Genomic DNA, 125213 nt, shown 5'->3' with positions numbered 1-125213 from the left:
AGTTTCTGGTGATAAAAGCTCTCTGCTAAGGACCAGGTTCAACTATTTTCAATGCAAACATGTATGTACTCCACTCTGATGGATGCTTGTTGTAGTAATTCCTCCCATCTATACACCCATTGTCCTCTCCTTCATCCTTACCTCCCACCAAAACCCTATTAAAACTCCCTTAGCACCAAGTTTATAACTGAGTTCAAGGAAAAGTTTTGTGAAGGCAGAAACTGTATCTGTTCTATTCACCACTGTATCTTAGGACAATGCCTGACCCACTCTAGAAGCAAAATATTTGTTCAATTTATGAATTAAGTTGTTCAGTACCTTTTAAAATAGTTTCTTTCTTTCTTTCTTTTTTTTTTTTTTTTGCTCTATTTAAGAAAATAATTTCTTAAATACTGCTTTCTAATGAGTTGGAGTTGGAAGCAATGCAGTGATTGGTAGCTGACAAGATATGATACCAGAATCTGCTGATTCTATCTCAAGTGCATGTGCTCTTTCCCGTCACCATATCCACAACCTCATCTAGCTTGCCTGGGCTTCCGCAACAGTGACCACATCTGCCAGTGTGTCCCAACCATTTCTACGGCATGTACGCATGGTACACAGTGTTTGTATTGCACACTGATGTCAAGGGAGAAGGTTGCTTATGGCTGGAGATTCTGGCCACCTCAGGTTCTTCCTAGTTGCCCCAAAGACTAAAGGAATCGATATCTTGATGCGGGCTACTGATACAGACGGTGTATCTGTCCTGACACACCGCCTGCACTAATCCTTCCCAGTGTATTCACATTGTGAGCTACCTTCTGTATGCCTATTTTAGGAGTATGCCTAGCACATACTGAGTACTTAACAAGTGTTGTTGAATTAGTACAAACCAAATTCGAGAGCTGGTAACTTGAAATACAGATTAGTCATGTCATGAAAACCAAAAGCTTTGTCATGAAGAAGGAAAGTTTTGATCAATAACCAAGACCTACTTCCATAGATCATTTTTCAAGATGCTGTCTCTCCCTCACCTCAAAGCACCTTTTCAAAGCAACCTGGGATTCAACTGCTGAGACACCTGGGATATCATTTAAGGCTCCTAAACCTGCTCTGTGTTCTTACAACTCTTTCTCCTGCCTTATGTGATCTCCTTCATGTAATTTCTGGCCTGAGGAAATTTGCTGAGGCTTTAAAAACCAATGACATGTCATCTCCTCACTTAAGTCCTTTCAGAATCACTACCTCGGTTTTATGTTTTTACCAAAGCACTTAGTTATTCGTCTGTAGTGGAGATTTTAAAAATCTCATGAACAGGTAACAGAATTCTTAGGAAAGAAATGGACTTTGTTTAGGATAAGGTCTTGATAATCCCCCAGACAGGTAATAGAGGAGCAAAAGATTCGGCATGAAAGATGTGGCCTGCTCACTATGCATGAGCAATGAACAGGAGCGGAGGAGAGCCGTGAGAGAAGCGGGCACTGGGGGCAAGAGGTGAGCAGAATGGCAGGCAGGGACCAAGGAGTGGTTCTATGGAAAGCAACCTCACAGGGCGATTTGATCATAGCTCCCCACCTGGGCAGGTCACACTTTCAGACCCCACCTTCCAAAGAGGACCACCCTCAAGGGAGCAAATAATCTTGTTAACTATCATGTAATCCAATGCCTGCTTTGCTATCTCCCATTTACATTCAATCTTCCTTACTTTCCCTCCTTAATTCCAAATGTATAAAATAAGCTGTAAAACTGTTATTCTCTGGGGCATTTGAGATCTTGCTCCCTGGAATGTTGTCAGTTTGGCTCCAATAAACTCATAAATATTCTCTACAGGTTTGGATGTTTTTTGCCTCAACACGGAGTAGCGTGCAGAGTCAAGACACAGACATTGGTATTCCATTGTAGGGTGTTTACAGAGTAAGACTTTTATTTTTTATTTGTTTTGGGGAGGCACATTTAGACTGAAAATGATGTCAATAAAGTCATCTCACAATGCACATTAAAAAATAAGTCGGCAGAACAGAATGTGGAGGCTGAAGATATTTGAATTACAGGTCAAAACTGGGAATTTAAGTCAATCTTCTTTAGATCTCAAGGGACAGCAAAACCTGAGCTGCTCTCCGGGTTTATGGCAGCTATCGTAATCCATTTTAGATTAGCGATGCTTACAGGTGAGGTGAGCAGTCCCTGGGGACAGGATTACATTAAATCCAGGCTGCCTTTGCTACAATCGTAGATATGAATGGGGACTGGGACAATTCATAGAGGAAGGGGGCAGCTAGGCAGAAAAACAGTGAGAAACAATGATTATTTTTTTCACAGAACTCAGGAGTAATTGCTAATATCACCTAGTGGACTCTTACGCTTGTACATTGTATTGCTATTTGAGAGGTCTTCTATGGGTCTGGCCATCACCAAACACCATAAGCTCCTTTTAGGTGTATTACATTTCTAAGCGCTCCTTTCGCCTCAAACATAAGTTCATAAATGTGCTCAAAGGTGAGTTTCAAGAGGGCAGAAATTATACCTGTTCAGTGTATCACTAACCTTCAGAAGAAAGTGATACCCCAGGGCAGTGCCTGGCCCACTATACAAGCAAAATGCCTATTTGTTAAGTTTATTTAAAAATTAACACTTGCTCAGTGAACTTTAAAATATTTTCTTGAATAATACATTGTGTTGAGCTAGAGTTGGAAAAAATGTGACGGCTGGAGGCTGACGTGAAATAAAACACAGAAAAATACAGAATGTGCTGATCTATATGTCTGATTATCCTGGTCCCTTTTCCTTTTCTGGGTGCCAACTAACCTCATTTGATACACAATGGAAGTTATCGTAACTCTGTGTTTGGTGATTTTCCCAACTAATTCACAAAGGAATTTCAATATTTGCTAACAAATTGAATTGGGTCCACTAAAGCACAATCTTATTTTCCGTATTATTTGAATTCTATTCCCTTTGTACTTATAAGCAAACTAAAAATGCGTATGAAAGTATAGCATGAGTGGGCTAGAAAAAGTTATCTATGAGTGTGTCCTTGCCTGTGACTGTTCATTCCCTGGGTCTTCAAATTCATAACTTGCCTGCACTGAGCTGAAACTTATGGCTGATTTTCAATAGTCAAATATCTTCCAGTTCCTGGGCAGTATCAATTTCCTTTGTGAATTAAAAATACTTTTGTCAATTTCACATGTATGAACCTCAGAGAATACAGTTCTAGGAAGCATTAAAATTACTTACCAGACTAAAAGCTTCAGTTTTTGTGAGCAATTAATGTAATTAAAATACTTGGTTACATCTGATGGCCTCATTTTCTGAATATTACAGTGAACAGAGTAGAATGAATACATATTGAACAAATATTGCATTACTTTTGCCTTCTGAATTTTTATTTGATCTTTCTGAATAATTTGTGTTATGTAATGTGCAGCTGTTCTCTTATTGCCCTGTGTATTTTTAGGGTTTGCTGCCTGGTGGCTGTCTTAGTTTCCTGGGTCTATCCTAACAATGCACCAAAGCAGAGTGGTTTAAACAATAGAAATTTACTGTCTCACAGTTTAGGAGGCTAGAAGTCCAAAATCAGGGTCTCAGCAAAGTCAGCTTCTTCTGAGGTCTGTGCAGGAGACTCTGTTCCGTGCCTCTCTCTTTGCTTTTGGTGCTTTGCTGGCAAAAGCTGGTATTTCTTGGCTTGTAGGTACCTCACCCCGATCTCTACCTTCATCTTCATGAGGCATTCTCCCTGTGTGCATGCCTGTTAGTATCCAAATTTCCCCTTCTTACATAAATACCAGTCACTGGATTAGGGTCCACCCCAAAAAATTCATCTGAACTTGATCATCTGCAAAGATTCTATTTCCGAATAAGGTACTGTAGCTTAGGACTTCATCATCTATTGTGGGGACACAATTCAGCCCACAAAGAGTAGCATATCATTGTCAGTGTAAGGCAAGGTGAATAAGAAATAGAAATTTCTTTGAAGTGTTGAGCTGGGCCCTGAAGGGGAAAATTACAAGACCTGGCAGAGAGATACAGATGCACAGATGCACCACAAGCCAAGATGATAGAGCTTTGCTGTGATTCCTTTGATAATATGTAACACCTGAACCAAACACAAATGAAAAGATTTTTTTGAAAGAGATAAATAGTAAAAAAAAAAAAAAAAAAGCTGGATTTCAGTCCTGTAACTCTGTATAAACAAAGCTTCTGCAAGCCTCTTTTTCCTTGTCAGTCAATGAAAGACCTAACAGCTTGAGGCCTAAATAAGACATTGTGTGTAAAGTATCCAGAACTGTACCAGTAATTCAGCAGAGCTCAAAAAATAGAACTTCTTTTCTTTCCCGCTCCCTTTTCCGTTCTCTTTCTCTCTATCCTTTAAGTCTTAAAATTGCTCACACTAGTGACTTCAAATAAGTAAAGATTTTATATTTTAAGGTAAATGATTGAAAGATGAAGCTGCATGTGTATTGTGAAAACTGGTGGGTTCTGAACTGTTCTTCTGCCTCCCCTTCTGACTCCTGGGGTAAGCATTAGGGTTAAATTATTTAGTCTAGAGAATGCTTTCCTCTGACCTGGGAGACTGTCATGTGAACACATGAGCACATTAGACTCTGGTGGGAGCTATTTAATGGAAGAGGCAGCAGGGCCTTGAGGGACTGTAAGATCAGGTTTGTTATTCTTAAAATGCTTGTGAGCCATTCACCTGGTGTTTATTCAGCTCCTACTCTGTGCCAGGCATTATGATTGGTGCTGGGTGTCTGGCTATGTCAAACTTGTTTTTTTTATACCATGAAAGCCTGTGCTTCTGTGCACAGAAGCTGTCTTCATGGGCCCAGACCTGGATGTGAGCTGAAGCCAGAGGGAAGGTACCGAGGAAAGGATGCCGTTAGAATTACGGCCGAGAAGGGTAAGGCTCGAGGGAATCTCTTCACTTATGTCTTAAAACTGGTCCTGAAGGAAGAGAGAAAAGGTACGCTCTACCCCCGAAACAGTAATTATTGTGATAAGGTAGGGTAAATGTTTTTGCTGTGGCTGCGCTGTTAAGGATTCACTCCAAAACAAAGCACACTGAAAAATTTTTAGGCAACTGTGCGCAGTATCATGAAGGCAGCCGTACTGTCTCCTAGACCCAAAATAACAATGTCCTACTCAGGAAATTAGGAGAGAATCCCGAATCTAGGTACTAGGGGCCTCATTCAATGATGAGAAATAAAAAAAATCCCCTTCGGCTCTTATTCTCATTGTTCACAGTGACACACCGTCCCCCCGCCCCGTTTAGTCATGCTGAGACTTCGCAAGCGTGTCCGTGAAATACAATGTCGGAGCTGAAACAGCCTTTATAGATCATCTAGTCCAAGTCCCTCAATTTAGAAGAGAACCTGAAGCACAAACAAGTTAAATAATTTGCCCAGGGTCACAGCCTCCTTCCTGACAAGCTTCCTGACTTCCAGTCCTATTCTCTTTCCTTTCAGAGTTGTTAATAAGAAACAGCAATACGATCATTTTTAATTTTCTAATTGCCAATTTCTCTACATCTATTTATAAATAGAACACGAATTTTCTGCTATCTCTTTTTCACTTCTTTCAAAATCAAGTTATTGATTGCTCCTGAGATCCTCTGCTGTCTAAACGTGGATAATTTGAGACAGAATTCATTACTTTGGGAAACCTGAAATCTTTTCTTCTCCTTGCAGGGGGTCCTTCTTTTCCTGTAAATAGTCATCTTGACATGGTTTTTACTATATATTTCAACTATGTGACTTCAATTTTTATTAAATACCAGGTGTTTGGCAGCTGCTCTGTTCATTTTTGGTTCTTCCTAAATCTTGAGTTCCTTCTTTATTAGTCTGGGCTGTTTTGTATAAGCTGTCTTAATGGCTTGGCCTAGTTCCAAATTACAAAATAGGTCTGTAATTAGTTAAATGCTTGCCAAAGCCAGTCAATTTCAGTATGTATCAAGGTTTTAAAGTAGTTTTTCCTGATTTTTACCACTGGCCTTACACCACAACTTTATTTTTAATCTTGAAAGAAAAAAGTGGGTTTATTTCATAATAATCAGGCTGGGAAGGCCAAGTAATTCTAAGATTGTACTTGATGGTACATAGGCCACAGGCATTCAAATAAAGGGATTATTATGTTAGTTTTATATTTCTTAATTAAGCTGGTATCCTGAAGGCATTGATTGTGTAAATACCCAACTTTATTAGTGTCAAGAAGTCCCTCCTATCTTCCCTCTGTAGATCCAAGTGATAAATAAGCTTATTAGCCATCAGGTCAACCGGTGGTAACATTTTGTAAGTCTATGTTGCCATAAATGTTTTATTTTGACTGTTGCATGGCATGGTTGGAAGTCTATTAAGAATTTAGTGGGTTGACCACGTCTTCACCAGCTCAGATTATCTGCATGGATCCCCAGGTGGCTTATGAAGGAAGAGACGAAATCTTCAGAAGTGCGTGGTGTGAGTGGGTAAATCTGGCTGTGTGCCTGGCTCTGCCGAGTCTGGGTTTACAGGGTCAGAAGATCCCTGAGCAGAATGTCCTTTTGAAGAAGTGCTATTCTTTTCATGAACTTCTCAGTAGTGTCTCCAGCTGGATTGCCCTTCTGGGTAATAGGGCAGATACATACTTTAGCCAACAGTTCTCTCTGGGGAGCTCATGGAAGTTAGTGTGAAATGTAGATTGTGCATGCTGCCTAACTTTGTGTAGGAAGGTTCAACCCATTGAACTCTGTAGATTAATAACCAATTAGTTTAATAATCCATGTAAACTCTTAGGTGGCTGCTTCCCATTTTCTTGTACCTCAACTGCTGTAAATGTTTCCACATAAAATTAAATTCCCTTTCAGATCTCTAGACCCTTTTATATACACCAAGCGTGCCTCCACACTCATGTTATGAGAGCCCACGACAGCCATCAAGGCTGCTGGTCCACATTGCTGAAATAGCTCTGGTATCCTTATCATGTTAGGTTACCCTTTCTGCCAAATCCATATCCCAGTTCCATTGACTTCCCAAGTGAGTGTAGTGACTAGTGTGGTCACTATTTCTTAAGAATAGAGGGTTTCAGCTCTGGCTGGTATGGCTCAGTGGATTGAGTGCCAGCCTGCGAACCATTAGGGTCTCTAGTTCAATTCCCAGTCAGGACACAGGCCTGGGTTGCAGGCCAGGTCCCGAGATAGGGGTGAGAGAGGCAACTACACATTGATGTTTTTCTTTCTCTCTTCCCCTCTCTCTAGAAATAAATAAATAAAATCTTTAAAATAAAAAAGAATAGACGGTTTCAATATATGTTCCATTTTTAAGAGCTTTGCATGGTGGAACCCTCTGAGCCATAGTGCAATCCATTTTGTGAGAATCTAGAAAGTGATTCTTTGGAGGGTCGGTGTATCATTGGGCCCTGGAGGCATAGTGGCAAGGTCATAAAACATTTTAGACTTGAAAAAAGTTACTGGCTTCAAAATATATTTCAGTAGAATGTGAGTATATTTTAATATGTTTGGTAGGAAGGAAGGTGGAGCTTCTCAAAGAAGAATGTCCAAAGTCTAGGAAGCTCTTAAAGTGTCCGGGTTTCTCAGAATGTCAGCATCATCAAGGAGATACCATTGAAAATTAGAGAGCATGGAAGACCAGAGGTGGCCGACGCCTCGGAAATCATCTAGTGCAATTCCTTCCTCTCCAGCCTGTAGTGTTTTGCTTGCTTAATTTCTCTCAGATAAGAAGACTGAGCCCAGAAAGGGCGATTCTTCCAAATCCACACAGACAGTGAGGGATGCAGCCTGACTGAGAGCACAAGTCTTCTCCCTCTGGACACAGCTTTTTTTCTTTTTCTTTTTTCTTTTTTTTTTAAGGTGGTTCATCAGGGTACACAGAAGTGTATGGGCGTATCTGGAAAAGGCCAATTAAATTCCAGTCTGAAGCTAAGTTAGGATGCAATTTTAGCATTTCACCAAGAATTTCAAATGAAAAAATGCAAAAATAAATTCTAATCTCTCAACTCCCGTAAGATTAAGGCCAATGTAGAATGGAGGCTATATCTGAATCCTTCTTCTGGCATATGTTGCAGACTACACTTCAGAGTATATTTCACAGAACTGCTGGGGATCAGGAATTTATGGGGACAACAGATTATAATCGGTATGTTTGGAGTTGTTGCTTTCCTGGGCGGTTAAAATGGCTGCTGTGGAAGAGACTGTAAATACTTATGAACAATTTATGAGCTCCCTGTAATTCCCAGTCTTGCACGTGACTAGTTCTGGTCAATGAAATGTGAGTGAAAATATTGGCTATCACTACTAGGCCTGGGTGACAATGTGTTCTGTATGTCTCCCCCAAACCCTCTCTCTCTACCCCCTCATCCATGTGGCAAAAGCAAAGAATTCCAAGGTGCTGAATAAAAGTGTCAGAAGGAGCCAAGTTGCAGTCATGGGTTAGAGAAGTGCCTCCTGGGCAAACCGTCCGGCTGCATTGAATGTCAGGTGAAGGGGAACAAAATTTTGATTGTGCTTTCCAATTTGGGGAGTTTTCATTATAGTAGCTAGCACTATAGTAGGATGACATGGAAATCCGACTGTCTTTTAAATTTTATTTATTTATTCATTTTACTATGATAGCCTGGGAACTAATATGAGGGAAGTGACTTCAGAGGATATAAAAAAATTTCTTTATTTTAACATAATTCTCTTTTGTCATATGAAATCCTGAATAGGGTTGATTTCCAGACTGTCATGCAATTTGTACTGTATAACATTTAAAATTTAAGCCCACAGTTTTTCTTCTCAACTGGTGTTATTCCCATGTTGACCACACAATCCATGAAGTTGTATCATATAGTTTTTCTGGTCATTTATATACAAATTTTAAACATTTGTCTTTTTCATCCAGAGGCTAATGGCTTTATATTAATTCCTTGTATTTGTTAACACAGAGACTAAGCTGCTGTAACAAAGAGACCACTCTCCTCTCAATGAAACACTCAAACTCAAACAAGATAGGACTTTACTTCTTTTTCATTCAACAGTTTAGAATAGGCCCAGAGTGAGCTTGCTGAGGGACCCAGGTTTTATCTATCTGGTTACTTTTCCACCCTAATTGAAATGAGTTCATCAGCATATTTGTATGTTCCAGTCTTCGCCATGGAGTGCAAACACCCTCCTTCCAAAGTGTTATGACCCAGAAGTTGTTCGCGGTGCTTCTGTTCACATTCTGTTTGCTGAAACATGATCACGTGCCTACTCCTGGCTGGAAACTATAGTCTCTAGCTGAGTGGCCATGTGATCAGACAAAACTCAGAAATTTTGTTGTGAAAAGGAAGAGGAGAATGGACACAGCAGTTTTTATTTAACTGACCACACTGGGACCATGGGCCATGTTTCGGTGTCAGAAGGGATCAGTTTGTTACAATTCTATTCTATAGTAAATATCCTTGCAAATGAAATGCATTGACAACTCTCAAAATAATAATTAATACTTTTATGATCACATAGCAATCTTATATTTTTCCTATTGTTAAGGAACTAAGGCATGGAAAATGCACTTGCCTGAGATTTCTTTTTCAAGTGCCGTTCTGGAGACTCCACTGCAATTACCCCTGTATTTAGGGAGTTCTGGAGGTGGGACACTGGGCAAAATATTTCCTCCTGACCAATCAGAATGGGGCCAGCTGTGAACACCTCGCACACTCACATAGGCTCCTGCCAACGGAGCACAGCCCTGTCTGGGTTGGTGGTGGAGGAGGATGTGCAACAGGAGTTTGTTTAGAGTGAAGTGAGGAACCTCACAGGAAATGGTGTGTCTTAAGGGAAGTGAGAACTGAGATTCAGAAGTTTGGGAGAAGGGAGATTCTGAGCTCCCTGCATTGTCTGTCACTCAGAATGTTGCCATGAGTTCAGATTTGAGTCGTAGGTTAAGGGGTCTGCAATAATAGGACAAATAAATACTATATATGTCATTGATGTTGCAGTGTATATATATGTATGTATATATATGTATGTATATATACACACACACACCTACATGTATTTATATGGATAGTGTTTATTTGTTTTCTACTATATAGTATCATATATCCTATTATATATAACACATGTTATATGTAGCATATATTATATATTTATTTCTCCCTTCCCCCCAATAAAAATAAAAATCTCTGTGGGATGTGAGAACACAAGATGTCGATAATATGGTAGTTGACACAATGGAAAAATCCTATGCTAGAAAATCTTTGGCAGTAACAAGAGACGGAGTCCACAGGTCCGATGACAATGCCCTTGGTGGCTGGCATCAGCACTCTGAGAGCTCTGTCACTGGAGAGAGGTAGCCGTGGCTGGCTGTCCCTGTGATGGAGATTGGCAGCTCTAGTCCCCTTTCGGGACATTGGAGCATAGCTGCTGCATTAAGAACTGGCATTAATAGGAGAACTCTTTGCAGAAAACTGAAGCCAGAGAGCAGGGAGTTTTTGGGTGACCAAGAGTACTGGACTTGGTTTTATGTGGAACGTGCGTGGCCCCCGTGGGACTCTGAGAAATATTTGGGAGAAAGTTGAGAGGATAGGGAGTTTGTTCCTGCATGATGAAGGGAGGTAAGACAGAGTGGTGACCTTTACTGCGACACTTTCTCTACCATCTCTCCCAGCTTTATAAATAGGGACCTCACGGTTAATGTTATCATTTTTATCTATCTACTTTACTTAGAGGCCTTATCTGGTAGCCCTCCAACCTCCATGTCTTGCTGTTCTCCACACCTTGGCCTTATTTAAAAAATGTAGGAATAGTCGGTATACAATCTTATATTGGTTTTGTTAGTTTCAGGTATACAGTATAGTGATTCGACATTTTTATACCTTACAATGTCATCTCCCCACTAATTCTAGTGTTATGCTCCAGTCCTTCGCTCTTCTGGGAATCCCAGCAAATGACAAAGGCCAAAGATGTCACAAATGGCAAGATTTGGAAGGGCCGCAGCATAGCACAGTTTCTTTGTAGGGGATGGGGGATGCTGAGGCCGAAATTAATGGGCCTCTTCAGTAACGTATCACCCCATTGCATTCAACTCCACTGTTTCTTTTATGCTGCCTTGACCTCACGCCGAGTACCACTTGCTGGTTCTGATTCAAAACTCTATTGCAGGAGGAGAACAACTTTGTTAAGCAAGTTTCTCTATTTATAGTTTTTTGTCACAATTTCTATTCAAGTGATGTTGGCTTGTCATTAGCTTCTTAACTTTAATTTCTTAATTTTAGTCTGGGAAAATATCTTGCCAGAAAAGGACATAAAATTCACTTATGAAATGACTCAGAAAATGATTTGGGGTCAGCTTAGCTGGGATACGGTGAATATATTTTAACAGGTGTGTTTTGTGGTAGAAGAGTTAAGGACAATGGTTTAAATTCAGCTGATAGTCCCCAGACAGAATAAAACTTTAGTGCTACAATGTGCTATGTGCTTTACCAAGCCCTGAATGTACAGTAGTAAAGAAAACGGGTATGAATTCTTGTGTTGTTTACTAGGTTTCTAGTTTCATGTTAGCACAGTCTTCTTTTTGGCACAAAATCAGGCTTTAAAATTTCAAATGCACTTGAACAATTTAAACTTCTTAGTTTTGAACTGTAGATCCCCATCCACAGTTTGGACCCAATCTACGTTGAGAAGTGCATTTTCTTCTGGTTTCTTTTAGACAACCCAATTGCCTGTTTGAAAAACTGTCCCAGCAACCAACCTTGACTGAACTTGTTCTGGCCTCTTGGAATTCCCATTCCACTGTTTACTTTCAGAAAAACCTGTTTATGTTTAAAACCTAGCTCATTGATGCATCTTCCTAAAGCAATAGGAAATATTCACAAATGGCTGGAGTCTCCATATTTGAACTCCTTCACCATTTCCATCATGACTAAGTCCTTTATCACAGTTATTCTGACTTAACCACCTCAAAGTAGCATTAGCTCACGTGGTGCCACTGTGTGAATCGGAAAGCACCTTCCTCAAGATGCTCTATTTTAATTTATAAGAAAATGGCAACATGTTAGAGTAAGAAAACTACAGCCATGTGTGGGAAAAGTTACACACACACAAATCTACTACATCTAGAACACATAAGAATTCCCCTGGATTGCATGCTATGTTGCATGGCCACCCTGGTTTTGCTTACTAGAGTGTGAATTGCTTTTGGTCGGGGATTGTGCTCTTCTGGTAAATGCTGAGTAACTGTCTCTTTGGGAAAAATCAACCAATTAACCAAGAAACCAAATAACAAACAAACTACCCAGCCAATCCTGATAGGTAGTGTTGGATGATTTCAAGCTATGAAGATAATATGATGTCAACTAGCTCACAACCTTCTTGGAAGTTTGAAAATCAGCTCTCGTGAGCAGATAAGAGCTGGCTCTAGCACACAACAGGCTGGACTTTGTTCATTCATTTTGCTCTCTACAGAACTCATTCTGTACTAGATAAGTCCTGAATAATGTAAATATGGAACTTACAGGTGCTGCGCATTTTAAAAAAATCAGGAATATTCTTGATACTGCTATCAAGGACAGCATTCATTTGCCAGCATGGCTCTCTCTCTATTTTTAATGTTTGAGCATTGGGAAAATAGGTATTTTTTTTTTAACTGACAGACTCTTGAGGCTGAAGACAGAATTCCTGAGACTTAGCAGTTTATTAGCTTGTCTAAAATAAAAATAATGCCTTTAAATGAACTTTCAGGAAAATGCTTTGTACCAAGTGCAGCAAAATCTCAAGACTGCTTTATAATTAGCATTTCCATGGTCCTGAGTTTCCATTTTCTCGAAGCTTTGCCTGAACAATTTATATTTTATTTACTTTAATGGATAAAGTCATAAATACTTTCCTGACATATTGGTGCTTATACAAGGAAGGTCCTGTCAGTGGTTAATTAGTTTGCATGCTGAGATAAAAGGTAGGCAAGGCTTGTTAAGTGTCAAATATCTAATGTCTGTAAGATGAATTATGTTTATTTTATAAAGGCCAATGTTTTAGTCTTTGTGTGAGTGAATCAATTATGACTATTTATATTTGTTTAGAATAATGACAATTCATATCTAATTATCCCCAATTGATGCTATATCCTTATACTCCATTATTTAACAACAAACAGATAAGTGAAGAATAAGTATTTTGGATCAAATTTTATAGTTACAGATATGTTTTTCCATCACAAGATGATATCTAAGCTTAGCATAATTTTCAAAAAGTTTAAACAATTATGAAATATAATGAATATTTACTTGTATGTTTTTTATAACTTCTAATAAATTACCACAAACTTAGTGGCTTAAAACACTAATTTATTATTTGACAGTTCTGTAGGTCAGAAATCTGACCAGAGTCTCGGAGGGTCAAAGGCAGGGCTGTGGTCCTCCCGAAAGTTCAAGGGCAGAATCCGTTCCCTGCTCTTCTTCAGCTTCTAGAGGCTGCCTGTGCTCCTTGTGATGCCCTTCGCCTTCACAGTGAGCCACAGCTGGTTCTGCTTCCCATCACTCCAACCCCTCCTGCCTCGCTCTTCGTAGTTGGGGACCCTAATGATTACACTAGGCCTGCCTAGATAACCCAGGATAATCTCACCTTCTGAAGGTCAGCTGATTAGCGACCTTAATTCCATTGGCAATATTTAATCCCCCTTTGAAATGTACCCTAACATATGCACAGGTTCTGCAAATTAGGGTGCAGACACACTTGGGGCATTTTTTGAGCACAGTAAAAATACTTGCATAAACTATTTTCCCCCAAACTATCATCTCCCTCAAAATTTCAATTTTGTTTTGAGTGTCTTTTAGCTTTTGCTCTTTACTTTTGAAGAAATCCTCTGCTATTTAAAGGATTGCATGTTCTGCGCCTTTTCTGTTTCAAGAGTATCTAGTGAGAAAAATGATTTAAAAGGGATCAAGTATGTGACTCACCTAGAGCAACATAAAAGACAATATTGTAAAAAGAAAAAGAAGTCTAGTCTTTTAGCCAAAACCCCTTGTGTTTTTTAAAGACTGCAGGCTTAATTAGTGTCAAGGTAAAGTCAGAGGTAATGCTCAAGTACTAAATTTCAACACTGTTGAAAATGTAATTTTTTGGCAACTGATACAGCATCCTTCCCAGAGAGGTATATGTGATTAGGACAATTTCAAAGAGGAGGAAATTGAGGATTAGGGGAGCCAAATACTTGCCATGTAGCCGAGCTTTCACCTTGTCTATCTGGCTTTCTCTGGATTCACATTTTCCGTGACACTGTGCTCTAGTTCCTCTGCATGGAAGACATCTTTCACAATCTCCAAGGAGTCTGATTTCTAAAACATTCCATCTGCCTGCCTCCTGATTTGAGGAGGACTTGATCCTAACTCTGATTTTAATTATGCAACAATAGAAATGCAGAAAACTAGTTATTTGCTCTGTGTAGTGATTTAGCAGTAAGACTGGAATTAGAATAGAATTGTCAATTCCCAGAAAAAGATGAATGTTATCCTCATCACACATCTTCTAACAAATACAAGAAATGCATGGGGCTTCTTTCAAAACAGAATGCTAACGAATAAACTTGGAGAATAGCATAAACTACTTAAGTAGATAGGGAACATTTTTCTTGGTCTGAGACACATCAAAGAGCCAAGTGCTGATAATTGTCAGCAACCTTAGAGTGCATACTTCCTTTGCTGTTTTTCCAGGGCTAGCCTTGCTGCACAGAGTACTTGTGGAATTCTTATTCTGTTGCCTAATTTTGAATAGAAGGTACTTAGCCAAACTATTTCCTCGCCTCCTTCCCTGATTGTCAAAGTCCCATCCACACTGACAGATGCTACTTACGTGTTACTTCCTGTAGAATGTCTTTGACCTGCTAGGAAACAAAATTCCTCCGCATTCTCAATTTTTTTCTTTTATCTCTTGACACATCACACATTTAGCTATATTTATTTGTGTGTATTTTTAATGTCTCTACTATATTTAAGACCTGTGGTTTTGATTTGTTTTTCTATGCTCTAGTAGATCCAATAGAAGCTAACCTTCTAATAGGCCCTTAACATGTGATATTGTGCGTTACACACAAAAGGTACCTGATGTCTTCATGAGTGAATAAGTGAACAAACGGATACACTGGATAAATGTAGGGACACGGCAAAGGATGTTACTTTTTCTTGTTTTTCTTTTTTTTTTTTCTTTTTGACCTATTAATATTTTTGTTTCTAATAAAGTCCCTTGAACGTAAATGCGTACTAAAATAATCATTTAAAATATTTAATGTCCTTTTATAAATAACAAAGGTTTATGTAAATTAATACAAGTTGGAAAAATGTGGGTTTTTTTTCATTTGTTTTTGTTACAAGATATATGTTTTGGAAATGATTATCTGCAAATAAGTTGACCTAAAATGCATTTTGTATAGAGAGCTTTGATGGTAAATTTATGTAGATTTTGAACTTCAACATATTTTGGTTTGGTCCTTGGCCTTGTCATTTACCGTGTGAATTTGGACAAATCAGCTAACCTCTGTGAAATGCAAATTCACCATCTGTACAATCTGGGTTATTAACATTAACTCACAGTTTAGTTATATTAAGTGGAAACTTTATACAAACAACCTAAATTATGTGCCTCACTCACAATAAAAATAAGCATTATTTCCTTTTTCTTCCCATCCTTTTTTACTAATAATTTTTAATTTTCTTAACTATTAAACCTAACTAAAATACATAACGTCTTCATCCTAGTCACACAAAATTAAAACCGACACGTTAAAAATTTAATATGCACAATGTAATCCAAACTGAGAAGTTTTGCAAAGCATTTAAGAAGTATCTAGTATTACTGGTGTGAAGACCTTTTTTTTTTTTTTTTAACTTCTCTCTTCTAGGAATGGTGCTTTTCTTCTTTTGGAAAACTGCCCTTCTCTGACTCCATAGGGCATCAACGATCATAACTTCAGCAGCCTTCGCACTTCCCCCTGCCCTATACATGGGGTAGGCATGTTTCTTCTAAGGGTCGATTGGACTTTTCTAGGGTTTAACAGTCTGCGGTTCGAGCCTGTCCTTCCCCTGGGAAGGAAGCAGAGAGTCTTTGAGCTGAGGTGTGGTTGACCATCATGACATTCTTACGGAGAAAGTCAGTCTGCAGACGTCAAGTCGGCACCTGGAAAAAGGCCCTGACTCACACATGTCTGCATTTGATACTGTGGCTCAACAAAACCTCCAGTTCTGGCTAAACCAGAACAAGTTTGATTTTCACCTTTGCAACCAAAGTGAAAACTCAGCACAAATAAGCAGCGAGTCCCCTGGGATTAACTGTGTCCTGCTGTCTCCTCCATGCTCAACCTTTAAATTTTAGCATTGGAGTCCCCGTAAATCACAGCGCCTACCAGGTGGAGCATTTAGGTCTGATCACTGTAATTTACTGGCTTCTGTTTCACAGTTGTAGGCTGTATGCTTAACCTTACTCAGGGTTTGGCAAATACTAGGGTTTTGTATGGAGGGAGGCCAGGTGGGCTAGTGCGGCCAGATCAGTCAATTCTTTAGCATTTTCAGAAAAAAAGCCAAAAACCAAAAAACAAACAAAGCCCCCCTCCAGAGTACATGCTTTGTTCTCACAGAACCATTTAAATACAGTCAGCAGGAGGTGCTCCGAATTGCTCTGTTCTGTGGTAGGAAGTGTGTATCAAAGCAACCTCATAAAACTGAGATCTGGCCTGTTGGGGGCGGGGAGTGAGCTGCTGACCAAATGCCACTCACTGGATTCCTTAGGATACCAAGCTGAATAGCTTCTTAAATAAATGAACACATCCTAAATTCAAAGGAATTATGTTTCAATTTTTGGTCAAGTTCCCCCCTCACTCCCCTCCCTTCTCCCCTTTCTCCCTTATTTACTTTCTTCAAAATAACATTTTTAGATGACCTTTAAAATGTAATGTTTCAGCTTATGAAATTATTTAAAATGCAGGGGAAAGATGGGAATGAAAATCACCTATATACCACCACTCAGAGATATTCCTTATTAACTTGTGGCATATATTTTCCAACTCTTTTTCTATGTGACGATATTTTAACATAATTCAAGTTATAATGCATATCCAACATTGCATTCCTTTCATATTTTCTTTGAACAAGTGTGTCTTCTGCTATTTAGTTTTTTTCTCCCCATTTCTTTGATATTATGGGGATGACACTAAATACAATTTTTTTTCTACTTTCTTCTTTTATTAGGAAGATATTATAGATAAAACTGCAATAAACATTTTAGCATTACCTGTTTGATGCTGTATTTCAGGGGACAGGACATTGGTAGCATGTGCGTTGAGAGATTTACACCAAGGTAATGATAAACCAGGCACAGACCCCATTTTTGTCTTCCTGGATATAGAGTAAACTTTTAGGGTGCACTGTGACTTGAGATGATCAGATCAGAGATGACACTAAGTACATTTAAAGAAGTACAATCAGATGTTAAAATGGATGATACCTGAAAAAATTATTGTTGGTTTCTGGGTAGAAAGAGAATCTAGAAACATAAAAATTAGTCACAGTCACTAGACTGCCTACTGTTTCTACAATTGCCCAAGCCAAGAGCCCAACATTTCTTGTAAAACTGATGATCATTTTTCTGTTAGGCTTCCCTTGCATAGCCTGGAGGGTCTGCTTTGGCAAAGGACAAAATAGAAGCATAATAATTTGGCTATGAGGTTGAAAATGGCAGCAGTGTTTCTCATGGTTTCAGAGAAAATGCAAAATACAAAGGTGTTGAAATTAAGCCAACATTATTGAAGATTAGAATGCAATAAACACATGCCACTTTGACACCAGCCACATGTGGCTCCTCTCTTCACCTGATCAACCAAAGGTCAGGTACTTCTGTCCAGGGCCAGTACACAAAAACACTTTTGGTTTCTGTCCAAGTTATCTGATTATGCCTGTGACTTCTCACAGCATTTGGCAACCTTTTCACTGAACTTTTGAAAAGAAATCAGATCAGAAAACTATGGTATCTTTGGAAGAACGGGTTGGTAAAAATGAGAAACTATTGGTAAAATAATTACTATTATTCAATTTAAAAAGATTTGAAGCTAGCAAAACATGTAAGCTTACTTAGATAAAAGCCCCATTTCTTCACAGTTTTCAAGACATAAACACTGCGGAGGTTTACAAGGTAGGGGGGGCGCGGGCAGTGGTGAGGGGGAGGCCGGAACAGGACGGACCAGGCATAAAAGCAATAGTATGAAACGTTTGTTTCTAATTTTGTATTTTTAAGTTTGGAACCTCAAAATAAAACTCTCTAATTTTCCATCTTTGACAGGGCAGAGTCTTATTTCTAAATTATCCTCTGCTTTGAGAACTCCATCTGTGACAACAGGAATAATTAAGGCTTTTGAGAAAAGTATAAGAACAGCACAGACCCTAACTCAATAAAGCTTTGATTCTTTTCTCTGGACTATAATGTGGTCTAATTAGATTCAGGCATTTACAGAGTTTTCAAATTATCTTACCCCATGGTTCTCAACTCGGGGAAGAGAGTACAAGTAAGGCAGCATTGGAAACATTCTCTTTCTCTTGTGGAGAACTTTTGACAGAATCTCATTTTTTGTTTCAGGTAGGAAAAGCAAAGGTTCAAGAAAACAGACCTAATCCCCATGGTCACCTTGTCCATTAGTGACAAAGTAGGATTAGCATAAGAAATCTTCTCCCAGGAGAGCATTCTGTCCACCTTGCACCTAGAAACCACGCGGACATGGCAGCATAGAGGCAGCCTCCTTCGCAATGGTGCCCCTGAGAACTTCCTATCCTCATCCCTGAATTACACAGGCCCCCGACCCTTAGTGTCTCAGCCTTTGGACTCTTTCTCTGACCAGGAGTCAGCCATGATGCAATTGGATTTATGTGTGAGATTACAGATGGGTCTTATCTGATGGGACAACTCCAGATGATGGGGAGAGGCCGAGGGATACCATAAGTCCCCTACAACTCGACAAGTGCCATGTACAATTAGTGATAGGGGATGGGGAGGGATTGTTCTTCTGACTTTGGTCTGTCCCTTAGCCTCAGGAAATCTGGTATTTCTAGAGAAAGAAGATCCAGGAACTGGAGAGGTCCCCCCCGCACCCTGAAAATGTCACTCAAATCCCTCCATATACATAAAAGGCTTACATTTTAAAGAGCTGGCAGTGGGAAGTCTACTGTCTTTTTATTGTTTGTACTAGTCACTCTTCATTTCTGGCTCTTCAGTTGCTCTGACAAGACAGAAATGAAATGATTCAAAGATATTTATTCTCTTCAGTACTGGATCCTCCTGCTGGCTCCAGCTACTAACATTATTTAGAAGTGTTTTCAGTTTAAGAAAATATCTACATAAGTATATTTTAAATTATCCGTGATAATGGTGGTAGTGAAAAAGAAAAAAGGCATAAGCATATCCACGGTTAGTTTGAAACTATGTGTTCAATATTCATAACTTCAGAAAAGACTTGAGGAAATGAATCCATCAAAATTTCAAGTAATATGCCAGTATGTTCATAACAGGCCCAAACTGGAAACTTCTCAAGTGCCTACCAACAATGGCATGGATAAACGGCAGTATAGTCACACACCGTATTATCATTCGTCGATGAGAGTGTAGGATCCACAATCAAATGCAAAAGTACAGGTGAATCTCACAAACATCCTGCTGAGAGAAGCCAGACACAAAAGAATAAATGCTGATTGCTTGTATTTATGTAAAGGACAAAAGCAGGCAAAACTAGGGTGCGATATTCGAAGGGAGGGCAGTAGTTGTCCCGGGAGGAGTAGCTGGTAATGTTTTATTTCTTATAGGTGCTGGTTACAGGGCTGTGTTCAGGTGGAGGAAGTTCACTGAGCTGTACACTTAGGCTTTATGAAATGTTTGTATATAGGTTGTATTTCAATAACATTTTTTTAAGAAGGTGAATGGGCATTTTTCAAGAAACAGAAAAACCAACAAGCAGGAAAAACATGAAATCCTCCCTTTCATGTTTCGTTATGAAAAGTAAATATTTATAAAAGAGTGCACCTCTTTTATAAAATATTAATCAAGCAATGACACGAACTATAGTAAGGAACAGGACAGGAAAAGAGAAGAAGGTAAAAGCTCCAACAGTTGAGTTCCTATCAGAGGCTGAGCTGCCCTCGTCCAGACCTTTAGAAGCAGGCCTACTGGTGGCAGAGGCACGAAAGTCGATTACAAAAAACACTTTCCAAAGCTAGACGGCTGGCACAAAAACTTTAGTGAGTAATGGGCTCACGATTTCAATTTATTATCAAAATATTTCCATCAGATGACAAATCTGAAAAGATAAGGAGATGCAGAGCTACATAGATGCAGTTTTGCCCTTTTATTATAGCCACCTTAGGGACAGATTTAATTTTGGAAATCCTACTTGTAAACCACAAGACTCATGTATCTTTAGACAACTGTCCAATGTCAATTTTAACGCAAAGTTTGTACTTAAGCTTGTCATCAATATGATTTATAAGTTTAAAAAGTCTCAAATGTTCATCTGTACATCACTTTACAGACCTTGGTTCATAATTATTTATCTCAGTCTGAAACTTCAATACTCAATGATTAATTATAATAACAATTACTTAGTCATAAATGTAGTTAACAATTAAATATAAAAATTATTATTTATACTTTACTACAAATCTCTTAAAAAGACCGTTTTGAGAGAGAGAGAGAGAGAGATAGAGAGAGAGACAGAGAGAGAACAAGAAATTGCTTAAAAAATTGCAGGGAGCCTTAAGAATCTCAGTACCAGTCCAAAACGGGTACAACAAAAAGAGTGTTAGACATTCATTTTAGCCTTCAGGGCTCAAAATAAAATGACCTCAGAATGAATAACTGATGACTGAAAATGTTAGTTTGAAACTATGTAAGTCCCAAGGCCCCAATATGTATAAGAATTCTTTGGAAGAGATTTGAAGGAGCATAAATGTTGCAAATAAAAGTACAAGTAAGTACTTTGGCAATGTGTTTTCACGTCATTGATGAGCTTTTGCTGCCAACTGCCTTCTTCAACTTCTTCTTTCTCCCTCTGATTAGAAATCCTGCTCTGCCTAATGGTTAACACTTTTCAAGAGACAACATCAAACTGGCAGATCACGTGAGAAACAGAAGTGAATGGTAATACTATCTTGAGAGGTTAAGTATTATTTATACAGTGAGAAGTGACGGACTTGATAGATATTAGATGGCCTCTTCCTTCCACACCTTTCCCCAAAAGAACCTAGCTTCATTTTTATTATGAAATTATTTTATTAGATGCTCTCATCTCTGTTGACTATCCCCGTGTAATAACAGCGACCTCTGTGGTCCATTCTCTTGGGGAGAGAGCTCCCCACTGCTGTGGTGATGACAAGTCTAGCCAAGGGTCGCGCAACTTCTGACGATCACCAAACTCGGCATTTCTTCTCGGGGTTCATGTATGAATTCTTGGGGCAACGAAAGGCTTCTGAAAACTCAGGGGAGTTCTGCAAAGTCCCAATAATCCTGCAAAACAAACGAAAGTCACCATCAGTATTTGATGCTCACATCCACCCCATATGGGAGGGCTGTAGAGTTTCTCTATGTAGGTCAAGTGAGTGAATTTTGGAATTTACAGTTAAAAAAGAAAAACCAAACTGGTAGAATGAGTCCATTCTTCTCATTAACAGATTTTTTAAATGAAGAGGTAACAAAGTATAGGACTTAAGAGAACAGATTTTAAAGACAGACGGTATAGTTTAAATCCTGGCTATGAGTTGTATTTATTTAGCCTCTCTGTGCCTCAGTTTCCTCTTCTGTGAAATGCATATAATAATAGTACCTGCATCTTAAGGTTATTATGGATAGTTAACTTATAAACACAGTACACATGTTTGTAAAATAAATGCATAATTCATGTTTGGAATTACAGTTAGTAAAAGAGTTTGGTCAAAGAATAAAATTATGGCATTTCAAGATAACCTGAAAGAGCTCACATAGTAACTTGAGTATCATAGACTTTAAATACGTGTTTGTTGATTTGATTTAATATAGAAGACAACAATCACTTTATTTTTTCCCCCAAAAGAATTCTATAAACATCAGAAGCTGGAGCCAGCCTAAATAATTGGAAAGGGCTGGCAAAACACCAGCTTCTTCTTACTTCTGAGCCCAAGGGGCAAGAACTACAGTGTCTGACCCCCTGTTGGCACCAAGTAGCCTCTGAGCGGTGAAGCAGGTCAGTATCATGACTCAGAGGTGATGTTTTCCCATCAACTCTGAACCACCTCCTTCCTTCTCTTCCCACGTCACCACACGCACCTTGGGCTGGGAGGAGACAAGCGAACTGGAGTAGTGGGAAGGCGGGGAGCAAGTGACAGGGGAGTTCCTTCTAATCTACCGAAATGTCCATACACGGCAGATGCGTTAACTCCTATAAATCTGAGCACATCTCCCCCGCCCTCAAACCCAGTCTCGGGCAGCAGACAGAATGAAATTTTAAATTTAAATCACTAAAATTTAAATCTTTAAACTTTAAATCGAACTCCATCATTTCCTTACTTAAAACCTTCCAGGGGCCTGAAATGCAGCCTCCTCACTGCGGTCTCCAACGTCCTGAGGGCTCAGCCTTCCTTCCCTGCCTCCGCCTCATGGAGCGTTTCTCTTCCCGTTCCTCATTGGGCTTGAATTATACCGACCTCCTTTCCGTTCCTCAGAATGGCCTCGCGCCTTCCCTGCCCAGGGCCTGCCCTCCTGCACCTGCTGAGCCCTCCCCCTGGAGTGCGACTCCCCAGGGGCTGCATGGCTACCTCCCTCTCAGCCTTCGAGCCTCTGCTTCAACACCTCAGAGGCTTTCTCCAAATACTGTCCCAAGGAGTTCCTCCCACCTGTGCCGGCCCCGTCACTGCTCTCGTCACGATACACAGGGATTTGCGCCGCTTTACTTCCTGACCTCCCCTGCGCTGTACTGTAGCCTCTAGGAGGGCCGAGCTCTGCGTCTGCCTTGCTGCACCCCCAAAGCCTAGCGAACTGCTTTGCAAATTCCAGGACCCAGAATATACCTGGATGAATGAGCCTGTCACCCAATCGTGGCGATTACATGTATAGGAGTAATAGAGCATTTTGAAGAAAAACAGTGCTTAGGATTTTCACTGTTTGTTTACTCGCTACTGTGGACCAACTGAGATGGAAAGAAAGCAGTTCCATATCCCCTTTCCAGAAAAGAAAGATCCATATCACATTTCTCATAGGCTGACTTCCCAGGACCACATCAGCTCTCTCTCAATCTGCCCCCTGCAACTCCCCTATCCTTCAGGGAGGATGTAAAGTTTTTTGGTTTTGGGGTCTCCTCTAGGAGTCCTAGAGATGAAAGGGAAAAGGAATTTTTCTGGTATGGGGCTGGGGTTGGAGGGGGAGGAGGGATGGAAGCCAGAGCTGAAGAATTCACATCCGCTTAAGAGGGAGGAGCCTGGCCCACTCCCCAAGCCTGAGGAGGGGCCCAGAAATGGCAGGTCGCGGGATGACGGGACACAACCCCACTCCGAGCAGGGCCCTGCGAGAACTTCTGACAGGGTGGTGTGTGGCTGTCGGGGCCCATGGGGGCCTTGCCCATGACCACTGGAAGGAAATGGAGCCACCTGACTTCAGATGGGGCCCTGGGACTGCAAGAATGTCCGCAGCGATCACAGCGGGGCGGAGATGCAGAGCCCCTTCCCTAATTTCTCAGCTCGCAGCCCTAGAAAGGAGCACGCTGAAGACCACTACGGAAATTACATTCCTCACCTCCGGGCTTAGGGTGGGAGTTTACAGCTTGAATTAATTTGATGTAGAAATAATAATAAAAGTGCGTCATTTCTTACATCTGGAAGTTCAGACCAAATTCATTTGATATATGGTTTAAAATGCCCGTCTATATAGGAATAAAAAGATTTAGACATGAGGGATTTGTATAGGTCTTTAGTCTTTTGGGTTCTAGCTCCACGGACTCTGAGTTCCAGAGAGCTTTGATGCATTTAATCCAGTCCCTTCCCCACTTCAGGGAGACCTGTACACTGGCCGAGGGACAGTCAGTCATCACAGTGGCCTGAGTGTTCCTAAAACGGAGGAGGCAAGCTCCCGGGTGGGCTGACAGGGAAAGCAATTTAGAGTCACTATTTGAAAGGATTGTGCCTTGATATAATCCTATGGGGACAAGTACTTCAGTAAAAATGTCCAAACATGATTTATTACACATTTCTCTTAAAAACATTACGGAAATTAGTAAGAAAAAAGCCACACCTCAAAACGAGAAAGTCTTCACGAAACATCACGAGGAGTTAGCAATGCAACAGTGCTCGACCTGAGGCACGCGCTGCTCTCCATCTCCCCGCCACCGCCTCTTTCCAGCGAGAGCTTTGCTTAGGTAATTGATTCTGAACAATTAGGTCAACAACATACCTGGGCTCTGTTTACCTTCCTAGAAGTCTAGTTATTGTTTGGTTGTTTATAACATCAAATCTTCGGATGGATGACATAAATACTCTATTTCAAAAAGTGGATACATTATTAATAAAAAAATGAATCCTCTATGAGTGGGATGAGTGGGATCATATTTCATTAATACTAATCCTTGAAGCGACTTGCTTGAAATTTTTACTTCACTACATAAACTATTTTATTGAACTGCTGGTGTTTATTCCCATGGCAAATAATCATTTATACTAAAAACATCTATAGGTAGAGGGCGGGGGGAGGTGGAATTGGAAGGAGGTAGTCAGAAAGGTACAAACATTTATGGATGTGAGCTGAACCTACTGTGGCAATCATTTCATAATATATGTAAATCAAACAATCATGCTGTATGCCTTAAACGTATATAGTGAAGTATGTCAGTTATTTCTCAATAAAAATGGAAAACATAAAAACAAAAAAAATTTAAGAGATATGGGGTTGAACATCATGTGACCAAAGATGGACTTTGTATCCTATAACTTATCTGACTACTCCTGTCTGTAATTAACTGGATTTTAAATTGCTGAATGAGTTTTGTGCAATGAATGGGTCCTCTGACAACCTTTGGTTACTTCTTTTAAATGAATAACTTGGCTACAAGATTAATTAATGAATAAACTATCCAATCTTTACCATTAACTAATAATAATGTTCATGATTCTTTTAAAGTAAGGTCCTATTGACCAGCATATGTTTTACTGTAAATTGATAAACAAATAAATGCTTAAATAGAGCCCTAGGTAAGTGCTAAAGATTAATAAGTACTAATGGGAATTCTACGAAGCTCACCAAAATCCACACTGGTATTTACAAAATATAAGAAACCAATGTTAATACTTAAAATAAATGGATAAAACATCAGTATTTCAGAGAGGGTTTAACTTAAGCATGCTAAATCATGGAATTGTAAGGAATAAAACAGCTATATTACTTGAAAATGTCTGCATAAAACACTAGAAAGGGTATTCTTTCAAAAGTACTAGAAATTAAGCTATGGAAAATGCCCTTTTTTTCTGACTGGAAAAATACTATCAAACAATCTAAGCATCTAAATTAGTACTATTACTATTTAGGTAGTATACACACAGGTATCATTTTGTCTATTTGGATTTGCTTTAAAAAATTATGAGACCCTTCTATATTATGTAGAAATAATACATCTAAATAACTTTATAAACATATTTATAGATTATATAGAAAATATTATCATAACAACCAGTCCCCAAAGTGACTGAAAGAAGTCATTAAATTGCAAATTCAATTTCTAGATTATCAAGAGGAAATGTTTTTGTTTTAAATACTAATATTTTAGAATCTCATTTTAAAGTGTGTAAGATTTTAGAAAAAAATAAAAAAAATTATAGCTTAGACATAAGAAATGGTTTTATATATTGAGCTTCATAGCAAGTATAATTTGCCTTTTGTTTTCATACTGCGGCTGTGTAAGCATAGAAGTACAAAAACTGCTTCTGTTTCAGAAATTTCTACGTAAACCACTGTACCCAATTTTTCAATAGCAACTCAATGTCTCTCAGTTTTCAAGGTTCTTTAAAAAATATGTTTTACTTTGTACAGCCAGGAAGCTGCCTGTTTCCAAAACTAAACCCAGCCTCAACCTTTTCCAAGGAAATCCCTTTACCTCCAGAGAAAATAATTTCCTTAACAAAAGGTTGGCATTCCATTCACTCCTTAAAAAACGTCAACAGCACATCCTTCTCTTATTATGAATGAAAAATAGAGAGACATCTTTTTGGTCTGAACAGAGAAAATAAAAGTTGCAAATAATTTTACATATTTATAGTAAATAAATATTTTCACAAATACAAAATGCTACAATTAATTATAATAAAATTATTTTCAGTTTATAAATTGGTGGTAGTAAACAATTACATAGCTACCTACATGTCACTTAACCAGACACCAGCTATTAACATTCTGAACTATCCAGACATAAGAAATGAACAACAAAAAGCCCTTGACTGTCAGCTGATGTGGAATGTTGCAAACTCCATATACTTGATTCACAGAAATCCTTATTCTGTTCATACCTCCTTTATTTAAAATCGATCCTAGTACTAGTTTTCAAACACAAATATGGACGAGACACTTCAGAAACATTAACCTTAATCCTTCTAGCAACTCTCGTAATAATTTAATCCTCATATATTAAGAAATTGAGACACAGCGGTTAAGTAACACTTTGTAAACGGCAGGGCCATGGCTGGAATTCAAGTGTTTCTTTTTGGGGAAGGTAATTTTGGGTTTATTTATTTATTTTTCTTTTTTGTTCGCTTCTCCCTACCTTTTATTGAACTCAAGTGTATCTTACTTCAAAGCTTGCGTTCATTTCTTACCATAGGAGGGTAAGGGGTGTTTTCAGAGCTAACCAGAAAGGAGGAATGGGACAGCCAAAGGCAGGCAATGGAGAAACAAGAAAGGGAACTGGGGGAGAAATAAACAAACAGAAAAACTCTAACAAAAAGCCAGAATAAAAAGTCAAAAAAAAAATCACTATTAGTGACTTTAGTGTAGAAATAAATAGCTCCCCACACTCTAGCTTTTGAGGATTTCATTCAATTAACAAACAGTGACACCATAACTATTAGTCATAACAATTGTCCATGTCACCAAAATAAAAAAAAAAGCTTAGATTTTGTTCTGGATATTGTATTAACAAGGCAGGAAGGTAGAAAATGTTTTTTAAACAGAGAAATTTTAATCCAATGGTTTAGATAAAAGTGTTAACACTAAAGGGACATGTATATTTAAGCTATCAAAATATTAATTAATTTGCAACTCCCGTTTTCTGAGGACACCAGATGTACCAGGTATTACAATAATGTTACTTAAATTCATTTAGGTTTTGAATGCATATATTTTTTAGTTCATGGGGATATGCAGGGCAGAGCTTTGACAAATTGTTACGGTGGTTGGTAGTATGTATGAGCTTATAGTTGCTCTCTGTTATCCTTAGAATTGGATTCTTACATCATCCAACACTTGAGTAAGAAAAAAAGACAACTTTAAAAATTGAAACTAGGTGTGGTTCAGTGAGTTGGGCACCGTCCCACAAACCAAAAGGTTGCCGGTTCAATTTGCGGTCAGGGCACACGCCTGGGTTGTAGTCCAGGTCCAGGGCGTGCAAACTGATCAGTGTTTTTCTCACACATTGATGTTTCTCTCCCTCTCTTTCTCCCTCCCAACTGCTCTCTCTAAAAATAAATAAATAAAATCTTTATAAAAATTGTAACTAAGAGTTACTTGGATAAACCATAATTGATTCAGTGACTTTTGTTGCTTATCACTTAAAAAGCTATTAATTTGGATAATCTTAGCAAAACTAAATTTAGCTTGTATTATATACAAAGCAGACATCCACTAAACAGTTGTTGAGTGAATGACTTTTGAAAGAACTAAGGCAAATACTAAATGATAGTGATGATAATGATGATACTAGAACAAGATGAGTAAATCCTTTAATTTTTAAATGTGCTATTTTACTGTTTCATCATTGAATGTGGTTGTTCTCCAGGAGTGAATGATATGGGCACTATGGCCACGCTTATTTGGAAAGGGTTTTTACAATCCAGCCCGTTAATTCTCTTTTGTTTTCATACTCTATTTTCCAACTGCCTTACAAAATTTTAAATTTGTTTTTCAAAGTCTTGCCTGAGAAAAGTTGTTGTTGATAAGGTGTCATAGTACCTGGGGAAGAGGTAGCATTAGGAAATTAGTCCTAATATAGACACAGATATCTAGGATTTAACATTCAAATGCTGGTTAGAGTGATCTCTTCCCATGGAATGTGATCTTAGTTTCCTGACTGGGAAAGGGCTTTAGAAATCTTCTGACTCAATCTCCCACTATGCAGAGCATCATCCTCAATAGGTAGTTCATGGACCTCTGCTTCAAGGTACTTTCTCCTAGAGCTTTGGGGATAACTACTTCATGTCAGACAGCCTCTAAGTGCTAGAAAGTTTCCCTTTATGTTGAATGGAAATCTTTCTTTGGGGCAGCTACCCATTGGTCCTAGGCCTAAACCTTCCACGGCCTCTTCGAAATGTCCTTGTGCTACCTTTAAACAGAGCCACTGTTCGGAGGTGGCATATTTGTTGGAATCCATCAAGCACTGAGCCTAGCTCATACATAGTCTGAGGATGAGAGCAGGGAAGGCTATGCTGTTGTAAACATGACATTTATTCTGATGTGTTCTGTTGATCCTATCTGCAACCCTCCAAAGAAAAGAAAAATAAACACTGGATTTCCAAATTTTATAAGTCAATTAGAAAAGGCCCATTTCCAAAACTGGAAGTATTAGAGCTAATATCAGAGCACCTTGGCTACTGTTCAGACCCACGCACCTGAAATTGCCTGGGCTGTGGACATCTGTTTTGATGGAGTTGACTGCATACTCTGGCCTGTAGGTCCCACACCACACCTACAAATAGAAATAGAAAAGGAAACCTGTTGCTTAGGTTTAATCAAGGATTTTACTTATTTGGGCAGGCTGAGGGAAAAGCAAACTTCCTACTCTAAAAATTAAATTGTAATTCTACATTCTTCAACCATTTACTCTTTGAATAATGTTCAATGATAGGCAACCAGGAGCATAATTATCATTAATATCATCTGACAGTCTGTTATACACAACGAAATTTTGTCAAGTCAAACGATCTGCCACAATTAATTAAAACAAGAAACCTCAGCATGTAGTATCTAACTTACTATAAAATTATAACTCAAAAAGATTTTCAGATCTATCAGTTAAGAAAGATACCATACCTGAGCAAAATTCAAGAAGAATAGTTGTTTGTGATTTAGGTCAAGTCCAGGAAGTAATTTTTCTTCACCGTTCTTTCTAACATAATTTTGATAGGCCTAGGCATTTAATGAAACAGAAATATGATGTTTATAACTTCCAAATTTATGTACAAATCTACACAAAAGACCACATAACCAAGTAATTAACTTTTTGTGTCAGAATCACCACAATAATATATTTAGATATGGCAACCTAGAATTTACTTACAAATGCTTTGAAAAGAACAGCATACTGAATAACAAATGACAAGAGCCCAGCACATATCAAATGAGCAATAAATGTCAGTTAAATGAATGAATGACTTAAATAAATAATGGAAAACTTATGTAAATGACTTTCTATTCATAGATGGATAAGTTCAACTAGTTGGAAGAATGGATTGCCAAGGGAGTCTGTAGTTGTTATATTTAGCTTAGTTACTACTCTTAGCAAAGTACAGTTATGCCAGACTTTGTGTGATTTTTGCCAAAAGTCAAGGGATTCTCCTAAGATCCCGTAGAGGCCTAATATCCTAGGATCCTAAAAATAAGGATGAGCAATTATTTTGGCCCCCTGAAGACAAGGCAAAACAAAGTGAACATTAGTTACTTTAGGAAAAAGGAATTTAGGTTACTTCAATGTGGAAAAATATTTTCAAGTCTTAAGGATTCGTGGACACTATTGAAAAATACATTTTTCTCTACTTAAATATACTTAAGAAAGGGATTGACAGCAAACTTTTTGAGATATCACTTCCAATTTAATACAAAGGAAAATGATCAATTAGATAAGCAGAAGTTCCATTTCATTTCTTTCTACTTGCCATGACCATAGATTTACTGAGTCTCTACTGTGTAAAGAAGCTGAGGCAATGGGGGATACTTGAGCCTGTTCCCTCTTAGGGAGTTCACAGTCTAGTAGGAGAGAGGGCATTGGATGTTATGATTTCAAGTATGATGAAAGATTTGCACAAATACAATTTGCTTCATTATAATTCTGTACTTATTCTAGATGAGGGTCTCCAAGGAAGGACCATCAACCCAGATTTTGGCTGAATTTTTAAAGTAGCAATTCTTAACAGGGTAGTATATTAGAATAACCAAAGGAGTTTTAGGAGTGCCAATGTCCTCCCCTTCCAGGTGAGGTAAAGTGGCAGGGACTGGTTAATAACCATCCCGCTGAAACAACCAAATGATCGTCAAAATACATGAAACAATGGCTTGCATGACAATGGGCATTGGGAAAAAGGAGAGTGATCTCTGCGAAATGGTAAACAAAAAGGATGAGCCCTATGCTTGCCCCCAGCCTACTGCCTTGAGCCTGTCTAGGCCACACTGCCAAGAAGGGAAACTCAATCAGAGTCCAAGGGACTCCTGAAGTTGAGGACAGAAAGTTCAGGGACACCAAGGACAGGGCACTGAAAGAAAGCTGCAGAGACAGAGGAACTCAGGAGGCCAGATGGCCCCCTCAAGCATTCAGCTGAGTATGTGAGCACATGATCAAGTTATACAAGACTAGTGAAGGAGCCTTAACCAATGATTAGAGATAAAAATGTCTGGTATGCACACCCAAGAACATTGAAGGACCTCAAGGCTCACCCAGTAGGGCCTTGCCTCAGCAGTGGGGAATAACTGTCTTTACACAGAACACTCTCTAGTTCCACCTAACGAGGTGTAAAAGCAAGATCCAAAAGGACCAAACCATTTCTGAGGAATTTAACTGTGTCTTAGAATAAGGCTCAAAAATATTTATAGGAAAACAAAAATATCCAGCACCCAAAGAGGTAAAAGGCACATCTGGCATCCAGTAAAAGAAAAAAATTACAAAGCTTTCAAAGAGGCAGCAATTTACCCTCTCCCAGGACTTGGTGGGGATCCATTCTTTTGGAAACTTTGCAGTCAGCGTAATCTCGCAAGTCTCACACTCTATTTATCCGCCCATGTTCACCGCCAAATCTCAGGCCCCACTGGTCATCTCTCCTACTTCCTTTTTCCTGATCCAACTACCGATCCTCTCTCCTCCCACAACCCAAAGATTCCTATGACGAACAAATAACCCTGCGTCCTCATTCGCTCTGTAGAATATTCAGTTCATCTCACCGTGGGGGCTCCCTGTCCCCTGTATCCTCTCGAGTAGACTCTGATCATTCCCCCACACCTGGGCTACCTCAGGGTTGAAGGATGCCTCAGCATTACCCTCACTCCTCATTGTCACTTCCGAGACCAGTATTCTTCCACTCTTTGTGAAAACACATACCTTGTGCACATGGCATCTACAAGGACAGTGCCAAACACGTAGTAAAGTCCTCAAGTATGTGTTGAATGCACAAATTAATAGAAGGCTAACTGAGACTCGAGGGAACACTGCAAGATAAACTCCTCTGGCTATAACGGTCTGGATGACTAACAGGCCACATGCTGAAACCGGATCACTTAGTCCCTCACTGTATCATTGTAACTGGCCTGTGGTTTAATAGTTTACCTGTGGTTTATGCTAATTATGGTTCCCAAATACTACTGTACCTACTGTGAAACTGAAGGTCCTGTTCAGTACATTGACCAATGATTCTGAAATAATTCTTTCTATGAGGCCTCTTCTGTAATAAATTTATTTCAGAAATTATTTCTTAGAAAAAGGTTGCCTCCTCTGTGGACTTGCACATCCTGCTCATCTCTGCTGACATACTGTTTCATGTGTCTTCTCAGCTTTTTGCATTCAGTTCAGTCACAACTGGCTACTGAACCAGTCACAATTGGTGGGCGGGGGTGGGGGGGTGGGGTGGTATTGCCCCCTGCTGGTTAGCGTACTTACAATTCCTTTTCTCCTCATATTCCTCACTTTCATCTTTTGATGTTTACACGTTTATATGTGTCTTTTGCAAAAAGCTTTAAGTGAATGATTAAAGATAACAAATATACACACTCTAACCACTAAAATGGGAGAAAAATGCTATTACTCACTCTGTATGCTTGGCCAATACCTCCGTTATCAGCAATGTTTTCTCCCAGTGTATTAATTCCATTAAGCTGTTAAAAAAAAATAGACCCTTAACTATATTCTGATTGTTAAGAAAGCATCAATAGTTCACTTTTGACTGGACATATTGAAAGCTTATCAAGAGAATGCCAATGACATACATGCTGTCCACCTGCCAGGTCCCAGGAGAAGTTTCCGTACTGGTACACCATGCACTGGGATTGCTCTTTAAAATTATTTGCGGACTGTTGTGACCACCAGTCAATGAGGTCTCCATCTTTGTTAAAATTTCTGCCTGTAATATATTTATTCAAGCAAAATGAGAGCTTATTACACCAAGAATTGCAATAAGATATTTTTAATTCAAAGTGCAGGAACTGAAATACCACTATGTGAGAGAACAAGAAATTGAAGAGATAATGAGAGGAACTGTTATCCTTTCTCATGCAGAGTTGATGGAACCCGGAACGCCAGGGTTTTCTTTGCTGATGGACCTTAGCGTTCATTCAGACAGTTCACCTCCTTGGCTCGTAAGATCCCAAGTGAGGTCACCAGATAAACACTCCTGAAATAATGCCTCATTTCTGTTGGTTTTCACCTGAACCGAGCCTGTTTAACTTGATATTCTGATACTTTAAAAGGCCAATATTTTTTGTTCTGGCATTTGTTTCATATCTCAAACCCCAATGACACATTGTGGACTCAGTTTCCCTCTACATTAAGTACAGAGAAAAAGTCACCTTTCCTCCTGGAGCTTTCCTGCTGACCCTAAATATTGGGCTCACCAAAAAGTCCGTTACATTTTTTCCATAAAATAAAAGACACATTTTTCATTTGCACCAATAACTTTAGTGATTTAAATATTTTGAGTATGTTGGCTGTCTGGTTTCTAGTTGGTAGAGGCTAGGGGTGCTGCTGAATATCTTCCAATGTGTAAGGCAGCCCCACAACAAATAATTATTTGGCCAAAATGTCAATAGTACCAAGAAGTTTCACACAGCACTTATGACACTTTCAATTAGTCACAGCACCTCCTCCATACAGTGTACAAATCTCTTGTGTTTCAGTTGAGTTTTTTTACTTTTCTTGAAATAATGAAGCATAATATGCCAAAAATGTTGCATATTGTCTTCCATCTTCAATATTAAAATGGCTGCACAAAAATTCACCAATTTTTTAAATGCATGCTGGTATGACGACTTTCTCAATAAAATTTAACAAAATTGTTTCGAATGAAGTTAAAGACAACTAAGCACAACCAGAGCCATCATAGGGAAAAAATGTAATGGACTTTTTGGCCAACCCAGTACATTGATATTTTCCTATTTTGAGCTATAGTAGCATTTATATATGTCATATATTTTGACACTGTATTTTATCATCTTTTTAATAGTTATCTATCATGTAGTGAGTATGAAAAGGGCTATGAATACACACTACCTGAACTCACATTCTGGTTCCACCAATTCTGAGCTTTGTAACTTGAGTCTTTCATGTGTCTCTATTTTTTTTTTTCATTAAAAAAATGGAAATAGTATTAGGACCTACCTGTGAAGTCTGCTGTATAGCTAATTGGGTTCACAGACACTTAGTGTCTTTTCAGAGTTATACCCTTCCTGCCTGCTTTTCTTTCTCTGGATCTCTAAAGGTCTAGCTAAGGCTTAATAATTTCCTCTCCATTGTTCTCTTCCTATTTTCTTTCCCCTTGCAAACCGATCTTTGTTACAACTTCAACTTTTACCTCTTTATGCATCTCCTGCCTTTATTTCTTTTCCTCTCAATTTCACTGAAACTTCAACTCTATTTTGCCAATCAAAAATCTATTTTTCAGTATACAAACTTTAAGTGCTCACTCTTTGCAAGGCCTTAAACTAGGGGAAGAAAAGGAAGAGGTCACATGCTACAGGCAGTTTAAGACTCTTACGGCTTATGGGCATCTTGCTGTTTCATTTTTTATATCTGATTTTAAGACATGGACCCTGCCCTCTAAAAGGCCGGAGAGCTAAGATATAAAAAATCATGAAAGAAGACCAAATATTAGCATTGGTGTTTTCTCAATGTGAATATTTGCTTTATTTCATCAGAGAGTGAGGTACACACTGTTTACCTCACTACGAGAAACTTCCGATCTCTTTAAGCAACAATTTAAAAGGAACACTAAATAGGTGGTGATTATTAGGCCAATGATACATTGATGAATAAATGTATTTTTTGATTTATAAACAATAATAACTCTTCATCAGGTTTATTAGGTTATATCTTAGTCAAAGGAATGTCAAGTGCACTTTACCATTGTCATCGAAGCCATGGGTGATTTCGTGCCCTATGACCATGCCGATGCCCCCGTAGTTGAGCGATTTAGACTGCTTGGCGCTGAAGAAGGGGGGCTGAAGGATGCCGGCGGGGAAGACTACGAGGAAAGAAGACGCTTAGAGACTATTTGTGGTGTTATTTTGGGACAGCAGGCTTGGGGTTGGCTTCTTGCCTGCTAAACTGTTTTCTGATATATTCATTTCACTTAATTATATACAAAAATCTTTTGTGATAGTAACACATGCAGGCCTTTTATTATTGATAACAACAAAGGGTTTATCCTGGAGCAACACCATTAATCGGTAATTTATAACCACAATTCAGTTGACAATCTCTAGTATGATTGCTTTCTGCTCGAAGGAGTTTAAGAAAAGAGAAATTATTATTCACACTTAGAATGTCTTCATTGCATATATTTGGGAGAAATAGTTACTTAATAATGTAAGTATTGCTTTTTAATGGTATTGCTAACATTTTGTCCATCTATCATAGTTTATTAGATAGAGCCACTCAATCAAAGATGTTCCCAATTGCATAATCTTATTTTCATTGAGAAACCTATGACTGTTTATTTCCTTTTGTATAATTGTTCTTTTTCTTGACTGTCCCATCCTTTGCACCTCTATTTGTGCACAGAGGGCAGAGATTCATGTGTCTGTACCTATGTTTGTTTGTTTTTTTTTAAATTTGTTTATTTTTTTCAGTTTATCTCCAGCATCTAAAACTAGAATAGTCCCTGGAACATTGTAGGCACTTAGAAAGTGGGTTGAACAAATAAGTAACCGATGATAAATGAATGAATAAGTAAATTTACTATGGTGTTCTAAAGACTTTAGTAAATAACAATTTTTACATGTCTACCCTGACATCTACATTAACTTGCTAACTTTCAACACTTAGATGTCTTACAGACTCTTTAAATTTCAGGTGTTGAACATCAAACTTCTCATCTTTCCCTCTAAGCCATCACTCCCTTGACTTTATTATTTCTGTTAAAGGCATTTTAAAGGGTCTCAATTCACCCAAAGTGAACAGATTGTACTTACCTTAGATGCCTCCTTTCTTTAACAAAGTCTTACACAGTCTGCTTACAAAAAGTCTAGATCATGGACTTCCCTTCCAGGATCCTCTCTTCTCTCCTCCTATCGGTCTGACTGACATTATCCTCGTTCATACTCTTACTCCTTGCCTCAAAATTAATTTCCTAATTAGTCTTCCCACTTCCTGTCTCACCCACCTATCGTAGTCACTATATTGCATCCTAAATCTAATCGATCCTGCAGCCATGTATTCTGCAACTCATTACCACTTCCCTGCTAAGAACTTGTTCTCTGCTAAACACAGAATCTTCTGCCTGGGCTGGTTCCGCGGTTCTCGCCTACTTGTACACTTTCCTCATGCCCTCCCCTTTTGTCCATAATGCTCATAATTTAATAATTTCATCTTTCATGTTTTAAAACTCCAGTACCCACTGAAGACTGAATACTGACACATTATGTTCTGTGACAAAAAAATATCACTGGTATAACATCTATTACTTGCCACGCCCCGGGCCACTGCTATGTGGAATACCAGGAATACGAGAAGGATCCTGACCTTAAAAATTTTAATATCTAGTTAAGACAAAGTAGCAAATATTGTTTCTTTGTCTTTTAGGCAGGGCAAATATGACAAAGTCCTGCATGTGTTTCAGGAATAAATGTTAGTTATTTACAGAGGAAACTTTAAAAATACACTGGGCAATTTAAGTGCTTTCAGATCTTTAAAAAAACCCCTGCAACATTGCTATAATATTCAAAATGACAGAATAATAAAACAATAAATACATTTGTCCTTGGTGAATTTTGATGAAAGTTATACTTTACATGTGGCTGCCTGAGCTATCAACAGTGACAAGAAATAATTTTTAGCTTAAACTATAAAAATTACGTGCAGTACTTTATTAACTTAAAGTGAACATTATCTCCCACACTATGTACTCTGATTAAAATCCACCCATTATATAAATGTTCTTGTAAAACGTGCTAGCAAGACTAAACATTAACTGTAAAGATCCTGCTGCTTTAATTATACCCTGATATGCCATTCTTCAGGCAAGTGATAAGATTTTTATGGCTCATATTAAATACTAGTGTTCAAGTTCAACTTTGCAAATTATGATTTCTCCTTTTACTCTGTCAGCTAAATCTTTATGATTAGGATTTTTCCCATTAGCTTTATTGCTGTTACTAGTAGACTTCACAACTGTTCATAATAACCAACTGCTTAGTTGTGCATTTTTTATTTCATGGATGTCAACAAGTTAGTTAATTAAATAAGTCATTAGTCCATGAAACAAAAGACTGTGTTTCTCTCTGCTCCCTCCCCCTCATTCTCTCGTTTATAAGAAATATAATTTTAGAGGCTTTGATATAAAGCTCAAGATTGCAATTGCATAAAATCAATTTTTGGTAGAAAAAATTAAAATTCTTTTTATAGTAAATGTTTAGAAATATTTACTCTTAATTTTCAACTCTGAAAAGAAGACTCCTAGGAATGAATAAGACAATTTAGAATATTTTACTATCTCAGGATAGTCACAGACCACCCAAGCTGGATAAGCTAAATATAAATAACCCATCGTTTTCCTAAAATTGAAAAAGTTTTTGATTGTTAATGAAAAAGGGGAATACAGCCGTAGTAAGTCTTCCCTTTTAACTTGATTCCTTGGATAAGATTTTAAGGTTTAATAAGATTATTGAACTGTGCCTGGAACTTACAGAGAAACATTCCACGAAACATTTGCGTGCAGCTTTGCTAATGGCACAAAAGGTTTCTAGAGCTCCACAGCAAGGAATAGGAACCAGTGAGTGAATTGCACACTTTCAGGGTACTTTGCTGTTCTGGAAGTTGACTATATTTTATTTTATTTTAAAAAATATTTTATTTATTTTTAGAGAGAGGGGAAGGGAGAGAGAAAAGGAGAGAGAAAGGGAGAGAAACATCAATGTGTGGTTGCCTCTTGCACGCCCCCCACTGGGGACCTGGCTTGCAACCTGGGCATGTGCCCTGACTGGGAATCGAATCAATAAGCCTTTGGTTTGCAGGTTGGCACTCAATCCACTGAGCTACACCAGCCAGGGCATGGAAGTTGACTATATTTTAATCTACATGAAGTGGTGGAGGGCATAAAAATTGGAATGTAGCCTACATATATGAGTTATGACAAAGGGTGGCAACTGAAGTAAAAAGTAGAAATTATTAGTATAATCCTCTATATGATAATAAAACAAGTGTGCTTTTTTTTGTTTTTTTTAACATACCACAACAAAAACCAATCCTATCAGAAATTTTATGCAGTTTTATTTAGCGTGTTTGTCTGAGGGTGGGAGGGTCATTTATGCGACACATGATATTTTATACCAATTCTAATTCTGTAATGCACACGATACCCATTCCAGTAAGACAATATTAAGACAATGTTGCAAAAGTTATATGTCTATGTATGTACATCTACACACAGATACACACACATTTTTATCAAGAAGTAAGATGAGATCAGAATCGTCAATTTTTTAGTTAGGACAATCCCCACTTTGAAGATTTAAATGAATTGTCAAAGAAAAAACGTCACATGTCAAAGATTTTTCCTCTCCCATGACACTTTCCCTTTCTCTGAACTGCTATTATTAGCAGACAAGCATATGAAGAGAGGTTAACAACTTTTTAAATTTCATATTTCCTTCAGCTGAATTTATCTTAAGAACCTTTAACAGGTCTGTCATATATTATGAATGCTTGTTACAACCAATTCTTGATTATTTTGGGGATAATGGTCTACTGTTAGGCCACTTGAACATTCTTTTTCTTTTTGCTGTGTGCTTGTTTGGTTTGAGGTATTAAATACAAAATGGGAACATTCCCAGGCCTCCTCTGATAAGGAAATCTCTGATGTGGACCAATTTTGAGGTAGCTCCAGGAATAGAGGGTATTTCAGAGCCAAACAAGGTTCTGTCTTGACCTGAACTATGGGGACCTGCTCTGGAGAACAGCAGAAGGGTTAAACATGCCAGAGTGGTCTTAGAGAGCCTCTGTCTGGCTCTTCTTGTTGGGACAACTCAGCACCAGGTCGGACAGGATCCAGGGCCCTTCCTGAGAGGTATTAAAATGATGCTCTATCCCTTAGTCTGCCCTCATGAAGAACTCAAATCCAGGCTGCCTTGCTTTCTTTGCTTTGGGATTCCACTAAAAGTTAATTGTCTCACTTAAGTCCAAGTCTAGAATGAACGGGATGTTACACTGACAGAATTACCGAATATCAAAAAGAAGTCTTCAAAGTACAGACTCCTTCAAGTGATAAAGGCACTTCTAAGAAAAGGTTTGAACGGTTTCTAGGATTCCATTTCAAGGGATAGACTGCATAGGTGCTGAGCTGATCATGAAACAGACTCTGTTCTAAGTTTAGGTAACCATTTCACTAGCTGGGAAATGTTGTAGCCTAGAAGATACTTTGAGCTAATTGGTTTTAACCTGGGGAACCTGCCCTACTTATTATCTACATGTTATATGAAGACAAACTTTTCTGATTATAATTCACTTTCATGTCACATAGCAAAATAAGTTCCAGCTGGATTAAAGATTTACTCAAAAAATAAAAACCATAAAACCATGAAAGAAAATGTAGATAGCTTCTTTTTTAAAATAACTTTTTAATGAAGATTTTATTTTTTACTTTTAGAGAGAGGGGAAGAGAGGGACAAAGAGAGGAAGAGAAACATCAACGCACGAGAGAAACATCAATTAATTGCCTTTCATATGACCTGGCTCTCAACCCAGGCATGTGCCCTGGCAGCTAATCAAACCAGTGACATTTGGTTTGCAGGCTGGTGCTCAGTTTACTGAGCCACACCAGCTAGTGCATAGATAACTTCTTAATTTAACTCTTCCTATATTTAAAAGCAGTGAGGAAGGTATAATCTAATTTTAAAATAAATAAGATTTTTAATTTCTTTTAAAGTTCTTTTTTTAACCAATAGTAAAAATCTTGCAGGATTTTTCATCATTTTTAATCTAATTAGTAAGAAAATTTAAGAGAAATGATGTTTAGGGCAGACTGAGATACAAAAAGAATAGTGTAGAATAATGCTGAAATTATCCCCCCTCTTGATTCTTGACCAAACTTAGAAATAAAGGGCTGTACTGTTTAGAATACCTCTGCTAGTATTGAATCAATTAGGTGCCTTTCTACATGCTAAAAACCCTTACGGAATGGAGCTGCTACCATTGGTATTTAACTAGTTATTAATTATTAAGAGAGGGGAAGAGAGGGATTTAGACACTGAGCTTAATAAAGTGGGGAGAATAAGCCTGCTTGGTGAGCCAGGAAGCTAGGCCCCAGGGATCCCAGCATTGCTTGCTGAGGGGATTAACACTCCTCCCTTCCCCGCCAACACTGGACTGCTGGGGGCGAGGGCGAGGTGCTGGATCAAAGAGGCCTGTCAGTCTAACTAGAGGGTGTAAATCCATCCAAAACCTGTGTAAGCTTGGAAAATTGATGGGTTGTTTTGAAAAGACACCTGGTCTGTCTCAAGCCCAAAGTAACATAATCCCAGGGGAATAAAAAGCGCCCCCCCACCCCACCATGACCCACACTTGCAGGGTGCACTTTTCTGTTCTCTCCATAATCATGTGGCCTTAGTGGTCACATGGCCCATCGGTGTGTGGGCTCCACACACGGGCTCCAGGAAGGAGCCTGAATGCTTCGGCGCAGCCATGGACTCAGCTGGAAACATGCACTGAGCTAGCTGGGTGCTGGACTGAACTGAGCTTCAATATGGAGCAGAAACTCTAGGCAGTGGCCTTTATACTGGCCTTACTGAAGCCCAGACTGGGCTTCTTCCATGGGAGATGGACGGGGATGGAATCCTGGGAAGGCAGGTGGGGAATCCCCTTAACTTCACATCATCAATAAGCCACACCACAGAGCCCTGTCCTCCTGTGTGGGCCTCAGGAAATTCTTTTCCTCATGACACCACAAGAACTCATATTTAAGTGATACTTAAGACAAAGTTAAAGATGTCTAGGTCTTCCCAAGGAAGAGAAAAAATATGTATGTTATATTAAGACATTTAATTATTATGTATATCGTTTACACATTACTATTAGTGAACATATGAGCTTTTCCCTCTTTTGGGCAAAAGTGGTTAAGTAAATGTAATTTCATATGGTTCAACCTAATATAATTGACTTTTTAACTTTCTGAGCCCCACACGGTCTTCTAGAAAAAAAAGATAATACAGAACAGGACCATTTTCACTAAAGCCAGAATTTGTCAGGAAAATTAAATCTCTGAAAAGTGGGTTCTTGGAATCTTTAACCACTTTAAGATGTTGATACTTAAGAAGTCTTAAAGTCAATATAACTTTATAGCAATATAAGGGACTCTAAAAAATATTTATAAATTTAAAAAGTACTTAGAAACAAATCATTTAGCTAAAAATGAGAACATTGTTTAAAAAAACCACTTAATGTGATCTGTACTGATTTGAAATTTGCAATTATAGTGAAAAGTGATACATAAATAAATTTACTTTCAAAGAGTACATTCAATAAATCAGTTACTCAGCCTTAGCTATGCTTTTATGGGGAGTATTACAAGTTGGTCATGCAATTCACTACACACTGAAAGCAAGAAAGGAATAATACAGACTTATTTACGAACAGGCCTTACCTATCTGATTTCTGCCAGAAGAATAAAATGCGTTGACCACAGCTGCTCCGCTTATCCACCTATAGAAAACACAAAATCTCATTATTAATGATGCAGCATTATCTGATTCAATTTGCTCAACAATAAAAGTACTGTTACTATTCCTAGATGAATATTAACTTTCTGTTTGAAATATGCTTAACAAGTTAAAATTAGCTCACTAGGTGAGGAGTCGCGTTTAAAAGTATTTCTACTTATTGAAAAATCAGAACATATCCAGATCTGCAATCTGTTATTTGATTTGCATGAATTTTTATGGAGGCATCTGATAGTACAAAACCATTGAAATTTATCTCTTTGGAAATCACAATGGATTAACATTATATTGAAATGTGTTTAACTCTGTGTTCCTGATACTAGGTAACTATGTACAGCCAACAATTCTGGAGCAGTTGACAGTGTATAAAAGAGGTAATATGCCTCTGCTTATTGCTGTTTAAAATTATTTTTTAAAAAGAGACACTCCAGCTAATTGAGCAAAGGTTTACTTTTGTTTGATGATAGTAAAATGAAAACCAGGTGGTTCTTATATAGATTTGTCTGTATGTGCATAGCATGACTTAGGCTACGGATAGAATTTACAGTTTTACAAAATACAACTTCTGAATTCAGAAGACTCTAGTTTTGTTCAGGAGATGAGAATAACTATAAGACTGAATGAGAAAACGGAAAAAATAAGCTCCAAGACAGTAACTCAAGAGTAGTGCTAAGCAAAAGGATAGATGCCAATGTTCCCTTGTTTTTCATCTCAGATGTTATAAAGACTGCATATCAATAATCATAAACAAGCACTCTTGTGTACCAGAAGTGTTATTCCCATCTTAACATACTAATATATATTAGTTTAATGTATTAGTCTAATAGATTAATATGCATCCTTATATACTAATTGAAAAATGGACACTTTACCTTCAGATTAATCTCTTAAATGCCAGCATATGCATACACTTAAAAAGACAACTTCATTGTAGTTAGTCCATTTTCAGAGCAACAATTAGTGTGGCAATTACTACCCTGCTCCAAGGGGAGCTTACAGTAATTAGTACAGAGAGATTAAATCAGAACAGTTTCCAGGTCCTGCTTGTGAGGTCAGCAGCGCAAAGTCAGCTGCCCAAATCACCACTGAGCTACAGTTTCAGTAACTGTTCCAAGAGGTCAGACGTGAGTCCCATTTTTCTCTCTTAAAAATAACTGAGAAAGAGCCATATATAACGTGTCTGATAAATGCTAATTAAGTATGAGTTTTAGATCTCCAATAACATGACTAAGACATTCATATAAAGGATTTGGGATTTTAAGAGAAATCCAGATAACATTTCTGTGAATATTTCTTTAGGAAAAAAAAGAAGTTTGGAGATAGAAAGTGTGGGAGAGGGGATGGTTGATCAATGTGTTTCTTAGTTAGTCTGATGTTGTTTTAAACAGAGAAAAACATTTTCAAACAGGATGATGTGGTGATACATCGGTCCTCCCTAGTTTAATTACAGCGGAGTCATCAATATTTTAATTTCTTGAAGGTTGATGATTACAAGCACATAATTTTATTTATTTTAATTAAACTCCACTTGCTTCCCACATGACTTGTGGTGACTTATAACAACAACATGTATTTGTAAACCCAGGAGTGTTAGGCTAAAATTGAGAGATCAGAAACTGTACAACCCAAGTAAATTTTGTTTGTGTGACCAAAAAATATTATGAAACAAAAGATTTATATAAGTGAAAGTCATGATCTGGAGAAATGATGTATTAGGTCTAGCTTTACATGCATTCACACAGTTATTATTACTGAGGTTCAAGTATGGTTCTAAGTTGTCCAGCAGGAAGGGCAAAATGGAAAGTGTGCTCATCATGTTGCTGAGGGGACTGTTTCTTGTGGTGACTGTAGAAAGATATCTCTGATGTATCCTCAGCATTTTGATAGCAATATGGCAGTAGATTTTATGCATAAATAGCTTAATTATTTTAATTGTTATAAAAATTCATTTAACATATTTCCAGGTCTCAGCTGTTGTAAGTTTCAGTTTCTCAATTATGGACTTCTGACATAGTGATACTATACTGTGCATGGGTTTTGATGGGTAATCACAAATAATATCCAAATAGTTGGTTGGGAATTCAGGCACAGTGCTAATAACGCATTGTTACTGTTATGAAAGGTGCCAGCCCACACATTTTTAAAAAAATATGCACAGAGGAAAGGAACTAGACATATGAAACTAACATTTTAGACAGCAACAGATCTCAAAAGTAGGACATAGATGAATGAATATTACCCATCTCATGTTTATTGCTTTTGTAAAAATAAATGTCATACCTTTTGTTTTGGTGCCTTGGTGTTCTTCTGTTACATTACTTTGAAGGGCTTAAGGCTGCATTTTGATTAATGTTTATAACTTTGCAGCAGGGAGATTTTCACATAGTAAAATCTCCACTGTGAATTGTACCTTCAATAGGTAGCTATATATGACCACAGAATATTTAAATAAAATTAGAACTATGGTGGTTAGGTTCACAGAGTACTAGTGTTTAGTGTTTGCCTTTCCTTCCTTGAGATATCTCACTATGTGTCCTCAGATCATCTCTGGGTGATTTACACAGATTCATTTGCCCAAGACATACTGTCCCTGGGAATGATCAGAACTTGAAGAACTGTGATTCGATCATTACATTGTAAATAAAGTGAAGATAACACCTAGAAGTTCAATGTCAAAAATTTATGATCAAGAAGCTAAATGAACAGTTGAGGGGTTACGAAGTACAAATTAGTAGTTACAAAATAATCATGGGGATGGATGTATAACATAGGGAATATAGTCAATAGTATTGTAATAACTATGCATGCATATGGTGCCACATGGGTACTGGAAGTATCAGGGTGACACTCTATAAAGTGTATGATTGTCTAACCACTAGGTTATACACCTGAAAGTAATACAAAATAACATTGAATGTAAACTGTAATTAAAAAAATAAAAATTAAAAAAGTGGAAAAAAACTGTGCAAAGAAAATATTTTTCAAATTAAATGGTGATGAAACAAAATGATAAGTTCTTTTGATTTGGACGTAGCCTCAGCTTCAGAAGAAGCTTCCAATTTATAAAACAGACAAATTCAACCATGAAGAGCAGTACAGAAAAGAGAAAAGGGCACAGCAGAAGAGAAAGCCAAATGGTGGTGGTTCTTCCCCTAAAATAATGGGTGGTGCCAGCTACCTAAAGATGTCGTTAGGGTGTGAAGGTCAGACACTGGCAGCCTCCTGAGCACGTACCAAACCTGACACAGGAGAAGTAAGAAAACTTTGTTTTTAATTTCTGAGACACAATTTTGCAGGTAAACTTGTTCTTTGGGGCTATCGATAGTGGAACAAAGAAGGGCAGCTATATGCAGCATGGCCCTCCAAGCCGGGCCAACAGCGTGGATGGGAAATATAACTGCAACACGCTCGAGAGGGGGACCAGGTGTTTCTCTTCTAGCTCTCATTACCCTGAAGAACCTAAGTGGTGATAAACCGAAGGCACACAAACATCATTTTTATAGCAGGGAAGGAAAGCAGAAGCCGACAGCCTGACTCTATAGCTTTTTGGACATAATAAACCCCACTGGGTTGTAAAAACACCTGGAATAAAACTTCTCTTTCATCCACTCATGTGTAACTTTAAAACTTAAAACGACAGCACTGTAAATTGAACAGAGTGTTCAATTTCTCAGCATCTCGTGGTCTTAAAGTAACTCCTTTGAAATCATGAGAGCAATACAGTGATTTTCTCTGTCCTCCTCAAGGGCTCCTGAAAAAGAGACTTCTCATTTTGTAATCACAGTAACCACTGTAATTCTTTACATTTATTACTATTAACTCATCGAGACTTCCAAGCTTTCTATATACCTTCATTTGTCTCCCAAACCATCCATGTAATATAAATGAAACACCCAATTTTCAGGCATAGAAACTAAGGCACAGAATGGTTATCAAACTCTTTTCTGATATATATAAACTAAGTGATACAATTGGAAAAAAAAAACATGTAAACTAAGGAGAAATAGGATCCTATCACCCTCCAGTCAAATCCCCTTCTCTAAATCAGACACAAAATTTCATTACAATGATGAATGCCATTTTCTTGCCAACCTCTTTGAAAATGGAAATGCTCATTTTTAAATTGCTTCTGTGGAGGGGAAATTTTTCCCCCTCAACCTTTCTAGGTACTTTTGGCTGATCTAATAATTAACATAAAGCAGATTAACAGGAAAACAAAACCGAATTTAACTACAAATTTATGTAGTGGAGCCTTATAGGCTTGAGAAGCCCAAAGACAGCCAGGCAGTTGAGACTTACATGGCATTTCAAGCTAAGCAGGAGGGCTGCAAAGGGAAGGAAGTCAATTCACAGGAAGGTGGGGAGAGCAAATGCGTGGTAAACAAAGTCTGCCTTGCCCCGCCCCGCCTTGCAAGACAACAGGACACAGAAATTGAAACAGCCCTGCTGAGTTCCCTGCAGCTAGCTCACACTCTAATTATCTCTAGTATTAGTCTTCTTCAAAGTTGTTTTTTATTACTATTTTATTGTATTTTATTTTTTAGCGCATGTATGAGAGAGGTAAAAAGCTGTCTCTGAGTCTTTTGGGCCTTGTCTTCAGTTCAAAATAATCTGCATCTAAGTGGCACATCCTGACAGGAGTGCTGTGATATTTCATTCTGGGGAGGCTTGTTCTGAGCCCCTTCACTCCACAGGGGCTCCCTCTTATCCTAATAAGGTTGAGAATGTTGGCCTCTACACCACCCTGAAGTCCAGCCCTGAGCAGACAATAACAAAAGCAGCTATGACTTAATGAGCACCTATGTTATGCGGCGGCCACATCGCACAACATACAACACAACAACCCCACAAGGCAAAGGTAGATGTTATTATCTTAGTGTATAAAGGAATCATTGAGGCGCAGGGGTATCTTTTAGGTTGTCTAAGTTCACACAGCTAATAAGTTTCAGAGCAGAAACCTTAACTCAGGGCTGCCTGCTCCCTCCACCTGAACCTCACCATCCCCACTGCCATAGCGCCTGGACTCCACACAGGAACTCCTTCCACTGTTCTAGAAGGTGCAATTTTTTCTCCATCGGCAAAAGCACGGTAGGTCCAAAGAGCCTCATTAAACTGGTCATTGTTGTCATGTAGGAGTTGTTGACATAACTGAAATACTCTGCGCGAATCCTCACACCATCTGAGAGGTGAGGGCAAGAGCTCCTATTTTGACGTTAAATTGAGAGAATCCGATTCTCTTTCAACAAAAGGCAGTGGAAGTCACTACTCGATTTTCTTCCTAAAAGTCATCAGTTGGTTGTATGTGGTTTTAGGCTCGGCAACAAGCACTCTTTTTAGTTTTCAGTAACTTTGTATGTGTGTACATGCACAAATGGGTGCACCCCCAAGTGCCAAATACAGAGAAATTCCCAATCTGGCAGTTCTTGGTGGGTGGATCATTTCTGTCAGAATTTCCTTTTGTTGACTTTTCCTCCTGATTTAGAATAATTTGGGATCTTTCAGAAAAGAACTGAAACCTCTTCCATCTCCTATAACACTTAGCAACGACATAACATTTTAAGTCTATTGTCTGTCTAGCTCATTAGATTTTAACTCCACGAAGGCAGGAATGTCCCAGGTTTTGTTCTCTTTAAAAACTGTTAAGAACACCTACATAAGATGTATCTTCTTAACACATTTAAGTGTAAATACATTACCGTTGAGTATAGGTACAATGCTGTACAAGTAGATCTCTAGATCTTACTCATCTTGCTTAACTGAAATGTTATGCCTGTTTATTAATAACTTCCCAACCCCAACCTGTGGTAATTTTGCCAGTGAAAATCATTTCCACATGAATAAACCCTGCCACATCACCATGCCCTGGGCGTGGGTCCTTGGAACACTTTCCTCGTGATCTCCTGGAAGAGCCTGATTCTCACTGGTAACATGAACTATGATTCCTTTCTCTGATTTTATGAATTTGATATCTTAGATACCTCATATAAGTAGAATTATGCAGTATGCTTTCTCTGTCTGGCTTATTCCATTTAGCATGATGTCCCCAGGTTTATCCGTGTTGTTACATATTGCACAATTTCCTTCTTTTAAAAGACCAACTAGTTTGCATATACTTTATTTTCTTTATCCATTAACTGTCAATGGTTTGAAACAGGTTGTTTCCACATCTAGCTGTTGTGAACGGTGCTGCAATGAAAGCTGGAGTACCAATATCCCTTTGTGATCCTGATTTCAACTCTTTTGAATATATTCCTAGAAGTGGGATTTTTGGGTTATATGGTATTTCTATTTCTAATTTTTTTGAGGAGCCTTCATACTGTTTTCCATAGCAACTGCTCCAATTTGCATTCCCATGAACAGAATAAGGGTTTCTCCATGTCTTCGCCAACACTATCTCTTTTTTTTCTTTTCTTTTTTAAATAATAGCCATCCTGACAGGAGTGATGTGATATTTCCTTGTGGTTCTGATTGCGTTTCCCTGATGATTAGTGATGTTGAGCACTTTTTCATATACCTGGTATCCAGTTGTATATCTTCTTTGGAGAAATGTCTGTTCAAGCCCTTGACCCATTATTAAATTGAATTACTAGTTTTTGTTTTTGTTTTTTTGATATTTATTTTGTTTTTTTGTATTTATTGAGTTGTAGAAACTCCTTGTATATTTTGGAGATGAACTGCTTATCATACATATGATCTGGAAGTAGTTTCTCCCATTCCAAGAGTTGCCTCTTTGTTGATTATTTGCTTTAGTGTGCAGAAACTTTTTAGTTTGGAGTAGTCCTATTTGTTTATTTTATGTTTTGTTCTTCATTGTATTTCTAGGGTTTAGAACAGTTTGGAAACATGATAGGCATCCCATACAGATGTGGGCCTGCGCACATGGATGGGCCCTCCAGGCTCCGAGTGCTGACCCTTCTCACGCTGGGACCCGCGGAGGGCGGAGGGCGGAGGGCGGAGGGCGGAGGGCGGAGGGCGGAGGGCACAGGCCTCAGCGGCCAGGCAGTGCTTTCTGCGGGCCGCGGGGAGCTGTGGCAGCTGGAGGGAAGCAGTGTGTCCTCTGGATATCCCCTTCTCAGGAGGGCACGCTGCCATAAAAGTCCCAGAATTCTTTTGCAAAGTTCTCTCCGTTTAAAACTTCAACCAATAAATTATTTATCTTCTCTCCCTATTTCTCCCTCCCTAACTGAAAATTAAAAAAAAAAAACCAAAACCCTCTTTAGGTGCTAATTAAAAAACATAAGTATTTTTGCTGATGAAATGTGTTTTCTTTATAACTCTAAAACACATTAGAAAATTGCTAAGTTGGTTGGTTTAAAGAGAGTATAAAAGATTACAATTTTTATCTATTACGCATATGCTGAACATGAGCAGCACTCGGCAGATGCTTCCATGGGAGTCAGTGATTTGTCCAACTTCAGTCTATTTGTTATTCTGCCTTTCTTGCTGAGTAGTACTTGATAAGCCTTCCCCATAAATCTTCCCCATAAATCTACACTCACAGAGATTCACTTGTACCCCAGGCCTCCAGCACTCGGCACATCCACCTGGGACAGGTCCTATTAATGCCCCACCTCTGTGCCATCTCATTTACCATACAAGTCCCACACAACGAACTCTCTCTCTCTCTCTTTCTCTCTCTCTCTCTCTCTCTCTCTCTCTCAGTGAAATCAAATTCACTGGCACAGGACTTACTTAGAAAGAAAAGTGATTCTAGACACATCTGTGAAGCAAAAAATCCGAAGGGATATTTTAGAAAGAGGCGAGGTACTTCCCTACCTCTAAAGAATATGTTCTTTTCTTCTTGGCTCATTTAATGTGGAGAAGCCAAGGAGGAAAACATCCCAGCTCCTATCAAAGCTTCACAGTCAGGGCCATTAATGCTAGAAAGGACCTTAGAGATGCCATACAATCTAAATCAACCTGTTCATTTTGTAAAATAAGGACACTGCATGGCTTTTAAAAGGCCACAAGTAGTTACAGGCAGACACAAAAGGGTGCTACTGACTCAAAGCTGTGGCAAAACTATATTACTTCCCATGGTACCAACCTCTCTGCCATTTTGGTGGTGTTGGCCTTTCAGGAAGAACCACCCAGAGCCACTGATGGCGGGCTGTCTGCCTCAGGGGTCCCACCTGTTTCAGGGGCTTCCCACCATCCAATCAGAAAAAACAGCAGGCTTGATGCTATGAAGGGGAAGACAGAAAGGAACCAAGCATTTTGTTGTGTTTTGTTTTCAGTGAATCCTCTGTTCACTCCAACAGTTATTGAAATGCTGACATGCTTCCAGGGAATGTTTTATTAATAAGTAAAGATTTAATTGTGGTTTTAAAAAGAGTGCTGCCCTAGCACTTTATTTCCTTGTAACAGCACCACCCAAGCTGCCTTTCATCTGATTTAGTTGCTACTCACCTGCCTTTTTTCACTGGATTGTGAGCTGCCCAGTGAAGGGCCACATCTTATGGATGTCTTTCCCCTCTACAGGGCTTATTAGCGCAGTGCTTTGCACACACTGTAGCTACTCAATGTTTTTATTTTGATGGACAAAATGTGGGAAAGATTCAGCAATGAAATAAGTCTCTTTAGTTTATAAAAAGTAACTCCACGGCTCAACAGTCATGACTTATAAACACTGGTACTCCCTGTCCCAATTATATTATAGAAAAGTTTTGTTCCCAGAAACTAACAAAACAGCATCAACTTTAAAAACAAGAGAAAAATTCATTTTGTTTTGTTCTCGTACATCTTTTTCTTTTTAGAGGTTTATGTTTTCTTTATGGACTGTAAGAAAATAATGGTGTTACAGGAAGTAAATCATTTTATATATAGTCACACTCTGCATAACATTTCGGTCAATGCCACCATATATATGATGGTCCCATAAGATTATCATAGAACTGAAAAATTCCTATTGCCTAGTGGCATCTTAGCCTGGCAGTGTCACACCAGAATGTATTACTCATGTGTCTGTGGCGATGCTGGTAAAAAAGAAAACAAAACCAAAAACCTACTATGCTGCCAGTACTATAAAAATGTAGCATGTACAGTTATGTACAGTACATAATACTTCATAATGATGAGGGATTATGTTACTGATTTATGTCTCTACTATGCTATACTTTTTATTGTTATTTTAGAGAATATTCTATTTTGTAAAACAAAGTTTGCTATAATAGTATGCTCTACCACACCAGCAACAACCTCCTACATTTCATGTTTATTATGTCTCTTGATTGCATCATTTCCTTTTGTGGTTGATTTCATCTTGTGTTGTTTTATACAGTAACATGCTGTACTTAACAAGAATACTCCTGCAGTAAGTCCTCATTTACTGACATCCATTAGTTGTTGGAACTGTGGTGAAATGTGTAATGAAACAAATGTCACCATAGGCTAACTGATAGAAACAAGAGTTAAAAGTTCCTATTTAAGCATCTCATCAAAGTTATAATGAAATAATGTTGAATACGATCACATCATTTTGGAACGTGCTGTACCAGAGTCTCCACCCACAGGCAAGTACATCAGAATCTAGGGTGGTGGGGTTGGGTAATCAGTACCATTTCTAATGCTCCCCAGATAACTCTAATGTGCAGCCAGAGTCTTGAAACCTTGCAATCAGTCTACAGGCATTAGATAGGAAGGAGAAGGAAGAACTAGCCTGGCATGAGAGAGAAGACCTTAGAAGCCATATTTCACTTGTGATTATCAGAAGCTCATGGAAAATATCCAAAAGTACTACTGAGCTATGCATGCTACTGAGCAAACATTCATTAAAATATTACATACAAGTTGGGTTTTTGATTATCTATTGTAAAGAGAAAAGGACTCTGAGAAAATCAATGCATATGATGAAAGGGCATAAAAAGAGCAAACTATATTACAAAGTGATTTTGGAACTGGGGCTATATGAACTTCAGAAGAAAACATCAAGCAATATTTCAACAACTGTTTTTAAAATTATAGAAAGACAAGTACCACATGATTTCACTCATATGTGGAATCTAATGAACAAAATGAACTATCAAGCAATATAGAGACGGAATCATAGACAGCAGGCTGACAGCTGTCTGGGGAACAGGGCGGCTGGCGGGACTGAGCAAAAAGAAAATAGAAAAAAGAGGGAAAACTCATGGACATGGGTACCAGTGCGGTGACCCCCAGGGGGAGAGGAGTAGTGGGTGGTGAAGGAGGGTACAGGAGGGATCAGTGGTGATGGAAGGAGACTTGACCTGGGGTGGTGAACACACAATACAGTGCACAGGTGATGTGCTGTGGAATTGTGCATCTGAAACCTGTATAATTTTGTGAACCAGTGTCACCCTAATAAATTCAATAAAAAGGAAAAAAAAATAAAGCAATCTTTCCCTCTAAAACATACATACATACATACATACATACATACATCTTGTGTCATATGGATGCAGGTGATATTAGCTCTTTGCATAAAGAATATTTGACAATATTTGTCTGTAGATAATTTATACAGTGTTAACAATTATTAAATGTAAGTATATGCATTTTAAAGAAATAAAATATTCAGACTTGTAAGAGACTTCTCAGATTACAAATTTAACCCACAGAGTATTCTTTTTGATGACTTTGTGTGGGTTTCTAGAAAAAATGTTTGTTAATCTATTGCAACACCAACCACACGTAACCGTTTTCCTTCCTTCTCTTTCAGCTGCGACATGAAGCTTCTCTGATCTCTGCAGCCCTGTTTTTAGCCCCCCTGGCAACACAACATTTGCTCTCGTGGAAACCCAGAGGTCAGCAAAAGCAATCAGCCTCCCTCTCAGGATAACTGAACGGTCCAAAACGTCATGTGAGGACCGAAATGTGTTGGTTTGCTATGGCGAGAAGACCCCTGTCATCAAACAGCCCTGCCGCACTCTGTACCTTTCTTCACACAACATTTCCTTCCAGGTGGAACAGTTTACTATATCATGTCTTTCCTACTGTTGGGGCCCAGAGCAGGCCACCCTAAAAATATCCAAAAAAGGCATATCTATTACTTTGAATTAAAGTTATCTGATAAGCAGCCAATGCAAGAAGGGCACATTGACCCTCCTGAATGCAGGAAATAAATCTCTCCAGTGACAGGCACCCTCATCACTCCAGGAAGGCAAGGGAGACACCCATGTCCCGAGAATTAAGGAATTCGGGGCCAAAAAGCTGTATAAACAGAACTTGTTATTTCTTTACTAATTTACTGTCTGAGCCCAAACTTTGTCAAGATTTTCAACTAATGAGTACACAAACTAAAGTGTCTTTGTCTTGTCAATTCTTTACCAATGTATGGTTTCTTTGTCTAAAAGGTATAAAAAGCTGGCTGGTTCAACATTTCTCAGAGTATCATTTCTGATTTCCTGTGTGCAGGTATTACATTGCTTTTTCTTCTAGTAATCTGGCCTTAGGTCACTTTTATTATTAGTCCAGCAGCCATAAGAACTCAAGAGGGGTAAAGGGGGGAAAACTTTCCCTCCTCAGCACCACTTTGTGCTTTTATACTGTAATGCAATATAATCAAAGTTCACCTTTGATTCTCCCGGAACCCAGTAACATCTAGACTTAGTGTTCCAAAATATTAGTTTAATAAATAAATACATGAAAGAATAAATGAATGCATAAATGAACCATGCGCCTCACTGGTTTGTTATTGTGTCAGTTGCCACCCAAATCACGTTAATATATTTATTTTTCACTTGCTCATCATTCAATAATTAATTGTTCTAACTGAAAATCTTCTATGTATTCAGCGCTGTGCTGAATGGTCAAAAGGAACAGCCCCTATTCCTAGCAGCTAAGAATATAGCGAAATGTTAACAAAAGCAATTCTAGGGATTTAAGTGCACAAACACATAGGTTGATAAATACGTCAGAAACATCCATTTAGTTGATAAACACTAAACCAATAGTTAATATGAACTACTAATGCCACTAATAAACAGAGATAAAGAGCATTTGAAGGTTATGAATGAGAGTGATTCTTGTATCTCATATTTGGCTACCGCTAGGGTGAGAGAAGTGTTTACATGGAACAATCCAGGAAGAAGTGGATTTGTATATTGACAATGACTCACTGATCAAAAAGGTTAGCAGCAAGACCCCCAGCTAAGCCTGAAATTAGTACTGCAGTGACTTTAATCAACTCTCTTTTCTTACCATTATTATATAACCAACAGAGAATAAAATAGTCTCTGGTTCTCAAATATTAGATTTTTTTGTTTTTTTTTTGGGCGGGGCGTTTAAATAGAGAATGCATGACCTAGCTTATCCAGTGGTAGAAAAATTAGAAAGTGGACAGAAACCTGAAGATTTGGCTTTTCAGGCCAGCAAAAGATGAGACAAAGAGTTTGAGTTCTTGCCTGGGGTTCAGCACTTCGATGTCTGCCCTTGATACTCTTTAAAGGACACCAGATTTTTCTTACTTCTTAAAATGGAATATATGGAAACCGAAATAACAGATATAGACTAGGCCAATGAATCAAAAGGTGGGGCTGTGGCTAGAAGAAAATTCTGAGTATAGAAGTAAGTCCTCAAAGAAGGCTTGAAGAAGTTATGGGTTACTTAGATTAGGTGTTCTTGAGAACCAGGTCCACAAAAAACACAGAAAGAGAGGCAATAAAATGAAAAGAAACCAAAGAAATTGGGTTGCCTGGGGACACACCTTAATAAAAAATTTAAATTTGGTTAAATCTCTCACTCATCTTTAGTATAATATTCTTAGGTTATCTTAAAAGTATTCATACTGCACAGAAGGAAGACAATTATACTTTTTAACAGTATTCTAAGTCAGATTCTTTCCCTTAATCCAACCAAAAGGAGGGGAAAGGACCCTCTTCTGAATAAACATATTAAAACTGGAATATACATACTCATCCTTGTCCACCTTTTCTCGGAGCTTCTTTAGTTGTTTATTTTGGATTAACTTCAAATTTTGAATTATGTTCTCAAAGTATGCATCTTCTTTGTAGTTCAACTATATTATATAAAAAATTTGGGGAAAAATATTAATACCAGTATCTTCAAAGCTTTTGCTAAAAAAAAAATAGAGGATTTTTTTTTCCAAATTCTGTTAATAAAGTTAACAGAGAGCATTAAAACTAACAAAGAAGGATTTAGTTCTAATCAGACTAGTTCATTATTATAGGTCATTGCTGCTCTCGCTGAATAACCACTTCAATCTATTCTTTTGTAATTAATCAAATAAAACCAAGTGTTAGGCAAGACTTACTATATTGATCTTTACATACCAGATGTGATAATAGCATATTCTTATTAGTACCTACTATGTGCCAGGCAATATTCTAAGAACTTTAAATATAGGTAACACTCTTTTAATCCTCTTAATAATCTCATAAAAATGGGCTGTTATCCACCACTTAAAAATTGAGGAGACAGAGGCACAGACAAGTACACTTGCCCAAGTTACTGAATGTAGGAGCTGGTATTTGAACCATTGAGTTCAACTTTGATTCTATGCTCTTTGTAAGTTACTGAGTGGTGGAGCAAGGACTTGAACTTGCACAGTTCAGCTTTGAGTCTATGGTCTTAACCACTAGGCTCCTGCTATGAGGGCCCGCCAGGACTCACAAGTTGCAGCCAGCTCATTTCAAAGAAACAGTCAAGGCTTTCTGCAAACAGAAAAGGAGAAGTGGGCACTGTGTCTTGCAAACCCTCACATTAGGCAAGTAATCAATAGATTAGGAATCGTTGTTCTCTCTGATTTGCTCAAGAATTACCCTGTCGTCACCAGGGTTTCAAGGAGTTGTGGTGACCACAAGGTTCGTAATGAAATCCCCAACTAAGTCTGAAATCAGTACTGCAGTGACTATATTCAACTCTTTTTCTCTTGCTATTATTATATTACTGAAGCAGAATGCAATAGTCCCTGGTTCTCAAGTATTATTATTTTTTGTTTTCTTTTTAAATAGAGAATGCATGACCTAGCTTATCCAGTGGTGGAAAAATTAGGAAGTGGACAGAAACCTGAAGATTTGACTTTTCAGGCCTGTGGAAGATGACATAGGGAGTCTGAGTTCTGCCTGGGGTTCAGCACTTTGATGTCTGCCCTTGATACTCTTTAAAGGACACCAGATTTATCTTCTTAAAATGGAATATATGGAAACCGAAATAACAGATACAGGCCAGGCCAATGAAAAAAAAGCCAGAACTAAAACAAACGTACATCTGTCTTCAGTGTCAAAGGCTTTATATAATATTTAAAACCTATGGTTTTTGGCTACTTCATACAGTTTCTGCCACTCCAAAGCTAGAAATGACATTGCCGCCAGGCCCAGGTGTCAGTAGCCCAGAGTCTTTATAGAGACTTACCTCCTGGTATTCTTTATTCAGTTTGTTATCATCGGAGATAATGTCGTCAGGGTAGCCGATTCTTTCTTTAATGGCTAAGGCCTAGAAAATTATAATATTGAATGTGAGGAGGCTTATTTAACTTTCAAACGCAAACATTGTAATTTGCCCATGAGTATCAACTGAATAACTTGATCCCACACTGTTCACAAAAGGAGTTATCTGATAACACTTACTAAGGGACCTTTGAAGTGGCTTCTTCCTGGGGCTCAAAATAAACAAAAGATTGGTCTGAAATTTAGCTTCTAATGCTAATCCTCATAGGTTGCAGCTTTCCCAAGAAAACCAAAAGGAAATTTGACAATTCAATGTGCCATGTGTATTGTATTTTCATGAACTTTTTCTCTGAAAAGTTTTTCTTCAATTTATAGGAGGGTTAATATTTAGAGGGTTCACATTCTAGCAGCTTATAATTAATTATCTTTCCACTTTACTGATTTGGCTCAGAAAATGGCTATGGGCTTATATGTTTAGTGTTATTCTTTCTGAATATTGATTCTTGGAGTTTTTATGTTCTCCTCCAGTCTCCAAAGTTGTGTACCTGTCTTCTCAAAGTTAAGTGAATGACATTAATTAAACAAGTGAAAAGCCAGGAGATTTCTTTTTTATACCAGTTCATATTTACCATTCGCTTAATGCCATTTCTGATTTTTATGTTTATTATTTTAAAATTGTTTACTTATTTTTATTTGATGATTACTACTTATTTACTACCTGCTATTTCTATTTTTTTATTTTCTCAAAGATACGTGACTTTTGATTCTATCATTTCACATTGCTCTTTCTTAAATAATTTAATTAATTTAAAATTTTTCATGGGTAATTAGGCTTGTGTCTCCGAGTTATTTGGTTTGCTATCAAATGGATGTCATTTTGTTGCGCATCCATTTCATTAGCCCAGGACTCCCTCAGTGGCTGGGACAGGGTATGTGTCGCTAAGTCAGTTAGGCTGCACCCATCTTCTTGAAGGTTTCCACACCATCAGCTCATTATAAATCAGCCCCTTTTCATTAGCGCTTCATTTTCTAGAAGGCATTTCCCCAAAGAGTGTTCTGAGAGACATAAACTCGACTGAAATAAAAGTTGCTACATAAAAAGGATCTACTGTCAGATACTTTGGCTATTTGCACAGTAATACTGTGATATTAACATTATGCCAGGCTTCTTAGAGTCAAAATGAGGTAATTCTAAGTGTCCAAGAGGAGGAATTAATTTGTCCATATATTCATTCAATACATGTTCCAGGGTCTATGATGAGCCAGTTACTTTGTAAGGAGCTGAGACCTCAATGCCAGGCAAAAGTCTCTGTCCCCAAAGAGCTCACTGCAGAGATCAATGATAGGCAATAAAATGAGAACTCTCAAGTGTGATGTATGGTGTCATAAAATCACACCCTAGAAGCACGTAAGTTAGACTAGGATGGGATCAAGGAAGTCTTCCTGCACAGACCGTTCACACCCTAGAAGCACGTAAGTTAGACTAGGATGGGATCAAGGAAGTCTTCCTGCACAGACCGTTCTCACTGGACATGTTGTTCCTTCTAGTTTTATATTGTTATCAAGACAAATGATAACAATAAATTCTTTGACGACGGGACTCTCTTTTGTGGAACAACTTGTCAGGTCCCGTGTTTTATGACACCGCCTTGGGACATGATGATGTAGAACAATGCAGCTGGCTACATCAGACAGAACCATGCCAAGGATAGCTAGACCATGAATAAAGCGAATATAGACCCAATTCCTGAGGGCTTTGTTAGAGTGGTGAAAACAGAGGGGGGATTAAATTCTAGACCTAATGCACCCAGGGCTCTCTGAAGCCAAAAACGATAGTCCTTCCACATGATTTATATCTGAAAGAGAACTAGACTACAGCTTTGATTCTCTTATTATAATAGGTTTTTGAACTCCTGTTATCGATTCAAAACTTGGTCTGTTCTTCCTGTCACCTTAACTACAAGAAATAATCAGGTTGCATGTGAATGCCGCTCATAAAGCACAGACCGTTCTCACTGGACATGTTGTTCCTTCTAGTTTTATATTGTTATCAAGACAAATGATTATAGTAAATTTAATCCTAAAATTTTCTTAGACTCTTACCTGTCTTCTTATACAAGATATTACAAGTCCCAACAAAAGGGACTACAGATCACCTTATAAAACTCAAATATTGCACTGCCTTACTTTTGCTTGAACAAAAATAAAGTATTTTTTTATCCCTATGATATATAAAAAACTAGATGGGTCATGTTTTTAAAAATTTAGCTACAAATCTGCATTAAAAATCAGGCACATATTTTTGACATTGTTAGAGGCTTTCTAGTTATTTTTCATAAAAGGAGGACAATTATGAACTGCTCATAGTATCATTTCATTCTTTACTTGTTCACATTAGATTTTCCTCTTGTTTTCTGAAGACTTTCTTAAAAAAGGAAAAAAAGGAAAGTTAGATCTTTCGAAGTTTTGAAATGAACATGGAGAGTTGGAGCTGGTTGCAAAGAAATAATAAAAAATAAAAATCATGGAAAAAACCTTTATCCATGAAAACTGTTCTTGGAAACATTATATCTTGAAGGAACTTGTTTTTATTTTATGCACTTCTTTTGTTTATCACTGCCTATGATCAGGTTTTTACTAAAAATTTTATGCAATCCTTGATTATATTTTTCCTGAATTTTCTTAAAAGTTGACATTTCTTGATAAAGACAATTTTTTTTCTTTGATAGTTAGCCCTGTCTTGCTTTTCACCTTTTCTTCAGCTTTTTTTTTGGTTTCAGCATCCATCCAAGTGAGGTCATCTAAGGTCTGAATAAAAACTTCCCGGATCTGCGTGATCAAATCCTCAACCTTAAACCAAAAGAATAGAAGGCAAATTTAGGCCACTCGTTAATTTTTTTAACACAAATTTTAAAAAGTAGAGCTCTAATCTGCCTTTATGTCACTCAATAATATATTAACAAATGTAAATGTATAGGCAAACTATGACCTAAGCAAATGGATATATGTGGATAATTTTATTTTTAAAACATTGCTATTATCAATACTTATGATTAAACAGGTCTTAATATGTACATTAATTAAAAATCATGTTTAGAATGTATTGGTTTACATTATCATAAAAGAAGAACATAAAATATTAGCTGACATTACCATTTGTAGTTTAGTAAAACATGACGTAGCATTTCAATAGATTCTTTCACCATACCTTCAAGTTCCATTGCTTTCATTTCAATAACAATGAAAAATGGAGTACATTTCACACTTCCAGGAAATGTAGGTTTACTTTTAGGTTTTTAAGAAAACACTAATTCAACAGGGGCAAAAATGGGGACAACTGTAACTGAACAACAACAACAACAAAAAGAAAACACTAATTCTTGGTCAATTTTGTTAACAGAGGAGTTTATAAATGACTATATTACTAGAACATGTGGCTGTTTCCACAGTCTATTACTTCTGGGGAAAGGAGAGTTGGTTTTCGACTAAACAACATTAGGGTCAGACACATAACCAGACCCTTGGGAGACAAAGAATGAGATTTACTGTGAAATAATGGTAAATTATGATTCAGAAGTTCCCTGACAATTAATAAAATTTTAGCCAAAATCTGGACTAATGTAACTGCCCATCAATGCAAACAAATAACTGATAATGTACTGTGCTGAAAATATTACCACATGTTTACTCTCTCCAGCAAATGCTGCATTTACATAAAGCCTTCCCACAGCATTTTCCATGTTCCCATTGACATAGTTTGCACAACGTCTCCAAGTCGCTGTTTCTGATGTTGTGCCATAAAGGGCCTGTGGGAGAGAAAAAGGAAATGGTGTTTGATCAGGAGTAAGACGGCTGGAGCACGGTAAGAGCACAGATTTCTCAGACCTCTATTCTTTTATGTCTCCTAAGTTCTTGTAATATTCATTGCTTCTCCTCACAAGGCAGGTTCTTGCTTATGATAAAGTGCAATCCAACTACATTGTTTACTTATATGTGATCTGAAGGTAAGGTGTATTTGCAGTACCTGTCCCCATAGAACTTTTTGCTACTACACAGTAATATCCTTCCAGACAGAGTTAGAAAAAAGCAACAACAAAAAAACAACCCCCTCCGAAAAAAACAAAAACCAACGCTCTTACCACTGTATAAACATAAATGTGAAATGATATTCAATAAACACATCAGGGGAGAAATCTGCCATACCAAAAAAAAAACCCCCATTCTTGTTTTTTTAATGTTTTAGCTGAACTTCCAGTACTTAGAAGAACTTAATATGTATAAATTTAAGTACCAATAAGGGGACTAACTTAGGTAAGGGAGATTTAGCAAAACACCATTTTTATATTCTTGAATTTTAAAAATGTGTCTATATATTTTTAAAGGGTAAAAACAAGAGAATTTCAATCAATCAGAGTTATTTCCTTTCCATGACACCATCCAGTACTAGACACCAACTGTTTGCTAGAATTGCTCCTTTCTCAATCCCTCCTGAGCTCGCCCCGCACAGCAGGACTGAGGTGATGGCTGTTCAAATGTGGGTGCAGCCTAATAAAAGGCGCTAAGATCGTCTCCGGGCAGGTGCATTCTCAGGGGACTGTCCACGTCAATGCAGTCCATCTGTGTGTCTGTCTAGTGTGCTAGGAACACCTACAAAATTGAGTTACCTGAGATATCCTGGTAATTATTTTTTAACACATGAAATAAACCAAGCCCGTATGTTTCATGAAATGCTCACATAACCAAATGCATAGCCTTCCAGGGCATTTCAATCATGGTGCCACAGGAGACAAACATAGGATGGCAAAGCCCATAAAAACTGGCTTTTCTATGATGGCTTTTTCTAGACATCATAGCCTAAATATGAGCAAAACAACCAACATTTGGCGTTTTGTCTTTTGGCACAGTCTCCACATTCTAGCAGTATACATGGCACCTTCAAAACCATGTGCCTCTTTATGTTTTAAGTCTTAAGAAAAGAGAGATTGTTTCTTCACCTTGCGGAAAGCATTTCTGGACTCCTTGTAGGTTCTGCTGAGGCTGCTTACAAGATCCATTATGAACCGCCAGGACATTAAATTTTGAAGATCTCTGTATAAAAAAACCCACCACCCAGCAACAGAAAAGATGAGGCTGCAAAGCTTCTAAAGAGTGATATTAAATGTAAACTCTGAGGACACAGGCACTCTGATATACCTACCTCGCAGAATATTTGGTAAGAATGAGCTTAAGTTTGGTTAAATATTCTGGAGCATAAACAACCACTTCTTCCTCATTTGCAATATTAATATTCACAGTTGACATAATTTCATTTGTGAAATTTGACCAGCTGAATGGCTGGAAAAAAACAGGCACAAAACATTCAGTAATTACGAATTTCTCTCCTTGATTCCAACACTCAATTATGGTTTGGGGTCAGACGTATGGTTAGGGTGTCAGCTGCATCACAATATAATTATCATAATCATCAGTCGGATACTTGTTTGGGATTTTCCCTCAATTGTTTCAGTTGGTTTTGAATAAAAATTAGTTCTGCAACATGATTATTTTCATAGCAGAATTAAACCAACCATTTAAGAACAAAAGCAAAGCCTCTAAGCTAGGAATTAGGTTCAATGTCATCTTCTTGGTCTAATCAATATAAAATAAAGAAAAATTTAGCTTACAAGATAAAACTTCCTTGGTTTATGCAAAAATTTAAATGGGTATAAAGTGTTTACCTTTTAGAAATGGATAATAATAAACAACCACTCAAACACAGTAATATATCTCAGTGGCTATCTTGCTGTAACTGAAAGCATATTATAGCCATAGCAGAGGCATGGTGAAATTATATTCAATAGATCCATCAGAGAGGGTCCAATGAAGCCAAACAAAACACTGTCAACATAGGTCTATAATAGGCCTGCGATTTTTACACTTCAGAAACTAGGTCTGGAGTTGCCAAAAGTTGGATCTTGTCTTTTTAAAATGGAGTTTGTAGATTTTTCTCATGGTTGTTGCTTTATTTCCCAATTGTGTGCCTCAACTAATACACAAGTACATATGAATAGTCCCCAAAAGAGATAATTACATACTAGCTAATGAACTACAACTAAGCAAAAAGATGTCCGCTGCTGTTAACAAATGGAATCTACAAGACGGTTTTCTTATTTCTTGTTTTTATTTCTCCATTATTGCTTGCAACACCTCCATAGATGTCTCGATGAGAACATAGAAAGTTCTATGAATAAGTTACTACTTTTAGGAGTTAAAAGGAAATCAAGCACTTCTGTTGTCTGACTGTCCAACTCTGATGGCTATGTAATGGTCTTTCAAAAGGATTTTCAGTTTCAATATTTTCCAAACCCTTTTCTATCATCCTTCCCACCATTCTTGCCAACCTGGCTTTATAGGACCTTTACCTTTAGAATTCCCTCTAACTAAATATAATAGTTTCAAATCATTTTTTTAGGTCCTGTTGTGAAGTCAAATGGTTGGTGTCATCTAAATTCATTTGATACTCAATTTTTGCAATAAATAAGAAATCACTGAATTTTAATATTTCAATGCTATGTTTTAGAAATGGCACAATGAGAGAGTACATAAAACTTGCTACTTACCTTCCCACTGATCTCTAGTGAAAAGTTATTTTGGATCTGGGCTAAGGTCATTTTGTTATAAAGAAGCATTGGATCATTTCGATTTTCAGGTTGATCTGTAGCCTACGGATTTAATTTTTGATCATTAGTTTAGAACTAAGGATTATTTAGAAAAAATATAACTATATTTGAGGAAAAAAGAAATATAGAAGGTAAAAATACTTTAAGTTCTACTCTGTGCTTGTTTTGTAATTTATTTTGTCTTATCAAAAAGAAAAGCAAAATTTAAGAGATTTTAAGAATATTCGGTAACAATTACCAAGTTTTGGCTGCAGTGTTGAGTATAATATTTCTCAAAATATTTTTATATTTTTGAGAACAGCCAAACCACAAAAGCAATATTTTTAGGCCTGCTGCCTTCTATGGATAATAGCCAGGTCAGTTGTGTTTGTTTCAATTATAATAATTTTGAATATAGTCACCTCCAAAATATTGTTCAAATTCTGTCTCCCACCACCAATCCCTGTCAGTGTCCCAGTTAAAATTCAGACAGAATCCCCCCCCCCCCCCCCCACACACAATGGTTTCTGCAAGAATTTAAAGCAAATAAAACAGAGGAAACTCCTAGGTTGCAAGTTATCTGAGAGTGCTAGCACCATGTCCTTTTGTGACTGTCCTTCCATCCTGCCTCGCCAGTTGGGTGCCCTATGCTCAAGCACATCCAGTTTTACTTTTTTCATTGAATCAAAAGAAAAAAAATTCCAGTAACAACTTCCCAACTAGTGGACCAAATGAGTAAAAGCAATTTTAAATGAGAAGGGACAAAAGGTAAAAGTTTAAAATGGCAATTGTTTTTCAGAGACAATTGCTCCAATTTCCCCTTTAGGTCACTTATTTATGCCTTTATTTCAAACATTATTTATTGAACATCTCCTGCATGCAACAATAAGCTGGACACTGTTAGAGATACATAGGTGATTCAAAGATGACTAAGGTAGCAGCCCAACCTCTGAGTCTAGGATAGAGAGAACAAAGGGACACAAATAATTCTGAGATACAACTACTGGAAACCTCAGGATGATCAAAGGGGAACACGGTCTGGGAAGGTGCAAGTGCTAAAACCCCAGGACAAGAAACCGTTCTCCTCTAATAATTCTGTTTTCAACACAGAGCAACATGCAACCCGTCAAACTTCCATTCAACCCCACTGCAACTGCAAGCAAAGCCTGGTCCTCAATGGAGATTTTTGGTTGCATGTAGTGCTAGGAAAGCTAAATATTGTCTTTAAAATTGTTCAGTCTTCAAGATTCTGATGGCAGTGGCAAGCAGATGGAATTTGGGAGTACAGGTGGTTGTCTGCATTGTCCCAGAGAGCTGGTGGGGCCGAGACTGAAAGTGACCATGCGTTCATCGATAACCTGGATGCTGCTGCAACAGAGTTTCCCACCTGAGGCTGCAGACTCATTCAGACAAGTGAATGCCGACTCAGACTCCAAGAGTTCCCATGGAGCCAGAGGAAATTCATGAACATCCCCTTTGGGCTCTGCTGATGAACTCTTCTTCTATGACCTCCCCTGAGCTGGGCAGCGGACTGAACTCTGTGGCATCATACAGTCACATGGCCATGTTCAGCAGCTAATATTACTTGGCAAAGGGATGGAGATAAGCTCTGTAATCACTACAAACTTCTTTTTAAAAGAGTAAATTTGTACCTATCAAGGCTAAAAGAGCTGTGCTGAACAGTTTAGAAATCAAGTATGTCCTGAGTTTCACGGACATCTCAATGACAGTAGTCAGAATTACGATATAATTTGCTTATAATAGGTAATTACTACCTATGAATCAAGTGTATCTAGCTTAATATTTGTTAAGCTTCACATGTCTCTCAGATGTCAACAGCCCAATTTATTATAAAATTCTACAGTTCCAAAGGTCCTCTCAAAGTTAACGATCCTTTACTAAGCTAGGCATTTTTGTCATTTGGTTAAGGAGTTGCACCTTTTACCCTTGACATATGATAGAGAGAAAAAAGAAAAAAGAAGTGGTTGACATTATTCAGTGTATCAAAGATAATGTGTTTTACATTGGCAATTTCTTTTTCCAATTCCATAACTTTATTCATTTCCAAGGAAAGCTGGCTTTCATTTATGGGCAATCCTCTTTCTTGACGAATCAGTTTGGCCACAGAAATCATGAAATCCACATATGCTGTACAAGCCTGCAAGAAATAAGCAACAGTAAATTTACTGGCAAGCCTTCTAAATATTCATCACAGTGTTTTAACTTAAAATTTTATTTTCAATTCAATATTAATTTCTGCTAAAAGGTAAAACACAATAAAATAGATATCCTTTCCTAAATCCTAAAAGAAATGACCTTCACGGATTCTTAAAAGTTAATGTGTCTGAAGGAGAGCAAAACAATAATAAGGTATCACTTTGAAAGTATTAAGTAATTCATAACCGTTTGGTTATGAATATTTTATAATTTTCAATTTTCAGTCAAGTTATTTTAAATTGCCTTAATACGATTTCAGTTATAAAACACTTAATACCCTAGTATTTTTTAAAAAAATACTAATATATTCCTAATCAAATTTCCTTTTCTCAGGTTTTCTCTGCATATATGTGTGTATTCGTGAAGAGATGGCCACAAACTCACATTAGTATTTTCAGGACCTCTTAATATTTGTCTCCACTGGCCAACCAGCATTCTTTTTGTAAATGAGACTGTTCTTACGAGCTTCTCCAACACAAACCTGCGGCCTCTAGTTAATTCCATAGTTGGCTCCCATGACTATAAACCTTCTAAGGTACCATAGATTTGGATATCAGCTTTCTTCTAAGACCCTGAATTCTTTCCACTTTACCTTCACATACATTTTAACTTCGTGAAGGTGAGCCATAAACAAGTTACACTACCAGTCTTTTACAGAGTATATACATGCCTTAAGTTCAGAGTGGCCTCAACTCCAGGAAATCGAATGCCATTTCATAAATCCCGACTCACTGCCATTTAGCCATTATTATCTATCAACAAGTAGGATAAATTATGATTCCACCTCATTAAAATTTACTCAAAACTCAAGTTCCCAGTACCAGCTTGATGACAAGCAACATGATTGGAAAAGCTAGGCCACACAAGTGTGGGATCGATGGGCACATCGGTGCTCCTAGGACCTGGTTACAGGGTAAACGCAAAGGAAGGCCATCCAGTGCTCAACACTTTCTGTTTCAAGAGAGTTTTATAGCCCTTCCACTGGATTGTCAGTGATAAGGGTATGTTACATTCACTGTGAGTACAAAAGCTCATCTGAATTCATAGTGACTCATTAAGGGGATTAAACAAACATAAAATGCATAAGGGAATGAAAATGTTTTATCAAGCAAGAACCTAAGCAAAATGTACAGGGTTATTCTCAACTTGAAAGTCCAGAGGCCACCTTTACAGACACTGGCATTCCACAACCTTTACTAAATACTAAGTAAACAGTTCCCTGGGGAGAGGGCCCCCTCCATGGCTACTCTGAGACGCAGGGGCCGTCTAGCTAGCGTCTCTATCTATGGATTTGATGCTCAATAAAACAGAATATTTTTCAGCCATGAGTCTATATTAAAAACCTAATCACTAAGGTACAAGATAATAGACTGTTTTTACATGTATTCTTGTAAATTCTATTCTTTCACTACTCAAAGGCAATCAGAATCCTTGTTCAGTTTGAAGTAAACAATTATGTCTGAGTTTATACCTCATAGGACCAACTATTCCAAAATATAAGCATGCAGTGTTTTTGAATTAACCTTTTCCTACTCAGAGGTAATCAGAATTCTTGTTTCACTTTGAGGTAAACAAATATGTCTGAGTTCATACCTCATGGGGCCAACTATTCCAAAATATAAGCTTGCAGTGTTTTTGAATTAACTGTATTTTGAATCATATAAATTCATCTACATTCATCAGGGGGTTGTGACTATGAAGAAAATGGTAATTTGAATTCTTCATTATCAACCTACTGAGATTATTATTTTTTTTAGTCTGTAAGGGATGCTTTTTGTGAATCATATTGTTTTCTTAAACAAGAATGCTCTTTTGCACTTTGCTGATTCTGCAAACTGATTCAACTCCAGTATCTTCATCCTTATAGATGTATCTAAAGACTATAAAACTTAGAATAAGGTAAACATGGATGATGGATGATGCTTCTGCTGCACTGGTCAAGTTTCCCAGAAAGCTGGAAGCACTAGCTTCTGGGATGCTTAGATATTTAATAAAGCTACTTGGAATACATTACTTCCTTTAATGAGCTTCATTACCTGGCAACTATTCCAATGTGACTGATTAAAACATGTCTTAATATCTTGATTATCTTCTCCAGCTTCCAAATTTATAGAGCAGCTGTCAGAGCACAGGCTTACTGCTGCTTTTAAATCCTTTCTACAAGATATGATTCGTCTTTAAGGTTTTAATTTCCATCCTTGAGATACTTTTAAATATACAAAATGCCAAATGACTGTAATTGTCATGATTTGGGGACATACTAATCAACACATATTTTAACATTTAAATACTACATTGGCCAGAATATTTTTCAAATTGAAATTCAGTTTTGTGTGTGTATGTGTGAGTAAGACAGCAATTAGTTATTAGGACAAGAACCAGTCAGCCATCTTCTTGGAGTCATAAGACAACTTAGTTCAAGTCTTAATATAGAGAATCCTGTAAAAAAGAAACCTCCCTAAATGTCTATATGGCCTTTTCTTTAAAAATAAAACATTGTAAACCCCAGTGCTTATAATAGCAGGTTCAGAGATGGCAACAGTTGGGTAAGATCCGTAACAGCAGTTTTGTGAGTTTTTAAATTACACACTATCAATGAAATGGTATTTAGCAACACCTAACACCATGAATTATTACTCTAATTAGAACTATCTTCATTTTGTAGGACCAAGCCATGATATTTATACATTAGTTCTGTTGAGAAGTTGGGCTCCTTCTGCTTGTATCCAATAGCTGACATTTGTTGGAATTGCCAAAGAGAAAGAAAGCAATGCCATTTGACTACTGTCCTTTAGGCTTCAGAATCTTTGTTAACAAGTAACAGCAAGACCCAGGGAAGAACAGGTAGCCCTCCTGTCAGATTGGCTGATACTTGTGTACCCTAGTGTGCCAATGACCTGTGGAACATGTGATTTACTTGCAAAGATTCTACTCCAGGGCACCCAACTTTTACCAATTTTCTGCCTTCTACCTTTCAGGAAGAAAACCAACATAACACGAAGCACGACGTGACTGAAATGTCCCGAACTCTGCTATTCCTAGAGGCTGATGCTGGGGGATATTTAAGAGTGTTACACAGGAAGTTTACTGGAGGAACTCACAGAGGACACAGAGATGGAGAAACACAGGAGTGCAAAGGATTCACTGTGGACCGTCATGGGGACTGTTTGGAGAACCTGCAGATTCATATGAGAAATTACTGTGCAATTTCTAAGCCTTGTTGCCTGTGTTTTTGAAGTTGTATGTAGTTCTTTTTTACAAACGTGGTTCAGTCAATCTCAAAATAGTCTCTTGTCATAGTCACTAAGTCCCAAACTAAAAAGCTCCTTTATGTTTTGTTAACACACATACTTGGACTGCGTGAAACTTCCTGACTATTAGTCACCTGGTGCTCAGAAAGGGCAAAGTGAGGTCAGCAGTTTCCCCTGGGGGATCTGTTTTCTCAAGTCAACCAAGCAGTCAGAGTGATTTTTTTAAATCAAATAAGATTATATCTAAATTATCCACATACTCCTACCTTAGTCATTCATCTTGTAGTATATACCTTGTTTCATTTCCTTCATAAAACTATCTCCATTTATCTTATTTCCTTAAATAACTTACCTGTTTTTTTAGTCTATCATTTCCCATTAGAACATGAGTCCTATATGCACAAGGACCTTTTCTGCCTTATTTCTCTGACATTCCTAATGCATGGAAAAGTAACTGCCACGTAATAGAAGCTCAGTGGATACGTGTTAAATTTTTAAAAATGAAGTTAATTTTTAGGTATATTAAGTCTTACTCATTTCTTATGGCATTAGACTATTATTTTCAACCCAAGCCCAGAGCAGTGTCTTTCAGCCTGCATTTTGGGTAAGTGAGCAAACAAAATCCCCCCTGGGTTTAACTCAGTTCTGGCGTGTACCTGCTCACCTACAGGACCGCAGACCTCAGCTTGTGCTCCTTCCTGAGTAGGTCCAGCTTGAAGAATACGCCTGGTCATCCCGTTCTGGCCTCTGATCATCCGGGCCAGGGTGCACATCTATTAGCTTCACTCGAAAATATTTTCACTTTTTGTGAGCCCCCAGTTTTCCAAAGAGCTCTAAATATCTTCCCGGCTCTGCACGCCTTTCCCCTGCCAGGCTCCACGGCATTATATCCCACAGCTTTTACTCTCTTACCCCGGCCTCACCTCCTTGGGCTCTCATCTGCTGGACCCAGTGTTTCTTTTAGCCCAGAAATGATCTGCTCACATAGATATTTTGCTATGTGTACACAAGTGAAATAAATCTCGATGGGCTTTCTTGGAGTGTGGATGCATAAATTAGGTATGGCCACACAGAGCCCATCGTTGGCCCACGCAAGGTGGTCTTTAGGCGGGGAAACCACTATCTTGTCTTATTCTACCTTCTCCAACAAACATGGAGCATACGTACAATAGTACAATATATCTATAACTCACTTACACTCAACATTTTGGATTCCTAGCCTACAGATTTCCCTGTGAAGGAAGACAAGATAACAGGCTTAATGAGCCAAAGAGGTTAAAAAAAGGGAAGCTTTGAGTCCAATTCCAATTCACCCCCAACACGGAGTTCAGAGATTATTCAGAAGGTGGGTGATTTTTCAAGAAAATTATTGTCATCATTCCTTTCAGTGAATCAATATACAAGTACTGTTTCACGTGAGGTAGTCGACTGGTTTCACTTTAAAATTTCATGAATGTCTGCTTATTTTTTATGGGCAATGCGTATGTTTCATGTTATTTCTCTAGCATAGAAATTTATACCTTTGTAAGGGATAGAACTGTTTCATATCTCACTACTTACATCCTTTAAGGTATATCCTTTAAGGTAGCAGTGTGTCATCAAGTCATCTTTAGATAATCAGGGTACCTCAGAAATCAGGTTTTATCTCTTTAACAAGAGTGATCCAGCATGAGGGGCTTGCTGATGAACCTATTTTGAGACTAGGTCCTCTGCCATGACATTTAGGAAGTTTTAGTTATTTCCTGGGAAAGGAAGCTTCGGACTACAAGAGCCACACAGATAAATCCAAACCGGTAAGACATGCCAATTTTTTAGTGTATGCATTCGTACAGTATTCACACAGATGTCCACATCGTCTTCTGCCTAATACATGTACTTGGCCTACACAACACCGAGTTAATAATATTAGATTATAAATCCCTGGAATAAGACAGTGTTCTTATAGTCTTGTTTGGGAACTTGTGTCATGCACATGAGCTGGCTTAATAAAGACTTTTAAATGAGATTTGTTCTCAGGTGTTTTATAGAAATAGCACCATCTGTAAGGAAAGCTAGATTGAAAACCAAGAGACAAGAAAATAGCAAATTGGGCTGTAGTAGTTATTTCTCCTCTATCTTATAACATCTCTCTATTTTGTTTCCTGTTAGTAGAACTGCCAATCAAAAGGTCTTCCTTCCTGGGTCATAAAGAGGCATTGGCACTACCAACTAGTTAACCAGAGAACCCAGTTTCTTGGACACAGTGGTTGTTTGAAGGAAGAGCAGATGTCTCAAACAGGCCAATGAGGGTCCTTTTCTTAGAAACTGACAAACATTAGGAGAGATGGAGTTTCTTTTTTCTGGATTGTGAAACTACCAATGTTTATCTTTGATGCCACATGAAGATAGAGAAGGAAGCCAACACAAAAGAAAACAGAACCTTGAGAATGAAAAAAGGTGAGATGACTCAGCTGAATCCCTCGAACCACCCATGCCTGATCCATCCCTAGAACTTACAGTTAAGTGAGACAAACAAGGGCATTTTTTACAAAATTTAAGCTAATTAGAGTAGGCTTCTACTACTTACAATTAATGTTTCTAGCTTGCACAGGGTCTTCTAATTTATGACTTTTGAGCAAGTCCTTTTACTTCTTTGGGCCTTTGTTCCTTCATTTGTAAAATGAGAGGCTAGACTAAATCCTCTAATGTCACATTTAGCTCTTAAAGTCTGTGCCCAAGTAAACTTAATTATTAAAGAAAACATTCAATTCTGTCATATAAAAAATATAAGACTATAAATCTTTAGGTTTCTATTGCCTTAGGGCATGTTCCCTCTCTTTAAGTGAGAGGTAAGTACTGACAACAAAAAGGAACTGAGGTATTTAAGTTTAGAACAATAACCAGAGGAATACAACATGCATTTCTCAAAATATAACATTTAGAATTACCAGAATAAAAGCACATAATAAGTTTGAAAGGCCTTTTAACAAGAATAAAGTAGGTTTTGTCTTAAAGGAAGAAGGTGCAATACAGTTCTTGAAAAAAAATGCATTATCTATTTTCATTTTTTAGTGGTGTCACAAAACAAGGTATTTTAATGCTACATCACAACACAAAAATTTCATTCCTAAGATACCAGAAGTGAAAAAATGCTCCTGTAAAGTGGAATGGGCTTTCTTGTTCACATGAAGTTTCAGAATTATGGAAGATTGTTGGGAACTGTCCAGCCTGGTTTCTGGGTCTGTAGCCTTGCCGACAGGCGAGAGGGTCCCAAGGCTGGAGCTGAGCAAGGAGGCCTTGGGAAAATAGGCCACTGAGGAGTTAAAACCTGTCTCTCTGGCAGGGGCTGTGTCCCTGCCTCCCTCGCATCACCCTGCTTGGCCCCAGAGGATGGCTGGTTAGTCAATGACAGGTAAGACCCTTTGATGACAGAGGCAACCTACAACGGGCACAGTCACATGGGGGCCATCAGGGAAGGACTTGGGGGACACGGAGACAGGGCAAAAGACCCTCACTTTTCGGCTTTGTCATGGCTGGAGTCCTTATTCTATCTGAAAGAAGTCTCCTTATTTCTTGTCTGCTCTGCTCCACCTGTCTGAGCGGGGTCAGTGAAACAATATTAAAGGCAGGTTCAGCCCTAAACTGGATCAGCAATTAGGCCTGGAAAAGGAATGCATTAAATCCTAAGAAACTTACTTTGCTAAAAATGCTCTCAAGTTAACGAGTGCTGATGTTTGGGGTCTGAGCATAAAATATGATCAGTGTCCCAGGATTCAGGGCCGAATGGGTACCGCCCTGTCTACCAGACCCTGACGCGAGGCAAATCTCTGTGTTCCTTCAATTGTTTCCTATGATCTCTATCTGTTTTCTGTAAACATAGCCTTTTGACATTTGATTGATGAGCTTTGCATGCACGCTGTATACCCCTTGCATATCGTTCTCAATAAAAGCCACTTCAAGAGAAGGGATAGGGGCATTCTCCACTAGAGGGAATCGCCACCGCCTTTTCTTGGCAGACCGAGAGTGTCTGGAACAACTGTTTATTTTTTCATCTGCAGCAACCCAGGGGGACTCTGTAGGACGGGGTCCCCCCCTCACCTGGAGCCCTACAGTGACGCTGCAGAAGGTGATCCCCTGGAGGAGTTGTATACCCCAGAAGGAGGGGTCAGAAAGAATCTGGGGAAACGAGCCTAGGGAATGATTTTATCAGAGACCTGTGGTTTGGGTGCTTTAAAAAAAAGATTTTATTTATTCATTTTTAGAGAGGGAGGAGGAAAGGAGAAAGAGACGGAGAGAAACATCGATGTGAGAGAGAAACTTCAATCAGTTGCCTCTCGCACATGCCCTGAGTAGGCAACCCTGGCCTGTGCCCTGACCAGGAATTGAACTGGCAACCTTTTGCTTTGTGGGATGACACCCAACCAAATGAGCCACACCAGTCGGGACAGATTAAGGTGCTTTTGATCAAAGAGAGGGTGTGTCCCTCTCTCACCTCCAGTTCCTGAGGCACATGTGCAGAACCACACTTGACACTACAGTATTAAAATCATTGCCCAGAAGGCAAAGGACCAGGCTTCTCTAGTCAAAGAGAGCACCTTTCTTGGTAAAAAAAAGAAAAAAAAAAAAGAAAAAGAAAAAGAAAAGAAAAATGATGGTGACTTCATGTCAGTTTTCAAATCGCCTCCTGGTTATTTTCAATAAGATAATGTGGACTGCAAAAGTATGAGACTCACTGAATGTAAATATTTCAGGCAAACTGATTGTTGCAGAGATTGAAAAGAAGAAAAAGGATACATTGTTTATCAGATGCTCAGGAAGTGTATTCTCTTAGCTATGGATTCACTAGAGCTCACGCTGCTCAAGAATCAAGGTGAGAACAAGTAGGGACCCCTAACATTGTTAAAACTGGGTTCTTCTCTTTTCCCTGCCATCTTCCCCCTCAACCATTCATCCACCGATTCCACAATATTTATTTGATAATTACTAAGAGCCAGAAACTGAGCTGGGCACAGGGAATAAAGCAAAGGATGAGTGAGATGTGACACTGTTCCCGCTAAGTTTATAGTTTTCTAGGAAGAAAAATGACATTAACTAAAAAAGTATACAGAAATGCATGTACTATAGGAACATACAGGTATCTAGTCAAACGTTCCAAGAAAGGCTGCAAAAAAGGTTCCAGGAGGCTGCAAAAAAGGTTCCAGGAGGAAGCAAAATTTAAACTTAGATTTAAAGCGTAAGGAGAAGAGGAAGAGAGCAGGACAGGTGGCATGTGTGTGCGTGTGAAATGTTCCAGGCAAAGGTGACAATACACATAAAAACTAGTGAGAAAATCAATGGAGACCAAAAATACACTGATACAATGATATTAAGATTTCTTCCAGCTTTTTAACTTCTCTATCACATAACTTCTCCACTAGATATTATTTTGTCACTCTAAACTTTTCACCATTTTTTTTCCTGTGAAGCAATAAAACAGAAGAATATACTTAAGGTAGTAAGAAGGTAGCTGACAAACTAGGATTAGCTTTAATTTGAAAGCTGGTTGGGGATGCAGAGAAAACTACGTGAGGAATCTCAGGTGGTAATGACTGTGCGAGAGTAGCAAATATCATGAGGGAAATAAGGACAAAATTGGATTTTTTCCCCATGCCTAAACAAATTCACTCCTCCTTCCGCCAATGCTCCACAAAAGAAGGGGTTTTAAAAGAGGGAAAGGGTACAGAAATATTCTAGCAAGTACTAATTTGCAGGATGACAATTAGATTTTTTCTCATATGCCAACTGTCTTCAGCTGGAAGGAGGTTGCTTGGAACTTGGAGCACTGGGTTGAGAAGTATTGTATTGTGTGGTCTGAGGTCAGCAGGAAACAGTGTGGTGACCAAATAGCCATAGTTATGGAAGGGAGTCATGGCAGCAAGTACTGTGTGTTTGCTAGTCTATCATCGGATGCCACATAATTTGACTGATAATAACTTCCAAAGTTGTAAGTGGTTCTGAGTTCTCAAAATTACTTTCTCATCTAAAAAATTCTACTAGTATGAAGGACTACTCTTAATGAAGTTGGAAAGGTGTAGTGGAAGGAACAAGGACAAAAGTTCCACCTCAGGTTCTCTTACTGTTTTGCTGAGTGTTCAGGGACAATAAACTCTATAAACACAATATATTGCTGATCCCTACTCTGTTATTTGACTGCAAATACAGTATTTCCCTGACCAGTGGATGCAAACTGTGGCAGAGATTGCTAAGTGTTGTTGGCATTCAAGCTCCCCTTCTTCTTTTGCTAATGGAACCTTCCTCCCCGAAGCTGAATTTTAACAAAGCCTATACATGACCATCCAGCTTAAGACTATATTTCCCAGTCTCCTTGAAATTTAGTTGTGGCCACATGGCAATGTTCTAACCAATGAAATGTATACAACTTCTTCATCACTTACATAAAAAGAAATGGTTTGTCTACCAATTTCCCTCTTTCTTTTTCCTGTGGCCTGAGATGTGAATACGGGACTGGTGAACTAACTTTGACCAATTAGACTCAGATAAAACACTTTTAAGGTCAAACATCAAAGAAAGCTGTGGTATTGGTCATTCTCATGGAATAGAGCTTCCTACCTCGTCTGGACTTCCTGCCTACCTTTGGACTATAGCAGGAAATAGAAATAAACTTGTCTCTTGTTTGAGCTCTAGTATTTGCAGGTCTCTTTGTTACTGAAGCTTAGCCAGGACCCAACTAATTTACAAACTCAAATGCCTCAGGGACCAGGAAGTGAACATAAATCAATGAATCACATTGATGAGAACTGCTCAAACCTAGGGAACAACCTAAAGGGGGCAATACAACGCAGCTTGGCCTGCGGCTGCCACATGGCAATGCAGGCCTAGGAGTCCCCATTCGACTAATTTAGCAAGAAATCTGGGTTCTTAAGTGAAATCTTCCAACATTTTATAATATTGGAAACTATCCCAAATTTAAAAACAAACAAAAAACTGCAGGTTAAACAAAACTGCCTTTACATCAGACTCAAGCCTATGATTGCCAATTTGTAACCTGTTCTCAATTATGAGCTAGCATTGAATGTAAAATGTACAAATATACCATCATCTTAACAACAGCTTTTTTGAAAAACTTTTCAAAAAATTTGAAAAATTTGTTTTTCACATCAACAAATGTATACACCAACTGTCAGATAGCAGAAATGTTAAAATAAAAAAAAAAAATGTATATTTCTAGGATTGAAAAAAACCTGATTTGTTTTTAGGGCATAATTCTAAATATGAAAAACATTCCAATAGATGATGTTAAAAGTCTAGTATTAGGAGCCAAAATCCCTCAATCACCCTCAACTCTGCAATAGGAAGCAGCTGGACAGCTTATAAAGCCAATAGTCACAACCCACACAGTAACTAGATTGCAAAGAACTCAAATCCCACATCCACTTGATTGTGCTATTGTGACCTTTCATAACATATCCTTATCTTCACTTCACTATTGTGGAGCCAGTCAAAAAAATTATTTTGCAGTGAATTTATTCCATGTTATTTAAACTTAATTATACAGAATACGTGCTCAGCATAAACATATTTAGCTAATAATTTTAACTAGGGGCTGATTTCAGCCATACCACTATACTGTGATCCATTATGATCATCAAAGGTAAACTTACCTTACGTATGAAGGCAACATTTTTAGAACCAACACCTTCCCAAAATATCTAATAATATATCACGTTGCCAAGTTGTTTTCTGTTGTTCCTTCACGTCAATAAGTAAGAGCATGCAAACATCGGCCTGAGGAAGGTAGGGAGGCCTGGGGGATAGCAGGAAGCGCTCCAGACCATCCAGCAGTTCTGCGGGGCAGGACGCCCCGGGCCAGCTGGCCAATGGGAAAGTCAGAAGGTGGCTAGGAAGGTCTGTCTGAACCTCATGCTCTAGGTAGTCCTCTGAAAGCCAAATCCAAAGGGCCTGGCTGGGCGCTGCAGAGTGCGAGGCGTCTCACACTGGATCACTTGTCAGTCCTCACCGCTATTGCCCTGGACCATGGCTAATCTGTTCATTTTTCAAATGATCCAATTTATAGGGGAATAAAGCATTTAAAATGGACTTTTCAAAATGGGTCATAGACATGAAAACTCAAGATGCAAATAAAGAATTTCAAGTTTTCTTGTTTCTTAGAAATATCTTTGTTCATTTTGCTGAGAATATTCATTTTATCAAAGGGAGCTCATTATTGCATGTGATTTTAAGTATCTGTCCAGAGTAATGAACATAAAGAACATATATTTGGTCATAACTCTTTTTAATTAATTTAACTTTACACCAGATGATTCTGTAGTTTTATTTTGTTAGGGTTTTTTTTTGTTGTTTTTTTTACCTCTTTATATATTCCAGTGCATACATAATAGTCTCTGGAGGGGAGGCCAAGTCGAGGCTGGTCAATCTATGAAAAATATACAAAAGAAAATAAATCAGTTGATATAGAACAGTTTACAAAATACCAGCATGCCTGTCTACATGTGAGCCAAAGTCCCAGTATTCTCGCTGTTTATAAGGGTAACAATCACACACTGAGTGGATACATAATTAGGAAATGGTTTTCACAATACTTCAAAGTATTAAACCAATGGGTAGTTACATGATCTGGGAGACTGTGCCGCAGATATTTGAGAAAAACCAAAGAAAACTTGAGCAGGACATATACTGGGAAGGATTTTAATGCAGAACAGAAGGTGCAGGTGAACAAAAACGTGTGAGAATCTAGGACTGAGGAGGTTCTAAATTACACATTTATAAGACAGTCCGCTCCTGAGATTCTATAATATGCACCCATGGGGGACATTCTCTTCTACTCACACCCATAACTGGGATGGAATGAAAATAAAAGGTGGAAAACCTCTATGGTAACTATAGAATTTTTAGATAGTGCAATCTTGCTAGAGATTTTTTGAGGTCCTCTAACCTAGAGGGATGGAGGAGTCACCTCCATGGTTCTCTCCAAAGCTGCCCTGCTCTGGACTTCAGCAGACCTTGCTGCTAGCTGAGGGTGTGCCAGGCGAACCTCAGGTCTGCTCTGCAGTGTCTAGTTCACCTCCATACCCAGTGAGGGCTACCTGGACACGCTCACAGCTCTGTGAGATTGCTTCCTAGTCACTGCCTAGTAAGAAGGTGGGTACAGGGGAAACTTCTTTTTTTTAAAGGTTTTATTTATTTATTTTTAGAAAGAGGGGAAGGGAGGGAGAGAAACATCAGTGTGAAAGAGAAACATCAATCATTTGCTGCTTGTTCATGCCCTGACCAGGGGATGAACCCACAACCCTGGCATGTGCCCTGACTGGGAGTCGAACAGGCGACCTTTTGCTTTGCTGGGTGACACCCAACCTCCTGGGCCACACCGGTCAGGACTACTGGGGAAACTTAAGTAAAATGTCTTTGATGTTTAACCAAGCAGTTTGATATAGTCAATCATGGATAAATATTTCTTGGTTTATTATTTAATAATGAAATATTTTGAGCCATTGAAGAAAAAAAAGATGAGTACAGGGCCCAACGAGAGCATTTATTCTCATTTATGAAAGTGAGAATCCTAGCAGGAAGTACCAGGTCAGCACAAAGGAAACATCACGCAGAGGACTGGCATGGAAAAGAGAGAAGGCATCACCACAAGAAGTGCTCTGCTCCTTTTCCAACCTCCTGACCTTCCTTAAAAAACCATCCCCTCATGATGACCATGCAGGATGCTAGCACTTGAGAGCCTGGGGAGAGAAATTAGCAAGGGAGGAAGGGGGTCCACTGTAGAAGAGAGCTGGGTTAAATGTCTTTCTTAATTTAAATAAATGACCATGAAGATTTATGCAATAGTGACGTAAATGTGATTCTGTGACCTGCAACTTTTGGTTTAGTTTCTTTTACAGGGGAGTGAATAAGAGCTTTCTAAATTTTTCAGTCTGTGCCAAACATACTCCCTAAGTATAAATCTCGTTTTAGGCGACAGCTTAGATAAACCTAAATGAATGGCTTACATTAAAGAAAAAAATCTAACAAAGCCATTTGATAAGAATGGCATCTTATTTACCTTAATTGAGAAACAAGTACTGACATTCTTTAGCAAGAACCAAAACTGTGTTGTAATATCCCTTTTCTATGTTCTCTTTGGAAACAATTATGAATTTCTGGTTTCCAGGCTGCCTTACTATGTAAACCAGACAGTTCTCCTTTCAGGAACATACAAAGAAATGAAGTGCTTTTTCTAAATAGGAAGGGTCTGATGTCTTTCATTTTTTATTTATTTTATGAGAGGAGAGGTATCTAAAATAAAGGAAGCATAAAAGAGAGATGAATGTCTAAAATACAGCATTAAGTAAATATTTTCAAAATTGAGAATCTAGATACCAGGGACATAGCATTAATTTATTGCCACCTTGCCCATTCAATTCAAATGAGACTGTGCATTATTTCTAAATATCAGTAAAAACAATGTGTGTGGAAGTTGTATTACAATTTAAAGGTAACTTTGGCTGATGGCCACACAAACTTACGTGAATTATATGGCTCACAGAGTTCTTATCATCAGTGCCAACAAAAAAATTAATAATGACTTTTTTCCCATATTTAGAATTCAGTTGTGCAATAGCTTTCTCAGCTGTCCAAGAAGTACCTAAAGCAATGAAACGTGAAGTACATCTTTAGAAGCTTTAGTGCATAATATGATACCATATAATGACATAGATTTTATTGGAAATTTTTTTTTTTAAAGATGGAAAACTGCCTTACCATGTGTTTGCTCCCAGTTTTCTGAGGCTACTGGCCAGTCGTATATATCTGGTAACACTTGGAGTAGAGGCGCTCCACCTCTGCTATCAATAGCAGCTTTTGAAAGCAATGAATATAAATGTATTAAGAAGTCTACGCATGTTTTAGCGCACTCTGAGTGAAATATAATGAGGGACACTTACATTCATTTATACAAGACCTGTACAATGTTTTTGCTTTCTGCACTGCTACTATATCTTCAGGTTTGGGTTCCTGGAGGACATCTGAAATGGTGCATTTAAGAAAATGCGTTAATATAATAGCTCATTTGCAGCTGTAATTAATATTTTCAACACAGGTTCAGTAACAAACTTGCTTCTTTGTATGTACGTTCCCTCCCTTCCCATGCCAAAACCTTACAGGAAAAATCAAACCCCTTACCTAATCATCTTTCTTAGTGCAGAACTGGGAGTTAGTTTCATCAGCCAAGTTACATGAAAGTGTTTTTGACTAGATCATCTTTTTTTTTTTTTGAACAGTGATGTGTACTGCTCTGCCACAGATAAGTTACTGTGGTTTCGAATTGAGATTAAAAAGGAAACAAATAACAATACAGAGGAATTTGGAATTTAATATGATACTCCTCTTGATGGCTGAAAAATAATTCTTTGTGTGATGGTACTGTTCATGCTCCAAACTGAATGAACTGTTCTACTTGTTTGGATGTTAGAAAATAGCAAAACTTGTTTTCTACAAAGTAACTTCTAGATGAGGAGAACAAAAGATGGAGGATAGTAGGGGACTAGACACGGCTTTCTCAAATTCCCAGGGAGAGTGTTTTAGCTGGGTTAGAAAAAATACACCACTCTGGGAAGACAAGTCTTAGTAATATCTTAGAGCGACTTTAACATAGGCCCGGGGTGGGAAGATCAGGGAGGTAGTGTTTAGTGGAAATCATTCAATATTTTTTTTATATAACAGCATAAAACTGCTATCTTCAGGGATAATAGGACTTACTGTTTCTATACCTACAAATGAAAGCAGGAATGCAAAGAGATGCCAATATCTCTAATTCAGTGTCTACCAGCCTCAATACAACTAGACGGTGGTCCACAAAATTTGGCGGGGTTACTGACTCTCATCCTGTGCAATGTTACCCACAATAGCCAAGAGTTGTATCTCAAAAAACAGATACATTAAGAGACCTTTGATGCATAGACACAAACTTCACTAACCTTTCAAAACGACTTCTAGTTCATCTCTTAAAATGTCAAAGTTACTGTAACGGGAGCTGGTCTCAGGGATGATGTTGCGCTTCAACCAGCCTCCACAGGCGTATTTGAAAAAGTCTGAACACGGCTCAGCAGTGGTGTCCATGTTTTGGATGAGTCGAGCAGCTGAAAAACCAGACCAAGGACGAGAGAAAACAACGGGCGTATTTCTTAAGTAGTTTGGAAGGTGGGGGGTGGGGGAGGGAAGCATGCTGCTTCTGCTTTAAGAGCAAGTCAACTGGCCTGACGCTTCTTTTTCTTACCTGTAACTGTCAATTCAGGGTGGAATGATGGATATTAACTATGCATAGTCCTCCTTTACTAGAGTAGGTTGGTTTTATTCCTGAAAGGTCTGGGGCCTTCCATTCTCCACCTCACCCTCTCCCCAAGTAACTTGTCACTTATGTTCTTGGTAGTTCCTACCTCAGATATATATAAAATCTGTTTGGACGTCCTGGGTTGGGGTTAACACAAGGTCACTCTTCATTCTGACAAGTTGAGCTGCCAACTCTGCTCTTCAAGGTGTTGTGACTTTTGAATGTCTCTCAAGCTCCAAGGGATGAGGGATTGTTAATGGGTTTTTGTCATTTTAGTACAGATCTGAAGCTCCATTTATTACTTCTTGAACCTTGCTTACAAAATTTTTGCAATTCAAATTTGACATCATATTTGCATGTTTATATAGACTCTGTCATTATAAAATTGGCTGTACTCTTGTTAGTTTTTCTTATGTCCACTCTTTTATCTTTGAGAACTGCAATGAAAATGCAAATCAACCAACACTGAGTGCTTGCAATGTACAAAACGCTGGCTGTGCTAGGTGCTGCAGTTGATAGAAAGATGCATAAAATATGAATTATTACCACCAAAGGGAAGAATATTATGTACAGGATGCCCAATGCCCACAATTCCTACACCTGGAATAGTGAGAAAACCCTGTCCCCTGCTCTCCCCACGTTCATTCTCAGACAAGGTGAACTGTTTCACAAGAAAAACAAAAGTGCGATTGAGAATTCATCTGTATCAAGAGGGTGTAGGTTCTCAAGTGAGATTTTGAAAATCCTTCACTGACTAAATAAATTATTTAATTAAAACCTCACACAATGGCTGTGTGGAATTTTTCACCTTGGAGTTGCTAATCTGTTTTCCAGCTGAGCCTCAAGCCCCCGCTTCTAACTACCTCCTGGGCCCCTTTGCTTGGCTGCCTCAGGCTCCATCTCCGTGGGCTGTCTCCAGACCAGTTCTCCCTGGACTTTCATATGTTAATATACAGGACAATTGTTTTCATGGCCTCCCAGGTTTGAAACCTTGGGTAAAACTCTATTACTCCCTTGCCCTTGGGTCTATTGGTAACACCTTTGTCTCTCTTCTATAATCTTTCCATGATCAATGTTAACCTAGTTTACATCTTCATTCTCTTTTGTCTAGAGTCACCCAACCGGTCGCCATGCTCGTCCAGTCTCCCTATATTTATACATTCCACACATCTTTTGCAGGCTGAACTTCCCAAAATACCCTTTTGCACCAGCCACTCCCTTGCCAAAATGTGTCAGTGGCTTGCCATTGTCTAAGTTAAACTGCAACTCCTTACCTTGGTCTCTTAACTCTTCACTAGACCAATCAAAAGTCTCCACCTTCCCCTTTTCCCTCTCTGAGTTTTATACAAACTCCTGCTCCAACCAGGTGGCCTGGCTCCATGTGTCACGGACACCTGTGTTTCCCTCCCCTGTGCCTTTGCTTCGCCCCCACCTGCCTTCCCCTCTTAACTCCTCCACCCATTCTCCCCAAATTCTACCCACTATCCAAGGTTCAGCTGTCTCACGTCTTCCTTGAAGCTTCCATTACCTCAAACTTCAGGGAATTTTTCTTTCTCTTAGAGCTCATGGCCTCACTCAGTCCTTAATCCTCAGATGAAGCTACTTTGGGTTTCTCATTGTGAATACCTTGTCTGTCTGTCTTCATAACCGTTCTGACTATGAACGCATCCTAACCTCATATTCCCACCATCCAGCACCTCAGTGGAAGGCGTGCATGTGTGTTTATGTGATAGCATTCCTGAGTCACCCTCTGAGTCCTGTAACTCCTTCCTTGTCCACCTTTCCCTCCCTGGCTCCTGCACATCAGACCCCTTCTCATTTCAGGCTCTTCAGAGCCCTTCCCCTCCTTCCAATTCAGAGAGGCCCCCGGCCTCTCTCCACTCCACCCATCCTGTGTCCCCATGAGATGAACTCAGAACAAGTCAGCAAGCCATTTTCCACTCCCAGGATTTCAACATAATCCTTTTCCATTCGTAATCAAATCCAGACTCCACAGTGTCCACTAGCCCTAACGGATCCAGTGAGGCTCCTTTGTCGCTCCTTTCTCACATGGGCCCGCTGCCCCAATTAAATGAATGTACTGCGTCTCTGCTGGGAAACACCTTACTGGTTTCTGCCTCTGCACCTTTGACCATGTTATCTCAACTTCTACTGCAATAGCCTTTCTTTATTTTTTTCACATTTAGAAATCTCAGGCATTTTCAAGGCCCAGGTCAAGTCCTCCTTCTTCCTGACGGACAGTCCTTACAAAGCTCGTGTCAGGTTGACTATTTGCTGCTGGAGAGCCAAGGTCTCCCACCCTGGGCCGTGGTGCCGGTAAAGGAGGAAGTGCACATCCTGGTTCGCTCACTGAGAAAAACAGCCTGCTCCATCCAGCCCTGTCAGTAGAAATTTTAACTTGAAACCTCAGGAAAAGATTAGGAAATTGGTCTACAAAAGGTGGAGAGAAAAAGTAACTCCCTTGAACTTGGAAGAAAATGAAGATATGATGATGGGGAAGTGAAAAATAAAGATCCTAAATATATAGAAGATGATCATGTAAAGTGAAAAAACCAGGAAATTGGAGACTCAAAGAAGTGCTAACTAAAGATGTATTCTAAACATACATTTTAACCAATTTTATGTAACTCTTGTCTTTCAAAACATTTTTACAAATTTAACCTGAATGTCATAAAGGCTCCTGCCACTTTGGAAGCACTTCTAATTTTCTTTCCTTCTCTGGGGGAATGAATAGTTTGTGTCCCAACACCTCAAACAGCAATAAACTCCCAGTTGGGAGAGCAGGGAACAAGCAATGAATGAGTAGGATGAACAAGTCCGTCTTGGAAATATCCCATGCCCTTTTAAACACCCTCAACAAAAAGGAGGAGCAGCCACTGCGGATCTGTTGTTGTTGCATCTTCCGCAAGGAAAAAAAGATCCTTCTCTTCCGTGGCTGAATTCCTCACTCTACACCCAGCACAGTTAAACTACTTGCATCTGGACAACAAATCAAAGCAGCAGCACTCAAACAATTTGTGAGGGATATGCAGACAACAGATAGGAAGAGGCAACTTTGCAAACTCCTTCCTGTGCCCCCTTTTTAAATTTCCCTTCGACCAGAGAGCTCATCTGGCCAGGGGTGCTTCCAATCACTTCAAAGGGAGCTCTCTGTTCTGATGAATATTTTGAGGCCATGGGCCAAGGCGAGTCCTGGGCTAGCACTTTTATGCTGGGTCTTTGATCAACCTTCCTTTAATCTCTTATCGTGGGTCTGATTCTGGTTTTGCACCTTATCCTCCGGACCTCCTCTGTGCTGACTTTTCTTTGAAGTCAGCGGTAGACTTGAGAGTAGAAGGGCCATAGGAAACAGACGCACAACTGTCAAACTGGTTGTAATTGTTTTTATATTTTGCACTTTGTTTTGAATTGCTCAACCTCTCTACGTAGCCACACCTGGGCTCTTCAGATGTTTCCTTATCTGTGAGTCTGTGGCTTCTGAGTAAATAAATGTGGTTTAAAAACAAAATTATTCCCCTTAATAAGTAGATATAAAAATGGGTGTAGTAAACGTATTGATGTAGAGTGCTGTTGACCAGATGTTTGTAGGGTGAAAGAGAGAGTATATCATGATTTTTTAAAATATGTATAAAAGCCCAGAAAGCCTACAGGGCATTTATAACAGTTATATCTGAGTGGAAGGATGATGAGTGTGTTTAATTTTGTATTATTTGCTTATCTTTATTTTCTAATTTGTATTAGATGAACATGTACTGCTTTCACAATAAGAAAAGTTTATTTTTAACTTAAGAAAATAGTCACAGAAAGACAAGAAAAGTAATCCTCTATTAATAATGAGCTTATTTCTTATGATTGACAATTCTGAATGTTCTAGGCTGATAACAAGTGACACACCATTATTTTCCAAACTAATCTTCTTGTAACATTCTCCCAACTTACTTGACTATGGGGATTTAAAAACAAGCTCAGCCTGTATCTGGGAAGTTATTAATTACTGTATTCATTACCAAGGGTCTACCATGTGGGCTGCATGAGGGGTGCCGCGGGGGCTGGGGAATGCTTGGGTTGCTGGAATCGGGCAGACCTGTTCTGAACCCCTGAGGATCACCACGTTTTAGCTGCACAGGAGTCTCCCTCGCCTACGGTTTTGCTTTCCATGGTTTCAGTTATCTGCAGTCAACCAACCATCGTCCTTAAATATGAGATGGAAAATTCCAGGAATAAACAGGTCATAAGTTTTAACTTGCACACTGTTCTGAGGAGCAGGATGAAATCTGGCACCACCCTGCTCCATTGCTCCCAGGTCATCCCTTAGTCCAACACGTCTGTGCTGCACACGCTCCGCGCCCGTCAGCCACGGAGGGGCCGCCTCGGTTACCAGATTCACTGTCCGGGCGTTGCAGTGCTTGTGTTCAAGTCACCCAAATTTAACTGAACGATGGCTCCGAAGCAAGAATAGAGATGCTGGCAATTCAGATAAGCCAAAGAGAAGCCCTAAAGTTCTTCCTTTAGGTAAAACTTTCATATATCTATGAAAAACATATATCTCTGGTTTGGGGGCAGATTACTATAGCAAACACTGCACTATATTCAGAATCTCTTCTCTTCTCTGATTATCAAGACTTTATTCAAGGACCATTTCTGTTGAGTTTGACTTTTTGTTCCTTGAAGATGAGCTCTGTCTATCTCAAGAGGCTCCTCGGCCTCATGGGCAATAGACTTGAGGCACGATGCCTCTACCAGCTGCCAGGACATTTTTAGACAGAGTGGAATTCCAGCTACTCTGGAACCCGCTGCATGCCTACCGCAAGGGGAGACAATCCTTAGTCTGCAAATCAATGCCTCTCATGCTACAAGGTTCTCCTCCTTCCTATCTCTCTGTATATGGCTTTCCAATCACATCAATAGTATGTTAACTGAAGATGGGATTTTGGGTACCATACTGTGAAGGAGACACTGTTCCATGGCATGACCACTGCTGGACCCCAAAGCTAGATTTGGGCCAAAACAAAGACCGTTTTCCATAAATGGCCTCAGAGACAGTCTGATCAACCCTTCCCCTGGGTCTCACAGGGTGCTGGTTCCTGGGTCAGGCCCTTGCCCGGCACCAGGCAAGCATGTGAGGCAGTTTCTCCTTATCTGGCCCAGGTCATGTACTGGTACCCCACCCATCCTGCCATTCTATATAATTCTTTAGTGCCGGCCATGTGGCACAGAGGAGAGCCACTTCGTCTTGCCATCCCAAGATGCACTTCATACACAGGTTCCCTACCTACACTCCAGATGTAATGTCGGAGTTGTCAGCCTCCTTCTTAGGTCTTTTCCTGCCCTAAATGGGTAAAATCTTCTTACAAAAGTAGATTTCCAGTCTCAGAGGTTCTCCCCAGCTCTGTGTGTACATACAGGTATACAACAAATATTTCAATGCTTGTATGTGTAAATTCCCTGGGGGAGGGTTCTCTTTTCCTGCGCATGCATGTGTATGTGTGTTTAGAAAGTTCTGCATGTGTGAAGAGCTCCTGGGGAAATTGTTAGTAAAATAAAGGAAACCTGAAATAAATATGATTGATACAGCAACAAATAACCTTGAAAGCATAAAGCTTTGTGCTGTAGCCCTTTTTTTTGGTGGGTCTAATGTTATTTAATGTTGGCCCCTCCTTGATAGGTCACTGATGCCTTCCAGTGAGAATGTAATGTAATTCATGGGAATTACAAAACAAATATGAACAATTCTCATTATTCACTGGAATTTTGTTCTGAAGTCACTACTAACACAAATTAGCAAATACTAAATCACTGGGGAAGCACAAGGTTAGATCCCCACAAGGTGAGCTTTTGATCACACACTTTCATCAGTTGCTCAATACATAATGATGTTTTATGTGTGTTTCCGTTTAATTTAAAGACACCTTATTTAATATATATCATTAATTAATTAACATTGAACTTACAACATATAGCACTACAAGTGATACCTAAACAAAGCTTACCTAACACTGTCTTTTCTCTGTAAGGCACAACACAGCCATCCTGCGCTTAGGGACATCAGACATCACTTCGGCACTATGCTTGGGGCCATTTTAAGCAGGGAAATGACAAAAAGCATAAAAATGTGACACAAAATTGGCCCGGGGAAGGACCCATGTTCGCAGTCCTCATGCTGGACCGTGGTCGGGTACACATGTGTGCATGGCAACTCAGATCTTTCATGAATCTGATCATGTCTACGCTGCAAATACTGAATCTGGGATCCCATGTAATTTTAGCCAGGAGGCAAAGTAGAAAATAGCAAATTCACAACTAATTAAGATCATTTATACTTTTATCCTTTTTTTGGTTTGAGGCTTTTTGAAATATCCAAGGAAATGTACAAAACAGGCAACAAAGTTAAGTGGAAATGGGATGCAAATAATTTCTTTGTGAATGTCTACTGATTTTAGAAACTCCTGGCCACAATATATTTTAGTGTCAAACACATTAAATCGGTTTGCACATGTACCATATATCTGGGTCCAGGGCAGAATTTCTTCACTGACTATTCTTGCTCTGCATCGAAGTAAGCTTTAGGGAATGGTATATGAGCAAAACTGTTTTCAGCTTGTTCTCTTCAAGCCCTTGGCTTTTTGACCCCAACCACACAACATTTTCATTCCACTCTCTTAAAATCACTATAATCAGTCTGGCTTATGGCTGTTCTGGAAGTGTCTAGGAGAGGTCAGATAAATGTTGAGGCACCAGAGCAAATCTTCTTGCGAAGACCTTAGGACACCATTTCCAACCCAATCTTCTCTCCTAAATGTTTGCTTTATTAGTAGGCACTAAACCTGATATTTCTTACTAGGCAATTTTTGATAATTTAAAAACCTCCTTGGACAACATTCTGAAAGTATTGCTGACCTCATATCCCTGCTGCACCCTCCTCCCACCGTCCCCCAACCAGAATTAAGGTAAAGTCAGAACATTCTGAAAGAACACAAAGAAAATGCAATGTAATCACGATGGGTCACAAAGGAATCCATTCAAAAGGCAGCAATGTGGGGAAACTAGAATCTGGGGGACCATTCCTAAAGAGAAAATGACTGAAAATTAGCAAGCACACAGACCAGTGCTAATAAAAACCAAATGGTTTTCTTTACAAGCGTTCTGGATTCTTCCACAATCCACTCCTCACTTTCAAATGACATCCTCCTGCCCCGATGTTTCTGTGAAATCTCAGCTGAAGGAAGGGTTGGAGGTGGGGTGGGGCAATACCTGACGCTGAACGTAATCTGGACTGTGAGCTGATTTGATTCATTCTCTGTCAACCTCTGGTTAACTTTCTGCTAAGGCAAGGTCAGTCTTAGACCTGTCTAATTTGTCATCACCAAGAAAAGCCATCACCATACAAGTGTTCACAAACTGTCTGTGGATTTACACAAGTAAATCTGAGGGACGTTTTTAAGCACACAATGAATTTATTCCATAGAGCTTCAAATCTCAACAAAGGAGAACTATTTTTTGTGTGTTCCAGCTTGAGAAATTGTTTATAATTAAATTTCTTACATACATGCGTCCAATTTACCTTAAATGTGTAGGCACACTCGCACAGGCACAAGCCAACAAATAGTTAACAAAGAATCCATTCACTATCAGATTTGCAGATAAATGATCAGATTTACATGTATAATGTTAACTAGATGATTTTCCATTTGGGTTCAGCCAAAGAAACTTATGTAATAATGATAATAATGATGAAGTCAGTAGATGACATATGTTATCATGAGTGGCAATTTTCTAAATTCTTTAACATTTAACTCTATATGGGGACTATATTTTTGTGACCATTTTAGAGATGTAGAAATTGAGGACAAGGAATCTGAACCTGTGCTCACATGGTTATAAAGTAACAAATCTGGACAGCCTGGTGACCAGAATCTGTGCTCTTAGCTATGATGCTGGTTTTAATTCTTTTTCCTTCTTGTAACTGCTCTATAAAGTAGGACATATTCCCTCTACTTAAAGCAAATGTAGGTACAGAATATTGACATGCCCAAGGTCACCAATATGAATTTAGATTGTGTCCAGGTCTAATCTTAAGCTGATGTTTTTTCTACCATGTCATTCTGCCATAACTCCAAATAACAACAAGAAGGTGAGAATCCAAATTAAATTATACAGAACACCACTGTATTTTTTGATGCCCAATTAAAATTTTAATTGCTCCATAACATGAATATAGCTACATGAATTTCTTTTTTTTACCTCATTTGACCCTGCAGTCTCAGAACTTCTTGAGATAATCACAGAAATCCCAAGTCTAATGGACCCACAATAATGATCCTTAGTTGGTTTTCCCCAAACTAGTGAAATTCTTCAGCCTTGTCTCATAGCCTGTTTAAATGAATGCCTCACAGACAAGAGATAACAGTTAACATTTTTCCAGTAGGGATTCCTCCAACTTCCCCAACCAAAAACATATTCCGCTAATAAATGAAAGCCCCGAAACTGCGTTACAGTTAAGTTGAAGTGCCATAAGTCTAAAAATAATTTCTCTTTTTCAGGTTCAATTTGCATTTTGAATCCTAAAAGAATCTTTGCTAGCAAAAAGCTATTAGAAGTTAAACTGCAATTTAAATGCAATGTATCACTTAAAATTAGTTATAAGGGCTGTGTGTTGATTATAATGTTAATGAATAATCAAGGTTTTTAAAGAAAATATATAGGTTAGGAAAAGGCTACACTGCTTCTTGAGTAACTCTCTCAGGTAGATCCCCAGCTCCCTGGACACTGGCGGATGCGTCTGCAGAGGGTGCAATGAGACGACATGTCTATGTCTCTCCCGTTAAACATCTTGTTATTTTGGATGATGTTATTGAACAAGGCTAATCACGTTGACCTCAGGAAGATGTAATTATTTAGAGTAACTCAACTCTTCCTTCTGCCTTTGCATCAGTTGTGGCTGCGGAGTGGGGCCAAAAGATTCCAGCAGGAGCATAAGCAGGCCAGGGGTGCTTTTAGAATGCTGCCTAAAATGAAGTCAACATCGTAAAACAGGCTCTTGCCTAGTGAGCACTATTGCATTTAGTACCTAATGATAAACTAAGCACTTAGTTGACACAAGGTAGTACCTGGTTCCACATGTTTATGTTTTTCAATGAATAAATAGTTCTTTTCTATTATAGAAAGCCCAGAGGATTATGCAAAATCATTTGCCTCCTCCAAAAAGAGTTTTTCCTTTTGGGCACAAAAAGACCGAAACTTCATTTCTTTGCGACAAATATTTTTGAGTACCCCTCTCTGTCCAATGCTATTCAGAACTGAATACATCATGGTGAGCAAACAGATGTAAAATCCCTGTCCTCAGAGCTTGCAGGTTTTCCTCTAGAAAAAAGACTGTTTCTCTCACAGTGCACAGGAACTCCTCCAATGCAACTGTATCAATGTGAAAGGTTGTTATACTCCGTTCACATTTTCAACTCCCAAAGGTACCCAGTATTCCGCCGACATGTAAAGCTCCTATTTTATATGTCACCTGGAGGGAAGGAGTCATTTGCAGTGGGCTTCTATAAATGAGCTTATGCTGGTATGTGCGAGATGACCAGGAATGTAAACGAGCATGCTACGCATGAAGCAACCAGCGATGGCAGAGCTTTAGACGAGGATGGTGGAAGAGAGGGAACACTTTGTTAAAGAGTGTTGCTTCTCCCTCTTGAATCCAAGAGGAGAGCCTGGGGGCTTCAGTCAAGAGGAGCAGAAATGAGTCACTGAGAAGGGAGAAGCGCTGAAAGAACTGGGGATGGAAAAGAAGAGCCAGACTGGTAGATATTTTAGTGCTAGAGAGCTGGAAATGCTCACCTAAGTAGGAGATCTGTTGAAAATAATCCCCAAAGCAGGAAAATAGTGGGAAAGAAAAACATATAAAACCCGGTTTCTTTGCTGACCTACTTCTAGCTTAAGTAGGTAGAATTCACAAGGTAAATTAAACTGAGGAGGGAACAATTGACTTCTAGCAAAGGCGATAGATCAGAGAGAAAAGGGCTAAACTTAGGAGCCTGACGGAGAAGTACAGAACTGAGAAATCTGCCTTACATAAACGGAACAAAGCCAGACTGAAAATGCTTCTTTGCTGCTGTATTTGTGTGCCAGGTGCCCTAACAAATCACTTCGCTTTGATAACGATGGTTTTGCAACTTCAAGATAAGGAACCTGAGAATAAATATAAAAAATGAGTAAAATATTCATTTATTCAATATTTACTGACACCTTGCTATGTGCCATGCACCTTGCTATTTGCTGGAAACAGGATGGTGAATAAGACAGAGACAGTCAATACATATTCATGGTGTGCAAACCTAGACATCGGAAACTAACAGGTGAGATGTGAGTTCTGTGTGCAGCGGTCAGAGTGTACTGGAAATAAAAGGAGGAATTAGTTAGGCAAAGGTGGAAAAGACAAAGAGCCTGCCTTCCTTCCCTCCCTCCCTCCCTCCCTCCCTCTCTCCCTTCCTTCTGTTTGTGCATTTATTCAACAAATACTTGAGTCAGATACTAAGCTGCGTTCTAGGCTGAGAAGGTGGGTGATGGCCTTGACAACAGAGGCAACCGAAAGAAGACTGGAGTGTAGAGTGGCTGGGTGTGCAGACGTAGGCCATGCTCTGAAGAAAGCATGTAGGGTGGGTGAAGGATGAAGGGCTATGTTCTCAAGAACTCAGTGCCCCAGGAGAAGGCCTGCCTGTCTTTGATTGGCGGAAGCAGACATGTGGGAACCAGTAAGCAGGGGTTTGGCCTTTGTCACCTCAACTAGTGAAGTGGAGGGTTCTGATCATGGGAAAGAGGACTCACTCTTGCTGAGGGTGAAGGAAACAGCCCGCATGTCCTAGAAGTCCTCATCATGGCTGTTTCATGAGAACAGCTCTTCTTTATTGTTAATCTATCTTTATGGCTGGTCGCAAAGTTCTAAGTTACCTCTTGAACACACAGCCTGTCAAGTCACCTTAAGCTTTCTGGGAAAAAAGCTCAGGCTAGTTCTTCCCAAGAACCCAGACAGAGTTCTTGTGGATTGCACATGTTTAGCTGCTGCCAGCCTCTTCTGTAAGGTTCATACATCACGGCATCATTTGTATGACCACATGGTTAGGTGAGAGAGGGGGCCTCAGTCCATCAAAATGCAATGAATTATCAGTATTAGATGTGCAATTTCTGAGAAATAACTCAAATATTTCCAGGTAACCCATCGACTATAAAAGCAATGATAATTGTAACCCTCCACCCAAAGCAAGGATTCTAATTCTAACACTTTGCACAATGACGGGTCCATAATGGACGTTCCAAAAGAATCCTTTATTCTCAGTTAAGTAAAATATTCTTATAGTAAATGATCACCATCTGTTACTTAAAAGCTTTAAAAACCACACATGGTCTATATCAGAATCTTAAAATATGTTGATACTGGTTTCTTTTTCCTGTTGCTACACTTGAATTTTAAAATGACTTTTATTGCTTCCTTAAAGTTAGATAGGAAATATCTGAAAAGTTTTGAACTTTCTCACATGATTAGATTTTATTTTATTAAACAAAACAAGATAATTGATTCCTGCCTCCTAAGTTTTTAAAATTAATATGTGTGATGACTGATGGTTGAGGAAAAAGCAGGATCCTTGGCTTTCTTTGTTGGCATGCAAAATTAGTGAACTGTTCATTCCTTCATAAATAAAGAAACATTTTTCTTGCATACAAAATGTTTGTCATTATAAACTGGGCTCAGGTAGAAGCAGTCTGAGCCAGTCCAAATAGACCGAATCTTAATGAGATAGCCTCAAGGGATCAGAAACAGAGGGGACTTCCATCTGAGAGCCATGGAAAGAAGCTACATAGGATGAGGACCAGCAGGTGGCTGTGCTGAAGAAGCTGTAACCAGCAGACAATGTGTGGTGATGCAAGAAAGTTCTTCAGGGCCTGGCAAAACGTGATGAGGTTAAGAGCTAAGTTGAATTCTAGTCCCAGAATATGCGAGAGCAGAAGCTCAGTTTCTAGAAGAGGGGAATGAGTCAGAAGTGAGATCCCAAGATACAAGGGAGGAACCCACTTACTAGAGCTGAGGTCAGAGGCAGCTTATAAGGCGTGGGCACTGACTGGACCTGGAGCCAGAGCTGCTGACCTTGGCCTTAGTGGGTGGCAGGGCCTGCGATGAGCTGATCCTGCAGGAGGGGTCTTGCGTGGACCTCAACCAGCCTGTCAACGCCTCAAATCACCCCGCTTCTTTTCTTTGTTTTAATTGTATTACCGTAGTTGAAATATAACATGTAAAGTTTCATAACACTTATTGCTGCTATCTGATGTTCTCTTTTAAAAGATTCACATTTGCATGACTCTGTGTTTAAGGCGGCTTTCAGTTTCACTTGTGTCATTTCTTCTCAACATATTGTCATATCCTTGCTAAGAACATTATATACAGCACGTTGAGACATTTTCTTTTCAGTTAATGACCTTTTTATAATGTTTCCTTTATTTAATCCACTCACATATAATTAACTTACTTCCCTGAACAAATACAATTATTAATATTTCGCTCCTTAGCTTCTAAGTTAGTGATATCATTGCTTGCCATATACATGTATTTCAGGACAATGAACTCATTTTGGTTTGAGCCTGGCAGAAGTGTCAAAAACATCCTAATTTTATTCAGCTAATTTAATTACACCAGGAAATTAAGCCAAAGGATTAAACAAAAGCTTTCTTTCTCAAAGTTTTTCTAAGTCCGTGCAGGATCCTGAAGCATATCTTAAAGCACAGGTCTTTAAGGATTTGGGAGTTCTTTAAATAAGAATTCCTTTGAAGTTCAGGAAAGCCTTGATTAACAAAAGAAACTACGTAAAAGTTATGGCCTGAGCCATATCCACCATGTTATAGTTGGCTTGCTTGTTTTTTGCCTTAAACAATCAAGACCCACTGCTTGCTATTGGCTTCCTCCTAACTGACTTCAGTTTGACTCCCCAGTCACCTGGTTCATGCTGTGAACCAGCCCTCTGCTTTTATTAGCTTCACTGCTACTGTCAGATTCCTCTGGATTGAAGAGTTCTTTATGAAGACATTTGATATCCGAAATGTAACAATCCTGGTTGGGGTTTTCCTTTTTTTTTTTTTTTTAATTTTTAAGGAAGATCTTGCTTCTAAGAAATGTCTAACAAACAGTTTGCCTCAAGGAAAGAGCTCACTGATTCACTTTTGAGTTTTTATCTAGGCTAGTGAAAAGATAAAAAATGAATTCATTAGTAATTCTAATTCTATCAATGGAGGTCCACAATAATATGCCAGACAGGTGGCCTTCTAACATTTCTTTTTTCCTAAAAAAAAAATTTTTAATTTTTTCAATTTTAGTTGATATTCAGTATTATATTAGTTTCCGGTGTACAACATAGTGGTTAGACATTTATATAACTTATGAGGCCAAAATCTCCTCTCGCTGATTGCTTTTACCCACTTGAATGATATAATTACATGTGACAGCACATGAGCCCAAAATCCTGACTTGTCTGAACTAAATTCTAGTCAGGTGGCACATCGCATGATTCCAGGATCTTATTATTAAATATCAGCATTTACCAATAAGTAATTCAGAAGAGTATGTCCTGCAAACTTCTCTCTCTAGAGAAGGAAAGAAAAGGGTTTGGGTTATGATAGGAAACAGAATCAGAAGAGTATTTCTGGAATTCCCTTGGGCAAGAAGAGAGGACTGCAGTTAGCTCTAAGCCTACTCACAGGATGCTCCTTCCAGCTCTCTGGTTTAACTGAAACTCCTTCCCCTGAAGCTCTCTCTACTTCTAGCATTCTGCAACCCAGAAAGACAAAACTGGCCTCCTATTATCCTTCTGCAGCATCAACATCATTACTCTCCACTATGTTGATTTAGGTTTCCACCAGCTGGCCATCTCAGCCTCAACTATTTTATCTCTCATCTGCTCACTTCCTAGACATTTACCTCTTAATTAAAGGCTGATACCTCCTTCACGGTCTTCCCTTTCATGAAAATTCTACCATCTTCCCAGTGAACATCAGGGACTATAAGGACACACACAAAAAACACCTCTGCTACCCTCTAGCTTAAGAACTTACTTTCTAAACTCTCATGCCCTTTGCCTCTACTTCACATCTTCACGTGCATTTTCATGGTAATTCCTGATGTTATCAAGCAGAGCAGTTTTACCCTTGAAATCTTCCACTTGAGTAACCTATACTCCAACCATACACAATCCTTAGAAGCTTTTTCTTTAGTCTCTGTACACCTGCTCTTCCACTTCACTGAGAATTCGCACCCTGTATCCACTCTACTTTTCCTTTGCCTTTCTTCTACCTCCTAACCTACGTCGTGTGGTGTCATCATTTAAATCATCATCTTGCCTAAGTCTTTCATTCCCTTGCCCCCTGCAAATGACCCCAAATCTATTCAGCTGGCTTCCTTTTCCTTTCCATCTCTAGGCTAAGATATTTAATCATGTATTTTAAATATTTAGTTATTAGCTTGTTTATTGTCTTTCTCATTTTTAATTGTAAGCTTCATGTGAGTAGGGACACTGTGTTGTTCATTTCTGCATTTACAGCAACTAGAACAGCGCTCAATAAATATCTGTTGAAGATATTATTTGTGATACTGGGAAAATCCCCTAACTGCGTGGTTTAATGCCATTTTGGATTACGGCCTCCAACTTCAGCAGAGTCATCAGTTCTGTGCACAGCCTTTCCACATGGCCCTGGTTACCCTTCCCTTCCACTCCTCACACTGCCCCTCGTCAGGCTTCAAAACTGTACCACTTTCTCTGCCAGCTCTCTCCCAGGGGCAGAATTTGCCTTTACCTTACAGAAAAAACTCAAGTAACTGAATGATGGGTCACATGGCTTCCTATCCTTCCCATCCTCCAAACCATCATTACCTTTTCCCCCAGTCCTGTCGTCTTTTCTCTGGACACATCCTGTCCTACATCCCCCAGGAACAAGGTCTACACATTGTCTGACCTTCCACCTGAATCTTCCACTTCTCTCCCTCCCTCTGTTTTCACTTCTTAATCTCTCAGCTACATTTTACTGCACTTGACTGACTTTTCCTTCTACCTCCCTGACCCCTCCTCTCAGCCTCTTCTGGAAGTCTCCATTTCCTTCCTGGGAAATCTCAACCACATCATCCATTTGCTGATGACTCCTGAGTCCTTATTTCCAGCCCTGGCTTCTCTGATCTTCAATACGTGGAAGATCTGCCAGTATCTCAGATCTACACTGTCTCAAAGGGAACTTTTCCTGCACTGGCCCCAGCCTGTTACCCAAACAGCTCTTCTTCTCTGTTCCCTGGCTCAGTGAAAGGCCACACATCACCCAGGTTCTCAAGCCAGAACCTTAAGTTGTACTTTATTCCCTTCTCACTATCTCACATATTTATATAAACGCCACGTCTTATGGATTATACCTCAATATTCTAGAACCTGTCCATTACCTTCACTCTGTTATGATTCAAATAGAGGCAACCATGAGCTGTCCTGGGTGGCAGTATAATTTCCTGCCTGCAGCCATTTTTTGGTTATAGTCACTGATCCTTCTCAATAATTATGATCAAATCATGCCTCATTTAAAACCCTTCCTCTGGAGACAGCCACAGATAGTAGATTCCTGGAAGTCTCAAACAGACTGCCTAAGGTCAGACAGGGATGACATCTGACATCATTAGAGGCAGATCCAGAAAGTAAAAACAGCGGTCTCCCACTGTAGAAGTTCACACCACACAGTCAGGAAATCAAGACAGATCAACTTAAGAAGCAGAAGCAAAAGAGAAGTCTCACAAATAATGGGAACACAAAGAAATACTGCCCCCCACCTCGAAGGGAAAGGAGGAATTCCCACAAAGAGAACTAAATGAAATAGAGGCAAGTAAACTCTCAGATATTGAGTTCTAAACAACGGTTCTAAGGAAGCTCAGTGAGCTCAGTGAGCTCAGAGAGAATTACAAAAAACTACAGGGAAACTATGAGGAACTTACTGCAAACTATATCAGCATGAAAAAGGACATAGAAACTATCAATAAGAGACAAGAGGAAATGAAGAATACAATTTCTGAATTGAAGAACACAGTAGAAGGAATCAAAAGCAGGCTAGATGAAGCTGAGGACCAAATCAGCAAGCTGGAAGACAAGGTAGCAAAAAGCTCCCAGAAAGAGCAAGAAAATGAGAAAAGAATAAAAAAAATGAAGAGGCATTTAGGGAAATGCATGACAACCTGAAACGTAATAATATCCGTATAATAGGGATACCAGAAGAAGAAGAGGATGAGGAAGGGATAGAGAACCTGTTTGAAAAAGTAATGATGGAAAACTTCCCTAATTGGAGGACAGAAGAAGTCACACAAGTCCAAGAAGCACAGCGAGTCCCATTCAAGAGGAACCCAATGAGGCCCACTCCAAGACACATCATCATTAAAATGGCAATATCAAAGACAAACAGAGAATCCTAAATGAAGCAAGGGAGAAAGAGGTAACAACATATAAGGGAGCCCCGATACAGCTAGCAGGGGACTTCTCAACAGAAACACTGCAAGCCAGAAGGAAATGGCAAGGAATATTCCAAGTCATGAAAAGCAAAGGCCTGCATCCAACACTGCTCTACCCAGCAAGGCTCTCAATGAAAATGGAAGGCGAAATAAGGAGTTCCCCAGACAAAAGAAGGCTGAAAGGATACACCTCCACCAAACCAGCACTGCAATATATGCTAAGGGGACTGCTTTAAGATGAAGACAAAGTTTCTATGAATACCAGTTCCTTTCAGAGTTGCCAATACTTGATATTACCAATATTTTTAATATTCATTAATCTGATTGTGACAATGTTATTTTAATTGTTCCTTTACTATTTGTTGAAACTAAACCTGTTTTAGTATTAAAAAAAAGCTTATAGGATTTTTTCCCTAAGAAACCCCCCCCAAAACTATTAACGCTTTTTTAGATGTGTGGCAAATACTCTCCCATTCTATTACTTGTCCTTTAACATTTTTAATATGTATATTACTGTACAGTCTTAAATGTTTCATATAGTCATATTGTCAATATTTTACTTTATAGCTTCTGGGTTTGAATATTTTACTTCAGGGTAAGAAAAATATTAGTTTGTATTTTCTCCTAAAATTCCTTAGATTCTTGATATTGATTTTTTAACTCACCTGAATATTTCTTGTATAATGTGTGAAATAGGGTTCTGTATTTGTTTTATTTCAAGTAATAGTGGTCCATGCACCTTATTTGTTGAATAAGCCTTATTTCCCCCATTGATTTGAAATATCAACTTAATCATAATTATGTTGTTAGATATATATGTTTGTTTCTACAATGTTCATTTTATTCCATTGATCTGCTTGATTATTTTTCTGCTGGTGTCATGTTGGTTTAATTGCTGAGAATTTACAATGGTTTTAATTTTTTTAATGTTTTATAATTGACTTTGATATTTAAAAAATAAATAAAATCAATTTGCATTTAAGAAAGAAAGAAAAAAAGAAGAAAGAAAGAAAGAAAACAAAAGAAAGAAAGAAAGAAAGAAAGAAAGAAAGAAAGAAAGAAAGAAAGAAAGAAAGATGGATGGAACTCCTACCTTTTGCAACAACATGGATGGAACAGGAGAATATTATGCTAAGTGAAATAAGCCAGTTGGTGAAAGACAGATACCATATGATCTCACTATAAGTGGAATCTATTCAACAAAATAAACTAAGGAACAAAATAAACCACAGACAAGGAAACACGGAGCAGACTGAAAGTGACCAGAGGGGATGGGGAAAGAGGACAATGGTGGAAAGAAGGGGAAGGGACTAGACAAAGAACATGTATGAATGACCCATGGTCATGGACAACTGAGTGGGAATTGCCTGTGGGAGTGGGGGGAGGGTGGGATGGGTGGAGGAGGGCAAAGGGGGAAAAATTGAGACAGCTGTAGTAGAATAAATCTGACTTAAAAAATAAAAATAAAAAAACTTATTTAAAAAAAAAACAAAACCCTTCCTGCTGGTCCTGACTGGTGGGGCTCAGCTGGTTGGGTGTCGTCCTGCAAGATGAAACGTTGCTGGTTGGATTCCCGGTCACGTCACATCCCTGGGTTGCCGGTTCTGTCCCTGGTTGTGGTGTGTTCACAGGGGCAACCAATCAATGCTTCTCTCTTTCTCCCACCTGTCCCCTCTCTCTAAAAATAAATAAATTATCTAAAAAATTAAATCCTTTCCTTCTGTAACTTCCAGTTCTACTAGTAGAAGGTCCATACACTTTAACATGGACCACAAGATCCAGCTCTTGCTTAAACTTGTGCAAATGCTCAATACTTCCCCTTCTCGTCCCCACTCTCACCTCCTCATACAGACCCTCTACGACTTACCCTATAGCTATCCTTCCAGTTCCTCAATCTTGCCACACTCTCCTAGTACCTAGGATGCAGAAATGTTATATTTTGTACGGGCAAATCTTTGCCTCCAATTCACCAGGTCTGAGCTACATAGTAGGTAAGCTTGAGAATGCTACACTTCTGCTTAAAATCCTTTAGATGATTCCTGTAACATATTTACCCATTTTCTATAGACTTTAGGAGGAATTACAACCCATGTAGCATATGACCTAGCCTCCGTTTACTTTCCCAGCACCATGTCTTGCTAGCCTGGGACACTCCACAGTACTTTCCAGCCATCATGAACTGCCTGCAGGTCCTAACCTCACCGCGCCTTTGCCCGCATCTTGCAGCCAACCTATATGCACAGGCTGACTTCTGCTCCACTGGCCTGGCAATCTGGGACTATCCTTCAGAACTTAGTGGGCAACATTTCTTCTTGAGACTACTTCCCTGGCCCCATGCCCACCCCCATGACTGATCTAGTTCAGGTGTTCATTTCTCAGAGTGCCTGTAGCCCACTCTCAGTATACGTCACCGCACTTATCAAAACCATAGAGTAATTTTTTTATTGGTCTGTTATGTTGACCAGACTATCGTTTTCTTGAGGGGAAAGAGTATCTTATTCCCAGTGTCTAGAAAAGTCTTCATCATTTAGAAGGGGCCCAATTAATATTATTGGTAAAAAAAAATGAATAAATGAATAGGTGAATAAATCCATTAATGAATGGATGAGGAGAGACATTGTTCTGAAGTCCCTATGAAAACATCCATGCTCATATTATACCGGGAAACATCTCAGGAGGACATTCCAGGTTCAGCTCTTTCATTATTAGCAGAAAAACAGACTCAGTATCTCATTCAGAGTTAGTTTTCCCTGAGTAGCACAGTCTGAAATTATATCTATTGAAGAAATTAGTTGGTTAACATATATATTCCTTTGAAAATGCAAATGTCCAGGTAATCACTACATACCTTAATGCCAATTTCGTTACCTAAATTGCTTTTTGTGCTAACACTTAACAAAGCCCAACCCACTGAATGAATAGGAACTTTATACAGTAGGGAGGAGAGAAGGTCTGGCATGGGTATATTTTAAAAGCTTCCCAAATTACCCTAATAAGCGGCCATAGTTGAGAATCACTATTCTTCAGCGCTTCCCGAACTTTATTGTGCACACTGCTCTCCTGAGGACTTTAAAAAGGACAGCTGCAGACTCAGTATGGCTTACGTGAAAATTTGTATTTGCTGATGCAATGTTGCCGGTCACGGACCACACTTTGAATAGCAAAGATCTAGTTATTCTCCCCTTGCTGCTGGCCTTTGGCTTTTAAAGTTTTTTAAAAAATTTTAGGAGTTAATCCATGGCGAGGGAAGGGCTAACAGAGAGGGTCTGCGAGGACACACAGAATAGCTATATGTTCAGATCCAGGTGTGCCTGTTTGTAGGCTTTTCTTTACAGGAAACATGGATTCCAGTGCCCATTTCTGACTGTGCTCATTTTGACGGAACCACTGGCTAAACGGTCACCCGCTTTGCTAAGACAGAGCACAATGGTCAAAGAAAATGTTACCTGAGAGTAGCTAAAGGGTACTACTCTCTCTCTTCCCTCCTCTCTCTTTTTTAGCTACACTGTTCTCTTTAAAAATATCTGGACTGTTTTTTCATTCTCAATAGTTTTAAATGGAAAATTTGTAACATTTGTGAAAGAACACATTAAATGGAATATGTCTGTGCATTATACTTATGGTGCATCTCCCTGAAGGATTTGTAACACGAAATGGGCTGTCATTAGTCTTTGCTGTTTCTCTGTAAAATGAGACACTTTTAATTCCAATTTTGCAGATTAGGAAAATGAAATGCAGAAAGCTAAACTGACCTAATTAAGATCACATACTAGCAAACACAGGATATGGCCAGAACTGACATCTTAGCTTTCCCAGGCTAAGGGGGCTTTGTGGAAAAAGAAGCAGTAATCTTTCAAAAGATTGTGCTGTAATTATTCATAGCACTTGCATCTCCTTGAAATAAAGTTTACTACTTAACAGCCTTTCTCCTGAATATATCTATTGCTGGAATTTATTGATGTTTTCAAGTCATCTGATTATTAACCTATATTACTTGGAAAAGAATTCAAAGTGGCCTTACATGAATACATAAAATAAATTAATTCATATACATTGAACAAGAAAGAAGGAGAGCAGTAATGTGAGTGAATCAAATGTGTGCCAAGAGGTCCCGTAGTTATGAGTTAAGAACAAATCTGACTCTTCACTTACTAGCAGTCAAGGTGAAAAGGGAAACATTTCACAGAACCCATAGGAAAAACTAACACATTTTCCAGAAGCAGCATTATCCCTGGTAACAGCTCTCTGCTAGACCCAGTAGTCTGACTTTGATTCAAAGGGGGCTGGTCCTCCTGGCCCCACTATCCTACCCGTAACTCTGACTTCTTCTAAAGGGCAGACCCCGGGGCAGACAGACAATGCTTCCAGTGTTGAATTAAACAGTAATTTAACTTGTTAGTTGATTTACTATTTTCCATAGGTTTTTCATCAATATAACCCTAATATAACCAATGAATGAGTACTCAAATTGCAAAGCTTGAGCTAAGTTATTTAGCAAAGTTTTGGTACCCATCAAAAACTGCACATACTCATTTTGAATTGTAAAAATAGAAATCAATGCACCTGACATTTAATAGCAAGCGTAAGAACAAAATATAAGATAATTACTTGTAAATGGACATGAGAGGTGGAAAAAAGATGAGCGTGGCTTTTTAACCATGTTAGTGAGTTATAATTTGCCTACCATAAATTAACCCATTTTAAATAAATGTATACAGTTGTGCTACCATCACCATGACCCAATTTTAGAATACTTCCATCATCCCAGAAAGTTCCCTGGTGCACATTTACAACAATCCCTTCTCTACCCCCAACCCAAAGCAATAGTGTTCTGTTTTCTGTCTCTGCAATTTTGCCTTTCTGGAAATTTCACATATGCAATCTTTTGTGTTTAGCTCATTTTACTTAGCATAGTGCTCTTGAGGTTCATCTACATTACTGCATGGATCATAGTTTGTTCCTTTTTATTGTTGTGTAGTATTCCTCTTTACAGTTGTACCATACTTTGTTTATGCACTGTTGATAGATAGCAAGGTTGTTTCTATGTTTTGGCTGTTATGAACAGTGCTGTAATGGACAGTGACATCAATGTCCTTGTAAGAACATGTGTCTTCATTTCTATTAGGTACATATTTAGGAGTGGAATAGCTGGGTTGTTTGAAAAGCGTATGTTTAATTTTCATAAACATTGTCAAACTGTCCAAAGCGGTTTCTCCACTTTGAGCTCGGGTATAGTGAAATATATTATGTTCCACTAACAATGTGCAGTGGTTTCAGGTTCTTCACATCCTCACTAACACTTATTGTTATCTATCTTTTTTGGGTAGTCCTTTTAGTGAGCATGGGTTTAGGGGTTTTGAAGAGGAAGAACTTATTTTGATTTCCAGTCAGTCAGAAATAGGATCAAAATTCCTCCCACTCCACTCACCCCCTGCTCCCTGTGTCTCCTTTTCTAAATAGCCTCAGAGAACACAATATTTTAGGATTTTAAGGCCATTTATTTTTCTCCTTATGATATTTTTAATTCTCTGACTTTCAATTTCCCTTAAAGAATGTAAAAAATGCTATCAACTTGAGCTTCATGTTATATCAAAGGCTTATTGAAAAGCACATTGGATTTGGTGATAAGCAGAACGAAGCAAGACCTTTCAACTACAGAGGGGCCTTCCCATATCTCTTACACTAAAATGTTGAGTAAAACTGGGTCGTCATCCCAGCCAACGCTCCATTTTATATCCACTCCCTTTTAAATACAGATAATTTTTTGCAGTTGTAAAACAAACCTTTGGATTCGAAATAAGCGCAAAAGGCATTGCTAATTTTCTTTCCCTTTAAGCGCTTAATTCAACTTATCAGTGTTTTTCACACCTTGACCATGAATTTAAAAAAATGATAGCGTACTACTACTTAAAAACTACCCAGAAGGTAAAAAAAAATATGTTATATATGTGTGTATTTATCATATCATTGGCTCTCTTTCTTGGAAGGAATTTGATTGACAAATGTTAATTTTGACTGGAGAATTTTTAAAGCCAATATTACTACACAATTTTCAGAAGAATGGTTCAGAGAAGCCACCCAAAGCAAACTGCCACATGCCACATTTAAATTAAACAAAGGTGTGGTTCAGCAGTCTTTCCACTAAGATACCTGCTGAGTTCCTATTGCCTGAAGGATTTTTTTTCAAACTTAATTGAGAATTGTGTAATAAAACAACCTCATCTCCTACTGTGAAAGGTTGTAACTTGGCTGGCAGGCCTCAGGAGCTGGTCTGCAATACTTATCTAGTGTCATTTTTCTTTACAAAGGTTTTTTTGGGTGTTAATAGGCAAGAAAGGGGAGGCCATGGCCCACAGAGAGGGAGAGACTCCCTGTTAATATCAAGAAAAGGCCAGTTGGTGCCAAGATACTTTGCTAGGGGATTACCAGGATCTGGCCCTTGCAGAAATGACTAGATATTTGAAAGTTTCATTTAATTTAAAGATGATAGCTCAAGCCACACAAAAGTGATAATGAATCAGAATGTGAATATGTTCATCATGCTGAATGGATCTTTCAGGTGAACACAGTGCCTCCTCTTCTTGTATTACTAACTGGGCACTCATGACAAGTTGGTTAGTAGAGAAGGAAAGGAAACGCATGGTTCTGAGAGGTTTTATCCGGGTCTTGATGCTCCAAGAGCTGTTTCTCAGGGCTGCCACGATTGCTCAGTGTCCAACCTCCCTTGTGAACCTATTGCCTATGCCTTGTGGCTTCTCTACCCCCTGGGGATTTTAGGACTACACAGCTAATATTTGCTTCTTTAGACCCCTCAACTCCATGTTGTATTTGATGTGCTAAAACCACTGATGAAGCTGCTCATTGTTTTCAGTAAAGTAGTGGGCGAGTCTCTAGTGTCACCTTATGTCTTTCAGCAGGAGGGGAAGCAATCTACTCTCTTACACTGTATGCACAGGCACAGGGTATTAAAAGTTTGACAGACTTCTAGTCTCCATTGAGGTGATGTGGAAAAGTGGTCGTAAATACAGGCTCTGGAGCCAGGCTGCTTCCTGGGTTAGAATGCTCATGCAAGGTTTTTCATCTGCAAAAAGGAAAGATAACAGTACCTGCCTCACAGGGTCATTGTGAGGATCAAGTGTGTTACTACCTGTGAACTTCTTACAATAGTGCCAGACACATAAGCCTTCAGTAAGTGTTAGCTATTCTTATTCTCTTTCATTATCTTCTATTTTTATTTTATTGTATTCTATTTTGTTATTATTCGCCTGCATCCTTTTATTATACTCCTCTATTAATCTATTTAACATTCCTTCCTTATACCTGTATATTATGTTACTCAATTTAGAAATAAAACAGAAGTTGGATTAAAAAAAAAATCACACACGTGTGTGTGTTTTAATTCTTCAAAGATAGTTTTAAAATAAAGGAGCTACGGAAAGTGTAGTATTAGTTCTCTATTGCTGCTATAAAAAATTAGCATAAACTTGGTGGCTTAAGACAGCACAAGTTTATTACCTGATAACTCTGAAGGTCAGAATTCAAGAAAGGGCTGGCAGGGCCGCACTCTTCCGGGAGGCTCTAGGGAAGAACCATTCCTTCCCCTTTCCAGCTTCTAGATGCTGCATATGTTTCTTGGCTTGTGGCCACATCACTGCAGCCTCTGCTTCTGTTGCCACATCTCTTTCTCTGATTCTGACCCTCTGGCTCCCTCATCGTTAATAAGAACCCTGTGACTACATAATGCCATCCAAATAATTCTGGATAATCTCTCCATTTCAAGATTCTTAACTCAATCATACCTGCAAAGTTCCTTTTGCCACATAAGGTAACATATTCACAGGATACAGGGATAGGATGCAGACACCTTTGGAGAGGCATCATTCTGCCTGCCACCAAGGGAAAAGCACCAGGTGACTTCTTGAGATCACTTAAGCCAGTGGTCTCCAACCAGAGATGATTATGCCGCCCCACGGGGACATTTGGCAATGTCTGGAGATATTTCTGGTTGTCACAACAGGGAAGTGGGGTGTTACTGGGCATTTTGCGGGGAGAATCCAGGGACACTAAATATCCCATAATGTACAGGACAGCCTCCTCCCCCCAACAAAGAATCGTCAGGCCCCAAATGTCATCAGTGATAAAGCTAAGAACCCCTGATTGAAAGCATATGACTCCTTGAAATCTTCCAAGTTAGCAGTGGGAACCAGTTACAGGGTTTAGATTTATATAGAGAAGTTTGAGAAATCACATACAAGCTCTATAACTCCAGGTTTTTGACAATCCTACATGATAAATAAGAGATGAAGACTATTACTCATACTTTAATAGCAGGGTCTTAAGCCTTAACTTGTTATTTGTTAAGTAGTTTGTTTTATTTTAGGTCTGGTGTAATCTTTCACACTGCTGTATTTCATACATAGACAAGTTAATTTAAAGTGTTTATCATAAACATCATTTTATGCATATTGTGAATATTTAAAGTCATAGATGCTCAGATTTAAGTATCTAACACCAAACAGATTTCAAGGTGACCCACAGCCTTCTACAATATTTTTGTTTTGCTTTGGGATGGCCTCTTGACCTCACAGGATCAAAGAGAAAGTACACGTACCATGACATTCCCTTCCATCTGGAGAAAGATTTAAGTTAGAATCAACTTTCACTTAAAGTAAGCACCTTGGGTATCAATATTTAATTTTTCAATTCTCAAGAATTTCTGTATTCTGGCTTGAATTTTCCCAGGCTTTTAAAAAAGTAACTTACAGAATTGCTAGTAGGAGACTTTACATGTTTTTCAACATTTTTTTCCATCTTCATTTTCCTTTCCATCCACTCCACTCTTCTCATCCTCTCCCTTTCTTTATTACTTTTTTTCCTGTTCAAGATTTCCCCTACAGTTTTCTTAATTTGCAGCAACTTCTAAAAGGAATAGTTATATTATCTACGGCAGAAAAGATTTCTTAACTAGCAGAGGACTGTGTGCATGGGAGTGAAAATTGTATCCATAAGGGTTAATTTGAATTTCATTTTTTTCACCCAGGAAGAATAATAACTATGGATATGAAAGTATTCTAACAGATTGCGAACCAACAGAGCAGAATGAAGAAAAACACAATGCTATTCAGCAACCTTGTTTACCACTGAAGCTATTTCTACTGTATACATTTCTCTGCCAAGATACAGTTCTACGAGGTGTTTTACATTTGGTATGACTTCTAAGCTACAATAAAAAGGATAGAGGTTAAATACATTTTAATGAGTCGAGACTTGCCAAACACTATTTAAAAAGCCAAAGCCATACCTCTAAACATTAATTCACATCTAAAATTCACAATTTCAAGTATCACATTGCTTACTGGGGTGGGTACCAAGAGAGGAAACTGCAGAGATCTCTGTGCCTATCTACTTGTCGAAGGATCCAGTTTCTTCACAAAAAAAAAATGCAAGAAAAAAGAAAGAGGAAAAAAGAAGAGTGTGAGGGAAAAACAAGACCGTGTGAAGGAGACATAAGAGACACATAAAGTGTATGAAGGACTAAGAAATTTAGAGATAATTAGAGGTCAATACATAAGTGGAAGTTTCCCAAAGCAAGATGGCATGAGCATATAACAGGGCAGCTGGTAGAGGGAAAGGAGGGGGAGGACTGGGGAGAGAGCAAATGGTAACTTTGACAACTTGGGCACATTATCAACTATGGCACAGGGACCCTGGATATCTCCCAGCCAAGACACCTGTACAAATTTCCCTGGGGATAAAAGGAATTTCTTTGGTTTCTGGGAAAGCCCACGGATGGGACAGCACCTGTTAGGTTGAGCAGCAAACGCCTGTTATCCCAATCAGGTCTCCCTCAAGCTACCTACATCAGGGGTATGTATGGGTAGTGCAGTGAAGATCCATAGCAAAATTAATAATAATGATAATAAATCAAAAAGCAACACAGAAATGCAAAGGAGCACATATTCAAAATATTAGACTATAACCTTTAATCCTAAGATATTTTCCTCGCATTATTTTACAAAGGTCAGTGAATAACAAAACCCAGATAAGAACATGCAACAGCAAATGGTTAAATATCATTTGGGGCAGGTTATTTCTTAGAAGGAAGTTTAGAATCTCTTGTCAAAGGGCATATTGTGTTTATATGCTGGGTGCTGTGCCCAGCTACACCTTTTTCCTCCTTGTCAAAATGTTCTTTTCTTCACCACACTCTGATGGCTGTGACGCCTGCAGCTCCTTATACCTCTCTGACTTTTCCTTCTATTCGAATTCTTGATGTCCTTTCCACTTCTGCCTTATACCTCTTCTCTTGTCCTTTTGGGAACTCAAATACCCTCAAGGCTCAGCTGTCACCCCTGGGCTGACAGATCCTAAATCTCCCCCATGAGAGATTCTCTAACCTTCCATCTCTACCAACCTGTTGTCTGTCCCCACTCGGATGTTACGCCTGGCTTAGACTCAGCAGGCACAAATCCTTATTAATCACCACCCCCCCAAAAAGCAGACTTATCTCCTAACTTCTCTCCTTCTGTGTGCACTCATCCCATTCTCCTGAGTCCCTTAGGTTTTAAAACTTGGCATCATTTCCAAATTATTCAAATCCTTCATTTAGCAAGTCAGTTCCCTGGAGCCATCCAGCTCTCCCTTCACATTGTCCTACAGCTGTCTCATCCCGCCACAGGCCGACCTCTCCAACTCAGACCTGAGACACATCAACAACCCCTATCTGCCCACCCTTCCTGGCTTATCACTTCTCACTTAATCCATCTAGACTAGCATTCCCAGAATCATCTTTCAACTTTTGCCTTATCAAGTGACCTGTTCAGGAAAATATCCATTTCTCTGTTATTACAACATCAAGGCTAAACATAGATTTTCAAAGCTCTCAATAATACACCCCTATCCATTGTGTCTACATTTTCACTGCTTCTCAACGATGTGATTTATTCCTGCCTGTTTTCTGCTTGTTGGGAATTCCCTCCTTTGTATCTCCACTTCCAAATCCTAGCCTTGCTTGGGCCCCTCCCAAATCTCAACTTCTCCATGTAATTTAAATGACTAACTCTCACTCCCTTCTTAACTTATTTTTTTAGAATAAACAAGTTAATAAATCTACTATTGAAATACATTTTTATTTTTCTTGGCTATAATTGATCCATAATGAATAAAATCATAAACAAAGCAAATTTAGAGATATATCTATTAGCATTTGATTTTTAAATGTTATACATTTATTATAGAGCTACTACATTTAAAAGTCATCTTCTTACCTGATTTTATGCATTCTGCTGACTTGCAAATACCATCTAGAAAAAGGAGGGTATACACATAATTATTTGCAATACATGTTTTCTAATATCTCCTTATCTTTTGTTCTTCTAAAAACTGCCAATTAAATAATAAATTCTGTAAAGCAAGAACTAAACCTGAATATTATATATCATTGTTAATAGTTTGAAAAAATGGAGGGATACAGTGGGAAAATCCTAAATTTAAAATTTTCATTATGAAGACAATGTATTTATTACATTATCTCTACCCACTAAGCTTTAGGTCTTTTAAATTGAAATAATCAGTTGTAAGTCTAGTAATCATGTTTTGTTTTGTTTTGTTTTCATTAAGGAACCAATCTTTTCTAATCTGTATTGTGAACACTTCTAAGACTCAAATTAGACCTCTCAAATTCCTGTGCAGCCCTTTAGAATTTCAATGACACAACAAAATTGACTAATTGAAGTTGGCCACAAAATTGTGTATACTTTAATCAAATAAAATTATACATTAGAATCCTCATAAAATAAGCATGAGTGCATTAAATATACTTGGCAAGGAATAATTTAGCTCAAACATAAAAGACAGTGTACCTTAGTCAAAGGTAATTGCCTTGACATATTGATGATACATTTTATAAATGCATCTTTATAGCACTACCTTTAATTTAATTGTCTTTCTCCTTAACACATTAGCAGATGGGAAAAGCATCAGAGGAAGATTTCACTCTCTCCTGCATTTATGTGTGCAGAGGCGTGGGAGTAACTCACCGTCATAGTTTGCATAGAGTGCTATCATCGTCACCGCGATGATGCCGAGGAGCAGGACGAGGACTGAGAGGCTGATCTCCAGTGGGGTCCATCGCTGTTTCTTCTTTGGCTTTGGAGTGTTGTTATCAGTTATATCCATCTGACTTTCTGATTTGCCCATCACCTAAAATCTGCAAAAATTGTTAAAAAATTTTAAGTACCAATAATAAATTAATAAGATAAAAGAGGAAGTGTGTGTATATATATGCATAAATATACATATATACACATACATATTTATACATGTATATATATACACACACAATATTCCAAATGCTTAATGTGGATGAATAAAGTAATAGTTAACTTATTTTAATAAGACATAAAAATTTTGAGTTGAAAGTCAAAATTTTTATTCTGACAGAGAATATAGAGCCAGACGAATTTGACAGGTCCCTATCACAACTTTTGTTTTTGTTTTTTTATTTTATATACATTCATGGAAAAGCCAAGCAAAATTAAACAAAGAGATTCAATTAAATACTCACATAGGATTCCTCCAGCAGTTCCTTGGCAATTAATCACTGTACTATCATTAAGGAAAGTTTTAAACCACCCTTCTGAACTTTGGACAATGTCAAAGGTGAATTTTATATCTTGCTCCAGTGGCTTCCTTTATAAGCTTGGAAATCAATAACTAACACTTTGAGATTTTGACTAAGCAATAATTTGAAATAGGAGTGCAGATTTTTAAAAAAATGTGATAGTTTCTTTTTAGTCTTAAAAACTTTTGATTTTACAGCTCAAAATTTTGACTACTGCTGATAAGGGTAGCTATTAACTGGTTAGACAACATTCTGAAAATGGTCACTTGCTGGACTGAAAGTCAGTGGTTTACCTCCAGGGATGAAAGATGTTAACCATAATCTCTTAGAGCAACTGAAGAAAAAAAATATGATTTACAAAATTCTACCTTGTAGGTAAGGGTAACAATAGTTAAGATGTTATTTAATTTGCACCTATTTGAGTACTAGTACCTTTAATAATAGCAGATAGTTATTGAGAACTTCCTATGTGTTAGTCATAGTTCTTCACTTCTTTACATGTACTAATGCATTTAATCTTTGTAAGGTGGATATTAATATTCTAACCCTGTACATTAGGAAACTGAGGCACAGAAATGTCAGGTACTTTGCCCAAGGCTATGTGATTAGTAAATGTTCTTCATAAAGAACACATTTGGTCACTGTTTGAAATAAAATTGTATCACCATACAATAAAAGCTACTTTAGATCATACTGCCCAAGTTTTGGGGGGAAATTTAAAGGATATTAAGCCTAAATATCTGATTTCATTGTGTTTCTTTTAGAGGCCTATTGATTCTCTATGGGCCATCTACCAAAGCCCAGATAACTTCAATTTTTCTGCAGGGCTGTAATGTAGAAAAGAGCATTGTAAACTAACAGATTAGCTTTTTATAGCTTGATACAAATTAAGCGTATAATTTAGTTCCTAGATGAAGCAACTGCTCAGAATTGCTCTTTTAGTTAAAGATCTTTGTTGAACACACACAATCCCTTGAGGGTGTGTTTTGTGGAAACTGAGGCACAGGATAAAGTAGAAACAGAGTCTACATTTGAAGTGTGGTCGCCAGATCCAGCAGATACCTAGAAATTTAATCTCCCTGGTAAATTATTAATAAGCTAACCACAACAACTAAAGTTTAAAGTTCTGGATACAGAGTCTTAAGCATGCTCTCCCCTTGATTACATGAGGCTATAACCAAGGACAGACTTTCAAATAAAAATATTTTATTAGGCCATGAAAACCGTGTCTGCTCAATAAAAGTAGAATGTAATGTACCTGAATGTTAAAATGTCTTTCTTAATGGTTATGTAACTCATGTTGTCTTAGTCTCAGCCCCTGAGGTTATGATATGAAATTACATTGATCGTAGTCCTTGTAGTTTTAATAGGGATGGTTGGGGAAAGAAAAGATGAAAACAAATTTGACACTTACACCATACAGAGAGATAATAAAAACTTTGCCGGTTCCCCCGGAATAAGTCAAGACTGACCTAAAGAACATATGAATGAGAATCATACTTGCAGAAGTACTTCCTTTTCTTGAGTATTTCTCTCCCTGCTCTAATAATATCTCAAAAGACAATCTAAAGAAACGTAATACGACCCACTTCTCTTTTTAGTTTTTTCTCTGAAACAACAAACAGTTTCTACAGTAAAACTTAGGCCAAGAATCAGGGCAGCTACGGGGTTAAATGAAAGGTGATCTTTAGCGCCACCAGGCTTCTGCAGGAAAACTTCTGGGCTCTTAGTGGTTCTTTCTGCACCTAAGGCAACAGAAATTGTTATAGGGAACCGAAGGCAGGGGCTGAAGCTGTGTAGTCCTTTTACCTATGTCGATGAACATCAGCTTTTAATCACCTGCAAGCTCTCCATCTGCCCTTTTTGTAACCCCTCTGCAAATTTCAATCTTTTGTTCCTAAGTACTACTGTTCGATAATAACACTGAGCAAAAGCAGAAATGATCCAAGTTTAACCTCTTAATTAACTTTGTTATTCATTCCCAGGTAGTTCTGGTGGATTCGGTATCTTCTTTTAAAGAAATAAGGGTTAGCATCTTGAACCTCACGAAGAAACATATCACCAAGTCCCATATACTTGAATATCCAACTCTATCACATCCAATACCGTTTGAGAGAGGGTTTGGAAAGGAGAGCAATTAAACAAAATAGAGAGAGAAAGAAAGAGAGAGAGTGAGAGACAGAGAGAGAGAGATTTGATACTTGCAGTCCCAAAATAAAACAAGATATGCCAGAACATATTTCACCTTAACAGGAGATATGTTAGAAAGCTGAAACAGAAAAGTAGACACTTCCACAGGAGAGAATAGAGAATTAAGAGATCTAATTCAAAAGAATCCTATCAGCTTGACAACATCATCCAAAGAATAAATGATTATTTTGCTTAAGTGGAAGCTGAATTTCAAAGCAATATAAAGCAGAAATGCTTATACCAGTTGAGAAAAGTCTCATAGTCAAATCAAAGAACTCACAGCATAATTGGTTTGTTAAAAAGAAGTCGATAAACCTAAGCAATTTTCATCTTCACAGTACATTATTACATTAACATTTCAGCAAGTGCCTGAGGGTACACCATGCAATTAAAGTTTTTATTATGGAAACTGAGGCACAAGAAGCCAGAGAAACAAGTTCCAGAGTTTACTGTAGCTTTAGAAGCAGAAGAGGCAGGTACTCAAGAGAAATCATCTTGTTTCCCCCGGACGTTAATTTGTGGATGTTTGCCGGGTCGGGAATATGGAGTTCTGGACATAAAGTGCCAACCTCATTACCCCCATAAGCTGTACAACGAAAGTCACTGCATCGAGCCCAAGAAACTGTTGGACAATTGTTTTAGAGTCCTGGAACCCAGCAATAATGCAGCAGAGAGAAGTTACACGCCTTCATAACTGATTTGCCAATGAGGAGTGTAGTAAACCAGGTACCACTTTCCAGCTTAAATTACCATTTGCATCATATATGGGAGAGGAATAGATTTGGCCAAGTGACTCAAGATGAATGTTAGGTTGCAATTATACTTGTTTTCAAAATACAAATAGACAGAGACCGATTAAGCAAGGAAACTTTCACCTATGAAAGAACTGCCCCCCACTCCTGCCAACCAACCTTTGTGTGATTTAAGTACGCTATACTGCATAAATTACATAATAGGAAACTAAGATTCTAAGCAAGATGAAGAGGTGAGATAATGAAAAGATCTTCAGGTTAGGAAAAGTAAAAATAGAAAAGTGAGTTGCAAATGAGGAGAAAATCCGACAAAAAACAAAATGAAAACAAACCTCGCTTTAAATATATATGTATGTATCAGTGCCTGTACCGCGGAACGGCAAATTCCCAGCCCCCAAACCAGCCCCGCCGCAATTAGGCAGCGTTGATCTCGGAACCGCACTGAACTTCCCGGGTCGGCGGCTGTAGGGAGCGATGGAAATGAACCTGAACAGCCGACCTGACTGCACTTGAGAGCCCTCCTCCAGGTCACCTCGGCCCCATTCCCTCACTCTTCAGGTCCCAGTGCGGTTCCTTCCCCGGACACGCCTCCCTCGTCCACGGCCGCTGGGTCCCGGGGCGCTGGGATCGCGCCGGACCTGACCTGCGGACCCTGCTCCGCGCGCCTCGAGGGCAGCCGCTCCCTCCGACCCGCAGTGACCTCCCCGCGCCCATCCCACCGGCTCCCACCACCCCGGGCTCTCGCGCTTCTCCTCCAGTTCCCAGGTGCCAGCTCGCTCTCCCGGGACTCACCAGTGGGATTCGGGAGAAGTTGAAGGCTGCTGAGCACACACATCCCGACCAATGAGCGCACGGGGCCAGGCGCCCCGCGGAGCGCCGGTCGGACCAGAAGTCTGCCCCGGCGCGCCACGAGCTGCGCGGGGCTCCGGGCGGCTGGCGACGGCGCCGGGCCGAGGCCGGACTCCAGGGAGGTTACGGGCCCGCCTCGGCCCGGGCCCGAGGCGACGGGGACCATGGGCATCCCTCGGACCCGCACCCGGAAGGACTCACCGTGGCCTCTCAGCAGATCCCGCGCCGGGAGTTGGGCGGCTGCTCCTGCCTGCGCTCGGTCAAGCTTCGCCACTTGCTCATCTCTGCGCCCCGCGCGTCTCGGCGCTTTCACCACCTCCCCCCTCCTCGCCGCTGCAGGACCAGCGAGAGGAGCAGTTCCCTGGGTGACCTGAAGGTTTCCGCTAGGTCTCCCCAATCCTGTCACATCACGCGTGGGGGCCGGGTGTGCCTGTGTGTGTTTGTGTGTGTGTTGAGAAACACTCCCCCACCCCATACCCCACCTCACCCTTCCCAAAAGGGCTATGTCAAACATTCTTGGAATTGCTTAGCGTGGGGCTTTCAAGAAAACAATACATTGCCGCTTTGAGATTCTGTTAAGTGCTGGTGAAGGTTCTGTCTTCCTCCCTACTGGATCTCCTCTCTTTTTCTCACATTCTCATTTGATCCTTTCTCACATTCTTATCGATCTTTTTCCTCCCTTCATCCAAGCTTACTTCCTTTCTCATTTTCCTTTATTTCTCTCCCTCCTCCCCTTTTGTTTCTTTCTCTTCTTTGCCTCATTCTCTCCCTTTCCTTCTCTCCTTTCTTCCCCCCCCCCCCGTTTCTCTTTGCTTTTCTTCTCTTCTTTCTCCCCCCTCCCCTTTCTTTTTCTTGGTCAGACCAATATGATGTCAAGAGCTACATTCTGTACCGAAACTCCGCTCCTGCTTCCTGACTCTAGGGAATCTTGTAATGAGTGTACCTCCGGGCTTGGGGATGGAGAGTGAAAGAGTCAGAGAAAAATAAGCTAAAGTGCGTCTGTACTATGCACTAAAATTAAGTGTAATGTGTCTGGGACCCTAGTCATTTAAATGCAGCCAAACAGCACATCATTTGAGACCTGTGGTTCCTTCTCTAGGGGGAAAATTACTTTTTGCACGAGAGCTATTTCTTTATAAAAGCTGCTATAAATGTAAAGGAGCTCAGAAAAACTGAGCATCCTCTTAATTTTTTTTTTATTTTTTGCTTCCTTAATTTTTAGTTCAATTATTCAATTCCATGTATAGAAGCAGCTTTAACATTGATCCTTTTCCTCCTTTGAATCACATATAATTGCAAACACATGCAGTCACCCACACCCCTCTTGGGAAATTTGTACTGAAATACAGGTGGATTTTACCAAACTTGGCCAAGTCTGTTTTTTTTTAATTGAGATTTTCAGAGCATCTCACCCCAAAGCAGCGGCAATATCTGTTTTTAACATCAAAATAACTCACTGCTTGAGAGACTCTGCACTCATAAATTTTACATACTTTTCATTGTAGAGAAAGCTGAAAAGCAAGAATAAAAAGGGATACTTGCTAATGAAACAGTAAATGGAATACACTGGACAGGCATTAAAAGAAGTCATAACAATCATTAAATTAGATTGAGATAGATCTAATGTATAGACTTCAAAAGTATTTTCTATGCTTTACTCTTTCTTGGTGCATGTTTTGGACAATACTTAATCCTCACAGCAATCTGAAAATATGGGTGTAGTTACCCCACAAATGATTATAAAGAGCTTGGCTAAATTCAAACCACTGGGAAGTGTCTACACAGGAATTTGAACCCAGTTCATTTTGACTCAAATGTTGAGTTACTGCTAGCCTCATTTTACAGAAATGTTTGAAGCATAGAAAGGTGATTTACTAAAATACACTTTATGAGAAAGCTAGATCTTCTAACACTCCAGTGTTTAATTTTTATTACCCTTCAGCTAAATTATCAAAATGTTATTTCAGCCTTACATAATCAACAAGGAATTATAATGAGTTACAAAAGTCTTTTTTTTCCATGTATTGAGCCCTTAGTTCCTTCATAAGGAGCCATGTGCATTAAAAATTTAATGTATTTCTTCTAATTAACATAATAATGAATGTTGGTGGGGAGGGAAACGCTTTGGGACTAATCCCTAAATTTGCATATGAACAGGAAATTCCATAAACTCATATGCCTAGTCTTAACATTTCATTTTAAAGTTTTCAAGCTAGTTTCTGTTTTCTAATTTGAACAAAAGTTTTACACAAAAGTTCCTTTGGAACATAATCATACATCCTTGCAGTCCAGGAACACCTTATTACCGGTAGAAAATGAGACGGTTTGATTTGTTTATAGTACCTCTAAACTTAGAGCTGGCAGTTGAAAATGAAGATAGTTCAATTTTTTTTAACTAAAGATTTGCTAATGAAAACTTTCAGACTATGTAGTTATGAGTTCTGTGGATTGCAGAGAAGAAAAATTCATTTGATGTACTCTGAGAAAGAATTTATCTGCTGAGATGGACTCCTCATGGTCAAATGAGGGCCCAAATTTTATGAAAAGTAAGAACCTAGTGGCTATTTGCTGGCAGGGGCTCCTCATGTACTCTGTATACCAAGATCCTGGGACTGAACTTCCCCCCACTATGCCTTGCTTAGTTACCCTATATCAACCACTGCAAGGAAGGCCTGGTTTGTCTTTGGACCAGTGGACTGATACCTGCTCTGGCCAAGCAGAATTACATAAATTGCAGCCTCATTTGCATCTAGACCTACCAACTGACCAATCAGAACTGCGCAATTGAGACCAATCAGAATGGTACAATTGGAAACCTCATTTACCTGAAAGTGACTAAAATGGGAACTGTAAGCAGGAAAATTCCCTCTAAAAGGTTACTTTGCCTTTGTCTCTTGGGAGCACAACTTAGGTTACTACCTGAATCTGTGTCTCCTAGGCCTCAGCTTTTTTGTTGTTGTTGTTCAAATAAATGCTTTTATTCCTTACTGCAGCCTAAAATTAATTTTAGTTTACAGTTTTAATTTGTTGCAGGAAAGAAAAACCCTGCAGGAAGTCAGTTTAAAGGTTCACTCTTGGTAGCGGTATTTTAGAGAAAAAAATGCAGTTATTTTTAGACTCTGACTTTCAGCTGAAGTCTTAATCTCACTGAAGTTCACCAGGAATTTCAGGTTTTTATGAAGAATGCTAATGGAAGTTTGAAAGTTTTTTTTAAAGGGATCAAGTAAAGAATCTCCAGTAAGGGAACTCAGAAAACTGAGGTTTACAGAGTTGTCAAGGCCGTGCAGTTTTTTGAGTTACAGGAACAGAGGACAAAATAGTCCTCTTGGCTGTCGTGCATAAGTTATTAAGCGTGGAATGCATTGGTTCTGGCAAGATGTAGAGTAGGTTCTTAAAAGCTGTCTTTGTCTGCAACAGGTACAAACACTTGATAAAGTGTTTTTTAAAGGTTCTTTAAATGCACCATTGAGCAAACAAGAAAGCGAAGGAAAACTTCAGAAGCCAAAAATATGGGCAGCCGGGAATCCAAAAAAGGTACTGAATGCTGAATATCGTGTTGCTGTTGGGCATCCATCTGTCTGAGGATGTCTCACCAAACCTAGAACTTCAGCTTTCACAGGCTTTGTAAAATGCCAAGGACTTCATTCAAAGCCTAGTACAGGGCAAGAAGAAAAGTCAGATCAGAGATTTCTACATAAAGCTGAGAACACTGAAAAGAAACATCTGCAGTGAAAAGGTGAACTAGAAAAAAGGATAAAACTGAAACTACATTCCCACTCCTACCTACTGCCCCAAACAAAAACATATTTGCTTTTCTACTGATTTAGGCAGTTAAATTTACCTCAAAAAGGTATAAAATCATGGTCAAGCCAGAAATCAGATATTTTGTTGTAGGATGTAAGGCTAGAATTTATACTAATTGTGAGGCCTGAAAAACCCCAATTTAAAAATTTATAGTTATGCGGTCCCAGCTAGGCTACGCCAAACAAAAAAAAAACCCCCCAAAACTGAGAGAGTTGTTATTACCTAATTCTCACTAAAGGAACTTCTTGAGAATGAATTTATGAAACAAAATGATAGTAGATAGAAGATCTGATATAAAAGAAGAAATGATAAGCCAAGAATATGGTAACAGCATGGGTAAATCTAAATAAACATTGAGTAAAAAAAATGTATGAAGAAAAAAATACTGGATAATGGTAGTGTGTAACTTACGATAGTATTATTTAGAGTTAAGACACTCCGAAGTGCTTACTTCTATTGTTGATAAAGGGATTCAGAACAGGCTTCCCCAAGATGTGTCACTTTGGCATGTGAATTAGTTTGAGCTGAAGGCAATTAAAACCCTGCAGGCTCATGGGAAAATTTTCCCTCTCCATCAGAGAATTTAACTTTGGGGCCTCGCTCATAGTAAGAGTTATTACCAGAGATAACTTTTTATGACCTATTTACAGGGCAGGGCAAACTTCTAATTACTGAACATCTGCTTTTCCTTTTGTCCTACCAATGACCTTCCTTCCCTCTGAAACCCCAAGGTGTCTTGCTTCATCCTTAACTCAGAATGTCATGTATACCTGTGTAGGAGAGCCTGTTCTATGACGTAACTGCTGCCAGACCCTCAAGTTAAATTGGAGCCAGACCGGAGATTGCTTCCCATAAATCCCCTTAAGATTATCTGATCAACCCCTCACCTATAGCTCCTGACACTCCGGTTCTAGGAACAGGCAGTAGTGCTGTCCCAGGCAAGCATGTAAGGCATTTTTACTTATCGGGGACAGGTCACGCTTCAGAACCACAAACCACCTTGCCCTGTTTCTTATAATTCTCTAGTGCCTACAGCTCAGAGATGCAACTCTTATGTATGTTTCCTTAACAATACCTCACTTCTCCTTTCTGTTTCTGAATTTCTCATATATGTGGGGTTCCGATACATATGTATATAAATAAATTTTTTTTGTTAGAATGTTTCATGTTGATATGATTATTAAACCAGTTGGAAGAACATAGAAGGATAGAAGCAAGTTTCTTTGTCCCCGACATTGGAAAGGAAGATAAAGATATTGATCAATTTTAGGCTTTATTACTTACACATTCAAAAATGACTAGTGTACTCACTAAAAGAAGTAGAGTGCATAAGACTAAATAGTGCATACAGAAAAAATTAGAATTAAATAAAAGGAAATCTAATGAAAGACAAGGAAAGAGAAAAATATGAAACATTGGAAAATGATATACAGAAAGTACAAAATAAGATGGTAGAAATAAATACAAATATATTAATTACAATAAATATAATTGAACCTAATTCTCCAGAGAATAAAGATTGTAATACAATAAATAAGCAAAATTCAGCTATTATCTTCTGTTTAAGAAACATACCTAAAACATAAGACTGTAAACTAGTTAAAAGCAAAATGAGAGAAAAAGATATATCAGGTAGCTATTAACCAATGGAGAGCTGGTGCAGCAATATTGTATTTGGACAAAATTGACTTAAATTTTACCTGTGAAAAGAGTAATCCATTCAGCAGGATGATTTAAATTTAAAATGAATTGATTATTTACAAAATTGCCCATTTAATTTTGTCAGACCACAGTTGACTGTGAGCAACTTAAGCCATGAAAAGCAAAACTTTAGATAACATCTTTAAATTTACTAGTTGAATTTTGTTTTTTAACAAATAACACATGAATCAAAGATGAAACCATAATAAAAGTTAAAAAAACTTAATAACTGAATGACAATAAAAATATTGCGCGTCAATATCAATTGAAGTATCTAGAAGGAAATTTACAAGCTTACATGCTTTGCTATAGAGGAAAAAGTTGAGAGGACTTCCAGTCAAGATGGTAGTGTAGGTAAACACGGTTCACCTCTTCGCACAACCACATCAAAATTACGACTAAAATATAGAAGCACCACCACTCGGAACCATCAGAAATCAAACTGAATGGAGGTCTGCATCTACAGAATTAAAAGAACCACACCCATCCAGACTGAGCCTGCAAGCTGGTGCCTTGTCTAATATTCCATCAACCTTGTTAACACTGTTTGACCTGCCTTTGAGATCCCAAGAGACTCTGTCCCACTTAACTTACAAGCCCACCCACACTGTTCTCCATATGAATGTCTGGTCTTGGTTCATGCTTCACAACTTCCTAAATTCTCTCAAACAGTGAGTATCTATGACTTAACTGCTGCCAGACCCTCGAGCTAAAGAAGTTCATCATCACCAAACCATTATTATATGAAATGTTAAATGGAATTAAGAAAAAGAAGAGTATCAAAACTATGAACAATAAAATGTAAAAAAATACATATCTATCAACAATTGAATCTAAAAAACAAACTAAGCAAACAAGAACAGATACAGAATTATGGATACACAGAGTGTTTTGATGGTTGCCAGATAGAGGGGGCAGTGTAGAGGAATGGATGAAGAGGTGAGGGGATTAAGAAGTACAAATAGGTAGTTACAGAATTGCCATGGGGATGTAAAGTACAGTATAGGAAATGGAGCAGCCAAAGAACTTATGTACATGACCCATGGGTATGAGCAATGGTGGGGGGATTGCCTGAGGGAGTGGGGGGTGCTGGGTAGAGGGGGGCAAAAGGGGAAATATCAAGAAAACTGTAATAGCATAATCAATAAAATATAATTTAAAAAGAAGAAAAAGTTGAAAATTAATGAGGTGAAGATTTAAGCTAAGAAGTTAAAATAGAAAAGAAAAATACAATAAATCCTAAGTAAAAGGAAAGAAAGAATTACCTTAAAATACTAACTTCATGAAAAAGTACATAATAAGGAAGATCAATTAATCCAAAGTTGGATTTTTGAAAAGATGAATAAAATTGGCAAGACTAATTAAGGTGGGCAAGTAGGAGATTGCAATCACATGCAAAGAGGAATTTGTAAAAGAAGAAACCACAGATAAAGCAGAAATTCGATAAGAATGTTTTGGGCTCCTAGATCCAATATATTTAAAAAATGAGATGAAATGGAGTCCGAGGAAAATACAAATCACAAAAACTGGCTCAAGAAGAAATAGAGAGCCTAAATAATCTTATAATCATTAAATAAATCTAGCTAACAACATAAATCTTCTCATAAAGGGAAAAAAAAGAAACAGGGCTAGATATATTTTTTTAGGCAAATTCTACTTTACATAAAAAAATGGACAATTTTATTCTCATACAACTTTTCTAAAGAATAGAATAAGGAGGAATATTTCCTAAATCATTTCATGAAGATACTATAACCTTGACACTAATAACAGAATGGTATCTGAAAATGAAGATCAAACTCACTCATGAGTTTTGAAATAAAAATGCAAAAACGATATGTTTGCTAACTGAATACAAGTAATATATAAAAAAAATTGCTAAAAAACTTGGAATACCAATTTGGTTAAACGTCAAGCACTATATTTTGAGGGCCTAGATGATGCAGTTAGAAAAGAAATAAAGAAAGAAAGAGAAAGGAGGGAGGGAGAAAAGGAAGAAAGTAAGGGAAAAGGGAAAAAATGAAGGAAAGAACTAAGCAAATAATAGAGAAACTATCATTGTTTAAAAATATTGTGACCACTAATCCTGGAAAACCCAAGCAATCTATTAAGAAATTACTAGTATTTATAAGAGAGTGCTATTCATTGACTATAAGATCAGTTTAAAAAGTTAATTGCATTATTTACAGAGCAGAAACAAAAAGTTAGAAAATATAATCTTAATAAGACCTGTATACAGTTATAAATATATATGTGTATTGATAATGGTATAAATACAAATATAGATACAGAAAGATGTTTCTTAGAAAGAAATCCTGTAAGAAATGTGTAAGTTGTAAATCTTCATTGAAGGTTACTAAAGAAGACCAGGTAAACTGAGGATTAAATCAGGAACCTGGAGCTGAATATTCAACATAATAAAAATATCAGTTCTTTTTAATCTATAGATTAAATTAAATGTCAATCCAATGCCCAATAGATTTTTTTAGAAATATGAAAAGCTGATTATAAAATGTTTATGAAAGAGCAAAGGGACAATTACAGGCAGAATAATCCTGAAAAAAAACCCCCAAAAACAAGGTACAATGGATTTAACCTACTAGATAAGAAGACATAAAGTAATTTTAATAGTAATTTACTAATTAGTAATTTTTTATTGATTCAAAGAAAATAGATCAATGGACTATAATAAGGATGCTAAAAGTAGACTCATGCATAAGAGAAAACTTTATATATGCCGAATTGACATTACAGGTAGATAAGGAAAGAAGTTAAAATTTTAGATAAAGTAATGAGAACTTCAGATGAAAAAAAATGCATACCTATGTCATACCAAGAAATTTAGTTCTACATGAATTAAGGATTTAAAAGTAATAAGCAGAACATTTTTGTTAAAAATATTTGAAGTATATAGAAGTGAGTATCTTTATGACCTTGGGATGAGGAATGATTTCAAAGCCCCAAAAGTTCAAAACATAAAGAGACTGATAAATTATTTTTATTTTTTTTATTTTTTTAATTAATTTATTTACTTTTTAAATACATTTGTCTCTGCCTTCCCCCCCCTCTTTCCCTTGCCCCCTCCCACCTTCCCTCCCTCAGCTCTTCCCCTTTGGTTTTGTCCATGAGTCCTTGCTATATGTTCCTTGACTTTCCCCCTCCCTTCCCTTTCCCTGCCCCCCCCCCTTCCCTCTTGTCTCTGTTGATCTCTTTTCCTTTCAGTGTTGCTGGTCATATTTGCCTTGCTTCTTTGCATTGTTGGTTAGGTTCCGCTTATAGGTGAGATCATATGGTATTTGTGTTTCGCCCCCTGGCTTATTTCGCTTAGCATGATGCTCTCCAGTTCCATCCATGCTGTTGCGAAGTTTAGTACTTCTTTTTTTCTTTCTGCTGCATAGTATTCCATTGTGTATATGTACCATAATCTTTTGATCCAATCATCTACTGATGGGCATTTAGGTTGCTTCCAACACTTGGCTATTGTAAATTGTGCTGCTATGAACATGGGGGTGCATAGGTTCTTTTGTATTGGCGTTTTGGTGTTCTCAGGGTATAGTCCCAGCAGGGGAATCGCTGGATCAAAAGGCAGTTCCATTTTCAGCTTTCTGAGGAAATTCCACACTGCTTTCCATAGTGGCTGCACCAAGAGACTGATAAATTTAATTACAAATTCCACTGTATTTCTATTTGTCAAAAAAAAAAAAAAAAAAAAAAAGGAAAGGGAAGAAAAGAAGAAGACAATCAATGCACTAGGGAAAGATATCGCCAACACATAAAAGTGGAAAATTATTTCACTATATAAAAAACTGCAGATAAAAGCCAAATAATACTCCCAAATGGAAAACACATAAACAGACATTACAAAAAAAACTGAATAGGAATGACCATAGCATATCAGAAGATTCATAGTCTCATTAATTAATAGATAAGTGCCAATTAAAACTCCAAGGTTCAATCTAGTTTTACTCACCCAACTTCTTATATATCATTGGTAAGAATATTGATTTGTACAACCTGCCAGGAGGAAAAATATGTCCTTTTAAGGGGCAAAAGAGATTATTGGCTATCTGTTCAATGAAATTTAGGGTTTGTTATCACAAAGGTAGAAAAACTTGCTCTGTAAAGGGCCAGGTACTTAATGTTTAAGGCTTTGTCCACATGTTCCTGTTGAATTTTTTTCTTTTTTACTACCACCAAAAATAATGTAAAAAAAATAAAATTCTAGCTTGAAGGCTCTGAAAAAACAGACCACAGACCACCATTGGCTTCGGCCAGCTGGCAGTAGTATGCTAAGGTGTACATCTTGTGTTGACTTTCTATTGACCATGCTGTTTTACACACTGAAAAGGTAGAAATTTTGCTGGCAGTAATACTATTGAAAAGATAACCCAGACATTACATTTTATTGTTCTAGGCCAATACAAGTTTTGACAGGCTAACTACCCTTGAGCCAATGGTTTTGGAAAACATTGCATTATCTAGAAAAGTTGAAGAAGCACATAAAATCCAATCCAGCAATTCTACCTTCAGATAAGTACTCTGGAAAAATGCTTATACATTTGTACCAGGAGATACGTGCTAGAATTATAACAGCATTGTCCCTAATAATAATTAAAAAGCTATAAACAACACAAAAAATTCATTGATAAAACAATGGGTAAAATATTGTAATACATTCATAAAATGGAATACTAGAATACTACACATAATGTAAAATAACCAAATGCAGCTAAACAAATCAGTGTGGGTCATTCAAAAATAATATTGAATGGAAAAGCAAGCAAATCCTGTGCAGAATTGAATAGATACAAAGAAAAAAAAGATAGGATGATTATGGATTCAGGGAAGATTTAGGTTAGTGGGTAATCGAAAGACAAATGTTTACATAGAATGTGGAAATTTTCATAGTTGAGTTGTATATAAATTTCATTTGAAATATGAGACAGAGCAACTCTTCTTTTTTAATTACAGTTGACATTTAATATTATTGTATTTTTTAAATTATTATTATTTTTATCTTCACCTGAGGACATACTCATTGACTTTAGAGAGAGGGGAAAGGAGGGAGAAAAAGGAGAGAAACATCAATGTGAGGGAGAAGCATCCATCAGTTGCCTCTCATATGTGCCTCAACTAGGGACCAAATTCACAACCTAGGCACATGCCCTGATCAGAATCAAACCTGTGACCTTTTGGTTTATGGGATGATGCCCAACCAAATGAGCCACACCAGTCAGGGTCATTTAATAGTAGTTTATGTTAGTTTCAGGTATACAGTATAGTGCTTAGACATTTATATAATTTACAAAGTGATCCCCCCCGCCCTGGAAGTCTAGTATCCACCTGACACCATATATAGTTACCACAATTATTGACTATATTCCCCTGTGTTGTACTTTACATCTTCGTGACTATTCTGTAACTACCAAGTGTACTTACTACTTTCCCCTTTTTTATTCAGATCCTACCACATCAGTTTGGTTTCTGTATCTATGAATGAGTTTCCATTTGTTTGTTCATTCATTTTATTCTTTAGATTACACAAAATAAGTGGAATCATAAGGCATTTATCTTCCTCTGCCTAACTTATTTCACTTAGCATAATAACCTCTAGGTCCATACATGTTGTAACAAGTGGTAAGATTTCATTCTTTTTTGTGGCTGAGTAATATTGCATTTTATATATGTACCACCACTTTTTTATCCATTCATCTATTGATGGGCACTTGGGTTATCGCCATATGTGGCTATATGGGTCATAAGGTGTTTTCATTTTTAATTTTTTGAGGAACCTCCGCATTGTTTTTCATAGTGGTTGCACCAACACTATGTCTGCATTCCCACCAACAATGCATGAGTGTTCCATTTTCTCCACATCCTCAGCAACACTTGTTTGTTGATTTACTGATGATAGCCACTCTGGCAAATGTGCAGTGATACTTCATTATGGTTTTAATTTGCTTTCCTTTGATGATCAGTGATGTTGTACATTTTTTCATATGTCTCTTGGCCATCTGTATATCCTCTTTGAAGAAATGTCTATTCAGGTTCTCTGCTTATTTTTTAACTGGATTTTGTGTGTGTGTGTGTGTCTATGTGTGTGTTTAGTTGCATGAGTTCTTTATAAATTTTGGATATTAACCACTTACTGGATGTATCATTGTGAATATTTCTTCCCAATCTATAGGTTTTCTTTGTTTTGTTGATGGTTTCCTTTGGTGTGCAGAAACACTTTAGTTTGATGTAGTCCTATTTGTTTATTTTTCTTTTGTTTCTCTTGCCCAAGAAGATATGTCAAAAAATATTACTGAAAATAATGTCAGAGAGCTTACTGCCTATGTTTCTTTTTCTTAGGAGTTTTATGGTTTAAAGTCTTACATTTAAGTCTTTAGTCCATTTTGAATTTATTCTTGTATATAGCATAGGAAGGTGGTCTAGTTTTATTTTTTGGGTGTTTCTGTCCTGTTTTACTAACACCATTTATTGAAGAAACTGTCCTTACCTCATTGCATATATTCTTGTCTTTTTTTTTTCATAGATTAATTGACCATATGAGTGTGTGTTTATTTCTGGGCTCTCTATTTGGTTTCATTGATCTATGTGTCTGTTTTTAAGCCAGTACCATGCTGCTCTTTTTACTATAGGGCTGTAGTATAGTTTGATATCAAATAGCACGATACCTCTGAATTTGTTCTTCTTAAGAT

General features: G+C 38.4%; 1 protein-coding gene across 2 annotated transcripts; it reads right to left on the bottom strand.

The window, feature by feature from the left end:
- Nucleotides 1-21169: 21169 nt before the first annotated feature.
- Nucleotides 21170-113397, bottom strand: MME (membrane metalloendopeptidase). 2 transcript variants are annotated; one of them, XM_054579836.1, is made up of 23 exons: nucleotides 113206-113397; nucleotides 108630-108799; nucleotides 107859-107894; nucleotides 79732-79893; nucleotides 78700-78780; nucleotides 78518-78613; nucleotides 78283-78401; nucleotides 76122-76187; nucleotides 64330-64464; nucleotides 62268-62369; nucleotides 60866-61002; nucleotides 60663-60756; nucleotides 59346-59474; nucleotides 58420-58518; nucleotides 55634-55714; nucleotides 54175-54278; nucleotides 41224-41282; nucleotides 34492-34611; nucleotides 32363-32496; nucleotides 32186-32251; nucleotides 29207-29302; nucleotides 28786-28862; nucleotides 21170-21460 (listed from the first exon to the last, which is right to left on the bottom strand). In XM_054579836.1, the coding sequence occupies exons 2-23, from the start codon at nucleotides 108787-108789 to the stop codon at nucleotides 21361-21363; spliced, it is 2253 nt and encodes a 750-aa protein (XP_054435811.1). In that variant the 5' UTR covers nucleotides 108790-108799; nucleotides 113206-113397; the 3' UTR covers nucleotides 21170-21360. The 2 variants fall into 2 exon arrangements, with proteins under 2 accessions (XP_054435811.1, XP_054435818.1); XM_054579843.1 differs by lacking the exon at nucleotides 113206-113397 and adding an exon at nucleotides 112655-112817.
- Nucleotides 113398-125213: the final 11816 nt, after the last annotated feature.

Source organism: Pteronotus mesoamericanus, unplaced genomic scaffold (assembly GCF_021234165.1).
Source record: "Pteronotus mesoamericanus isolate MK-2021 breed Mesoamerican mustached bat unplaced genomic scaffold, CSHL_Meso_final contig_116, whole genome shotgun sequence".
NCBI lineage: Eukaryota > Metazoa > Chordata > Mammalia > Chiroptera > Mormoopidae > Pteronotus > Pteronotus mesoamericanus.
Note: the sequence above shows the minus strand (reverse complement) of the source record. Positions and strands in the feature narration are given on the sequence as shown.

Excerpts from the sequence above, each read along its gene's own strand:
- MME (XM_054579836.1), bottom strand. The coding sequence starts at position 108,789 with ATGGGCAAATCAGAAAGTCAGATGGATATAACTGATAACAACACTCCA. Across the intron at positions 79,894-107,858 it reads AGCAGAATGCATAAAATCAG|CTGCTCGACTCATCCAAAAC; the intron begins GTAAGAAGATGA and ends CTGGTTTTTCAG. Across the intron at positions 28,863-29,206 it reads TCTTCTTGAATTTTGCTCAG|GTGTGGTGTGGGACCTACAG; the intron begins GTATGGTATCTT and ends TTCTATTTGTAG.